The sequence below is a fragment of the Onychostruthus taczanowskii genome, unplaced genomic scaffold (genome assembly GCF_017590055.1).
Source record: "Onychostruthus taczanowskii isolate IOZ18803 unplaced genomic scaffold, ASM1759005v1 scaffold55, whole genome shotgun sequence".
Taxonomy (NCBI): domain Eukaryota; kingdom Metazoa; phylum Chordata; class Aves; order Passeriformes; family Passeridae; genus Onychostruthus; species Onychostruthus taczanowskii.
The window spans coordinates 1,854,701-1,998,879 of record NW_024503124.1 but is presented as its reverse complement, the minus strand read 5'-3'; the positions used below and the strand labels follow the sequence as shown (position 1 = coordinate 1,998,879).

Here is a 144,179-nt window from a genome sequence, read left to right as displayed (position 1 = left end):
CTGGCGCAGGGTGCCTGGGGGCCCCGGCCCGCAGCGGCAGCGCCACTCGCACTTTGAGGAAGTGCCGGGCGGCCTTGGCCCCGCGGAAGGGGCTGTGAAAGCACCAAGCCCGGGCTGTCGGGCACTCCCGCCCCGCCGCAGGTGCCGCGGCGCAGCGCGGAGCCGCCCGCCGGTGCCCCGTGCCGGGGTCGCTCCGGCAGCGCCCCGCGCTCCCGACGGCGCCCCGCGCTCCTCACCTGCCGTCCCCGCCGGCAGCGCTCCCCTCGCCTCCCGCGCCCTTCGCCGCCACCTGGCCTCTGAGAGACGGCGAGGGGAGGAGCGGCACCCCCGGGGGAGGCGGCCCTTCCTCCCTTCCCCTTCCCGCCCGCCCGCCGTGGGACAGAGCGGCTCGGAGCGCTGTCCGCCCCGGCGGTGCGCAGGGACAGCGGCTGGCGCGCTGCCCAGAGGCACCACCTCATCCACGACCCCAGGCCATCGAGCAGCTTCGGGGGCTGCTCTTACAGGTTTGAGGCTACCCGGAGAAAATCGGTTCCGAGGGTGCAATAGCAAAGAACAGAAAGGTGTGTTCGTGAGGTGGGGATGTGTTAGAAGAGGAGCAACATAAAAGTGGGTTGAACTGGAAAGGGGCAAAAGCTTCTCCATGGGCTGGATTTCCACAGAAAGTCTTTCTTGCCTTATACATGGTGGTACAGTGACGAGGTAAAGCACAGTGGAACAACCATATCAATGACAGAGAAACAGAGAGAATAAAGAAAAAAATCTTTCAGATTAAACTCATATCTTGGAAAAAGACTGCAAAGATACAAAGGGTGAATCTTTGACACACCATGGGAAGCAAATACTCTCATGAGAACTATGCAGCTGTGAAGTTGTCAAACCACAGATAATATCACAGGATATTTGCTCCCCTAGGCTTGCTCCCTGAGCTTCTCTGCTCATGCTCATCTCTTTAGATTGTCTATGCATGCACTTGTCATATCAGACATCCTTGGAGACAGGAACTTGAGAGCTCATGAAGACTTTCAGGGCCTTCTGTCACCTGAGGGCACACAGAGGCCTTTAATCACCCAAGCCAGACCCAGTTGGGACTAATTTCAAGCATTCTACTTAAGCTCAGGCTGAGGAATATTTTATCCTTGAGGTCATGTGGAGTAACTCTGCTTTTGCTGCTCCTTGGCACTGGCTTGACTCAGTGGCTTTTTAGATCTTTGTAGGACAGTTTGGTGAGCTACCTGCTTGTTATTATTTAAATAAAGGTACCCGTGCAAATGAGCAAATAACTTTGTATGGACTATGGAGTAATATAAAATTCAGGTGTGAATTGGTTGGTGAAGAACAAAGCCTGCTGCTGCTGCTCAGCTCAGAAACATGTTCTTGGGTTTTGTTCTCTAAACAAATAAAGCAAAATCACACGCTCCTGATCGAATTGGAAAAAAATGGTGCTTGGAAGATAATCAATAAAAGCGAAGATGGTTGCCAGGCCAGTCAATAAACATTGACTTTTATCTCCAGGCTGGTCCCAATCATGACCTCTTCCAAGTGTAAGCACTATTTCCCTTCCCAGTTGCCTGTGAACAACTAAGAGACTGTAGAGTTTGATGTCAGCCTAGCCCTACTGTGCCAGGAGGGCTGGGGCTCCTGTTGCATCTGAACTGCTCTGGGACTGCTGGAAAAATCTGTCACCTATCCGCCAGATCCCTTGGAGAGGAAAATGCACTTGCTGGATGAAGAAAAAATGATCTGGAGAAAAGCCAGAAGACAAAAGAGGTTGGGGTAAGTTCTCTGTGAATCTAACGTAAAGTGTTGCAAGGAAATAGGTGGGTTTTCAGTCAACACTGATTATAACCCCAGTATCTGAGGCAGTGATGGTTTACATCTGAGGAGTTGCAAATTAGGGAATGTTTTGGAGGCAACATTTTCATTTTCAATCATCTTTCAAGAGGCTGAGGAAACCAGATTTGGAGACCTGTAATAATCTCATCCTTTGAGAGGTGAGTGGGGAAAACTGTAATTGAGTAATAACTTTTCTCTTCCAGAGTTCTTGTGGAGAAGGACATGAAATGAAACCTCCATCTGCAGCTTCTTAACAGTTTATATGTTAAAAGCCTCCATTAGTCAGGAATGAGGTTTAGTGGATATAGGTAGTGTTAATTTATTCCTGGGGTTACTCAGCTAAGGCTGAATGTGATCTGTTTAGAGTTTGATTCCTTTTCCAAAGAGTCGACTAAACAACTCTAGCTGAGAGTCTTGGTAGACAAATGTAAGGTTCTGGGAGCATGAGGAAGTTATATGACAAAGACAGAATATTAAATACTGACTTCTTGGTAAAATGTGTATTTCTTCTTCCAATATACTTTTAATAGCTTTTCTTAGGCCAGTGTCATAAATTAACACTAAGTGGTTTAATCGTGTAAGACTGGCTCTATTGTTGTGTCAATGCTCTTGTTAGAAAATACAATGTCTGGAGAAATGTTTTCTCTTTATTCATAGGCCTCTTTATTTCTGTTATGATTCTTCCTTAATTACAGGGGGAAAATGCTCAGTATTTAATTTTTGGTACTATTGGGCTCACCCCAATTTGTGGATGCATCTGTTTTCCAAATTCCCATTCCCCTCCAACTTGCCTTACTTAAATTCTCTGCAATTTCCATGCAATAGCTGTAATGCTTCCTCCTTCTCCCAGAGCAGCATTTCCCACTTGCCAGGCTGTGGCAAAAGCAGACCTAGAGCAGAACCACGGGGGGATGGGGAACGGCAGCAACTTGGTGCAAGTGCTGCATTTCCCCCAGGTCTCTTTAGGCACTCATTAACTTCGGCTTTCCCAAGGAATTACCTGTGGGAGTGCCAAGAGTTTGAGGGCAGTTGGTGAGCTCTCAGTGTAGGAAAAGTTACATAAAGAAATTTGTAAAATGTTTAAATGCTCCTGCCAGTACCTGGCACTTGTAAGTTTACTAAAGCCTCGAAGAAGCTACTGTTGCTGTACTGAGTATCTGGGCTTAGATTGCAGGGGAGGAGTAAAGCTGAGCAGAGAATGTCAGTGTCATGTTCTCATATCCTATGGCTGGTCACTGGAGATATTTTGTCACATACAGGCATCAAAACCAGAGAGGGGAGATGTAAAAGAGTGGTGCCCTCTCTCCCCATGGAAAACTTGTTATTGTGTGATGTGATTTCTGAAATCTGTGCTTGGCAGGCAGATGATTTTTGTTGTGCTAAATATAAGTATATTCCACTTGCTGTAGGCAAAGAAGTGAAGTGTGTATCTCTGTGTCCCCCCCATTACTGACAGAATAAAGAAATTAATCAATGCAAACCCTGGCATGAGCACCAGGCACTACTGACAAAGCTGTTGAGAAAAGCTGATCTGTACCACACAGGGGCTTTGTGTTGAAAATCTGCACTCTGATAGATGTTCACAAGTGGGAGATGGCAATGCCTTATCTTTTGGTATCCCTTGGCTGTACTGCTGGTTGGTGGCACCAACAGCCGTGGCCTAAATATCTGAAGCTTTGGAAAAATTCAGTTCCTGTAAGAGAAAAATCTAAGCCATGTAAGTGGTACCTGGATTAAGAGGAACAATAAAAACCCCTCAATCTCTTGGGTTAGGGGTGTTGAAGCTGCTGCTGCAGAGCTGAACTGCGGTCTGAGGCTGATGCATTGGGGTGCCCCTTGGTACAGAACACACAGCACTGACCCATAATGAGTCAAGCTCACAAAGGGTGTCTCTGTCCCCCACCCTCTGGGTGTTGGGACTTCTGGGGGTTTTTACAGTCTGCTTGCTGTCTCTGGCTGGCTCAGGCTTGAAAAGCACCACATAGTGAAACACTTCCCTGCCTGGTGCAGAGAGTGAGTCATTAGCATTGCTACCAAAACCCCCTTCCCTAGGGGGAACTGAGAAGGGGGAGAGGAAGGGATCAGAGCAGACCCAGGAGGGAACTGCCCAAAAAGGCAGTTCAGTGAGCACGTTCCCCAGACAGCTGACTGGTGACACAGACCTCTCTCATGCTGCTTTCAGCTGAAGCAATGAAGTTTTGCAAAGCTAGAGTTGCAAACAGAACTGTTTTTCATGACCAAGGATGAACTCATCCTACTATTCAGCCTTTTAACCTTCATTCTGTCTGGTGATTGCAAACAGAGTAGAAAAAAGAGGTGGTTTAGACCGTCTTTTAAAAAAGTGTGGCTTGGTTGTCAAACCTGTTATGTGGTGTAAGACTTTCAGAAATTCTTGGTGTTACCTTTTCTGTGCTCTTGTAAATCAGGGCTACAGGAAGATACCAAGCTAATCTTGAAAATTTTCCTCTTAAATATGTATCTGTATGGTTAATGAAAGGAAATACATTTTCCTTTTCTACCCTTGGAGCCCAAGCACCTGCTGTGGGGTTGTAAAATTTATGAGTTAAAAGTTGTTAATGCCTGACTGTGTACATAAAAGTTAAAGGCTACCAGAGACAGCATTACCTCAAATAGTGGCCAGTGGGTTGAGTCTGTGTTCCTGTTGTGGGGTGGTTTCTAGTGGATTCTGTCATGTCTGATGGGAATGTCTTGCAGCTGTAATCTCAGCTGTAGGACCAAGTGAAGAGAGTCCTAAAGGCTAACACAGGATTTGGTAGTATCCTTCCCAAAACAGGAATGAGAGAGGCTGGGTTCAAAATAATTGTCTGATTACGTGCTGTTATTGAAACTATTTTCTTAAGGTTCTCAGTTGGAGTGACACTGAGATATTATCTGATGCTGGATTGAGGCTATTTGGATGGGAGCTTTTAAGATAAATAGACTCACCTTTGTTTGACCTATTCAGTTTAAAATTGCTCATATTAATAGTACCCTAAATCATTCTTCATCCTGTTTAGATGCTTTCAATATAACAGCTGTACTTACATGATCTAAACGAAACTGAAAGTTCTGTGTCTGTGCAGATGAAATAAAGATAGTCTTTTTGCCCTGAGGCGCTGAAACTGAAATGGGGGGCAAGATGGAATGTAAAAGTGGCCTCACTCCATTCCCAGGAAAAGCAGAATGGCTGGAGATTGCAGAGAGGCTCTGTTGTAAATCAGCTGTTCCTGAGCCACAGGTGGCAGAGACAGAGTTGTACAGGTGTCCCCTCCTGCAGCCCTCGGCCCTGGCTCAGGCTGGTGGGAGCCAAGGGCTGCTCCCTCAGGGCAGAGAGTGGGAATACAGCCCTGAGTATCACCAGGACTCTGCTGCAGGCGGGATCTGTGCTGGCTTCCACTGAGCTGCTCCTGCCACCTCCTGACCTTTGGGCCACAGCCCTGGGGAGAGCAGAACTGCTGCTGCCACAGTTCTCCCTCTGCGTGGGCCACACAAGTGTGCCCTGGGGGCTGGATTAAACACCTGGGGCTGGGTTGGGTTTGAGGGAAGAGTTCTTCCCTGCTCCCTGCAACTAACTCGGTGTGGAGGAGAAGGCAGCACTGTCTGAGTTGTGCAATGTATCAGCAAACTTGGGATGCTGCTGTGAAAGGGGGTTGTGCAACTTTCCTGAATGAATAATGCCTGATGAAAGCAATGCAAATGCTGTGTTGCTAAACTTGGGTCTCCATCCAAATGTGCAAACATACTTTTTATTTATTTTTTTTTTTTAATGCTAGACCCAGCCTTTTAAATACAGGAGCTTTAAATAAGACTTCCCTGTGTCTATTCCTGCACCTAAATCAGCATTTTCCAGAGGCTGAGCAGCACCTGGAGTTCCCCTAAGGCATGTGACTTGTGAAAGCTGGAGTGTAATTAACACTCTGAAAAATCATGTTGCAGATTCATGTGCCTAAGGGTAGGGTTTTTTCCCATTTTTTCTTTTGCTCTCCCCCACCCCTTCCAGTCTCTGGCTGGATTACCAACTCTTGCAGTTTTAGTGTTACCCTTGTGTTAGTTCATGTCTCTTAGAGCTTCCTCTCTAAAAGCCAGGCTGGACTTTGAGAACAGTGAGGAAAACCTCACAATACGGACTCAGGTGTGTTCCAAACCCATCAACAAATATTTTATTGATTATTTAAATACTAATTTAAGGAAGAGAAGAGTCTTGTCAGGATGCCGATCCTTACAAATTGGTGATGTTTTCAATCCTTGAAGTACTGGTTTAAATATTTCTTCAAAAAGAAGCAGTCTCTGAAGATGCCTGACACAGCAGTTGTTATAATAGTGGTGTTATTTCATCTCCTCTTTTCTGGCCCTGACACAATGTTGTGTTTCTTGCCTGTGCTTGCTGAAGGACCAGTCATTATTCTACTTGCTGTGACAGAAGAAAACCCTGATTTCTTTGTAAGACCAAGCAAGAGTTGGATACTTGCATATGATCCTTTAACTGCTTTTCTTCAAAGCTGGGCTGTGTTTATTGTTGCTTTGCAGTTAGAGCTGAGCACTGATAAAAGAGAAACTCCCTAAAGGCAAACTTCTCCCTTGTCCTGACACACTATACACAAATCTCATTGAGTTCAGCTTTTTCCTCTCTACCTGTGGCTGAATCACATCCTGTCACTCACTCATGCAGATCTGTCTGAGGACTGAAGAAATCAAACATTGCAAGATGCGGTCACCTGAAATACCAAGGGAACTCCGAATGCCCCAGGTCAGGGGCTGGAAATAATTGCCGTGGGGGGCTTTCCCAGAAGCCCAGCTGTGCCAGGCATCCAAAGGCTGTGCTGCTGGTGGGACCAGACTGATTCACAGGTGAAAGCAGTGCTTTCACCTTCGCAGGGTTTACATCTCCTCGGCTGACGGGCACCTGGAGCTGCTGTTGCTGTAACATCTCCAGAGCAACGCAACGACAACAATAATAAATGATAATAACCGGGAAGAGCAGCGGAGGAAACACTTGTGCAAGAGGCGTGAGAAGCGCTGGTGTCCCGTGAGACAGCGAAGCTCCACCGATGCTGCCCGTGGGTGACCAGCAGGTGCCACTGCAGCCCCGGGAGCAGCGGGGACTGCGGCACGGGGGACACCTGGTGGCCTTCTCGGTCCGCCAAGCTGATGAGAGCTTGTGCCGTGCCTCCTGATACTGCTGGGGGGTGTGAGGGGCACGCTTGGGGTACGGCCCCTTGCAGACACATCTGCAGCATTAGCTCTGAGTCCTGCTCTTCCCATGCAGGGCTCTCTGAAATGATTGTTCTTCCTGTCTGCTTGCCCTTGCCTTATGATAAAGTGAGATCCATCCTGGTGTTTCTGCCCCTGCATGAGAGTGTGCAATTAATATTTCCTCCCAGGTTACTCTTTTGGGCCCAGCAAGCACTGGAGGTTTCTGTCACAACCAGTGTGCGTGGCATCATATTCAGGATTCATAAACACTGGCTATTGCGTGTTCACAAAATAGTGTGAGTGATCTGCTTTCTTTAGTATAAAGATGTTATCTGGGAGAAAAGATCTTTCATTGATATATTACTTAATAAAAAACAGAGGTAATGATATTTTTTTAATATACATATGGGTTTTTTTGTTGTTGTTGTTCATTAGTTTGTTTTTTCCCCAGGAAAAGCAAATAGCAGCAGCCATACAGTTTCTTCTGTAGATCTCACTTTTAGATAGTTAAAAAAATTTATATTTTAACCCCCTGACTGAAGTCTGTCTGGAGCATTATCTATTTAAAAGGTATTTCTTGTTACTCACATAAAACCTATCCTCATCAGAGGCCTTAAATTGCTGGGAGGAGATTCTGGGATTAGAACTGGTGCAGCTGGGCTGTACAGATATTAGGAGAGTTTGAGGATGTGGTGGTGTCAGGTCTACCTTATTTGAGATTTAGTGTGGAATTTGTTAATGGCAGGAGAAGTTTGCTGTAGTATTAATCTCTCTTTGGACTTTTACAAGCCTGCTGGTGCTATTCCTGCCAGTTTCCCTCACATGGAAGTCTCCCCCTTCCTGTCACATCTCACCATCTCTATCAGGCAGGTGTGTGCAGGGTTTCTGTGTGGGGAGCCTGCTCTGAGCACCTGTAACCTCAAGGGGCACCCACCAGTGGGTTCTCCCTTCCTAGTCTGAATTCCTCTTAACGTGAGCCCTTGTTCCTAAGGGTTAGAGTATATATTCTGGATTGATGCCTTGAGAAGGCTGACCTCGAACAGAGACTAGACAGAGTTAAAGAATAAAGTAGGGATGTATTAAAAGGATTTCCTCAATGGATCCACCTCGGGCAGCACAAGAGCCCAGGTGAACCCAAATGGTCCCAAAATGCACGAGCGCTCACGGGGTCTCTCCCTGGGATCAGCTCTGCTCCATGTGCACATTGCAGTTCAGTGTCCAATTCCAGCTCAGCCCCTGCACTCCCACCCTGCTTGTTTTTCTCTCTGCAGCCCACGGGGTTTGTGCTCCTGGGCTGAGATTTGGATCATTTGTCCTTGGTGCCCAGCTGGAGCAGGAATTGTTTTGTGTCCCTGCTCTGTGCAAAGCTCACCATCCCCTCATATGGAGCCCAGACCCACACACTAAAGCAACACTGGACCTTCGTGGATCAAACCATGAGTGACTTTTACCTCGGCTGACACTGGAAAGGTGGGTTATTGTTTTGCCTAAAGAGTACTGCAGTTCAAGCAGTGCAGATCCCTCATGATTTGATACAGATAGCTGCTCATTCTTGCAAATGATTTCTGTCTAGCTTCATTATTTTGTTTGTCACTTTGGCTTTTTATTTGAAATTTAAGCCTTTCAATGCAATCAGGTTCTATTATCAGTCTTTACTGTGCAGCTGAAAGGAAGGGAGACATACCTTGATGAAGTGGATGGTGGCATTCAGGAGTGACTACATGAATAGAAGAAAGAAATAAAAATACAAAATATCTGGAGAATTGAATCAAGAGTTGTGGTGGTCTTTCAAGGATTTGATTAAACTGGATTGGAGTCATGGTCTTCTTTTCTCCAAAAGAAAGCACATAAGTGCAGTTAATAAGGGAAGAGTAATGCAGTTTAAATGGAACTTCTTTTTTCATAGATGGATCTTGAAAAATCCTTTGTCTCTGTATGTGGGTTCTTCTAAACTGATTACACTAATGTGGTTGTTTCTGTAATTTAATTATCTCTGTACTCAATGAGAACAAGTTAATTAAAAGTCTCTTCTTTTGTTGCCTGAGATGTATTAGTTTTTCCTATGTGGAACTTCATGGCTTTTGTTTGCTCCTCGTGCCACAGGCTGGTTCTTTTCAGTGCAGCTGTGCTCTCTACTGCATAACTCAATATAGTTGGCTTTGTAGCCCCTCCTTTTTGTGGGCTGGACAAAATTACCTCCAGGGATTTGCAAATGTAGGTCAGTAGTGTAAAAACACAAGTCCCACTCCTATATTAAAGTTTGCTCCCAAGTGGGAAATCAGGTTAGCTTCGGCAGGTTGGATTGCAGGCACTTTGATGTTGGAAGGCTGAACGTGTGTGCAGGGAAATTGCTGGGCTTCCAAGCACGGTCCCGGTAGCCTGGGTTTGGAAATCGTGTTTTGTTTCTAACCAGAAAGGTTTTTATTTTAGAAAGCTCTCGGGAGATGAGCTTAACCCTGGGCTAAAGTCAGGACTGAACAGGGCTGGGCATGGTTTGTGTTTGGGTTGGCGGCAGGCAGTGCTGCAGAGCTGAGTGACTCAGTAGCTGACACACTTCCTCCTGGGCACGAATGCCACAGCACGTTGGTAGGAGGTGCTGCACGCTCCATGAGTCATTAAACCCAAAGCACTGAATTTTTCCTGCTCATTAAACATCACTTGGTCAGAGCACGGCTTCTGCCTTCTGACTAACCCCAGCTCCCTCCCTTCCTGGCAGTCGGGGCTCCTCGTGTGCTCTTTGCTTTCCTGCTAAAGTGCTGCACATCCATGATGTTGGTACAGAGTATCTGGTCCTCCTTAGTGCTGGGGAGATCCATTCCCTTCCACAGCTCTGAAGCCAGAAGGACAAATGCAACCTCATCTAGTGCAGGTGTCCCTGCCCATGCAGGGAGCTGGAAATGGATCATCTTTAGAGTCCCTTCCAACCCAAACCATGCTGTGATTCTGTGAGACAATCAGAAATATAAACTGCACAATTGCTTTTGATTATCAGTGCATGCAGGGCCAGGGATCTTTTGCAGTCTGGTAATTTTTTTATCTCCTTTCTCAAATAAGTCTTGTACTAATTTGAGTATCCCTGTGTCCCTGCCATGACAGGAGTGAAACATTTGCATTGTACCTGGCAGAGGAGCCACGTGCCAAGGCCACTGTGACTTGAGGATATTGGAGTGGCTCTGTGCTAGAATCTGCTTTATGGGCAATGCCTCTAAACTTGACTAGAGGTGTTAATGGTAAGGTCACACCCTGGAGCAGAGAGCTCTCCTTTCTGACCCCTAGAGAGCTTCAGGACTTCGGTTTTAGGAATTGCAGGTTCTGAACTGATGAGGATGAAAGAGGGAAAATGCAGAAAGGAAAAGTGGGCAGTTGTTCTCTCTGAGCCCTGGACAGCTTTTGAGATCTGCATCTACTCTAATTTTCCATCTGTGTGGTTTCTTAGTGGCTTTTCTAGCAAGTTTCATGTGTTAATCATGAGGATTTGTAAACAAAAATTTTTAATGTTGTGCATTATACCCTGCCAGCTCTGACTTAGATTTAATCTAGAAATTTTTTGGAAATACCCAAGTATGAAGGAAATGCCTGTCCTTTAGATGAGAGTAGAGGAGACACTCCATTTCTAGGTGAATATCCCACAATCTTTACAAATATCTTATTTGTAAAGATTGTATTTTGATAATATGTTTTTTAAGTTACTTTCACAAAAGCCACAGTTCTGTGTTTATTGGGATTTTGGCTCATTGAGTGGATAGCCTGTTTAGTTTGGTATATCAGATAAGGGTCTCAGGTTTCCAGCACAGAGATAAATGGGAAGTTTTATTTCAAATATATTTTTCCAAGGTTGATTTCAGAAGCAAATCTTAGAAGGAAGTGCCTACATAGAAAATGTAAATCATAAACCTGTAATTATATTAATCCTCCCCTGGAATTTCTATGGAAATTAAGGTAAGCTGTCATCCCAGTATTTGGCATCTTCTGGTCTATTGTCATTCATAGCCTGTTTTGAGATGTTATTCAGTGGCCATCCAGTACATACCTGCTTTATTGGATCTTTTAAAGGCTCTGTTATATTTCTTGGAAGTGAGGTGAGCAGTTGATAAGTCTTGACAACAACAGGAGTATTGTCTTAACCCACTCACTACCTCAATACCTGGAAAACTCCTCAAAGTCTCGGATTCAGGGTTGCTTTGAAGTGGATACCTGCAATAATATTTGCAGCTCACACGCTGATTCCATGCTGTGCTTGTTCTGCCCTCCCTTCAAGGACCTGATCCAAAACCAATTTTGAAAGGAGCAGAAAGTCTTCTATTGATGTTGTGCTTGAGAGCAGATCCTGAAGAAACTGCAGAGGAAGCGATAACATAGTGGTGGGTCATGTGTCTTGTGTCTGCAGTGCTGAGGAGCTGATGTCATGTTTATTAGAAGGCAAGATCAGAGTTCACAGGCTCAGGAAATGTCTGCAGAGTTTAGGAATGGTTTGTAACTTCTATCCCAATGACAGGTTTATTTGGCACTTTTTGATAAGTGGCCTGTTTGAAATTTCCTCTCCAAGTAAGCAATTTGTAATTCCCACTTGAAAGGGCTACTGTGGGGGATGGTGATGGGGCCATATTTGAAAACCACTTATGGTTACTAACATCCTGGCATCTGTCATCCAGGAGTCCTGTGCCTTTATTGTTTTGATCTGTCCAAAATGACTTCTTTATATAGAAACTGGAAAGCTCTCTTTGTGTCCTGAGTGCCGATAAAAATATTTGTGGTCCCTTAAAACATATAAATAGAATTGGAGACTAAGCTAAAGGATCATTAGAAATAGTTCCACTGTTTTCCCATCATGAAATTTGCTCACTTCTTTGGGTCACCTTGTCCCATTCAACCTTACAGTGCATTTTTCTCCATCCATTGTCAAAATACCATCGTCATGACACTCAAATTCTGCCAGATCTGAGCCATTGCACTGATTCCTAATCCTCATTTTCCAAGTCCAGCTCCTGCTTCCATAAGCAACAATGCAGATTTTTTGCAGGTGTTGGAGGTTTCTGCCACTGATGGCTTCTATTGACTCCCAAAGAAAGATGGAAGAGCTCTCGTTGTACTGGTGATGTAGCTGCAGTTCTTAAAGGATGTTAACTACTGGAAGCACTTAAATAATTGGGATTGTTCAGCCTGGAGAAGAGAAGCTTCAGGGTGACCTAACAGTGGCCTTCCAATACCTGAAGGGAGCCAACAAGAAACATGGAGAGAGACCATCTACAAGGACATTTAGTGACAGAACAAGTGGGAATGGCTTCAGACCGAGTAGGTTTGGGTTGGATATTATAACAAGGTTCTTGTCTGTGAGAGTGGTGAGGCACTGGATTCCCCATCCCTAGAAGTGTTCAAGGCCAGGCAGCAAACATAAACTTGGTTTTCAACAACTGATTTTTATTTTAAGAATGAGGGCAGGTATTCAGGGAAGCGTTGCTGCAACATAAGCTCTTCAGAATCAGTAGTTAAGGACATGGAGGAACCCAGCTCCACTGTGTTTAAAGAGGATTAGCAGGAGTTCTGTTGTTGTTAGAGTTCCTGAGATGGCCAAGTCTCCTGGAACAGGAATACTCTGAAAATCTACTCTTTAGTACATGTGAAACACTTGGAAATAAATCCCAGACTACCATGACATATGTGTGCTTTTGAAATTGTCTCAGCTCCTTTTTTAGGATAAGTACTAGTGGGGAAAATGGTGCCTTCCCTGTACTGATGCCTTCAAAATCCAAACAGATGGAAGAGACCAGATTTGCATGGGGACACCTTGAGGAAAAGCAGTAAAGTTAGGAGGACAATCTGAATCCCTTTTCCAAGCTGCTGCACTGTTTGCTTGAGTTTGGAGTCACATAAGCCAGTCTTGAATAATATTCAAATTTATTTCTTGTTGCCAGAGGTTTTTGCATCAAATATCCCCTGACCTCTGTCCTTATTGGAGGCAAACAAGACAAGACCATCCAAAAGCCATCCTGTCTCAGTCTTGATTTTGATCTGTTCTTGGCTTCCTGTGCAGACTGTTCAATGCCTGCTGGTGATGATGTCCCAAAATCCCCGGGAAGGTGCTGCAGCTCAGTGTTACAAGTTGAGGCTGGTTCCTGCCAGCAGAGGACATTGTTGTTCAATAAATTTCTCCAAGAACCTCTTTTGGGATTTGCTGCGACTCTTTAGCCTGATGTTTTATAGGGTTTCGATATGCTTGGACAATTTGTTACACTTACACAGCTTATTTTGGTTGAGGACTGAAAGCTTTTGAGACTTTAGAACACAAATTGCAACTTTACTATCACCCAGGTCCTGGAAGGAGAGAGCTTTTTGTCATGCCAGTTTCTGGCCTGGAATGCACTGCCCATGGAAGCACTGCTGACTGGCACCAGCAGGATAAATGTGTGTGTTTTGGATAAATGATCAGCAGGAGGAATTGAAATCTAGGAATGCATTATGGATCTGTTATTAGTGAAAGTTTTACCTGCACATGAAGTATAAGAAAGCATCATGCAGAATTTGAAGTTAAGGAGGCTGATGCTGCTGCAGAATGTTTACTGTAAAAAATTTGGTTTGTTCAGCCATTTCCTGATATCAGGTGCAGAGGTGGGAGCTGGGGAATCAACTTGTTAATTTACAGGGCCAACAAGAGAAATGGGAGTTCCCAAAGCCACAGGGCAGCCTTAAGCCATGTGCAGAAGAGAGGAGGGGCTCCGAGGTGTTGCTGAACCTGGAAAGGAGTTCTTGTTTGTGTGCCATGGCTGTACTCAGAGCTGGGAGCTTACATCTGCTCAGATGTCTTCTCTAGGAGGTCGGTCCCAAAATTTAGAGGACTCTTGAAGGGCACAAATATCTTGTGTGCCAAAACCAACCAATCCAATCCTAAAAATCCTCCCGTCTCCCCCACTTTGATGGTAAAAATAGAGAATTAACAATTTCTTAATTCATCTGAAATTTCACCTAGTTTTGCAAAAGAATTTTCAGAATAAAAATAACGTGAAAGCTAATATTTGCTGCTTTATAAATGCTTCTAATCTTCACTGTAGCAGAAAATCCTTTAAGTCACTGGTAAGTTTTAAAATGAAGGTGGAGGGGAAGGTTTTAAACTGACTTCAGCTGAAATGTTTTCTGGCTTCAGGAACAACAGGGAGGATTCACCTCTTTGGTAGCAAGCCAGTGAGCATCCTTTTTGTCCTGCTTCTCCTTCAGTGCTTCTGATGCCTGCCATCAGCCATGGCTCTGTTTCTGATGAGCACTTGAATGAAAATGCTCTGAGGCCACTGCCAGCTCCTCACTGTGGTCTCCTGTCCCAGGCATGCAAACAGAGCACTGCTGTTTCCTTCCCTCCTGTGTTAGGGAAGATATTCTGCCTCAGCTGTGTTTAAAAGGCAGGACAGGGATGTGCTTGACAGGCCTTGCTCTATCAGCTTCAGTTGCACCATATTTATGTTAGCTGAGGATGTGGCTTTGGGTTCTGATTGCAGTTGTTGGTTGAGTCAGGAAAGCCAAGATTCTCCACTGTGATGGGTTTTTTTTTTGGTTGTTTGTTTACATGGAATCTGAGTGTTGGAGATGGGTCTTTAAACAGAAAAAATGTGATGGTTAAAAAGAAAAAATGTGAATCTCCTTTCACAGGTGAAAAGAAAATCACAGGCTTACAAGGAAAGATGTGGCGAGCTTCATCTTTGCAGCTTCCTTTTCCCACTTTCTACTGCAGAAGTTCAAGAGGGCTGCAAAACCTCAGGTTCCACAAAATGTGACTGTCCCTAATTATAAGGCTAAAGGATTAATATTGCACACAGTAATAGGAAGGGTGAGGAGGAAGTACTACCCCCTTTTCAATAAAAATAGCAAACTCCAAATTTATAGTAGGAAACACGAAAGTCCCAAGAGTCTCAGCCTCCTCTGAAGTAATTTCTTCCACTTCTGGGTAGTGAGCTTCCTATTTATTCAGCAACACTGCACCATCTGTGGCACAGAGAAAGCCAGGCTCATACGTGTGGCCTCCTCCGCTGCTTTTTCAGCTTTGATTTAACACTTGCACAAACCTGGTGGTGGCTAAGAGAGAAAAAGGCACTCAGGACTGCTGGCACCAAAGATTTGGCATCTGTCCTGCTGGATTTAGGGAGGGAGCCACTGGTTTTGGGACCTCACTGGGACAGGCAGCAGGGCTGCTCTGGCACCTCTGTCTTGGGCAGAGCCCTGCTTAAAGTCAGTAGGTCTCAGCTGATAGGGGTGGGATTTGAGAGTTTGAATTGGATGTTACACGGATATATAACGGATATATTGGATGTTATTCTCAGTGATTGAGAAGAATTAAAACCCCTAAGGTTTATTTACTTGATGAATTTTATCATGTCACAGAGACTGAGTCAGTGCATGGTGAAGAGGGGAGAATGCAAGAAGATTTTGAAATCTCAGTGCCCTTTGCTGAGTTGTTTAATGAGTGGCCAGAGCCACAGAAGGGCTCTTGCTTCCAGTCCCAGTTGGAAGTGGCAAGTTACAGATGAGACCTTTCTTTGTGATGGAATTGGTGTGTTCTCCCTGTTCACTGGGAAAGGATAGGAGACACATTGGTACCTGGTTGTGCTTAAGGGACTGGCTTATATGTGACTGATGGGCACTTGGGCCCTTGACTGAGCACATACCAACCACATCAGCTCTGGATGTATAAAACCAACTGGGGTGGGGATGGAAGATTAGGCAGGAAAAGTATTTGTCCCTTTCATGTTCCTAAAGTTTTATCCCAAGGTCCTGACCCCTCATTTAAACATTCATTTGCTTAATAATTTTATTTAGCTTTGTCTTGCAGGTCTGCCTAGTCTCTGTCTGTGTGAGACTCACACATCTGGCCCCTCTGTCCTGCCCTCCCATCTCCCTACAGTGTGTACATTTTAAGCATCTCAGCTTTCCTCTGAATTCCCCAGCTGCCCCTGCTCCCAACATCCACATCTGGCATTTGTTAGTGGCAATTTATGGCATCACAACTCTCCAGCCATCCACAAATGCAGACCTGTGCTATGGCTTTGTCCTGTTGTGTGACTTGGCTTGTAGGATGCCTCCCTCAAGATCTGAGGTGGTGGATCCTGATGCAGAAAGAACCAAGTCTCCTTCTTGTTCTTAGTCTGATTTTTATTTGTGGTATGAGATAAACCAGCGGGGATGGAAGATTAGGCAGGAAAAGTATTTGTCCCTTTCATGTTCCTAAAGTTTTATCCCAAGGTCCTGACCCCTCATTTAAACATTCATTTGCTTAATAATTTTATTTAGCTTTGTCTTGCAGGTCTGCCTAGTCTCTGTCTGTGTGAGACTCACACATCTGGCCCCTCTGTCCTGCCCTCCCATCTCCCTACAGTGTGTACATTTTAAGCATCTCAGCTTTCCTCTGAATTCCCCAGCTGCCCCTGCTCCCAACATCCACATCTGGCATTTGTTAGTGGCAATTTATGGCATCACAGCTCTCCCAGCCATCCACAAATGCAGACCTGTGCTATGGCTTTGTCCTGTTGTGTGACTTGGCTTGTAGGATGCCTCCCTCAAGATCTGAGGTGGTGGATCCTGATGCAGAAAGAACCAAGTCTCCTTCTTGTTCTTAGTCTGATTTTTATTTGTGGTATGAGATGTCAAATGGAAGTTTGAGAATAACATTCTCAATGCTTTTGAATTCTTTCTCATAAATTAACTTTAATAAGAGAGAATTTTTGAAGTTGTGTCCTAAAAATAGCAAAAGGAAAAACTTTGAGTGGGCCTTAATCCAAGTGATTTGCCCTCAAAAGGGAAGAACAATTAGTAGCACCATCAGCTCAGTGAAGGCTATGGACCAGCACTGTTGAGAATTGAGCTGGGTTTTGTTTCCAGCTCATCCAATACTTCTAAGCCCATGTTTGACTTTAATCCTGTTAGTGATGCTGTGTGATGGTCAGGTAGAAGTTAAGAACTCGTTCAGATGATGGCCCAGCCCAGCGTTAAGCACAGGTGACATTTCCTGCTCTCGTGTGACCAGGGTGCATTGGAGCATTCAGTGCTGGGGTTAAGTGCTCGTGCAGACAAGTGACTCTGCCTGTTCCCCTACTGTCAGTGTGCAGAGGTGAGACAGACCAAGGTGCCTTTGTGCAAATCCAGGCATCTTCAGATGAAGATCAGCCCCTTCATGTGACCTGCTTTGGGAAGTGATTCAAAGTAGCTTCATTTCTAGTATGGCAAAATTCCAGTCTTCTGGAACAGCCTCTTCTGATTGTCTTTTCCTTTTAATTATGCCACCAGGTTAAGCTATTTGCTCTTGTCCTTCAGCACAGAACAGCAGAACTGTTTGGGTATTGGTGCATATGTGGAGTTCAAACTGGACGCCTGTGTCTAACGTGGATGTGTGTGGATGGATGTGTCAGGTTTTAGAAAATTATTGGAAGCAGCTGTGGGTGGAAGAGAAACAAAGCCGTGGGTCTGTGAGCCAAACAATTAACATAGGAGTGGAATACTGTAGTTACATCAGTCTTTCTTTAAAAAGCCAGAGTTTCTCCCCAATTCCCAAACGTCCATTATTAATTCTCTTGGCATGTAGCATAGCAAAATGAGTGCATTTATGAACTTGACTACTTCTTTTAACAAGTTCCAATAACTGCTTCCTAAACCTTGTGTTTTTATATCAATTACATACAGTAAGCATTGAAATCAACCAAAGAGAACTGCTGAGGCCAAGAAGGGTTATTTATGTTAAATGAGGATTGCCAACTGCCAAAAGTAAAATGTGGATATAATTTTATAACACCATTTTATAATTAAAGTCATAAGTGAGGTTTCCTGCTATTGTTTAAGAATGTGTCACGATAAATTTAAATCAAGGATGAAGGCACAGAAGGGGCTACTAAAGAACATATCAATACAACAAAGATGGTACAGCGAACATGTCTGTTGCAAAAGAAAAACATGTGCTAACAATTTCAGTGAAATAATTATATTTATTGCATATAGATTCTGTTTTAGGAACTATAACCACTTAGAAACTGTTTTCATTCATGTCAGATGGAGGTTAATTTGTTGTTACTGTATGTCTATAGATAGATTTTACTGTCAGAGAAATTTAATATGTTGGTTTAATGATAAGGCAGCCTTCTAGCTGGACCAGATTTTTTTAAAAGGCCAAGAAATCCAGAAAAAGTTAATAGTTTTGGCTAATATTTATGTGTCCACAGCACTTTTGAGTTAATGTTGCATCAATAAAGAAAATAAAACCCTGGCAAGTAAGTAGTAGTACTTAAACTAGTACTAGTCAGAAAAATATTTAAGCACACACTAAACTTCAACAATTTTGGTGGAATGTTGATTTTAATAGAACTAAACACATATCTAAGAACTTGTATAGGGATTCTTTCTTCAGTTGTAGCCTGAGCTTGAAGGAGAAATAACCTCAAATTGTCAAAGTGAACAGGAATAACAACAGCCCTGTTTTTTTCATTTACACATTGTATGAATATATGACTGCTCCTGTACTGTCAGAGATCTTCCAAAGATTTTAGGGCTGACCCCTTGCAGCCTATGGGTGGTTGCTCCCCCTTTTCCCAGCAAGAAGGGGTTTAATTCCCATGCATTGGTAAGAGTTAATCCTTAGAACATTCCTGGCTTTGGTAAGTCATGTTCATGGAATAGGTAAGTAATTTCCAATGGATCATTTCATCCCTCGCTTTGCTAATAGAACCCATGTGTTTCATATCAGCACCGAGGGGACATTCATCAGTGCACACCACTCCTGCCAGACATACTCTGTGCACAGTCCCTGGTTACATCTCAAATGTCAATATGTGGAAAAAGATGAATAATAAAATGCAATAGATAGCATTTGTTACACATGCCATTTGTAAGTTCCTTGTAAAATAGATCCCAGGGAAGGAGCTGATGGTAATACAACGTTGAAGTTATGATGCTCTCAGAGGAAAGAAATGCCAGAGTCCAGCAGTTCATCGTCATTCTGCTGCCTTCTGCACATGCATTATTGTCATACAGGCCTTAACTGGAGGACCACAGCTTATTTCTGCACTGACACAATGTGTTTTCCAAACTGGAAAAAATTTGGAAGCTGTGCTATGCAGGAGCTATTGATGTCCTCAGGAATTCTACCTCATGCCTAGAAAATCTCAAGATGTGTTTTTAAATTGCTCATGACTGTGCTGCAATGGAGGCAACTCTATAACAGGAGCACAAGAAATCACCATAGCCACTGATCTAATGAAGGCTGAAAAATGTTCTTGTTAGTGGCACTAATTCTCTGTTAATTCACCACTCATTTGAGGCAGAATTCTTTAAAGCCTTCCCCCATCGCTGGGGGAAGAAGTGGTGCTAGGAAGAGATTGTGAGACAAGGAGGAATGAAATGGGACATCAGGGGCAAGAGGACATGCTGGGGGCTGGAAGGCATAACTGCAACCAAGGAAATAATTAGCTGGAACCACTCTGACAGGTCTAGAAATCTGTGACAAGTGATTTCACAGTCTATACAAGTCTCTACAGTCTCACAGTCTCTACAAATATTGCTCAACTTTTAAACATCTTTTTGACTTCTCAGCTGAATTTCTTTTGTTTTTATAATGTAGTCCTTCACTCTTGTCCTGTCCTTGGGGGAGGAAGAGAACAAATGACTGACTTCTCTCTGACCCCCAGTTTGCTATCCTGCAGCATGTCTCCTTTTCCCTCTCTCTACTTTCTAAATCTTCAGATTTTTTTTTTTTTTGAGGCAGTTATCTTGTAAAGGTGAAATTTCTGTTTGTTCTGTTGCATGTATCCGTTTCTTACTCTCTCTTTTGTATCATAGAGGTTACACTCAGGCCTACAGACTGAACTAAATGTTCCCAAACTCTTCCCTATCTCTTAAAAATCAGCTCTCTGGTCTCCTGGAGTTCCATCTGTGTTTCCAGTGAGCACTCTACAGACAGCCAGGAATGCCTCAGTGTCCTTCATTCTCTTTGTAAGTGCTCTGAAGTTATCATGTGTGGCTGATCTGGATATATTTAACTATTCCAAATATTTTTTAACATGTTTTCTTTCCATAGTCTGGACTGTGCACTTACTCTGCTGCTGTTAAGTTCAGCTTTAAGTATCTGATCTCAATTAACCTCCTTTAGAATCTGAAGCAGGAAAGGCCATGTTTAAGCCTTCTAGATGTTATCAATAGTCAGGAAAAGCATCACAGATGCCCTCTCCTATTAAGCAGTTTACTATCAATAGCCTGAGAAGGCAAACATGGAAATGTCTTGGAACATTTAGAGGAAAAGATTCTGCTACTGTGGTGTTGGGGGGGTTATGCTGCCAGAAAGCTCAAATATTTGTGGATTACTCAATGTGAGAGCAGATGACTGAGCTGAAATCACAGCCTCCTGCCTTTAACAGCAGCAGGAAGCATTTTGTTGTGCTACTTCCCTGGGTGCTCTCTAATGACAGAAAAATTGCACTTTTCTGTCTGGTGAAATAAAGTCAGAATCCTTGGTAGCTGGACAGAAATCAGGCTGGACAGAGCTGCTTAACATGGTTTGCATTACACATGAGCTGCAGATGCTGCCTTGAGGAGAGTATGCACATGGAATATTTTGTCTAATTAACTCCAGTCTGTGTCACTGAGAGGTTTCTAATCTTTGTCCTTGAAGTTAACATGTTAAAAAGTACATGAGGCTTCTCCCCATCATGTATATTTTCTTATATAGATACAGAAGGATTTTGAGAAACAAGAAAATGCAAATGACAGTGTTTAAACTGAAATAAAGGAGTGTAAGGTCAGTCCAGTGCTGGTGAAGAGGAGCTGGAATTTGGTGGTTCTGCTACTTCTGTAACTGAGGGGATAACTGCAATTACTGTTTGGAGCTGCAGCAAATTTGTTTTTGCACTCTGAATATCAGACCTTTAGGAGGCCTGCTGCTAAACAAGCCTCTCCAGGCTCTGTGGAGAATCTACATGTGAATCCTTCAGTGAAATTAGAAATAAAAGCAATTGTTTTCATTGCTCAGAGAGAGCTGCCAAATGCTGGTGCATTTTCTGGATTTCAAATGAGCTGTGCTTATGCTTGGCATCCCTCTAGGATGGAGCACAGCCATGATCCAAAACTGACACAGTGGACAAGCCTCCACCTTCACTCCAAGTGCCTGCTTTGGCCAATTGTATGTTTGAACAGCACTGGTGAGAACCATTGGGAATTTTACCCCTTCTTGGTAAGCTACATGAACTATTCATGTTTCCCATCCTTGCTACAACTAAGCACTGGGAAGTCTTTAAAGCTTCCATCTTTCCATGACTTCCATGAGGTAGGAAGTCTCAGTTGCTTGGAAAATGGGGAGATAGTTTCTCTGTGCCCTAACTTGTGCAGGGACACTGTGACAGAGCAAAAGACTGATCCTGGATTTCAGCAGCTCAAGTGTTTTCTGTAGCTTTTAATCTTTATTTAAACAGTGAGCTTTAAAGCTGCCTCAGGAGCATTTCAGAGGATACCTGGCAATGGAGTCCCTCTCTGTGTCCAGAAGTTTTATCCTGAATCCAAGTGCATTGTTGTCAGTATTGATGAAGCATTTTACAATGCAACCCTGTTTAAAAAGAGAAAACCAAACTAACCCCTGTTTGTTGGAGGAGATCAGTGTTGCTCTGGACAACCCTTACCTGGCCCTTGGAGCTCTGGCCTACAAGCTGGTGTAACTTCTGCTCCTCTGGGCCTGCTAGATATCCTGACCTGGTTGTCACAGCTTTCCTCAGCAGCTTGTACAATGCTCCCATAGGTCTTGTGCATCGTGAGATTGGTGGCAAAATTGTGATGTGGAGCTAGAATTAAGGAAAGCATTCTCAAAAAGCCCTAGAAACTTGCCTGGTTTCATGGTTCATTAGAAACTTTAAACTCTTGCCACGCATGTTGAAAGATTTGCTTAAGTCAATGAAGTCTTTCGAGTGAACCTCATCAGGCAAAATTGGTGGTTCCTCTGAGAATCCAGAAGAGCATTACCAGTTTCAAGCAGCTTTTGCTCTGAGAATTCTTTGATTCACTTGGAGCTGACACAGTTGAGCTGTGGAGCAACATGAGAGAAAATACTTAAACGATCTACAAAGCAAAACCACAGAATTTTGTGGAGTTATCATTAGAGCTCTGTTGAAAACTAGATGGTTTTTTGAAAGGAGCAGGGAAACATGACACTAAGGTCTGCAAAGCTGCCTTACTTTGATTGCCACAGAAAGAAGCTCAAAGCCTGGAAACTCCACCAACTGCTAAGTCTCATCAGAGAACTCGGACCAGCCATTATTCCTGCAGCTGCATGTGCAACCTCCCAGTCTTGAGCCAGATCCTATGTGAAGAAATACAAATTGGAGCAGTCCTTGTCTTGGAAGGCTGAGTGGGCACAGAGGAGATTTTACAAGAGCTTTGTTACCCAAAATTTGTTGAAAATCTTTTGTACCTTTAATCTGCTTTGAAAATCTCAGCTGTGGAAAGCTGATAACATCTGATACCTAAAAATGAGAGTAGTTGAGAAAATGTGGGATTAAAATGGACATTATCTACAAACAGACCTGAGGCATTTTCTTTAGATCCTCCCTTACAAGCTGTGCCTGCAGTACTCTTAATGCTGTAATTTCAAATATTTCAGTGACCACCTTCTGAAGGTTTTCCATAGATTTTAATCCTGGTACCTCTGTATTACTTTCATTTTACTGTTTCAGTGTCCCTGTGTTCCTGTTGGGCAGGTTTACCTGACCAGGTCCTTACTGAATGACACTTGAAGATTCCCAAGATGCCTGTGCTGTTCTTTTCCTTGTTTCTTTTCCAGTTGAGAGCTTCCATCAAACCAGAGGTGACTGCAGATACAGGAGTATAGGAACATGAGACAACTGAATTATAACACCTGTAATACTGGAGTGGCTTTTTCAAATGGGTGTACTACTGACTTTGGCTTTTTTTCCTTATCCAGAAGAAAATTACCTTTTCTGTGGAGAAAACCCATCTTTCAGCTTGCTGTATCCCAACAGATGCATGTGGAAGGTGTTTTACTCTGGAAATGATCCTTACCCACAAGAATGGTGGGACATCGCTTCAACTGGTTTCCATTTCTCTCAGAATTGTCTGGTCTCACCCCTTACTTTCAGTGCTTGAAACCAAGAAAAGCTTGTGAAAACAGCTCCTGCTGTTTTCCATCTTTGTAGGGGAAATCAGACAAGGGGAACCACAACTCTTGGGATTCCATCTAGAATTTGGATCCCACAGGATTTAAATCTCATCTGGCCAGTTCCTCCCCTGAATTAATCCCCACCAGCCAGGGAAGTCAATGGAAGCACACCTGGGCTCCAGGGACCCTACTCCATGCTCAGAGTGCTCAGCTTCCAGCATCACCAGGCATGGCAGAAGCACAACCTCCACATATAAATCCCTTCCTGATATCACCAGAGCAAGGGGACCACAGCCTGAAATCCAAATTAAATGAACCTAATTTCCTCTGAGATGTTAACGTGCCGCACTGATTTCAAGTTAATCAAAACAGATGTTTTCGAAATGCATCAAACAGGATGTAGAAAATTTGGCTATTTAATGCAGATTCAAAGCAAATTCCTTACAACCACCACGGAAACCATGGCTGTTTGCTCAGGCCTGTGGAGCAAGGCTGTGCTTTTTAAGCCACTTGCTGCCTCTGCACACTGTTGCCTCCATTCTGTGCACTTATTTAAAGCTTGGTTATACAGAGCCACTAAAGATAGTTGGCCAAACCTTGTTCTTGGGTAATTAATGTATCCTGCCAGTTCCTTAAATAGATGCAGATCTTGTTCCTGTGTAGGAAGAAGACAGTTTGATGTGTATTTTGTCATCTCTTCTGGAAGCTTTGCTCTGAAATTCAGGCAGAACAATACAAACAGAATTCAACTGAGGAGTTCATTTTCAGATTCTTTGTATCTGTATTTGCTCAGGCCTGATTGTAACCCTTACAATTCAATACTAGCAAGAAGCAAAAAAGAATTGTCTTATTCCTTTTGAGGTAAACCAAATATTTTTTGGTCCATAACATCCATTTGTGTGGCTACCTGATATTAAAGGAGGTGAAATCCAGTTAATGCAGCAACATTTTAATTGGGGATAAGTCAGTCTGAATCCCCCTCTTAAAATCTTTCCTACGTGTACTAATGGATCAAGGAAATAAAAGAATTAAGTGGAAGAAAGAGTCTTGATACTGCAGTGTGTATTACACCTGTCTGCAGTTTTGCATTTTTGTTGATTTTTTTTATTGCAACTTAATGATTCTGGCATGACCTAATGGAGTAGAATTTGATCCCTATTAGTGTTTTTAAAAAGAACCAAAGTATGCTGAGGAATTTGGGATTTCTACTTTTGAGAATGGAGAGTCCACAACCTATTGCAGAGTTTGACCACTCTTACAATTAAAAAAAAAAAAAAAAAGGCATTTTTCTTATGGTCAGATGAAGTCTCCTGTGTTCCAGTTTGTGCCTGTTCTCTCTTGTGCTGTCACTGGGCTCCAGTGAGGAGACTCTGGCTCCTCCTAAAGGTATTTATTCCAGGTGATAGGATCTCCCTGAACCCTCTTTTCCAGGCTGAACAGTCCCAGGTCTCCTTGTCTCTCCTCATGAGAAAGAGGCTCCAGACCCTTATTCATCCTTGTGGCACTCCACTGGACTCACAGCAGTAAATCCATGGGGTTTTCATGTACTGGGGAGCCCAGAACTTGGGGGGAAGTGTTCCTGATGATTCTTTTTTGCTGATTTCCTTCCATTACACTGAATATATTTTGTCCCAAGTCTTTTCTTGTACAGATCCCACATTCTTCACTTGCTGTTGTAAGCTGCGTCACATTGAGACACCATCGAAAGCCCTGCACTGCTGAAGCAGGCTTTTCCTTTCTTTCTGATTAAAAAAAAATAATTCTTATAAGACAGGCCAAATTATAGGAGTTTTTGGAAGAACAGGCTATGGAATGTGATATGTTTTTTCATTGCTGTATCCTACCAAAAACGTTGCTCGAAGTAGTGTGACTGTATTCAATGTTTATTAAGATCTGTGGGGATTTTGTTATTTTGAGCTAAAATAAATGAAGATAAGTAGTTGTTAGATGTTGGATGAAATACCTTTATTCTATGTAGAAAGACTTTGGCATTTGGTGCAAGAGGGATTCAGGTCAGGTTTTTATGGAGATACAACTTATTCAAACATAACTGGTGAATTTTTTTAAAGCAGCTGTGAAAATCCTCTCTGGTGGCTTTAGCTCTTCTTTGGTGGCCGATGTACTGTAATGTCACAGGCTTTCCAGACACCTCAGGACTAGGTAATTTGTGCTGTCTTATGCTCCAGATATTGAGAACCCTTAAATTCATGTCACTGAGACTGAGGAGCTCAGTGTCTCTGATCTTTCTCAAACTTCTGTAGTTTGACACCTTGTGCAAGACCCTTGGTATGAAGGAGCTCAAGTCCTGCTGATGTCACAGCAGTGTCTCACCTGAATCCTTCTGAGGATGTGGACTGAAGTGTCCCAGGAGCTGGATGTAGGGGCTTTGTCCTGCTGTACATGGGAAGTGATGCTCCTGAGCATTACACTCCACGTTGCCCTTTCTCCTTGGCTGGCTCTCCCTGCACTTGCATGTGCTTGAATGATAGAAGAGTTTAGGTTGGAGGGATCTCTGGAGGTCGTCTGGTCCAACCTTTAACCTCATCTTTGTGGAGGAAGGAAAATCACTTGTTTAAACTTTCAGCCATAACCACTTGCAGTTGTTTAGCTTTCTGTGCCTCCAGGCACCCGTATTTAAAAGTTTAATGTGCACACTTGCTGTATCAGTTCCTTAATGGCAAATTAAGGACTAAATGAATGGATTCCAAACCAAACACAAACCAGACCAGACACACATCCAACCAAGCATCTACACTGCCTGTATAATCCAGACCACATTTATGAATAAATGGGTATGTTCTTTTTGGTGATTTTGATAATATGTTGTACTGAGTAGCAAATTCTAATTACTGCTCTTTGATACTCTGTAGCTGTGGGAGAAAAGCAACCTTCCCCTTGTATTTTTGCATGTTTTGTTTTCTGGTTTATAACTCATAATCCAAAAGCAGTATCTGTTTTTCTTTGTGGAATCATCTATGTTTTGTGAATTTGTGGTTAGGAAAATTGAGACGTACTCAGGGAACAGTCATATATTTGACTGGACAGTTGAATAGGAGCACATAGGGAAGGACTGGATTTCTTCTTATTTTTTTAATAAATTTTGTAAGCCTAGTGAAGGTTTATGTAATACTGACTGATCATCAGACTGAAGACTGGGAAATTGTGCTCTGTCTTGTGTAGCAGGGAGACCTATAATTACATTAAAAGGTTAAATTATGAAAAAAAATTAAAATATTAAAAAAATTAATGAACCACCATTTTATACAATGCATCTTTGCAATATATTTGGAGTATTTTTGAAACTTGCTGTTGCTGGTCTGTGGTGAAGCTGAGGAGGCATTGAGTTTTGCTGCTTAAAAAAGAATGCTAAGGATGCTTGTAATTAAAACTTAGTGCTTTTTGAAGGTCCACCATGCTTCGTGGTAAAGTTCCCAGGCAGGATTGGCTCTTGCATCTCTCTGTGGCAGTGTTCTTGCACCTTCTGATGAGGAATCTGGTGTGGGTCGTGTTCAGTTCTGGGTGAGCTTGGGGCTTTTCCAGGGTGGCACTTTTTATCTCCGAGGATTTTCCAAATCTGAAGTTACAGCCCGCAGTAAAGCAGTAGGTGGCACTACAGACTCTCTGTTCTTTAGGGAACTTTCCACGGTAACTCCTCCTCGCCAGCTCGCCCTGAACAAGTGTTCGTGTTTCCAAAAATAACAGGGCTGTTTCCAAGTTTTCTTGAAATATATGCACGGCTGGTTAGCCATTCATAATCACTTCTTTGCAAACACTGCGGATATTCCACAGAAGAGCAGCACGTCAGAAATGGGAGTTTTGCAGGAATTCCCAGTACTGTGGAAAGGAGTCCCTGGAAGGTTCTTTCTGGCAGCAGGGGTGCTGGCTCTGCCCACGTCAGGGACCGAGCTGCAGCAGGTTCCCTGCTCTCCTCTCGAAGCCTTCCTGGGGTTACAGCCTGTGGCACTGTCTGTCCAGCTGAAGGGGGAGGAGAAGCTTCTGGAAAGCTGCTCCTGTTTTCCAGAGGGTCCTTGGGTCGGCTGAAGTCGTCTTGTTCCCTTCCAACCCCTCAGAAATGAGGAGAGTGTAGGTAGGAGGAGTGGCTGTTGTGAATGGAGGGATTTTGCTAATTCTGTGTGTGAAAGCAGAATTGGGCCCTTGAGCTCATGTGCCATCACTGCCACCTTGACCTGCATTTCTGTTTTATTTTACCAGGAGTGCAAGGCTGGGTTATGCAACAAGTACCTAAACCAGAGCAAGTGAATGAGTGAAACCACTTCCATGGGTTCTTCAGGATGAATGATGCAGAAGATGAAGCAGTTTAGGCCAAGGTGGATGGAGCAACCTGGCCTAGTGGGAGGTGTCCCTGCCCATGGCAGGGGGTTGGAATGAGATGACCTTTAAAATCCCTTCCACCCCCAACTATTCTATAATTCCATATGAGTCCTTGTACTACACGTGTGAGCTTGCTGCAGGCCTGGCCTGAAGTGCCTCAGGTAGAAGCAATAAAAGGCTCTCAAGTTGAAGAAGAGGTTTTAGCAATGTTTTGGAGTAATTATCCTTTCCCCAGAGAGTTGTGAGGCTAGCTGGCTACATCTCAGGTGCCCTGAGCACCTCCTGGGTGTCCCTGCTGCCCTCACTGACTCAAAGCTGTGGGCAGGAGCTCGGTGTCAGCGTGGTGTGGCTCCTGTGGGGCTGAAGCTCAGGAATGAGCCATGTCCTGCTCATGGCAGAGAACAAACTTGAACCAAAGTCACGGCACGTTCTTGCTCTGCCTGCACCAGTGCCTTTGCTCAGGTCCTGCAGACTGGAACACTTCCTGTGCTGAAAAATTATGTCCAAACATGTCGTGGTTTGGATTTCCTGCTGCTGAGATCTGTCTGCTGGAGCCTCCTACATGACAAGTTTATGCTAAATCTTCCTGTGACTTTGAACTTTGTCCCCTCTTCCTTGTTCCCTTCCCCACCAGCCTGTCCCATCTGCCCCTCATATCTTGACTCTTGCACCCCAATTCACAAGACCCATATACCATCTGTTATTTGGGGAAGTGTAAAAGCACCTGCTTTTGGCAGAGGATTAAAAGCAGCTGGTAATAAAGGAATTAATGGGACATGTGAACATGCTTCAAGCTTCAGCACCTGAAGATACTGGCCAGTTATGCTTCCCACGTGTTGGTGATGGCTGTTTCCTTTCCATGCACAGGGAGCTGCCAAAGCAGGGCTCTGAATTGCTTGATTCCTGAAGTGGTATAAATAACAAAGGTGATCACTTTACCTGCCTGTATTGCTGCAAATGTGATTGCTATTTTTAATTTGATTTTTCTGCCAGCCTTTGTTCTTGAAGACATAGACTGTTTTCTTTGCTATCCAAGAACTCATGATGTGAAGGAAGAACAATATAGATGGGAGAAGCACAGGAAAGCTACAGCCCAAGATAGAGCAATGTTTATGATTTTTTTTTAGTTTTCCCTGCAGAAAAAGCAAGTATTTGAGTCTGTTTCTTTTTGTTTAAACTCTGTCTTGAGAGATCAGCCTAAGAAAGCCTGAATCAAGTATAAATAACAAAGGTGATCACTTTACCTGCCTGTATTGCTGCAAATGTGATTGCTATTTTTAATTTGATTTTTCTGCCAGCCTTTGTTCTTGAAGACATAGACTGTTTTCTTTGCTATCCAAGAACTCATGATGTGAAGGAAGAACAATATAGATGGGAGAAGCACAGGAAAACTACAGCCCAAGACAGAGCAATGTTTATGATTTTTTTTTTTTTAGTTTTCCCTTCAGAAAAAGCAAGTATTTGATTCTGTTTCTTTTTGTTTAAACTCTGTCTTGAGAGATCAACCTAAGAAAGCCTGAATCAATTAGAAAACAAAGAAATGTTGTCCAAAGGCTGTGTAATGAATTTCAGTTTGAAGAGACCCAGGACAAATGGATTGCTCTGAGCCCAGATCTACAAGGGGCACAGCCCCTGCCTCCCAGGGGCCTGTCTTGGCTCCCTGCCCCTCTGTATCATCTGTGGACAGCCCTGGGCTCCAGCTCTGCCTCATCCTTGGAGGAGCCTCCCCTCCTTTCTCCATGGACTGCCAGGGAGCCTAGGGAGGTCAGCTTCAATAAGGTGCTAAACTGTGCTAGTTGAAATGTTTCTACCTCTTTCCTCTCTGCTGAGAACAGATACTTGAAATATTGTTCAGTTTATCGGTTTTTTTTAAAATGAATTGGAGACTTTAAGGTTATTTCCCCCTTCTACCTCTTTCCTCTCTGCTGAGAACAGATACTTGAAATATTGTTCAGTTTATCAGTTTTTTTAAAATGATTTGGAGACTTTAAGCTTATTTCCCCCTATTTTCTAAGCCTGTCCTGTAGATTAGAGGCTGCTCATCCTGTTTCCTTCAGCACATCAGTCATGCTGGTGATGCTAATAAAATAGGAGATAACCAGGATTGTCTCTGGCTCTCCAGCAGAACATGTCCCACTGTTGTGGGAATGCTTCCTGGTAGAGAGGTGAGATTTAGGTGCAAAATCAGCCAAATGCTCACTAAGCAGGAGACAAAAGTCAGCTACCCCCAGTGGTGCTTTGGCAGGGGATTAAATTGCTGCAGCTGGATTCTGCACATGTGGGTTAAAGCAGCTCTCCAAAGGGCAGTGCATCCTGCAGTGTGTGTACCATCCCCTCCAGTGTGCTTTTCCTGCTAGGCTCTAGTGTAAATACAGCTGCTGTCACAGGTCAGTGCTGCCTGTCACATCTCTGGTACTGTAAAACTACACTTGGCCAACACCAGGGTAATGGTCTCTTTCACCCTCTTGTGTGCATGTTCTCTTTCTCTTCCCCTCTCAAAAAGAAAAAAAAAAAAAAAAAAGGATTTGGGTGGTCTTAAGCCTATATTCATATAATTCTAAAGACCAAGAGTCAGACTAACCAGGAGGCCCTGGGAATCTTTTTAATTGACAGCTGTGCTGTCACAAAGGCATTGCCTTCCTTGAACTTACAACTTCAGGCACTTTAAATAGAGGTTTCAGGAACTTCTTGAAATTGTTCATTATTTCTTGACTTCTGTCATGAAAATGCTTATTTAGCAGAGGCAGTGGGTGCTCTAAAACCACTGCACAGCTGCCTTTTCCTGGTGGTTGCTATGCTGAGATAGTGGATGATCCAGGAGCATCTCTGATTCACTGAAAGGAATTTGAGAAGTGTGGAAAAGAAGGTGCAGTGTGACAATGTTGGGTCAGTGATGCTGGGGCAGGGCAGGCTCTGGACATAACATGGTAATTAGTTTATTTTCTCAACTATCAGCTTGGCTAAGGCTGAACTCTGGGGTCAGTTAAGCCAGGGGGAAAAAAAAATCCTTTCTAATGCTCTCCTTTTAAAAATACACCAAAGCTTTTGCACCTCTCTAAAGACCAAATTGAAACTGAAGGCTTTGGAGTTTTTTAGAAAGTTTATATAAAACCTTCTACATTCCATGTATGAGAACTTTGTTCAGTGCATGTATTTGAAAAAGCCCCACATTGTAGGGGATTATCCCTAGGAAAAACATTGAAAGCCTAGGAAATTGGAGATAATGATGTTCTGAAAAAAACCCTCTTGACATGGTAATATGAGCAATTGCAGAATCTAAATAATCAGAACTCTCCATAGGAGGTGACCCTTTATTATGACTTCTGGAGCCATTGAGCACCTTCAGTTCTAAGCAAGTCAGTGGAAATTGTGAATGTGCAGCACCCTGGAACTGAGGCTCAGAAAGTCTTGTTTGTTCCCCTGGGGTCACTGCTTCTTTCCCAGGAGAGATTTTAGTACAGCAACTCAGCAGGGAAATCCTGGGGTTATGATGAGGGTCTCTCTTGACCTCTTTGGATTCGTGTCTGTGTAGAGGTTAGGAGAGTTAACGCTTGCCAGGCTGTGGGGAAGGGATTTCATCACACTCCAGGGCAATTCCCAGTGGGATTTGGTAGTCTCTGACCCAGGACATGGGTGGTTGGCACTGCAGAATTTAATAGGACATCACTTTCTGTGGACAGGCAGTGTGCCTGGATCTTGGACCAGGGTATAATATCAGAGCTTGCATTCATAAACAACTTTCCACAGTGCTCAGCTCTAAGAAATTGTAGAGAAATGTCTGGGAGATGATGTTCAAAAGTCTCCCTCCTCTGTGAGGGGCTCTTCTGCAAATCTGTGCCCACACCGAGCAGAGCTCAGCACGGCAGGTTTCACAATCCTGTCTTTATTTGCTGGGCAATGAGCATGGAATTTTCTTTTCATTACTGCATCATTCATGACCTGGCCTGGTGGCTCCAAGAATCACATAACCTTATCCTGCACTCACGTTAGAGTGAACGGCTTAAATCAACATTTCTCTTGGGGGAAATTGTTGTTTGGGAAGAGGGGAGCATCCAGTAGGTGTTTCTGTTGGGATGTTTTTCCTGCTGAGCCTCCCCAGGGATTCAGATACCTGTCCAAATACAGGTCCCTAACACTGGCAGTGCTGTTTTGTTGGGGTGGGCAGCGAGCTCAGGTCACTGCATCTTGGGGTGCAGCACCAGCCTCATGTCATGCTGGAGATTCCTGCAGCAGCAGCAGAGTTCTTGTCTGCAGACACTGCTACCTCATTCACAAAAGGTGAGGCTTAATTCAAACCAGGATTTAGGCTCGATTTTTAGTGGGAATGAGGTTCCTAAATATACAAGGAGCTGGGTCTTATTCTCTGTCTCAAACGTGGGAGGCTGTAAGAGAAGCAACATTCACAGTGCAGTAATTTGTAAGAGTGTTTATTATTATTTTATATTGTTCTTATACAAGGATGAACAGCATTTGCAAGTGTATTCTTGTGGAGACATCAGCATACAGAAGGCATTCTATTTTGGGATATTGAGATGATAAAGATGCTTAGGATGTCTAGTGAGGTGTCAGTGTGTCACACTGGCAACTGCTGTTTGCAAGATGAGGATAATAAAGATAACTGTCTTTTGGGTAAATCTGTCTTGGAATTTGCCTGATAAAGCTATATCACTGCACTCACATCAGGCAGTAACATTGATAGTGGTAAAATTTGATTTTCAAACACCAACCTTTGTCTACCAGCAACACAGTAAGGAAAATGGATCATTTTGATCATTCTAAATGCAATTTGTTCAGTTCCTTTCAAGCATATAATCCTGATACAATGCAGGGATTTTTGTTTGGGCATTTTTCAATTCAAACTGAACAAAAGCACAGACCACTTGGAGGTTGAATTATCACTTGCAGCTGCACTGATAAAAGAGCAAACACTAAATGCCTCTGCAGTTCTGAATGCTTTAGAAGCATCCAAGTTTCTCTAAAGCAGCTGCTTTCCTCACTGTTATCTGGTTTCTCATTGAAAGCAGTGTCTGCTCCTTCCTGAGGCATTCCTGCATCTGTCTAATGCACGTAACACAGGCTCAGCAGTGGGAGAAGATCAGTTTTGCAGCCTGGTATCTGTTCCCAGAGAGATGTCAGGTTATTATCATCAGGCTCCAGCTTCTGGCTGAAGTGCATTCAAATCAAATTGTGGGCTGTGATTTGGTGTGTTGTTTGGGGCTATGGGCTTTGTGTCTTCCTTCTGAATAGGAAATACAGAATATCTGCACATAATAATATACTCATCTTCTGGCAGAAGAGCAAATTGCATGGGGAAAATGAGGAACTTGCTTTCAGTGATGCTTGGCATCTCTGTCATAGCTGCATTTCTGGGATCCACACAGAGTCTTGGCCTGACATTCATCAGGTTTTTTAGTATTTCCCTGTGGCCACTGCAGAGGTGGAGATAATGCACTAAAAAGGCTGTGTGAACTCAACCTCCTGGACTCTCTGTAGCAAAGATCTTGATGTTCAGAGAGAGTCAGGAGAGAGAGGACTCCTCAGCAATGTGGGATGCTGTGTTTTCCCAGAAGAAGCAGTAGGATCTCTGCCTCTGCTCCACTCCATTCATTTTCACCTCGCTGCTGACAGTCGCTATCTGCAGCCTGGAGGTAAGCCAACACCAGTGCCACTTTGTGAGTCAAGTGTCAGGACATGGCATGGACTGATAGGGCCTGAAATCTTCCTGGGCCCTTAGAGATAACAAAGCCAGGTGCTCTTGAGAGCTGAAGTTCAATTCCCATCACCTTCCCTCCGGGCTGCAATCTCCAAAGGCCAAGCGGTGAGGCAGCGCGTGTTGACAGCTCAGAGGAGGGGTTTGCTCTGGACATTGACTTTCTGAGGAGTGGGAGAAGGTTGGCTGTATTCACACACTTGCTGGATACTATTCTTACATGTGTTGCTGCTTTGAAGGGCCACTTTGGGGGTATTTGGGCACTGTAAGAGAGTTGTCAGACACTGAGACCCAGAGCCAGGCTCCCTCCGGGTGGAAATCAGAGCTGGGCAGGATGGGCTGCCCAGCCCCGGGCTGGGGCACATGTTGTGGGTTCAAACACAAGCACACCACCATGGAGGGCTTAATTAGCCCTCTCATTAACTCAATTTAGGCCTCTCATTAACACCCATTCACGTGCTCAAGGCCCTTGGCAAAACAGGGTTGGTCCCTCATGTCTTTGCATCAGTCATTGACAAAAAGTTAACGGTGGAATTGCCAATATTATTTTCACAGATAGGTAAAACAAACAGTCACTCCTTTGGTTTATTTGCTGAAAAATCAGACTCAGTTCAACAGAAACTGTTTGCAGTAAAACTTGGCAAACCATTTTGGCCCAACTGGAAAAAAAAGAGTGAAATAAGAGATGTCACTTCAGAGCATTTTGCATGAAAGGTTTAGGCTTTGTTTTGAAATGGATTTCCAAGATCAGGTTCAATAAAACTTACTAAAAAAAATTCTAAAAGTAAAGAAGTGCCCTCAAATGGAAAAAAACCCAAACCACTTGCCATTTGTGAATGTAATGAAACATTTCTTTTAGTCTGAAATGCATTTTCTCCCATGTTTACCTTTTGACCAGCAAACAGAAACATTTTGGTTTTCAAGTGATCCTAGGCAATTAGAATGAGTAACCTGGAGAAATACTCCTTAGATCATCCCTGCTCCAGGCTCTGGGACATCACGGATATGTGCTAACATATGCTAACAGAGGAGGTTTGGAGGGGATTTTACTTTTTGCTGAAGAAGCAAATTTGTGTCACCCAAAGCAGCTCAGTGTCACCAGCCTGGTGCTAATCACCCTCAGGACTCCAGGCAGTGCTGGGACAGTGATGTGAGGGTGCCTTTTCTTCATGTCCCATTTGTTTGTATTTTGCATGAGGGAGGGAGTGTGTCCTCAGCATTTTTATCAGATAATGCCACAAAGTGGGATAAATGAGGGGAAATGGAAGAAAGGAACGTTTACAGCCCATCACCACAACAGAAATTTGCTGCAGTGAAATTGAGGCCCGAGAGACACATAAAAATAACTTAGGATATGTTTAGTTAAAATAAGACTAAATCTCAGCATTTTGGCCAAGGCAAGTGGAAGAATCAGATACTAACTGGACATCTGCAGCCAGAAATATTTTGGAAGTGGACCTGTTAAATGATCAAATGCGTGCTATGTGTGGAACCTTGTTTAAATCTGAATGTTAATACCACTCAGAAGATTTACAGAAACTGTTTGATTCTTAATACCTCTTCTAAAGATATATCTCTACAGCCCAAGTGTGTTTATTGCCCAATAATAAACAGTGTCGACAGGAAACTCATACAGTGTAAACATGATCCTTATGTTTTACTTCTCTGTTTTCATATGAGGTCAATGCCCTACTACAACTTTCTTCTCAAATTCTTAGCAGTTCAGTTTAGATGTTTCTTCAGGGATATGTGTCATCAAAGAGTAAAAAAAGCTTAATTTCATCTATCTTTTTTAGGCCTGCGAAATATTTAACTGGTAAAAATGGCTGTAGAAACACCTTACATAAGCAAACCTTCTTCTTCTTCTTCTTCTTCTTCTTCTTCTTCTTCTTCTTCTTCTTCTTCTTCTTCATCATCATCATCATCTCTAATTTGATTCCAGTGACAGCAGTAATTCTTGTACAAACTATTTTCTTCTCATATATTAAGCATTTTGTTGACTAAAGTTAGGCAGAACTAGTTCAATAAAGTTAGATAAATTTAAATGTTGGCAGTATATCTTGTTCACATCTCCCACTGAAAATGTTTCTGATGAAAGACAACTTTCTTACTAGATCATAAACATCACTTTTCTTGCTTTTTCATTAAAAAGGGAGATGTTAATCTTTTGGACTTCAGATATTTTTGTTATACCTTTTTATCCTTTATTGATCCTGGATGCAATAGAACAAGGGTGTTAAAAAGTTGTGAAGGATGAAAGAAAGTCTAGGAAACTTTTAAAAAAGACAACAAAAAAACCCCAAACAAAGTAAGAAAAAGCTGAAAAAGAAACCTGGAAAATATCCAATCAGCACCATTGATAAGACATTATTTTGAACAATAAGAAAGTAACAAAGAAGTAACATCCTTCCATGTTTTTAAAGACACTAAATATTTTATAGAAACATTTAATTTTTATAGGAAATGTTGTTTTGGGAACATTTTAAACAAAAATGAATTCCATTATGGGATGAAAACTGCTTGAAAATTGCTTAAAAATTGCAAGCCTCTGTCTAGGATTTCTGTACATCATGGATTTCCAGCATCTTTTAGGCAGGGCTTGGAAGATCAGTGTTTAACCAGGGAGCCTGGCCCTTTTGTGTCATTTTATTATTAGCCAAAACATTTTTCTTTCCAGTTTTTAATTGCAGCATAATAAAATTAAAAACTGTAGACTAGAATCTGTGAATTCTGGTAATGACAAAAGACTCATTTCCACCCCGTGTCCAGCTGCAAGTTTTTGAACCCTGATGAACAGCAATAAAAGTTGTAGAAATCTCCTTATAGGATCTGCAGCTCAGGATCTTCATTTATGTTTCATTTTCTTGTGTCTCTGAGCTTTCACTGGTGATTCCAGGAAACAGAAGATTCCTGACTGGTTTTTTAGAAGATGAGATAGATGAATGTGTATCAAAATAATGATATTTATAGATTTCCATCTCCTCAGCTTTGCAGAATTTAAATTTGCACAGACTGTCTTAGCTGGATGCCAGCAGAGCCTGTTACAAGATTCTTGTAGAGAAGAAAAGCCTAAATCATGGATTCAGCGTGGTTTGGATTGGAAGGGACTTCAAAGATCACCCAGTTCCCCCTGCCCTGTTGTGGACAGGGACACCAGGGACACCTGCTCAGAGCTCCATCCAACCTGGCCTTGAACACTCCCAGGGATGAGGCATCAAATAGAATCTGAGGACCTTGGCTTAGAAAAAGCACAGTGTAAATTTCCATCAGGAGGAGGCTCTTGCCCTTTTGACTGCGTTGTGTTTAAGCTGTAGCACCCTTGTGCCAGCCTTGGGACACAGGGCTTCACTGTGGGTGTGCTGTGGACCCAGCTGGAGCACATCTTCCAGCTTGGTTTGATGGGAGAGAGCTCAGGTCCTGTGCCCTGAGCCTGATGTGATGGCAACCAAAGCACAGCAAAGGAAAATGACTGAGAGATTTCTTTCAGGAAGATACTTGCTGATCAGCATTCCAGTTTTAGCATACACCCACCCAAATTAGTTGGAAACAACAAAGAAACTTCCTTTCAATCATCTCTGTAATTAATTAGGCTCCTTTCAACTGCAGGCTGGTGAGCTTAGGGAAACATTGAGATTACAGAGCTTGAGAATTGATTTTTTTCTGGTGTTCTCTGCTGAATTTTCTTTGAGTTTTGAGCTGTTGGTCTCTCTTTCCACTACCAAAACTGTTAACTGATTGCTGAGGAACAAGTTGTGGGGAGCTGAGCAAGAAGAGAGGACCAGGAAACAACCAGACAGGAGATCTGGACTTTCCTGTGCTGAATTTGTTCCTTTGCTGAAGCTGCCCCATGACCATGACTGCTGTATGGCTGAGCTTCTCCATGGCTGTAAGTGCTAGCTGGGACTCTTTAGAACTTAAACCAGCTCTATGAACCCCAAACTCAGTGAGGGAGTGAAAACATGCTCCTCTCCTGAGTGACTGGGAGCTCGTGCAGCCACTCCATGTGAATGTTCCAGGATTGTACTCAGGCTGTGCTTGTGATAGATATTTTTCCAGACATGAGCCAGTGGGTGTGAATTCTTACCTGGATTCACCCATTAAACTGCTGTAGTGCTGCTGTTAAAACTTTTTGGTTGCATGGGGTTTTAGAAACATTTTCTTTTGCCTGTTTCTGAAAGAGGGTTGTCTATGAATTTTTGTCCTTCTCTTTGTTTGCCCACTTGCCAATAAATGCAGCACTAAGCCATTACAGCTCTTAAATGTTAAAAGCCAGAGTAAATTTTATTCTAATCTGTATAAAGCTGTAACTTTCCCAAGTGAGGGAAGGTCACCAGCAGACAGAAGGTGCACATCTCTGGAGTCATGGGATGTGTTACATATTTGTATTGTAATCAGCAGCTCCTGTGTGAGCTGAGAGGGAGCACAGTTCCTTTAGTCCCTGTGAGATAATGAAATAAGGATTTATGTTTAGAAACACTTGTTTTTTGTATACTCCCATGTACCTGTTAAACTCACTCAGGGAACCAGAATGGTCAGAGAAGACAATTTCAGCAATGTCAACTGAGCTCCAGCACAGTTTTCCCAGTTACCCTCTAAACCTGAGCTTGGAGGGCTGTGCCAGAGAGCAAGGCTAGCTCTGCTGCTGGTTTGTGCAGTTTAACCCAGGAGAAGCAGGAGGGAAGAGAAGACAGCTTGCCTGAAGTCACAGAGCCAGGGGTGGCCTGGTGCACACCTGGGATGCAGTGGTCGCTCCACCCTGTGTCTCGTGGCCTCTCATGAGCACCAAGGCTGAGCTCAGCTCTGTTTTTCTCTCTTGCATTGAGAAGGTGGCTTTGGAGGCAACAGCTGCTTATCAGAGCAGCATTGACCCCTGCTGGTCTCCTGTTGGGTTTTTTCCTAAAGAATGATCAATTATCCCTGTGTATCCATAGGAGTAGGTGGCTGCTCTACAAAACCTCGTACTGAGAGATTCCTGAATCACTGAATCCCAGTGAAAAAACTCCTCAGGAGACCAGTTCTGTGTCCTTTGTCATTGTCTCCCTATGGAGCAAACACAAACTCTTTGCTGCTCTCTCATTTTATCTCCAATCAGTAGTTTCATTCCTCAGCTCTGCATCTTTCAGCTTCTTTCCTGTCCTGTGAGAGACTCTGGAGATGAAATCTCTCTGCCTGATCCTGTCTTTCTAGAGATCATTGGAAGGAGCATTTCCAGGACTCCTCTTGCTCCTTCTACCACCAGGGCAGTGCTTTGCAGGGCCCTCTGTGTTCTTTTTCATCCTGGCATCCCTTGGGCATGAGCCAGGCATCTCCTGGCTTTCTGCTGCCAGGCAAGGAGTGGTGGTCTTCCCTTTGAAGAAATACAGAGCTCCTTGTTGTGGATTGTGGGTGTCATATAAGGATATTAAGTGCTGGCCATGGAATTTACCTACCCCACCAGATTATTTCCAGCAGGGAGCACCAGCAATGTGTGGCATCACATGGAAGGTGAGCTTGTGCACTGGGCTTTAGGGGTTTGCAAAAGAAAAATAAAGGTGTTTAAGTTTACTGTGCAGTCAGTATCACCTTTACCTTGATTATTTTACGTTTTACATAATTGTAAAACTTTTGAATAGCTTACACAATTATGTGCTGGTTACCTTTAACATATTTGCTGTTCTTTTGCATTAGAGTGGATAAATATCATTACCTCTCATGGGTACATATTTTTTTCCCCACATGAAATGCTAAAAGCACTTCTACAAAAAAGGGGCCTGGGAACACTTAGAGGCATTTATTATTCCAATCTGTTTTTAACCAAGTAATACCCTTCTGAAAAAAACCCAACAAACCCTTCTTAACTTTTTGAAAGAACTTTATTTTTTACATTGTGTACTGAATTTATGCTGGTAAAAGTGGTGACAGCTTCTGCACATCCAAGCATGCAATTATCTGGTTCCTTGAGCTATCTAAGGTGAGTGCAGTTTCCACTATCTTTTAAAATAAATGATTTCTACTTAAGAGTGAGCTGGTTCAAATTTAATGTATTTTGCAAAGGATTTGTGTTCTGGCAAGTTTGTTTTCAATATGAACATTTTCTGACAGAGTTAAATGCACTGAAGCTGTCCTCACTGACATTCTGGAGTATTTTCAGAAGAGGTGAAGCTGAAAACCCCCTCATCATTCTGTGTGGAGCACAGAGCCTTGTGCTGGAGCTCCGAGTGCTGAGGTCAGTCCCAGCCTTGTTAAAGTCAGTGGCAACTTACTGTTTTAATTCCCATTGCCTTCGACTGAGACAGAATTTCACCCTTTAGTTTTATAATTCCTTTAGGGTTTCTTTGGGGAGGGGAAGCAGGAAAACATGCCTTTAATGCTAGTGAAAGGAACCTGGGCTGGTGTGTAGGGCTGAGCACAGGGTGGAAGCCTGGCCTGCTCTAAATGGGATGTGAGGGTAGGGCACGGGGTCAAGTTACTTCTGATGGGCCCTCTGCTGAAGGTTATCACAGGGGCATGGCTTGAGGAAGACAGGACAGCCAAGGGTGGCGGGGGCAGATTCAGAACATGAGGTTTTTGGTGGAGCTGATAAGAAAATAAGGGGTTATCAAACACAAAGTGGCAGAGAACCCATAATGGTCTAAACAGGAACAGAAACTTGGAGTGGCTGTAACACTGGATAGAGCTGTGGTCTGTTGGAGAGTTATTTTAGAAGTGCCAGGAAAACATCCAGTAAGTACAGATGAAGTTATAGCACAGAAGTGGGGAAGACCAGCTTGTGGCTTGGTGCTGCTGGGAGGTGTGCAGGCCATGCTGTGCACCCACTCTGCTTGGCATTTAGAAATATCTGGGCTGAAATTCCCAAAATGCAGAATTATGTGCAAATCCTTTATGCCCTCTGTGACTTCCTTCTCCTTCCCAGGTAGTGCAATCTCAGTATGAAGCCTTTTTATTCTCTGAAATTCAAGACTGGACTATGCAAACATATAAATGGGATTAATGAATGCAGCTCATTACCGGCTCTTGATTGAGACCACACATGATGGTAATCAATCACTCTGGAGTGCTAATGGCTTTGGGTGCCTGACCCCTAACCCAGGCTTTGATGGCCATCTTGTCGGGGACACTGAGCAGAGCGCTCTGGACAGCGTCCCCAGCTCAGTAAAGCAGTGCAAGGCACGCGGTGACTGCAGCCGTGCTGCCAGCTCCCAGCAACAAACTGCTGCCACACTCAGCTCCTCTGCCCTGGGCATGGAGCACCAGCTTGGCTTGTGCCAAGGAGATCTGGATGAGGAGGTCCTGTGAAGAAAGAGATAAGAATAGTGTAAAGGAAGGGTGGCAGGGTAAAAGTCCAGCTGAATTTCCCTTGGCGGCAGGGTCTGGTGAATCCCTTCAGCTGGCATTTCCCTGGTGTCACCCTGAGGAAGGGTGGGCCACAAATCCCCTGGGGATTGGTGTGCATGTCCTGGGGCATCTCAGTGGTGCAAGGGCTGTTTGGTGGGGGTGCTGAGAGGGGCCACAGGTCTGTCCAGGGTTGCTGAAGGGTCAGCCTGGCTGCTTGGCAGTGCCTGGTCACACTGTCTCCATCTTCAGTTGACTTCTAGGAGCATGGCTTACATTTCCATGTTGTCCTGGCTCTGTATGTTGTACTTAGTTACAGCAAGACTGAGAAATACCTGTTCCCTCTAGGTTTGATAAATCCTTGTGGCTGGTTTGAATTGGCTGTAATAAAAATCAAATTATTCCATCTGCTTTGTTGTCTCAGGCAATGATCTAAGATTATCTCAGTAAGATAATTTAGACAGCAGCTGATCTGAAGCAGAATAACACTGGACTCTGAGAAATATGAAAAAGAACTGTGGAGAAAGATTTGCCATGGAAATCCATGGAGAAATATTTGCCATGGAAACCTGTGGTGAGCCCTCTCATTCAGGGAATGAGGTTGTAGTTGTACAGTGGCTACTCCAGGGGACTCTGGCCTTGGTTCTTAGCTGAGATTCTGTGTTTCCTGCTGAATCCTAATCCTGACTTCTGTGCTGGTCAATTCTGCAGTAGCTGAGGGTGAGGCAGATTTCTCCTACTCCCTCCTCACGGCCCCCAAAATACAGAGCCTTTTGTTTTGACTAAAAATTAAAAATTCAAGAGGTTCATTTTTGAATAGTGAGATAAATTAAAGCCAACTGGTCCTGGAATAGCTGAAACAAGTCAGGTTCCCAGAGCATTTGTATTCATGGCTGAAAGTGTGGTTTGGAGGGTCCTCTGAATGCAGGTCTGCAGTCCATAGTGCAGATCCCAAATGCAGCTGCCCTGTGATTGCCAGGGGCTGGATATGTTGGCTCCCTGGTTAAAATACTGCTAGGAATGGTTATACCCAGCCCAGACTATGAACCACTGGTCTGGAAGAATTAGGAACTAGGTTTTGATAGCCTTGCTCGTGTTCACTGGTACAAAATAATTTTGGGGAATGGAGGTTGTGGCTATAACAGAGAGAGGCAAGAGTGTGACTGATGGAAGAACTGCTCTGTCTGAATATTGGCAACTCTCCCTTTGGTCTCTGCTGTAATATTTTGCCATTTTGGCTGGGTTTTAGCCCATGAAGAAATGTCCAAAAGGGGATGCCAAGGTTGTGTGTTCAAGGCAGTAAGGATTGTGTTATCCTGATTAGGGCAGAGCAGGAACTGATGTGTCTGCATATAATTATGGAACAGTACAGAGCGTGCAGTGCAGAAAGGGCTATTCCCAAAACAACTCCATTACTTGCATCTCATGGATTTTGTGCCTTTGATATTGCTTTGGCTATCTCTTACTAGGGGTTTCCTTCAGCCACGGGGCTGGATGTTCAGTTTTGACAAGCGGCCAGACGTTTTCAGTTCTCTCAGAGAGGTCACTGAGAGTTGGGCTGGCTATCTGACTGCAAATCTCATGGCTCTGGGTCTTCTCAGGAGATTTCTTATCCTCTGGGTTTTCCCTTGGCTGTTTGGAACTGTTAACAGCTGCCCTTGTTTCACTACTTCTGGAGCTGGACCAGAAGCAGAGGCGTGTGCACAGCAGAACTGTCATTGTGGTGCCTGATCCACAGGGGAGTTCAGTGAGGAAAGCACTGGGGTTTTATCATGTAGTACCAGGCACTTTGCTAGGAGTTGCAAAAGGTGCTTCAATGTAAGAAATCTTCAATATCTGTTTATGAAAGTTGATCTATTAATTAACATAGCAAAAGGTTGTTCACAGTCTGCTGGTCAAAGAGAAAAGAGTTAAAATATGTGAGTAAAGCAAAGAAAATACCCCCAACTCAAACCTCAGACCTGCTTGAGAGTCTTGTCCTAAAATAAAATCAGTTGGCAAAAGACTTTAAATCAAATGAAGAGGAAGTCCAGCAGCTTATGGTTGTGATGTGGAAATATCATTTCCACTCTGCACTGGGGCTTTATCAAGTAGGTATTGTGGATTAATCAGCAGGAATGTAACACGGAATATTTGAAGGGCAGAAAGTCAAGGCACAGGCTGCAAGTTGAGCTTTATGTGTGGATTTCTCTTTTTTAATTGCAAGGAGGACAAAAGAGGTAAAAGCCTTAAACCAATGAAATTTTCAGCAATATCTTGTTTTACACCCAGAGTGGGAAGGGAAGGTGGGAATTAGGGAAGGCTTCACTGCACACACCTGTTCAAATAACATTGCAAAGATGAAGAAGATTTTGATTCTATTTTATGTTCTATTTTATATTTTTGATTCTATTTTCTATTCTTCTGCCCCTTGGTTTTCTGTGGAGACTGCACTGTTTTATACTTCCAGAGTTCATTGAAAAGGGGATAATGGAATCAGGCAAGAATTTCTTTGTGACTGCCAAAACCTGAAGAATATTCCCAGCTTCTGGCTTGGGTGACAGAGCACTGTTTTATACTTCCAGAGTTCATTGAAAAGGGGATAATGGAATCAGGCAAGAATTTCTTTGTGACTGCCAAACCTGAAGAATATTCCCAGCCTCTGGCTTTCAGTGGAAACAGGATTTTTCAGAAAAAAATCAGATTTAGTTATGATAATAGTTTTACAAATATATGACACTTTTGCAAAATTATTCTTCTATTAAAAAAAAATAATTCCAGTCAGGTAGATCTTGTAATCTAACAGTTCAAGGGGGCTTGAACTTCCAAATTTGCCTCTTTAAAACACTTCAATATTGAAATAAAGTAATCCCTTCAGATTGAGTTAATGTTTCTTAGGACCCAAATTAAGTCATTACAAGATTCTATTCGTTGGGAGTTTTTGAAAGACACTTGGATAGATCCAAAGCAATGCAAACTCAGAATCAGTCATTACATAGTTCAGCTTATGATGCTCCTCCTGGTCTTGTTCAACACAACGGAAATCCTGGATCTGACATGAAGTGATGGAAGTCCCTGAGATTTTTCTGCCACAACATACAATATTTTGAATAAGTGGCACAACTTTCCTGTTGCCAACAGACAAAGCCAGAAAGTAGAAAGAAGACATTGGGGATGTCTTTGCTTTATTTCCCAGGATGAATGAATCTTTCTCTGTCTCCATGGTTCTGCTGTATTTTCTGATCCTGACAAACATTTCCTATTCACAAAGCTCACTGCTCACAATGCCCAAAGTGTCAGGATTGTGTTTGTCCCCTCCCTGTGTTTATGTTCTTAGCTGGGGACGAGCCAGCAGAGACTTAAATTTGTAGTTACAACCCTTATGGGAGAGCAAATTCATAACCCCCTTTTGCCTCAGTCCAGTGGTGCTTGGAGGGTCTGCTGAGGTCTCCTGGAAGCAGTGAGATTCCACAGGGAGCAATCATGGATACTTGCAATTTCTGCCTTACTTGTCTTGCCAGTAAATGTCATTAAGGCTTTTTTATGAAACAAGTTTAATTAATTCCCCTGAATTTAATGGCCACGTTGCAGTAGTCTGTCACCCATTTACAGCATTAGTTTCTGAATGTACACAGCCCTTTTAAAAGATGAGAGCTGGCTTTGCTACATCAAGTTGTCATTACATTTAACTAGGTCTTTAATTATAACCAGATGGATGAATTATTTTAATCGCTGCTATATATCTTAACAGTAGTTTGTACATTGACACAAAGTTGAGAACATCAAACAGAAATTAACTGCTAGAGCAGGAAAGCTGCCAACCTCTAAGGGAAGCAGTTGATCAGAACCTGTCATCTTAAAAGGCTCAAAGAATGCAAAACAAACAGTCAGGATTAGTATACTAAATATGGCTTATCAGCCCTGCTCTCTTCTCTGATAATCCATCTATATCATTTATTTTAATACTTTGCTGTGCATATCTCAGGTCTGTAATTAGACAGCTCCAGGTATTCTCTTCTTCCTGCCTTTGAAATCGTTTGCTTTGAGGCTCTTCAGAGAAAACGATACAATTATTACACAACTATTTGATGCACAGAACAAAAGGATTTCCTCCTAGAACTGTCCCTTTGTGTGTAACAATCAACTGGAGCTCCTACTGGCACCTCCAGGGATTCCTGCCTTCCAGAGCAGCCTGATGGAAACTGAGGAAAGAGCTTCCAGTTTGGGAGTGGGAAAGCTTTTCATACCGTGTGTATTAAAAAAAACTTTCTTGCAGTGACTCCTGCACTGAGGGCACAGTGTTAAAGCCTGAGCTTCCTTACTGGGAATGCAGGAGAATATCCCTCATCCAGCTGGGAAAAGGCTTAGATGTTTTTTCCTGTCAATACCCTCTATTTTCTGCCTCTCAGCCTGATGCTGCTGTCTGCCAGTCATTAAATCTGGGGTGTGGGTCCAGAAATAAAGACTGGGAATGCTGTTTGCCTGGATTTGGTGCTGGAGCAGACAGCAGGGATGTGCTGTGGTCCATGATCCCATGCACTGATGCCAGTTCGTGGGACAGAGCCCTCTGATGCTGCATTTCTGCACCTCCCCTCTCACAGTGGGGAAGGAATTAGGAAGGGGCTTCAGGAAGTCTCAGTACTGTCACTTTGTGAATAAACCATCCAAAGGGAGTAGAATTTAACTGACACCAAGTGATTTTGTTAGAAACACCCAGGGTGATTTTGTCTGTTTGATGTCTGATTATAGAGCAATTACTTTCTAGTTATGGTGTTGATTTGAATGAGATTATTGTGCTCTTGATCAAGTGCAAATGCTGTGATAAAACCCACTGCATTTGTTTGTTTTCTTGCCAAGTAATGATGATGTATGAAGTAGGGTTATATTGTCTTTTAAGAATGTTTTGTATTTATCAGTAATGGGCTAACTATGGCCTTTATTGTTTAAAACAGTGAGCAGGTAGCTGTGAAAAACAGCCAAGTTAAAATATTCCAATTTAATTTTCTCCTGACTTTGAATTAGCTTACTCTGATAAATAAAACAATAATTTATACTTTGTCAAGCCATATTTTATCTGTAAAAAAGCCCTCAACTGCAATATGCTTTTCATTCTGTTGGAATCTTTCTCTCCAGCCAGAGCCAGAACAACCCTTGCTGCAGGGTCCTCCCACAAATATTTTCCCCCTATAAACTTAGGAAGTTCAGAAAATGGTTGTGCTCAGGAACTTCTTTACCTGCCTGACAACAGACTTGCTCTAAGACCCTGGATGAATCTGTGACAGTTAGTTCCATGGGGAATGCTATAAATACCTTGGGATCTGCTGGTCAGACTCAGTGCCTAACTTCCCTGAGTGGATAAGCTTGTGAGGTGATCAGGCAGTGTAAGTTTTGCAGACAGAAATCATAGTTATATCTAAGATAGGCAAAATGCTCTTTTAACTTCACCTCCTTGTTGTTTCCAAACTCTCCCAGTGGCAGGGATGGCTGCAGAGGTGTTTGGAAGGTACTGAGGGTGATGCTCATTGTGCAGGTTGCTGTGACAAACGTGGCAGAGCTGGCCTGGCCACAGCAGCAGCACATCCTGGGCATGCTGAGAGCAGGGCTGGAACACCCAGGCAGAATGACCAGCATGAACACAGCAAGTTCATGTAGTTATCTAAAAATTCATCTCCCTAATGGATAGGTTAAAAAAGCCCAGAGCTGAGCATGCAGGAACTTGCATCTTTGACAAGAAACTCTTGAAAGCTGAGAGCTGCTCGCCACCTGAACGCTTGTCTTTCCAAAGGTATTGCAAATGTTTTCTTTCACTCACTTCTCCTTTTTCTGTCTGGCAGTCAGTCCACAACTGGAAGCAGAACAGGCTCAGAATTCCTTGTTTAATACCCAAACACTGAAGTAAGTGTCATCCAGCAAGTGGGTATCTGAAAAGAAAAGGAAACATTAATGAGCTTTTACCTTCTGCCTCCCCGAAACCAGCAGGAGAGATGAGCACAAATTGGAATTTCCTCAGAGTTGCATCTCCATATTTACTTTGACATTTACTTTCACAGAATCAAAGAATAATGCCAGCTGAGAGCAGCTTCTGCATCCCACCAGGTCCACCCCTGTACTCAGGAGAGCAACTTTCACCATTAGGCTTTTTTAGTTGCTAGTCAGAGTAGAGAGTCAAAGTTCATATACCTTTCAATCTGATGGTTTATGTTTCTAAAAGGAAAGGGAATAAAAAGGTCAGACAAAAACCCCTTTGATCCAGGAATGATGAAATATTCTTGATCAAAGTAGAATATTGTTGACATTCTTAAATTGAGACACTTCATTAGAATCTGTTTGACAATAAAATGCATCTGCCTGCAATCCCCTGGCCCCTTATCAGAGCTGCAGTGCCAGCTGCTGATGCTTCCTGAGTTATGCTTCTGAAGGTGTTCCTTCCCCTCTCATGGTTTGCAATCATAGCTATCCTATTTTTCCAAAATTAAATGTCTGCTCTTGCTAGTCTCTAGTGCTACTTTGATCTTTCACAACTCTTCTGAATTTGCACAGGAGCTCCACAGCCTCCTTCCTGTGTGTGTTCTGGCAATTCTGAGGAATTGAGATTTGCCTAAAGACATCATTATTGTTTTAGATGGATGTTTTTGTTCAAAGCCAGAAACTTTCCTAATCCATCCCTACACCTTCTGTTAGATAATTGTGGTGGAGGGGAAGAGAGCTGAGGACTGAGCCCTTTATGTCCATGAGAAGGTGGATGTTTAAGTGCTCTTACCCACATGCATCTCCAACAGCTGGGAGCTTAGACAGCTTCTGCCAGGGAGAAACAGGGAAATGCATCAGGTGCAGGGATTTTCCTGGTCACACTTAGAAGCTACTTTCATTAGTGATGGCATCGATGCACTTTTAGAGAAAAGCAGCTTTGAAATTCCCTTTTTTCACAGGCATTTACCCTTGTGATGAGTGTTTGTGGAATCACTCACAGGGAAAAAGGAAAGCCCTGTCCTTTGTGCTGTGCTTGTGGACAACTGCCAGCGTGTTATAGCAGCCCAAAGGGCAGGCTCTGTGTTTAGTCACCTCCAGGGTAGCTGAGCATTTACACCTCCAGGCCTCAGTGTGCCTGTTGGATGATGGTGATGATGATGATGGCTTCCTTATGCCTCTGGTCCTGTTCCCCATTTAGCCATTCCTGGAACTGGCTGGATTTGCACACTCCCAAGATCCATTAAGGCAGTGGGACAAAGGAGCTCCTGCGAGCTGGGCCAAAAAAAGAAAGTAAAAGAAAACCTCCATTCATGGGATGAAGGACGATGAAAGGCAGAGAGGAAAGATGACACAAAGCTGACAGCTGTGGCACACGTCTCCTCTCTTAGCCAGGAAAGCTGACAAGTAGATTGCTCAGGACAGGCACTTACAGGTTACCCTGTCAGCTACTTGAATGCCTTGTCTTTTATCTGCCACCTTCCTAGGAAAGAACAGAGAGAGCCTGTGCCCATCTGATGAGCTGGTTCATACTGGCACATCATCAGCTTTAGCAACACATGAACACAATATAGCCCCAAAGCTCCACTTGGGTTACTGAAAGCTTTCCCCTCTCTTTTCTTGTGTCCCTGCCTGCGAGGAGACACGTACCTGCCCAAGCAGCTGAGTGCCCTTGAAAAGTACTATTCATAGAAGTAAAATTCTTCCCCCTGTCAGAATCTGTCTATTTTTTTGTCTCACAAAGCCTCACTCCATCGGTCACTGCACAACAGTGTGACTTGATTTGTGTAGAGGAGCTCCTGCAATGCCCAGAGCTTGTTCTGTCTGATGTGGTTTCAGTCCTTTTGCCTTGTTTGTGTCTCCAGTGAAGACAAGAACAATGAGGACTGTGACTTTTTGTCCCTACAGTTTGCTGAGTTTCATGTAAAAGAAAGGATTTTTGTGTCTAATCTCAGAATAAGGGAGAAAGATGTGAACCTTCTTTCTGCCTGTACCTGGTGCAGCAGTGTGGGGTCAGGGAAGTGAGTGACCTTCCCATAAAATGCATCCTAGTGAAAACCACCAATGCAGCTGATCAGAAAGTGCCCAAATGCCATGAATCCCAGCATTTCCTAACTTCAGTTGTTGATGTTGCCATCCCCCATGTTGACTTAAGATGGGGTATATGCTGGGTGTAACTTAAACACCCTAAAATTTAGTTTCAAACTGTAATTGTTTTGTGTAACTCAGCCACACTCATATTTCCACAGGAAGAGCATCACTTTCTTTGCACAATTTTGATTTATTTCTGACCATGACCATGTTGGAGTTATTTGACCTGGCAGGCCATTCTCTATCCTTATTTAGAGAAATGACTTGGTGCTACCTCTGAAAAATTCAGCCAGAGGCCAATGTAAAACTTGGAAATGATCAGCCTTAACAGTTGCAGCTCTTTCAGCCATAGCCTAAGCAAGGATGTGCCAGGTAACATTACCTATTGTTACCTTTCAAATTAAATACTTGCTCCACTGCTTATTAATGTCTGCAGTAAAGATCTCACTGCTTGTCATGCAAGCAAGTAGAGTTTGAAGAGTCTGCTCAAGAAAGAGAACTTCAGTACAATTTACTTTGAGTACAGGCAAGATTTGGTGATGCATGAGCCCCGAGAGTTTTGCCTGAGTGGAATCTAGCAAGGCAGACAGTGACTGCCACTGTAGGTAGCATGTTCAAGCGCTGCCTAGAACCAAACCAGGGTGTTTATCTGAGTCACAGAGCTAAGATAGGCCTCTGATGACTCTCAGGATTCTAAGAAGTTAACAAAAATTAATGCCAAGCAGAGAGTCTTTCAGCGAATGTAGTAAATTCCCTCACACATCATCCTCTTCTTTTCTTCTCCAGAACTGTGGAGTCTGTGTTTATAGAAGGCTAAACATGCTGTGTGGTGCAAGAGCTTAAAGATTAATTAGTAAACAATTATGATACACTTTGAAGAGGAGAAGGGTTGACTGTGATTATGCTAGAGATACATTTGTGGGCCATGGGCCATTCAGAGTATTGCCAGTAATTAAAGATATGCTCAGTAACTCTTAATTAGCTTGGATAAATGTATATATCTGCGGTATCATCAAGCAATTTTCTTGAGCATACAGGTTTTGTTGTTATAGATTAAGGTGATTGCATACAATGTGTTTTGTGGTTCATGAAATGAATTTAGCTGCCTGCAATCCTCAGTTGCTATAAATCAGTGTCAGTGCAGGCCCAGGGAGCTGTGCTGATTCACCCCAGGGAAAGCTGCCTTCACTGGGCTTCCCTGGATCTCCTGAGCTTTTGCTGTCACTACTGGAGTGTGGTGAGCCCAAGACTGTGTCCCTTTCCCAGGAAGGAAAAGACACTTATTTCCCCTGGGGTCCCAGTCCTATGTGCTTCCCAGCTGCCACTCACACTGACGACAAGCAACATTTCCTCATTTGAATACTCCAAAGCCAAACAGATAGTCTGTGCCTCAGGAAATCCTGGTTCCAACTCCCTCCCTTTTATTGCCCTGCTTGAGCAGCTCATTCACAGCCCAAGAAAACGGATTTGTATTTGGAATTCTTAAATTGGTTGGGAGTGCTGATAAATAGTGACACCAAAGCTGTGCTCCTTGAAGGAAACAGCAGAATAAAGCAGAGAAAGAGGAGTTCTGTCAGAAACTCAAGGCTCCTGCTGGCAGGAGCACATCTTTGAGAAGCCTGGCTTTGCTGGCTGAGCTCTGTGGAGTGGGTGCGTCTGCCAACAGCAGAATAAAGCAGAGAAAGAGGAGTTCTGTCAGAAACTCAAGGCTCCTGCTGGCAGGAGCACATCTTTGAGAAGCCTGGCTTTGGAGTGGGTGCATCTGCTTAAAGAGAGAAAAGCAAGACCTGTTTGTTAAAGCATTTGGAGGAAAAATGTGAATCCCTGCCAAGGGGCAAGAATTTGGATGAATTTGGATGACCTTGGCTGCAGTGAGAATATATTGTTCCCATTCTACAGGGAATAGGAACAAGGAGCTCTGCTCACTCCAATGTCAGGAAAAAAAAAAAAGAAAAAAAAAAAAAGTGTGTGTTCAGTACATCGGAGAAATGTCCAGAAATAGTTCACCTTAGTGAAAATATTACTTCTGGAATAGTACCAAGGTCAGCAAGACCCTGACTTATCAATTCTGTTAATGTTCACATAAATTCAAGCTGTCAAACACTAACTTGTCCAGCTGAGATATTATGAAATCCATGTCTCCCTTCTCTGTATTTCTTTCCTTTTTGCACACTTCCATCCTTCTTCCATTGCAATTTAGAGGTTCAGCCTATGGCAAGGCAGGATTGCAAGGCTTTAGGTTTTCTAGGCCTTAAATGAAGTAGAAAAGGAAGATTCTGCAAGATCTTCAAATAATTCACAATTCCCACAGCATCCTTTCAGTGCAGCCATGTCTGTGAACAGGATATCAGTGTCTTACACAGATCTGTTGGGTAAGCACTGCTGTAGTGACTGTCCTGGGGAGGGCTCAGCACACGAGTTGTGATTCTCTCTCTGAGTTTGGTTCTGAGAGGGGCTGAACACCTTGGCCCTGGATGAGCAGAGCAAGGTAACACTGGTTTAAAATGTGGCTATGCTGTGTGTAACCTTCTACACAAAACAAAATCTTCACAGGCTCAAAGAAAGTGAATTTGGTCAGAGCAGATGAGGGGAAACAGAGTCAGGGCAACTTGGAGGCTGTTTCTACAGTACTGGTTTGTACCTATGTGAAGCACCTCTCCAGCCCAGCAACATTTCACTCCTTGTGCCTGACAAATGCCTCTTATGCCACCAAGGTGAGTGGCAAATGTGTCCCCTGTGCCTGTTTAAGCACGGTGGCACTGGTGCAGGTCTGTGGAACTTGGCCCCTTGATCTCAGTGCCAGCTCCACTGCAGAGGAGCCTTCAGCTCCCCATTTGCAGAGACAGAACAGGGACTTTCCTGCAGGAGGGGAACTGCCATGGCTAAAAATCCCTATGAAAACATAAAGCACAAAGCAATCAGGTCTGTCCTTTTCTTAAAAGTTCAAGAACTTTTTTGTCATTTATGGAAAAGACAATAAACAACTCACACTTTCCTTTGTTTCCCTGTCTCTGTTTCTTGCTGCTTTAGAACAATAACTACATCTATCTCAAAGACTGATAAGGAATGAGAACCCGGGGGTACTGGTGACATTTCACAGGATGAAGTTAAGAGATAGCTGACCTAATGTGACAAGTGTCTTTTTTCAAGTCTTTGCTAATAGCAGTAACCACTTAGACTCCTTAGGTGTGTGTCAAATGCCAAGGGCAGTCAACTGAATCATGTCAAAAGGCTGCCTCTCGTGAGTGAATGGTCTCATATCAGCACAAAGCCCTGTAAATCCACCAGGTGGACTTTAATCATTTTGCTTTCAATGGATTTGGTTAGCAAGAAGTGTTTGAGAGGCTAATATTTCACCCTCTGTGGCTGGGAGCATTTCAGTTGTGCTCAGTGATGCTGACTGTCCCTGTAGCTGTACAGCTTGGCTCGGTGGTCCCTTGTTTGGCCTTTGAGGACTTGACCTCATAACAAAGCTGGGGGATCTCCTGCTGGTTTTCACTGGACTTTAATAATTCTTGACCAACACTGAATTTTGAAGCACTTAGTAGCTGAAATTCTGTTTAGTAGAGTCTGTGAGAAGTAACCTCAAGGCAGACCAGCCAAGTCTGTGCCTGAGCATGATGCTCCAGTATTGTATGGTCATTCTTTTATTTTCTGTGCTCACATTCAATTAGACAACCCTAGATCAGACTTGCATTTTTTCTTGGTGCTTTACAAGCATGTTACTAGGTGAATCCAAAGAGATTCTAGTCCATTTGTGTTAATAATAAGTACATATGACAGGTGTTATCTTAGAAAGAAATAAGCCAACATAAAAAAATTGTAAAGTGATGTTTCAATTTGTTGTGCAGGATTATGCTTAAAAATGAATACAAAAAACAGTAGTGAAAAGCTGGAAATATATTAAAAATTCTATAATCTAAAGATTAATTTTTCTCAGCTAGCAATATAATTTATGGAAAACAATTTCTTTACTGCTTTTCCCTTCTCCTCTCCCAGTCCCAGTCTTTTACCTACTGCCCTGCAGTCCTTGCAACTTCCCTGGAAGAGGAATGATACTGTCTAATTTAGATAATGTCTAAAGCAGGAAAACCCTGAGTTGTTTTTGGCTGCTCCCCAGAAGAGAGAGACACCAGCTGTGGCAAGAAAAGGCAGTGTGAGTCCCTCTCCCTGAGCACAGGTGCACCTCCTTTTGTCCCGAAGCTTTCTCCAAGAGTGGTACACGTTCTGTCTGTGCTCCTCCCAGAGCTGGTGCTGCATCCCTGGTCCCCAGGCAGAGCTGGGAGCAGCTGCTGTCCTTGGTCAGCTGTGCTGCAGCAGGAATTGCTGCTCCCAGCTTCTGGTCCTGCCTCTCTGCTGAGCTGCTGATCCCACTGCAGAGGGGGACAGCAGCTCATGTGAGCAGCGCCAAATCTGCCTCAATCCACATGACCCAGCTCAGTCTGGTTTTGTTAATCTGGTTCATTTTGAGTGTAGTGGGTTAGGAATTGCTCCTGTGGGCTGTGCCCTTTGGGGAGATGCTGGTGGACACTGAAGAGACAATGCCCATCCTCTGCTGTTCTCCAAACCCACATCTCTTCACAGGCCTGCCAGGTGCTCCCTCCCACAGCTTGGGGCCACAAACACTGACAGCATCAGGTGTTCCATAGCCTCTGGAGCAGAAGGGAGCTTGAAGGGAGGGACTGGAAAACTCATATGGATTTCTCTTGATTACACTGAGTGCCACCCACCCCTGAGGAGCACTTTGCAGGAAGGCCTGAAGGGGCTCATTTGGAGCAGTCACAGGTGGCACAGTGGGGCTGTCCCCACCAGCCGGAGGAAGCTGGAAGCTGGGTGCCACTCTGTGACAGGTGGCAGGGCAGGGAGGAACAGGCCCAGAGGAGCCTGGAAATGGAGAGAGTCTCATGCAATGTAAGGGGACGAGTCAGGAGTTTGTCCATGAGAACAGTTTCCTTATTATTTGCTGACCTTCATGCAAATATTTGGGATTTTGGGCACTCATGAGCCAAGCTGTGGTCAATGCAGGCTTTTTAAATGATCATCACTTTTAGTCTACTCATTTGCTTTTCTTCTTTCTTTTTCTCAAAGATTCATCATTAGAAAAACTTAACTACATGGACAGGAAAACCCCAATCCCTTCCTTTGACAAATTGGAAATCTCCAAAGACTTATAAGCCAGTATGAAAGATTGACTTAATGGAGCAGTATATTTTTGATACAGCAAGGAGCCTCCCAATCCTCTGATTAGACTGATATAGATTTTCTAGAGATTAGCAAAATCTGAAATGCATTAAAAAAAAATCCAGTGTGACAAAACAGTTTTGACAGCATAAATGAAGCCTAAAGCAATGCAAAATGTAATTACTGCAGCTATCCCTGTGACCCGTCAGCGTACACTGCCTTGCTCTGCCCTCAGGAGAGCTGGGCTTATTTTCCACCTATTTATTTTTCTGCATGTTTGGCAAGGATATTTTTAGTTTAATCATTTGCTTTTCTTTGGTGCCCCATTTCTGGTTCCTCTGTGTTCTAACGTGGGTTTTGGTGAAAAGATTAAAAAAATAAATAAATAAGGGATTGGAAGGTTAGGAGGAGGGTACAGGAAGCTCAAAGACAAACCGGAATCAATCCCTTACTGCCTTACCACTGCTTTGGTGGTAGGGCTGTGTGAGTGCTTTATTTAACTTGCAGAGATCCAGGAGAAGTGCTGGGGTTTATTTACATTCCAGTGGAATGGAGGGGCCCTGCTGGCATTAGGAATTCACAGCGCTGGGCATCTGTGCAGTGACAGCTCCTGCTTTGGAGAAACCAAGTGACCATGAGACAGGAGAGGAGGAAAAAGGCTTGGAAGTCCCACAGACTCACGGAAAGTGGAGGAGCGCTGGCCTGTGCTTCACCCTGCAAGCATCAGCCACCCAGCATGGGGAATGCAGCTCCACCTGCCAGAGCTTTCTTCTGAAAAGCTTCCTCTTCACTGACTTGGCTTTTTGCTGAAGGTAACATGGTGGATCTACTGAATATTGTACTTTATGTGTCATATCTGTACCTGGTTTTGAACTGGCAGCCTTGGGCGATCAGTTTTTGGCCCTTGAGCCCTTGTTTTCCCAGCCATTGCCACAGCAGGGAATAATGATTAAATCAGTCAGCTCCAGATGCAAAAAAAAAAAACCTTAAAAAAGCCCACAGGGGCAGTCACTGGTGTTTTGGGGAGGGATGGTGGTTGGAAATGTTATCTGGCTCTTGGGCAGCAGCTGTCTGAGGCATTGTGTGGGTTCCATTGCCATGGCTGTGAGGAGGCCTGTGCTCACAGCGTGCTCAGCCCACGGTCCTGCTTGCAGGGCTGCTCCTCTCGCAGGGTTCCCTCTCAAGCCTTCAGAAGCCTCCAGTTGCTCTTGTGATTTTCTCTGGAATCTAAAGCACAGTTTCCCCACATGTTCCTGACCTCTGCAAAGCTGGCAGCCCTCCAGTTTTCCTGGGCTTTGCTGCCATTTCCATCCCCACATCAGCAGAACTTTCATTAAAGCCGCTTGGTACTTTGGTAGTGGCATAGGCAAAATTTGGTGCTGGTAATGTACCCTGTGATAATTTTAATGAGTTGCTTCTTCTGTCCTTTGCTCACCGGTGGAAATTTTGCTCACTGGTGGAAATTAACTCCTGGTGGAAATTTTGCAGGAAAGGGCACTCTCTGTGTGGGTCCATGGCTTGGACAATGGGTTTCCTGTACAGATGGCAGGAGGTTTATGGTCATTTCTGTAAATGTATGATTATAACAACCACATCAGGAATTTAATTGATAACCCAATGATAAGAGACTCCACAGTAACTGGCAACACAAGCTGTGTTTTACATTTATGCCTTTTCATACAGTAAGATGGTTTTATTGCCCTGGAATTTAATGCATTTTAGATTTGCTAATCTCTCAAAAATCTATACATCAGTTTAGTCAAGGATTAAGGTTTCTTTAGTAAATCAAAAATATACTGCTCAATTAAGTCAATCTTTCACATCAGCTTATAAGCCTTTGGAGATTTTTATCCTGTAAAAGGAGATTTTTCAAGTAGGATTTACACTTCTACAACAATGTAGGAAAACAGGAAGAAATACCAAATAAATAGACATTACAATTAAGTAATGCCTGTGGAAACAGGCATTTTTTTTACATGAAAATATCCAGTATTGGAAATGTTGATGTTCCAGGTGAGGCACAATGAATTCATAGGGACTTGAGAATTTTATCCCTAAAGCTTTACTAAACAGATTCAGGTCAGTGAGATCTGAGACCAAATTAACTCCAAACTTTTTATATCTCTGCAGAAATTTTCATTATCTATGATGTTATGTCTGATACTCTATGAATCATCAGAAATGGTGTCAAGAGGGGAGAAAAAACCCCTCACAACTTTTGAGACATGCAGAAATCTTCTGGCTTCAGGGCACAAACTCAGTCTCTGAGGAGCAGGAGCTGGGCAGAAATTTTCTGTCCTTGGTAGGATTGGTGACCTGTAATTCCCCCAGTGGTCATGTGAGGATCCACAGGAGCTCATGGTGGTCAGTATATTTATTTCCCCAAACCTTTCAGCTGTAGGGCAAGTTTAATTTATTGAATTTACAGGAAGAGAACTGAAGCACACGGTCCAATAAGTTTGTGGGCACTCACACACTCAAAGCTATTGGGCAGGAGTCACACACAACGTGCTAAAGGGAGACTCAACAGAGATTTCCCCTGCACCTTTTCTGTGGTTATAGGCTGCTCCTGAATGCACAGAGGGGCTGAAGCCAGAGGGGACAATTCCACAGTCCCTCAGTGCAGTGGCTCCTGTGTTCCTTGACCGAGGTCCTCCTTCACCGTGTCAGCACTTACCTGCATTGCTTTGCTGTGCTTGTGCTGATAATGCAAGCAGATAATCCCTGTTAGAAACTTATGCAAACTTCTGCAAGCTGCCTTTGAGCTAAGTGATTTATTTCACTCAGGCCTGGGGAGGAGAACAAAGAGCTGAGCCCAGGTCCCTCGTTTGTGCTGTGTGCCAGCGCAGCGCCGAGCTCGCTGGGCATGAGGTGCAGTGAAGTTTCACTGCAGTGCCTTAGGAAAATCAATTTGCTGTGCAGCCCCTGTGTAAAAATTATTATAGGAGTTGCAATAGCAAAGGCAGTTGTTAAGGCTGAGTTCTAATCCCCACTCTCTGCTAATAACTTTTTGCTAATAACTTTCTCAAATTCTTTTTGCTCAGAAATTTTCCGTGCTTGGTGTTACCCCTAAGGTGAAATTTTTGGAAACTCTGAGAGGATTTTGAGTTATGACAGCATGAATAAAATACATTTTTCCTCATGTTTTAATGAAACTTTTGCATTCTGAAAAGCCTCTGAAGCAAAAAGCTTCAGATTTGTTTTGTAGCCCTGAGTAAGGAAAGAAAGCAACATAATTGATGTCTGCAGAATATCCTGGGTCACAGAACTGCAAGACTTGTGCTGACTGTGTGTGGTCACAGCAAATTTAAAGATGAAGGATGACATTCTCAGAAGTATCTAATGGTTTAGGCCCATTTCAAAAGCAATTGACATTTAGGAGATTAAATGTCATAGAATCTCATAGGATAGAGACACCTGCCTGCCTCTTGAAAGTAAAAACCTGTTTCAGTAGAGCTGGGCTAGGAGTGTTTCTCTTTTCATGAAGCCTGGGATTATTTTGATCCCCAGGTTGGACCAGGAGCCTACCAACACACGGAGCTGCCATGATGTGCCACAGAGGAGCCCATGGGGGAACGCTGGGAATGTGTAATGAGGGATTTCCCCTCTCTGAAGGATGGGAAACCTCAGCTACAGCTCCTGGGGGGTCTGTGTGCTCTAGGGGCTGTAGGGTTGAGGAGACTCAGTTTGAAATGTTCTGTATCCTTACAAAAAACAGCCTCACTGGTCCAATCTACATCTCTCAGTCAAAGGTTTGACCACTAATCTTAAAAGAGACAAGTGAATAAAACAAAACCAATTTTAAGGAAACCTTTATGTGGGAAAGTGTTGCAATGTATCTCTGGCTCTGTGTGTACTGATAAACGTGGTTTGGTTTTCATTTCAGTGACATCTCAAGAGCCTCAGCTGAGGTATTTAGCACATAAAACACATAAATGTGGCACTCAGGGCCTTGGTTTAATGGTCAGCTTGGCAATGCTGGGTTTACAGTTGGACTTGATCTTAAAGGTCTTTTCCAACCTGAAGGATTTTATGGTTCTTTAAATTCAACTTGAACTTGTCTATTAAAGCTCTAAGATGCCTCCAACAAGAGAAGCACAAAAGTGATGCTTCAGTGCCTCCTGTGGCTTTTCCATTGCTGTTGGCTAGATCTGGAAAGTCCTTCCCATGTTACAGGAACAGATTTGTGGCTAAGTAAATTTACTTGCCTGCATCTTCTGTTTTCTTTGACTATCATGTTGTCTCTTTGTGTAAGTGCTTTTCTAGTAAAGGTCTGCTGGTTGAAGTTCTTAGAGGAGCTGAATCTCCACCAAGGGACTTGGCTCTCAAATGCAAGATCCCTTGGTCTGTTAATGGTGCCTGGGTGAAGGCTGCTGGAGTTAAAAATGTTCATTACTGGTGCCTCCATCAGAGCTGCATTGGGTGTTGGTTCCTAAAGCACTGTGCCTTTACAATGAATGAAAGAAGTCATTGAGATGTTGCAGCTCTTAGAAATCCCTCTATGCTTTAAAGAACTGAAAAATCAGTGCTGGGATAATGTGAAAGCTGAGGAGTCCAAAGTTCAGAGCAGGGGTGTCTGAAACACGAGGTTTGTGTCACTGACTGAGCTGTGTGCACATGCACAGGGTAAGACCAGAAGGCATTTCCAGGTCAGCTTTCCTTGTTAAACAGAATATGTAATTGTTTATTATTTAACCTATGCTTTGCAGTATACAGGACGTATAATGGGGCTGGATTAATACTGGGACTGCAAAGGTCATTTTTGGAATTTTTTTATCACTTCTTGGCCTTTATATTTTTTGTTTTAACCTGGATTTAGTGACAACTTTTACATTTTCATAATCTACAGAGGAATGGAGTGGCTTGAATGTGTGCTGGAGTGCCCACCTTGGGACCAGCAGGAAATTATTCTCCTCTTGAATCCCTCAAAACTCCCCCTCCCAATTGAATTACCTGGATGAGCCTTTAACTGCATCCAAGTGTCTGTTTTCTCTCTCATTTGGACTAATTTTTTAAAAAATGGGTTTTTTTTAACAAATGCCATTATTGTTTCCTTCTCAACAGATCTGTTCCTGTAAAAATTTTAATACAGAGCACTTTCCTTTCTTTGCATTTCTATTATACATTTCTGTATGTCCTGTTTGGGCTTGAAAATCCAAGGGCTTTTAAATTTTCTTAGGACAATTTCCCCCAACAGCTTTGCAATGAATCTGGTCTGTATCATAAGTGCCATGTGCTCAGCAGCTAAATTGCATTATGAGTTGGGGGAATAATTATCAGCCTCGGATTATGGCATTATTAACACCTTAATACTGATAACTCTCAGCAGTTCACAAGACCATCAAGTGTTTTCTTTTTAATACTGTCACAGATTTTTCAGCCAGTGCTGGAGATAACTTGACAGCCCCATAGAGTTTGATGTATGTGTCTGGAGAGGGGGAAGAAAAAGAAAAGTTGAGACCCTCCAGTCAAACCAATGTCTTTAATGGCATCCCTAGATTAAAATAATCCCTATGGGAAATCCACTATGACAACAGTTCTTATACAGATTTTCTGATTTTCCAGTCACTGCTTCTGTGCCACAGCCATTCTTTGAAACTGTTTATGTTAGTGAAAGGCCACATTCTCAGAGCCTTTTTTTTTTTCCCTTTTTAAAGAATGTGTTTTAACTCCATTAAGAAGAGTTTGAAGTCCTCACTTTCTTCCTTGGGCATTAATGTGCCTATTAGTCCTGCATCTTCTGGATGTTTGACAGCGTGAAGAAATGTAGGGGTCAGTTCTGACTCTTGTATTAAAGGTCATCCCAGTGTTTGCACTTCAGTACAGTATTTATAACCTGGGTGAGTTCAGCCCCTGGGGGGATTGAAGAATTAGGCTGCATGACAGAAGGCCAGGCAGTGACAGTGCTAAAGCCTGCTGCTGGTGTTAATTTCAAATCCAAAGGAGAAAGCAGATTTGCAGTCCCAGAGCCAGGCACGCTTATTCCTATTTAGATGTAGCTGCAGTACAAATCTAGCCCTGAACAGGCTCTTTTCAAAAACAAGACCTGAGGCCAGAGTCTTAACATGGGGAACTTTTTTAAGAGCCCAAGCTCATTCAGCACTTTCTTGTTGGAGGAAAAAGTTGTAATTTTTGATAATGACAGGAATTAAAACTACTGAGGAAGTTTCAATCTGCTGGGTGGGAGACATGAGAGAGCACAAAGGACTGGAGTGTTCCTGTGGGTATCCACTGAAAGCCAAGATCACCTGTTGCACTGTTGTACTTAAAGTTTGTACCTCTGCTTCAGGTTCTGTGCTCAGTCAGAGAGCTGGGAACATGAAGGAGGCCAGACTATTATTACACTAAAATTCTGTGGGAACACATTGCTGTGGGCACAGGTCAGAGTCTGTCAAATTAGAAACAAAGCTTGGACTTTTCCTGCTCACCACCAGTTGTGTGGAGCTTTTGACTGCTAGGTAGACGTTTAAGAAGCAGTTTCTCCTGATCCCAGTTCCATTTGGTGGAGGCAGGAATCAGGCTGATCCCTTTGTGTTCCAGCCCTGAGTGTCTGTGCAATGAGGAGCTCTGCAGCACTCTGAAGTATTTCTGGAAGTCCATTGTTATTGCAGCACCCTCCACTGGTTCCTCTGCCTACTTTGCCTCTCTGAAAGATTAGTCCTTGTGTATGTCATGTAAAAAGCAGCCATTTATTCCCAGTTTAGAGGTGTGCCTCAGGCACCATGCAAATATCAGTGTTATATTGAGATCAGCTAGAAAAATGCAATAAAACCTATTTTGGTAAAAGTAATAATGACTCAAGACCCAAATTTGTGATCAAACACTACATAGTGTGAGATGTGTTAGTATTTAGTAAAAAAAGTTAGTTCAGGAAGGAGCTAAGGAAGGGAGAGGTGCTGGTGAATGGCACAGTGGACAATGACAGAATAGAATCATAGAATGGTTTGGTTTGGAAGGGACCTCAAAGATCATCTTGTTCCAGCCCCCTGCCATGAGCAGGGATACCTCACATCATCCCATCTTGCTCCAAGCCCCATCCAAGCTGGTCTTGAACACTTCCAGGGATGGGGAACCCACAACTTGTCTGGACAACCTGAAATTCGAGTGTCTCTTAGTCCTGTGTCACTCCTGTAGCCAAATGCCTCTCTGGGTTAACAATTTCTTCTGCTGTGGTGATGGTTGTGTCACTCCTGTAGCCAAATGCCTCTCTGGGTTAGCAATTTCTTCTGCTGTGGCGACGGCTAAGTGAAATCAAACCATCTTCAAGGGGTTAAGCTGCAGTTTGTTGTGAGGCTTTGGAAGGAGAAAGTCGCAGTTCAGTTTCAATCAGGGTCAGCCCTGGGTGTGGTGACCTTTCTGCTCTGACCACCACCCAGCTGAAAGTTCAACTGCATTGACAGAATCTCAGGGGTGTTTACTTGAGAGGCTATAAAAACAGTGTTGCTCCAGTGAATTTTCACACTTCCATTTGTTTTAAGAGTTAGAAAAAAACAAATCAACATTTCATAAATTCTTTTTCTCACAGACAGGTCTGCCTGAATGAAACAAGCAGTCCCACAACTTTATTTTAAACTGCTTTTCCTGTTTCCCACACATTGCAGTCAGCAACTTTTGCCCAGGGCAGGATGACCATTGATTAATATGGAACACCCAAGTCCTGCCTGTAGTGGTTGGGATGCTCCAGCAAGTAAGATGTTTGTTCCGCTTGCAGGCCAAGGAAAAAGGAATTTCTGGAATGATCTGGATAAAAAATAACTGTTTCTTTTGGCAGTCTTGCTTGGACAGTCCTTGAGCTGTTGTGTGGTGGTTCTATTTACACCAGGAAAATCCAAGCAAACAGGCTGCCCTGGGCTATCAGGATGCCTTAAGTTTCCAACATATTTTTCCTGCGTATCAAAAGTTTGGATCTTTGCCGTGTAGTCATTTTGCAGAGTCGTGAGTGGAAAGCACTCCAGTTGTGGTCAGTCTGTTTTCTAAGCTCTCCAGCTTCTGCTTTTCCAGGAATGGTCAGCACAGCCTCCTATCAAATAAATACCTCTAAATCTGTCCTTTCTTGATTTAATTCTCTACAAACAACTGCCCCTCCTGGGCTGTTTTTAGTGCTTGCAACACTGTTGTGTTCATTTAATCCTTGCCCCCTGTACAAATAGACAGCAAAGACAAGGCTCTACTCCATGATGGCAGCCATGGGAAATGTGGGAGAAAATGTGTTAATTGTTTTTTGAATGTTGGAATATGTCAACAGGCACTCTGTGGTATCATATATGGGAATATTGTATTTCCAGGAATCATCTCCAAGCTTTACTTACCAGGGAAATAGGAAAGGAGTTGCTCATGTTTCCCATAAACAGCTTTCTGCTGCTCCAGATGGATGTTTGTTCATTCTGTTTACATCATGGGGGAAAAATAAGAAAGTCTGAGATGCAAATCCACAGATTTACATCCCTCTTGCTCCATTCAGGCCTGGGCAGCTGGGTGGGAGAGCACAGAGCAGTGCTTTGGACCTGTGCCTGGCTCTTCCCAGCTCTGCTGTCCAGCCAGGGATGACCTTGGCTGAGCTGTGCCTCCATTTCCACGTGTGTGAAAAGTCAGTCTGTCATGATCCTGTTGGTTTTTCGTTTCTTCTTTTGAAACTATTTTGACCCCTGCTGCTGAAAAGAGCCAGACCCTCCTCTCCATGATTTACCCAGGTGCATGGGATAAAAGCAGGCTGCCTGGGAGGAACAGGCTCCCTTCTTTGGAGAGCACGGTGTTGCTGGAGGTGCATGACTGTCTGAAGTGTTTACATCCTGGGCTTCTAAAGTAATATCTGTAGGCCATCACTTTGGGTTGAAAATTGATTTTATTAGGTGAAAATGAAAATGAACTGAAGAAATGAACTGCGAGCCACATTGCTGGGCTTACAAAACACGTTACCCAGCCTGATGTGCCCGGATGCAGTGAATACACTGAGACCACCTACTTTGAACACTCCTCTGATTTTCCAGTTTCTTTAAAGTCTAATAATACTGGCGATGCAGGATGAAAGCAATTGTGAAAAGTGAAAAAGTCCTTGTTTGCCTATCCTGTCATCTGGGGTCTGTTTCACTGAAGCTGAAAATGAAGGTAACTTGCCTTAATGCTGTAGGACAGCTTTTAGTCTAATTGAACCATGCATCGGCCAGAACCCAGCATTGAGCCTTCAGTCTCGGGTTAATCCTTTTTATTGGCTTGGGTGCAGGTTATCATCCCTTCTTATCAAACAAGGACCCCTTTCTTCTCGCTCAGGATCAGAACTAAAAGCCAGTTGAGAAAGAAATGACAAATTCAAAGCTTTAAGCCTCCCCCCCTTCCCCAAAACCCACCCTGTGGACCCACGAGGTGTTGTGCGACACACACACTTCAGCTGGGAGGCTCGGGTGCATTTTTGTTGCTAGGAGGCTCCCTCCCCTTTCAGCTGTGATTTTTTGGAGCTGCAGCTTCAAAGTGTGTGGACTTGGTTCAATTGTTTTGCCCAGCATTCTCTGAGCAGGATGTCAGATTAAATTTATGGGCAGTGCTTAGTGTTTGAACACCTGCTTCAGCCTCCTCTGCTGGCACAGCTCCGAGCAGAGGTATGTCAAAGTCACCAATAGCCTGTGTGGAATGTGGGTCACTAATTTTTTTTTTAAAGGAAAATAAAGAGGGCTTTGGGGAAAGAAAATGATAAACAGTTATTTTGTTTTAGGGAGCTGGTCAGGCTCCTGGGTCACAATTGTCCTTTCTGACCTTAAATGCCGGTTAAACTAACATGAGCAAAAATCCCCCATGTTTATCAGCAAACTGTTGTACCGTGATTACAGGTCAAATCACCAAAAAGCAAAGAAAAGGTTATACTCTGCATATTTTAAATACAGGCGAAGATTTTAAAATTAAATAGGAAATCCCTGACAAAAATTATCCTATGTATGCTTCCAATTCATCCCATATGGGGTTTTGAGAGTGACTTCTCAAAGTTACTTATTCTGGCATGGTATTCTTTAAAACTAGTATAAAACTACCAAAAAAAATCTCACTTTTTTCCCCCCTCCATAATCAGTGCCTTGTTCATTTGTAACAGATTCTATAGTGTGAGCAATATTTTAACAGGTTTTATGACAATGGGCAGGAGGAGAAATTAGGTTTATTAAAGATATAGCAGGGGATGAAATAAAAAGAGATATTTATGAAGGTCTGACACTTCAGTGCTTCTGCAGTTGGGTGTTTGTGCTTTCCTATGAAACATTGGGGGTGTGGGTCTCAGAAACAGGATCCCAAACTAACTGAACCACTGGTCTGATCCTGTTTGGCATTGCAGTTCCCCCTTGTACAACCCAAACTCCAGCAGCCAACAGCAACTGGAAGTGTGTGAGAAATGTACAACCCAGCAAGTTTTTGATGCCCCTGGAAGAATCCAAGCCTTTTTTTTTGGGATGTTCAGCCAAATTCTTCCCATCCTCTGCTGTTTTGTCTTCAGGATGCTTCCTCTGCAGGCCCCCAAAAGGAGAGGTTGCAACATCTTAAAAAACTTTCTTCCCCTCCATATTGTTCTTTGGGAAAAGTGTAGCGTGGCTGGGATGGTTTTTCATACAAACCAGCCCAATGCCTGCTGGCCTGGGTATCCAAAATACAGTTTTATTGTTGTGGAAAGGCCTTAATGAGGAAGAAAAAAACCCCTATTTAATAAAGTGCATCAAGTGCCCTTGGGAAAAATTAGCACACAATGACTTCTTGTGCCGCCAATTGAAACGGCAGATTGGAGTAGTGATAGGCTTTACAGGAAATATTAAAAAAGCACAGATGGCTCAAGTTTACATGTTTGCAGTGGAGCTGGAACAGCAGCTAAAACCTTCCAGGATAGTATAATTTACTAGAAGGTCACAGACCCAGTGGTTAGGAGTGAACCTGAAGACTATTGTAAACACGCTGTTAGGATTTGTAGAGGTTTAATCCCGGCATTTTTTGTTCTTTTCTGCAGTATTAGGAGCAATTGGCTGCAGCATTAGTGAAAAGAGATACTTAAAGCATGGAAAAATGTGACATTCCATTGGTGAGCGTGGAACTGAGCCCTTGCAGGGAGCTGGAAGGGGGTTATGCAATTGCTACTGTTACTATGTAATTAGAGGCTCTTTGGCACTAATCTATGGTTCGGCTCACAATGTGATTAAAAAAAAAAAAAACACTGAAAAATGTAAGTAGAAACAAGCTGCTTCAGCAATCACAGGAGTATCTGCTGTGCCCCCAGAGCCCCGCTCCACAGCTTGGAGGGAGGCTGGCCAGGGAAGGATACCCTGGGGATCTGGGTTTATGGCCTCGCTCTGCCACCAGCTTCCTCAGTCAAGCCAGCTAGGATGGCTTCTTATTTAAGTAATTAATGAAATGTTAATCTATTAGAAAAACGATTTTGTTGTTTTCTAAGTTAGTGGCATCTCTGGTGGGATCTGGTGGAAACGTGAGCACAGCAGAGAGGAGCACCTTGCAGAGATTCTTCAAGCTCCCTGGGCAGACTTTTCATCCTCTAACTGTGACAAATGTCACTTCTTTCATTCTTCCTCCTGTACATTCAGACTGTCAGATCTTCCGGATGCAAACTGTAACATTGCAAACTCGGAAAATGCATTTAAGAAGGCCTGTTTCAGGCTGCAGTGTAAAATGATAAGCTGGGATCTCCGAACTCACTAACTGCCTTTAGTGACAGGTGTCCTTTAATGATGTGGTTTGTTCCCTGCGGAAATCAGCTTGGTCAATCAGCTTAATGACATTTTAATGTGGAACCATGTCCTGCCTCCCCTGCAGTTTGAGCTATTTTGTGTCCTTAAAACGATCCCTAGCCCATTGAAACAGGACAAGCAGCTAATCTGGCCCAGACGCTGAGAGTAAATCTGAAGCAACAAAAAGCCCTGAACAAAAGTATAACAAAGTCTGGCTCATGTATTTCCCAGTTTTCAAAGCACTGGGGAAAACAGTTCAGTATTGTTATGCCCTTCCAACAGATGGACTGATTGAAGCACGAAGAGGTGAAGTAGTTTGCCAGAGAAGTGATGAAGTTTGGATTCAGAAATGGGTGTCTTATCTCCCAGTCCAGCATTCTGTCCTTTGGAGCACAACCACTGGGCTGTGCTCTGGGTTGCCTTGGCATTTTCACAGATATGGTGGCTCACCTTGTGCAACTAAATGCCACTGATCCAAATGACATCATTCCAAGGGCTGTCAGCCCAGGAGCTGCTTTCTTATTGTTGTTTTTTTTCCTTGCACATGTACATGCAAATGTGAATGGCGTTATTTTCATTTAACAAGCTCCTGTGATATCGTTGGAATCGCTCGGTAGTTAAATCATGTTAAATTAAAACTGGCGGCTGCTGCTGCCTCATCACAATCAGCAGTACAATAGGTACCTTATTAACTGAATATTTACTTTGCAGACATTTATCTGCCTCATCAGAAAGTTGACTTCACCTGGGAATGTTAAAATGGGTGAGCTGAAGCTGGAGTTCTCGGCTAATCTGGTGCTGATCTAGATGGCAATATCTCCATGTGAATTTTACCAAATGAAACCTGCATGACTCACCCCAGAAAAATCTCAACCAATAACATGAGCTCATTAAACACCAATCAATCACCACAGCAACTAAAACCAGAATGTGGCAAGGACTGCTTCAAAAAAAGGGGAATTTGGGTGAAAGTGCCCACCATACCCAGAGTTTTAAGCTGAGTCCAGTGCTAGGGATGGTTAGGTGCCAGAGAAGATGGTGAGGACACAGTCCATGGCAAGAGTAGAGATTTTCTGCAAAAGCCATATTTTGTTCACTACACAACATTTCCCAGCTCCTTGCAGCAGAACTTGCTTCATGGGCGAGAAGCCTGGGAGCAAGCCTTGCAATTTAACATCTGGTGGTATTTTCAACCTCTCCACTTCTCCACTGGAGATGGGGCATGCCTGGAATCCTGTGTCAGGGGCTGAGGTCCACATGAAGAGAGAAGTGGTGTGCAACACATTGTTAGCTTCAGCCAGGTCAGAAGGAAGGAGTCCAATTCCAGGGCCCTTGAGGTCAAGAGTCAAACACCCTCTGACTACTGCAGCAAGAGCAGGAACCTGTGATGATGCTGGACACAGAAGGGAGACCTTTGGGTCGAGCTCAGAGCTGCTTTGGCCTCATGCAGCCTTTCTGTGCCTGCCCTCAGCTTGCTCTGGGAATTCTGCCAACCAAAATTCCCTGCTCACTGTGTGAGTAGGTTTTAAACATCTCAGTCTAACCTAGGGGTGTAGTTTGCCACCATTTCTAATGGCCTTCTATGAATGCCAGGTTCAGGAGCCATTCTCAGCTGAGTAGCTGGCAGTTGAGTAGGACTTGCTCTCTGAACAATCCCCTTGCCAGTGAGAATGACCAGGCAGGCACTGGAGGATGCCATGAGCCAAAGCCAGCAGCATCAGCCCCGGTGATTTTCATGGAATCACAGAGTGGTTTGGGTTGGAAGGCACCTTAAAGATCATCTTGTTCAACTGCATGATATGGGCAGGGACACCTTCCACTGTCCCAGCTGCTCCAAGTCCTGTCCATCCTGGTCTTGAACCCTTCCAGGGATAAGGAATCCACAGCTTCTCTGGGCAACCTGTGCCAGGGACTCACCACTCTCACAGGGAAGAATTTCTTCCTAATAGCCAATCTAAACCCACTCACATTTTGTCCACTATGTGTTTTTAAATATTCAGTGAAAATTGAGTTTGAGTTGATCTGCATGGGATTTATTTGGTTTCTGTTTGTGGGTGTATGTGGGGGAGAAGCAGCTCGCTGATCTGCTGAGATTCTCCCACTCACTTCCCTGTGGGAGGAGACATGTGATGTCCCATGGGAGGCAGTTCCCCTCAGCAAGCTCTTCTTGTGTGTCCAAGCCTCATTTCCCAGTTACTTACCAGTAAGGCTGATGTTCACAATGTGCCTGAGGCTGGAGAGCTTCTGCCCTGGTGGATGCAATCCTCACAGCTGCAAGAGAAGGAACAGAGACAGGATTTATGTTCCAAAACTCACAGGGAATGACAGATCTATCAATTGCAATGGGATCCAGATTGGATCATGCTGAGACCCCTGTTGAGTGGTTGTGAATCAATGTGTGTGACAATATCCCACTTTTGCAGAGCTGCAGTTAAATGACATGCACACACATCCACATTTTAATACACAGACACACTTATGTAGGCCCCTAACCCTCTTTTCCTGGTAGCAGCAACTTTAGTTTACAGAAAAAAGCTGAATAGACAGACCCTGTCCATCTCTAGATCCATATGTTTACATGGGCCAGAGTTCCCTGTGATGTAAATCAGTGATAGCCATTAAATTCAGTGATGGATACGAGCTGAGACTGGACTGTTTCTATTTACAGCACAAGCCCTGCTGTGTTTTATGTTTTGATAAGAACTGAAAATAAATTACAGGGGGGAAAAACGTTGAAGTTGCTCAGCAGAGAGAAGCTTAGGCAGAAAATGCCCATGTTAAAAGGGCTTTAATTCCTGACAAGAAAGTGTAACAGAGAAGCACTGGGATTTGGAACTGAGCTCAGCAAATTCAAATGAGAAGTAGAATATTGTGAAATATAATGTTGGTTAGGGGGAGATAAAACAAACTGTCAAAGGGAAGAGTGGGTTCTCCATGTGAAGTGTTTCTTCTTCAGAAATTAATTACATTTTCTTGGAAAATACACTCAAGCCAAATGTAAGTTAGTGGCATACACCTAGAAAACTTGACCTATGTTAAACATGAGATCAGCACTAAACATTCTAAATCATCCCTTCTGACCCCTAATCTGCCCATGAAATCCTACTGTGTGTTTGCATAAATTCTGGCACAATTAGTTCTTGACCTCAGCTGTGACTTGATGGTAAAATAATTATTAATAACAGAAATATGCTGTAATAAATTTGGAAAGTGATTTTTTTTCTCAATATGTAAGAATGAAAAAAGAATTATTGGTGTTAACTGTAGGTGTGAATTCAAAATGATGTTGTTAGCCTGCTTTATACATTGGTGAACAAGCACTTCAGAAATAAAGGACAATTTTGGAAGAGAAAGCAGAGAAATTCATTTGTGGCCACAACTTGAAACCAGTTGTTTGGATTTAACAAGGATTTAACACAGTTTAAAAGAACCCCTCCCTAAATTCAAATTAAACTTTCAATCAGTGTCTCAAGTTGTCCCCACGCAGACAAGTCTGTGGTCATGATAGTCCTGCTTGTGCTTTCCAGAATCTCCACACCAAAGCTGTTTCCTCATCTCTTTCTGATGATGAGAGCTCTGTCCTTTATCTCCAGATGACTCTTACACTAAATGCAGAATACATTAAATTGGATCCTTCTCAGTTTGGATGAAATTTATTACTTCAGGGCTTAACATTTCATCTTGGCTTATGATTAGGAGGATGAATGCTGATAGAATGTTGTCTTCATTCTCCAGGAATGCTGGAGAGGTAAATACAATGTCTTGCTGAGCACAGTTTGGACCACACCAGTTGTTGGTGCTACTTCATGTATGAATCTTTTTAGAGAAAGAAATCTACTGCTGGAAGCACTCTTGTTAAATTAGGGACAGAAGCATGGCAAAGGGATGGTGGCACAGGGTGGGAAAATATCCTGGCACTGCGTGGTCTGCACCTTTGGAGTTTACTGCAGATTTGCCCCAGTGTGGAATTAAGTGTTTGCAGGCATAGCTTGGGTGATTTAAGGTTTTTATATTGATGTTTCAAGTTTCAATTCTCTTTCTGTCACAAGCTTCCTGCATGAAATAAGAAATGTTAATCCTGCCCAGACCCTGTTAAAATTCAGGAGAAATTGGCTGTCACATCTCTGGATACTGGTACCTGGTTTGGCCAGAGGAGATGATCTCCCACCACGTGTGCAGTGCCTAAAAGATGAGAATACAGAGAGGGACTCTCAGGTGACCTGCCCTTACAGCTCTTTGTGCTTGTGGCTTTCACTGAGGAGAGGGGATCAGACTGAAATCCATGTGAATAAGTGCATCATGTCAGGAAGAAGAGGGCTTTGGTTTTCCCTTCTGTTCAGCTGAGGCAAACTCCATCCTGGCTTCAGAGAAATCACATTGGTAACAGAATTATTCCAGGGGTTACAAACAGGTGACACTCGTGGGCTGCCACAGATATGAACTTCTGCACTCTTCCTAAAGCAGTTCAGTGCCTTCAGCTTTCAGCAGGAAATTCTGCTACTTGTGTCTCCTGCAAAGACGTTGGAACACCACCTTGAATAATCAGTGATCAGCAAATACCATCTGTTGCTCTGCCCCCAGTTTGTCCTGCATTATATTGCCTTGCTGGATTATATTTCTACTTCCTTTAGAAGAGGTCATATTAACTTCCCTCAAGAGACTGGAAAATTCAAGAATAAAGTTCCTCTGAGACTGTTTAATGCAAAGGCACCATCTGTGGCTCACAGAATTCACCCCTTGGGAATGCACAGCTGGGGGAGTCTCAGGGTGAACATCCCTGCCTGTGCACCCTGGCTGTGTGATGCTCTCACAGACAGAATCAGGGACTTGTGATGGCACTTGCTGCTCTGTTCCCATGCTGGTCTCTGCTTCACCTCCCTGTTTGAGGATCCAGCCGTGGTGCTCTGTTTCCCTAGGAATGCCTCTATCCAGGGAGTGATGATGGGGTTACAGGCATTGATGATCTCCCCTTGCAGCCCTCACTGAGGTCCCCACAGGTGCTGTACAAGTCTCTGCAACAACAGCCTTGGAGCCAAAGGGTGGGGTTTTCACCTTCATCTCAAGATTGGAGAGAAGTGCTTGCACCACCAAATCCCTAAGACACTCATAAATCTCTCTTTCCCAATAGACAAGGCAGATGTAAATTGGGAAAGGAAAACAAATGAAAAGAGGAGTGAAGGGATTTGCCTGCTGTCACAAAACAGTTCTTGGCACAGCCAAGCATGGGATTCAGGGATTTTTTAGTCTTTGTCCTGTGCAGTGGGCATTTCCTCCACTCTACCACTGTCATTTTATGGAAAAGCTCTGGTAAAACCAAATTATTTAAAAGCTTTAATTCAAAATCTGCATCTCTCCAAGCACCAGGTGATGATTCAGAATAGTAAGCTGTCATTTCCATCCCTAAATCCTGCATGTTCTGGCAGTTCTAATGTGAAAGACAATAGCTTGGGACAAGTAGTTACAGTGATTCCCATTCTTGACCACTTTTCATCACTTTGGTGATCAGAGATGCTCTCTTTAACCCTGGCTCAGCCTCTGAATACTCCCTGGTCTTTTTGGAGCTGCTGAAGCTGCTTTGAAGGCATGATTGAGTTAAATCACCTATAAATCCTACTTGACACAGTATCTATTTCAAGGTAGGGAAGTATACACTTAACAAAGTCGTTCAGAATCATTAGCTGGTGCTGGGAGAGAGGAAGTATTTCAATCAAAGCTTACAAGCATTTTGTCTTACATTAGCTTTTGACAAGACCCCAAGGGCCCAACTTTTGTCTTTTTAGTGTCAGAGACATCACACAGGACTCAGAAGTCAGGATGAAAAATTCACTTATAAGAGAGATTTCTCAGAAATCGTTGATGCAATTGAATAGATAGAACTGGAGACATTTAGTACAGGTAAGTAGGATGTGGAGCTCCAGAGAGGAAGATATTACTCCATATATGTTGCCCATATATAAAGTAGACAAAATGCAGTTTTATCAGGAGTTTGTAAGAGTTACCACCTCTCAGTCATTGTGTCCTGGTGTTAAGTGTATTTAGAAGCCTGAAACCTGTATTTTTATTAATTCATGAAGAGTTGAAGGCCATTGGATACTGTGCTTTGACCTTCTACACAGCAACAGGGAATCATTCTCCCCAGGTGATTGTGTGATGAAACCAGCAACTCCTCTTGAGAAGTGAGCATATTTTAAAAAGAACTGCGATTTGCAAAGATCTAATCAGAGGGTTTGCCGACCAATCACTGTGTCTAGGTGTGGGATTTTGGGGTCAGCACCTTTGTTTTGGTATGTTGCACCGTGCTGAGCCCTCTGGTGGTGCTCAGCAAAAACAGCCCACGGTGCAGAGGCTGTAGGAATCAGCCAAACTCCTGGCTGGTGTAATGGCCTTGGGGCTGTTCAGGATGCAGCAGGAATGAATTGTCTCTGATAGAAGTGAGTAACCAGCCCACTCGTGTGCCTGGAAGCACCTGGGTGTGCTGCTTCTGTCTGACTCAAACAATAGCTTGGGCACAGGAAAGCTGTGCTGAGGGAGGGGAGACAGACCCATTGTTCCCCTTCTCTTAATCTTCCTTGTTTGGTTCATTTTTAAAACATCTTTGAAGAACTTTGCAGTTATCACACAGCTGTCATGAAGCTGCTCTGAAGTTCCTTCTTAGCCCTGAGTATTCCATCTACTGTCAGAGTGTGAAGGGCCAAAGTAGGTTAACTGCCCTTCTTTTTGGTAGATTACAGTAAAAAATCCTTGTGTGGTGCTATCTGGGGATAGTTTCCTACACCTTTCTTATGGTGCAGGACCAGCTTAAGCATGACTGCTACAGATCAGTATGTACCAGTATCAATGTGTGAGCTGCAAGGAAGTCTGAACATGCTGCTGCTGCTAGACTTGTTTGCCATGGAGAAAACTGGAAAGAAGGAAGTTGGAAGCAGAGAAACAATAGGCTGGGGAATGTTGATGATGGAGAAGAGATGATTAAAACTTACATCAATGTTTCTTGCATGCAACTTTATGTTGAGTTTGCAGATTTGGAAGTTTTGCTGATCCTATTGCACCCTCCTGTCAAACAAGGGCAGGAGATTTGTCTTAATCTTTGCTTTGGTACCCAGGGCACCAAGCAGTGGGGTCTGGTTCCTGCTCATTCTCTGCAGTGCCCAGAGCTCCTCCATTGGTTTATTAACAGCTATCAGTAAAACCTTTCTCTCTCAGTGCCACATTTTATTGCAGTTACTAAGAATTTGGATTATGTGCCAGGCAAGCTGTTGATGTAAGACACCCCTGTGCACCTGTCCACTTAGAAGGTTGATCTTATATAGATCTTTACTTCAGGAAGTGGCTGCTGCTAATAATTTATTGGGTGCTGACAGCCTGTTCTTCCCTGTCCAAAATACCTCCTCTCTCCAAAGGCTGCCTACCGAGTGAGGCAGACAGTGCCCTATAAATCATGATCAAATACAGCCATGCTGCAGTGATTCAATATGTGATTCATTTAAGGTTGGAGGGGAGGAGGAGAGATGGGAAAAGATGGGATAAAAGCACTTTTCCTGAAGAATGCAGAGCGTCGATCACAGATTATTTTCAATTAGATTTGCTGGCGTGAGGCTTATGCATGCAGGCAGGAACTGGTTGTCTTGTGAACTGTCTGCTTTATTCACAGGAGCAATGCTTAGATGTCCTTCTCAGGAGCTACTTAAAAAGCAGGGCTGTTTATCTGTAAAGGGAAAAATTATACATGTTGCTCTACTTTTCAGCCCTAAGGTTATGTCTCTTCTCACCAAGGTCTTGCTAAGCATTTGTTCTTGAATCAAAAGATACTTTCAATTGATGAAAGCAATTAAATGATTTGACAGTGGCTGTCTGTGTTAGGTCTGTCTTTAAGGATTTTGGTGTCTCAGAAATTCTACACTGAAGGTTTCTGATGTGTGTCAAAGAACTTGATTTAAACTCTGATTCTAGGGCAGGGTGTGTGTGTAATGACACAGGAGAGGAAGTCTGTCTTTCAGTTCTGCTGTCTGAAGAGGTGTTCAGAAGATTCCACAGCTTTTGTCAGAGTTGCTTTCTTGTGTGAATTACTTAAAGGTTCAAAGAGCTGCTTCCACAGACCTACGTCTGAGTGCCTGCCCTCCCCCAGGAGAGTCAGCCCAGCCTCTGCTCATGGCCACTGGGTGATTCCCCTGCAAGTGCAGGAGTCCATGGGAGCACTGTGAAAGGACCTGCAGAGCACAGGAAGTGCAAGGTTCTGGGTTTGACCCCAAGCTGTGTCCTGGGAATATTTTAATCCCACGGTGTCCAGTTCTGGACAGGTGTGGAAACAAGGTACAACATATTCAAAGCCTGGGGCTGCTCTGCTGTGGAAAGCTCTGTTTCCCCACAGGGTAGGAGTCCTTTGCACACTGTGCTGCCATTATTTATTGTGAGTAAAGTTGTTTAAGAGCATCAGCATGATTTGGGAGTCTCTCTTTGGGAGTTCTGACTAACCTAGTATGATACTTGATATTGCTGCCCTTGCTCCTCTGATGGACATTGTTGTCCTGAGACAGCAGGACCTGACTTATTTGGAATTGCCACTTTTTCCTGCCTGACATGTTCAAGTTTACCTGTAGTCTGCTGTCTTGGCTTATTTTTGTGTGTCAGCCTGACATTCGAGGCTCATGGTACCTTTGCTCTCTGCCAGCTTCTGTCTGAGCCCCACTCTCATCCCCCTGCTTGTCTGTGGGACATTGGGGATTGTCACATAGCAATGTCCCCATGGCAGCTGCTGGCCTGTTGATCATCCTGACTGATGGGAATGGCAGCACATCTGGATCCCGCTGGGGCTCTGTGGGAGGCCTCAGGCTCCCTCTCCCTTCTGTGCAATCACCAGGGGGCCAGGAAATGGATCTTGCACCTCCAGGGTATGGCCAAGCTACAGTTCTAGAGTGCAGAAATTCTCCTCTGCATTTGGGCCATGCAGGTGCTGTGCAGGTGATGTGTTCAGCCTGGATGGACAGACAGAGCTTGTCCACAGGCTCTGCCAGGACCCTTCTGTACAGGTGCCAAGCAGGAATCTGCATCTGTGCTTTGGCTTGGGTTGTACTTGAGCTTAAGGGAATCTTTCTACTACCACACAATGTCCACATTACAGAGCAGTCCTGCCATAACATCTGCACGTAAAGCTCTAAACCTTGGCAGGCTTGGGTGAGGCTTAGGGCTGGAGCAGATCTCAACACTTTGTTTTCCTAGATCCTCTTGTATCACTCCACAGTATCTGCTGATGTCAGTGTGGCTTAGGTCGGTCTTAAGGATGGCTTTGGCCTGCAGTAACCTGTAAAGCCTAAGCTTCTTTATAAAACAGGGTCTGTTTTCAGATGGACTGCAAAGCAATATTGCCTGTCACAAACTGTAAGAATTGTTCACAAAATTAGATAGTAGAAAGATAAAAATCAAGAAGTTCCAAATTCTCCCTGCTAAGTGGGGATACAGACCTGAATGACTCAGAAGGAGTGGATTCAGCCCTCCCCTGTCTTGCACCATGTGTGGTATTTCACAGCAGCACATCCATGCTGGTTCTCAGGTTACCAAACTGCAGTGGCAGCACCTGCCCCGGGCTTGGGGCATGCAACAGGCACGTTCCTGCAGGGCCAGGGGAATCTCAGCTGCTACCGGGGGGCTTTTCCTCAGGGACAGCACATCAAAGCATTGCCTTGACCACAGGCACCATTTTGGGCTGGCAGGTTCCTCTGTCCTTGAGAGGGCAGCAAGGGAGGTCACCTGTCCCCTGGGCCTGCCACCCTTGTCCAGAACAAGGGTCACCTTAGCCTTTCACAAACAGGTGAGTGCCCAGCACCCCAAAGTCAGGCCTGTGTCTGCCATCTCTGGGCTGGAGGGAGCTGAGGTTATTCTGTCAGGGAACTGACCAGGCTTCCTTGCAGCACTGTGGGGAACCTGTGCAAAACACACTGCCTGCCTCTGTGGAATCCCCAGCATGAACTGTTCAAACTCTTCCAGCAAAAGAGCTGGCTCCTTCAAATTCCAGGCACAAGAACAACTCTGAAATGGATAGTTTTCATCTCTGAGTCACTGGCACATGGCAGCTTGGGTTCCTCTCCTATGCCCAAAAGTTTCCTGGTAGGGAGTTCTAGCAACCTGCCGAGTTGTGCAGCAAGCTGGGGAAAGGTCAGGCACTGCTCGTGCTCTGCACCTACACAGACAACGTGTAGAGACAGATCCCAGCTGGAAAGAGGAGCCTGGTGAATTCCCAGCACTCTGTATGCTTGTCAATACACATCTGTTCTCAGTAGACTTGGGCTTATGATCTAATTAGGATTTATTAGAAGGTAAATGATCTTCTTAACAGCAAATACAGTTTAAACTGATGAGGGTTTTGTATAAACACACACGTGCACACACAGAGGTTTGTATAAGATTATTACCAAAGCTCTTGCTATAGAAGCCAATATGAATATTTTTTCTAGTGAATCAGACAAAGGAATGGATTATTTTCCTTTTATTAAATTAAATATATTTCCAGTCAAATTGATTTGAGTGTCACTGGTTATGAGTACCAAAATAATGGCTGTTAGAAAACCAGGCATTCTTTCTGCAGCCAGAGCCTCAAGATATGCTTCATGGGCCATTTCTTAGTCTTGTGAAGAGCTGCTGAGGTGGTGAGGCTGCTGCAGCAGCCCATCTGTAGCTCCAGGAGCACGAGGCTGTGTTTTCTAGCACTCCTGACATAGTGCCACCTAAATGACTTTAAAAAATCCTGAGGTATCCCTGGACAGGTTTGTGCAGTGAGATCTCTGCATGCACAGGAGGTGGGACAGGTTTGGAAGCATTCCATGCTCTTATCCTTCTGCATAACCATTCCTGACTTGTGATGTGGGTTTGCCCTTCAGCACTCAGTGAACCAGCGAGCAAGCTGGACCATTCCCTTTGCTTTACCAGCCCTTCCCATGGATCTCCTGCATGTGGAAACAGCAGGGGAGATGGTTTGGGATGGGAGAAGGGGTAGGTCAGTGAGAATGGCTGCTCACATGTGTTCTACACAAGAGAAATGCTTCTCCTAGGCATGGAGGAGGGAGGGAGGGAAGGAAGGAAGGAAGGGAGGAAGGAAGGAAGGGAGGAAGGAAGGAAGGGAGGAAGGAAGGAAGGGAGGAAGGAAGGAAGGGAGGAAGGAAGGAAGGGAGGAAGGAAGGAAGGGAGGAAGGAAGGAAGGGAGGAAGGAAGGAAGGGAGGAAGGAAGGAAGGGAGGAAGGAAGGAAGGAAGGAGTGTGAGTGCCTGTGCCGGTGACTGCTGGAACAGTCCCTGGCGAGGTTTGGCTGCAGCCCTGCCCGGGCTGCCCCGGGTGGCTCTGGAGCAAGGTCTGGCAGCAGCCGCGTTCCCAGGGCTGTCCCCAGGGCCTGTTTGCATGCAGCCTCCCTGTTTTGAAGGGTAAGGGTGTTTACTGGCAGAGACTCGTGCCATTCCCTGCCAGCTGGCCTCCGTGCCCAGGAATGTTCCCAGGCACACTTCATTTCCTTGGACAGATAGAAGCTAATGTTACCAGCTATCATCTGTCCCTGAATCTCACAGCACGGGGCTGCACTGGCTGGGTGCTGCACACAAAGCTTTTGCAGCAGTTCTGGGTGCTGCACACAAAGCTTTTGCAGCAGTTCTGGGTGCTGCACACAAAGCTTTTGCAGCAGTGCCTTCTGCTGCATGGGGTGTTAATGGCTTGTGTTGTGCATGTTTGAAACGGAGAGCCCCAACACCAGCAGCAGCTTTGTCCCAGACATGTTCCTGCTGTAAGGGCTCCAAGCAATGCTGCTGTTGGGACTTCAGCAATGAACCCACCCTTTATGGTCATGACTTTGAGTTCATCAGCAGTTCAGGTTGCCTTGCTGCATGTTCTTATTTACTTCTCATTAACATTAAGTTTACTTTGGAATTGTTGCTTTCCAAAGCAGGAATCCCAACCCAAATGAACTGAGTGGAAAATTCACACTGATTCTATACGGATAGGATTTTCCTGTAATTTCCTGTCATAGAATCACAAAATGGTTTGGTTTGGAAGGGACATTAAAGATCATCTAATTCCAATTCCGTTGCCATGGGCAGGGACAACTTCCCCTATCCCAGGTTGCTCAGAGCCCCATCCAGCCTGGCCTTGAACACTTCCAGGGATCCAGGGGCAGCCACAGCTTCTCTGGGCAACCAGTGCCAGGGCCTCACCATTCCTGGAGTAAAGAATTTCTCCTAATACCCAATCTAACCCTAGTCCCTTTCAGTTTCAGGCCGTTCCCCTTGTCCTGTCATTTCAGGTCCTTGTAAAAAATCCTTCTCCATCTTTCCTGTAGGCTCCCTTCAGGAAGTGAAGGCCATGTTCTTTTCTTCTACAGGCTGAACAGTCCCAATTCTCTCAGGCTTTCCTCATAGGAGAGGGGCTCCATCCCGTTAATCATCTTGGTGGCCTCCTCAGGACTCTCTCCAACAAAGGTGATATCCATCAACTAACTCCCTGTGTTCCTGGTTATTTTATTTTAGATGCACTTCTTGTAGTCTTTCTAGTTATTTTCTTCCAATATCTCTCATCCTTCTAGGTCCCATTGTAAGATTTTTCTCCTCCTTCTTTGCTGTTTTCCTCCCCTCATGCCCAGTCCATCTCTTTCTGTAAAAAATCTTTGAACTTTTTTTGCTGTAGTTACTGAAGCTGTATTTGCAGAAGTTCACAGCAGCAGAGATCACAAAAAAATAACAGGTCTTGTGGAAAAATAGAAGTTTTGCATGACAGCATCTCCTTTTGGATCAATAGCAGTGAGTCATATGCCAGGGGGTCTAGATGGGTGTGATTTCATCTTTAGTGATTTGGAGGAAAATAGAATGTATTTTAGGATTGTCATCTGTGTTCTATTCAAAGACCCTAAGGATGCTTCAAAGACATGATTTGCAGTAAGCTGTTAGTCATAGCTGAGACAGTCACCATTTTGTGATGTGGGAGTGATGCTGATATTTTGTATATTCTTTATTAAGTTGTCTGTAATTGCCCCTTACTGTTGACCTCTGTCTCTAAGCCAGGGCAAACCAGACATTTTGGCTTATAGTAGTACAATTGCTGGATTTAATTTTTCATTTTTGTAACCTGCACAGTGATGTCACCTGCAGATAATGTTGGGGCAGCTTCTTCCCTCAAATGTGGTGGGTTATTTTGGGTAGCTGGAAATTATCACCAAGTCTGCTCAGCTTGGTACAGGTGACTGATGTGCAAATAACAGAGCTGGGGTGATTTTGCAGGAAATAAAGGGAGCCCTCCATGGTCTTTAATACTTCTATTTATATAAATTATAAGAGACTGGGTTTGAAGGCGAAGCTGCTGCCTGATTTCTCCCTGGGAGCAGAACATCTGAAATTCTTATGGGATTCAAATCTGTGATTGCTCCTTCTGAGCAAGTTTCACTTGGATCCAAAGTGGCAGTAGTTCAGAACTGTTGCGCTGACCTTCTTTTAAATTCAAATGTTCTATCTATCTATCGATCTATCTAATATATCTATCTTATCTATCTTATCTATCATCTATATCTATATATGCCCATTTTGATCCAGTTTTCTGATTTGGTGGATACAGTTCCTCAGTAAAGACAGAAGCAGTTTCAAAGCATGCTGTGATGCACATCTCTTGTACCTCCTGAAGAGATGCATTTTATTCTCCTCTGGACCATCAGCTCCACAGCCAGATTAGCCATCTCTGTGAGGAGAAATGACCAATAGTCCAAAGGAAAGTTTTAGTGTTTAATGAAACAGTAAAAAACCCCAAAAACTAAGTTCTTAATGAAAGAAATGAAAATGAAGAGCACACAGTAGTCAGTTCTTCATGATCCATGAATTCCTTTCTCTTGCCCTGCAGAAAACACGTGTTCTGCAGTAGCTGGGCTGATCCTGTTGGCAGATCTTTCACTCAATGTAATTGATTAGGGACTTGGGAAGGAAACTGGGAATACAAGAAGTAGGTGAGATCTGCTGAGACGTAGATCCAGCCATCTGCTATCTGTACATAAAATCACTTGCAACGTTTCAAACATCCATCTCTGATGGATTTCTTTGTCCTCACAGACCCCACTTGGCCAGCTTTTTTAGTGACTCAACTTCTCCTTTTTTGCCCCAATTGTTTCACTGTAGATGCTGTTTTCCTTGAGTCAAAGCTGTTCTTTCTCCAGATCCTCTCTGTGCTGTGCATCCCTGTGCCCTACATGGTGAGGAGCAGCATTCCCTCTGTCTCTCACTGTCAGCCATCACAGCCAAACCTTCCTTCTGCCACCTGCTTGTGCTGCCCTCTCCCAGAATTCCTGCTTAGTATGGAAGGCACACAAGGTAACCCCAGTGTTGGTCCCACTTTGGAGACCACCCCAGCACGCTCTGGTGGTGACAGCAAACGGGACATGAGCTGTGGTGTCTCACAAATATCAAGCCAAACACTGACTACGTATTTCTGTAGATGGCTTTTTGGATTCAACATCAACATTTCTTCAAGGCAGAATCTCTCGGTTTCTGTGGGCAGATTCATCACCAAACACAACAGGATCATGAACACCAAAGGCTTTTAGAGAGAACTGTAATGTGAATAATTGTCATTGCAGCAGCACTTCCAAAATAATAATTTCCAATGATTTTATAGTTTTGCTGCATAAGTCACACAGTACCCAGGTAGGCTCAAATCAAAGTATTTCGACCTTAGTACATTTGAGCTAAGCCTTTATTGATGGAAATTTTCATGGAACACGTTTTCTCATGGAAATTTAATTTTCTCCATTTGAAGTTGTATTTCTTGCAGATGAAGTGAGTGTGCTTGTTCATTGTGAAGATAACAATACAGCCAATGAATTGCATATGCCTGAGTAAACTCTAAACACACAAGCTTAACATGGAATATAAATCTAAATGTCTTGCACATGCTATGCAAATTCAAGAGTCTTCAATAGGGCCCTGTTTCACCAAGGAGCTGATTCCAGAAAAGTTTGAAAAAGCAGTGGAATAACTTTAACATTATTAACCCACATAAAGACTCCTGAATATAGTACAAAATCACTCATGTTGATATTGGCTCCCCCCCGGAAAGAAAAAGAGATCAAAGTTTTGGGTTTTTTCCCCCTGAAAATATTAGCCTTGAGTTTGTTTTCAGATCTTTAATGTAAAATTGCATTTACTTTCTGTGTTTTCAAGACTGAGGCATTATTGTTACTCCAGTTCAGTAGGCTTTTTATAATCAGTTCTTTTACTCACACTTATTTAGCTCTTTCTGAATGGCAAGGAGAAGATTTTCACCACAAAAATGGAGGGTCTTTTCATAGGTGGAAATACCTTAAAGAACTGCACCTTTATGGTTATTCCCAGGTTTGTTTATAAGGTTAGAGCCCCATAAAGTATTCAGAAGTAGTTCAATGGGTAAGTTGAAGCTGACTCGACATAAATTGTTGCATCCTGATACTTTGTTCATTTTCTGTTCTAGCATATTGTACTTTTTAGTGCATTGTAGTATTGGGTTACTCAAACAAGATGAGAATGATCATTTCAACAAGAGTGGGACTAAAGCTGGGGTTTTTTTGAAGAATATTGCACATTGTCTTTTATTGTTCTGATTTCAAAATGGTGCCTGTGTATTCTTGTCAAAACACAGAGAATTATAATGCATCTTAATGGGATGTATTTGTTTAATATCTGCAGAGAAAAACCCAAAGTAACCCTCTCTAATGCATCTTGAGTTTCTGCTTTGTATCTTTGTTCATCAGGGACCACCCTGACTCTGGGGTTTAGTACTAAAACCCTACCAGTCAATGCACTGCTTCACTTCCAGGCAGAGCCTTACATGGGGTGAGACGGTGTGAAAAAAACCTGTCCCACTCCAATTTTTCAATCTACAATTTCTACCTCCTTCACCTCCCAGGAGTGACAATACCTTTGTCATAAACTGCTGGTACTGCACAAATCTGGGCAGCCCAGATCCTGGGTGACACCAGCAATTCTGTTCACTCTGCTGAGAAGAAATGCTGTAAATTCTCCTGCTTCCCCAGGGTCTTGAGAGACAGCTGGAAAACCACTGCATGGGCCATTCTTCACAAGGCTTGAGAACTGAGGGGAAGCATCTCTGTCCAACCTTTGCCTCCTTTTTCCTGATAAGAAGAACCAAATAGTTGATGTGGAGGGAATGGTCAGAGCCAGGATGGCTTCTCTCTGTCCTTCAAAGTAAGGACCTTCTCCTGCAGTCCTGGTGTTAGAGGGGAGGTCTTGCCTGAGTGAGGAATGCAGCCCCAAATGAGTTCCTTACTCCAGGATGTTAATTGCTGTTGAGAATATTTACCAATGGGCTTATTTAATGAAGTGAGTTGTTGATCCTAAGGAACTGCTTTATCTCATCAAGTCCACAGCACAGGAAATCTAATGTGAAGGTTTGGTCCCAGCAAAGTATGCTTGGCTTGAAGAAAAGAATCACACTTTGGAAAAAAAGGAATAATCGAATGTTAAATTACTAATGGCTTTTGCAGCTTGTTTGCAGTTTGATCTTTCTATGCTGTAAAAATTATTTCAGTATTTAACTTCTGGGGCTTAATTTGTGCCTTTGCTTGGGTTATTTTTTAGAAAATTTCTTCTTCTTGGAAGAGTTTGTTTCCTACAACAGAAAAAGAGTATTACAATAGATGGTTTCCCTTTGGCTGCCAGAAGCCCCAGCTGTTGGTAGGAGGATATTCTGCACAAGTGTGTAAATAATGTTAAGACTGTCAGGCTTCCTTGGAACTGCATGAAAACCCAGCTTACCTCTCCCAAACCTCCAGTCCAGGAGTGTGATTCTCTGTGTGCTACCTTGGCTTTGATAGGTCTGCTCACACACTCCAGTCAGATAAATGCTCGTGTGCTTGGCTGGGTCAGAGTCATGCAGCTGTGTCTGCTCGGGCTGCAGCTCCTGTAATCCTGCTCCAACACTCTTTACTTGAAGCCTCCTGCCATTGCTGTGGATATGGACACGGGAAGTTGGAGCCCAGCATGTGGTGCCAAGGCCTGGACAGCCTGTGCTGAACCTTGGCCACACAGAGAGGCAGCTTGGTGCTGCCTCATCCAGGCAGCTTGGTGAGGTTATGTTGGCACAAGCTGTGGGCACAACTTCCAGGTGCCCTCAGAGAGCTGGGACTACGTGAGGGTACTGGTGGGGTCACTTTGTACCCTGTCATGGGGGTAACAGACCTTACCAGGCCCACAGAGGGGCAGAGGAAGGGTTCCACCTGCTGTTGTGGAGCTGGTGTCTCCATGTGTTGGTCTCCTGTTCCAGATATCCCTGGATCTCTCCACATGTGAGCTCGTTAGGCCGCATACCTCACTCTGCAGAAGGGAAGCTGATGTGTGAGAGGATTTGCAGAGGGTCAGGAATGGTAGAGCTGAAGATGAATCCAGGTCTCTTGAAGCCACACCAGTACCTCAGCCACAGGGCCACCATTCCTTTGGAGAATATTTTCCTTTGGCTCTAGCAGCTTTTGCAGCTGGCTGGTTTTGTAGAGCAGATCCAAGGCTCACCGAAGTCAGTGGGAGTCCACTTACTGATTTCCAGCAGGCTTTGGATCAGTCCCATTAAGTGCATTTTTCCCATACACTAGAAAGAACATGCTCCCATTACCTGCCCCAGTTGTGTGTTAGGGAAGCTGTAGGGCTGGAGATTAGGGTTGTTTGTTTTACCTTGTAAGGACCCCTGGCAACTCTTTGAAAACACTGATAGAAACCAAGGTTATTGCTCCCATCTCCCCACTGGAAATTTCTGCTCCCTCAGAGCACAGCTACATAAACAGCTGGTTTGGCATTTAGCACAAGGGAAGGAACGGAAACGCCTGGCAGGGTGGTGGGAATGACTTGTTGGAGGTGATGGGGGTAGGGCCAGAACCTTGGAGCAGAGCTACTGGTGGTGGAAGAAGCTGTGCTGGATGCTGAATCCACTGTTTGTGTGGCTGCAGCCTCTTTGAAGAGACGGGAACTATCAGATGTGAGTGGGAAGGGATCTCTTCGACTGCTAGTAAAATGTCATGATCAGTGTGATCGCTGATCACCCAGTTAACCAACAGCTGTAAGTGAAGATTTCCTTTAGTTCCCCACGGTCAGCACTATCCTCTGCCATTGCCCTAGACTGCAAAAATGTTGGGTGGGAATTCGCTGCTGTTTTTATATTCCCATATTCCCTCACCTGTGCTAAGACCAGTTTTTCTTAGCAGCCTTGTGTCGGCCCATGAGGAAGTCAATCCTGTTTTTTATGAGACCAGTGCCTTCTGTGACATGGTTTCGTGAGGTTTCCTCTGTGAGAGAGGGAGAAGGCTGAGCAGAGCTGAACACAAACCTGATGTGCACCAAAACCTGAGTTGTATTTCTGCTGACCGTATTTGGCTTTTGTTCTCACCCAAAGACCATCGAAACAGTCCCTTAGAGGAGGCTGTCTACTGCGACTGCAGAACAGTCATCAGCTTTATTTAAAATTATATACATGGACTCAAACAAAAATGTGCTCCTGGCAGGTTTTCTGCCTGTTTGCTGGTCATGCTGAGGACCCTGTTGAGTCTGGATTCATCCCCGTTTGCATTAGATTCTTAGTCAATTGTTCAAGCTGGAGACCTAATTCCTCTGTGGGCCTGGGAGCCCTCAGTAACCACTGGAGAAAAAAATAGTTACTTCCCAAAAGAAATTCAGAAATTTAGATGGGATGTAAGTACCTAAACATCTTCAGTCATTTACTGAATGTAAAGGGAGTTCAGGATAGGGAAACTCCTAGTTTAAGCAGTTTAGCAAAGTGCCTGAAGTTGGATGAAATGGATCTGTGTGCTGGTGACTAGTGATTTCTCATGGACCTCACTAGACTTTCATGGAGCTGCTTAAGTACAGATATGTTATTTAATAAGGAAAAGAGAAACCTGTGGGAAAACAAAGAATATCAATAATCACACATACTTACAAAGAATATCACTAATCACACATACTTACATCTGGCAATAAAGTTTTTGGAAAAAAATTCAGTACAGCAGCTTGTTGCCTTTGAAATGTAATGCTATTAAAATGTTCAACATGAAGTTTCTATTTTTAAAATAGCAGTTGAAAGAAATGCACGAGATTAATAAGAAGCTAAATTGAAACCATGTTGGTTCATAGGTAACACAGACAAACCGAGTTAATGGGGAGGGCTGTGTGTGCACTCCAGTTTGGGCCACTGCTTGTTTGGTTTTTATTTCGTCTTTCTTAGCAAGCAGAAGGGGGTACAGAAATACCAGCCTGTTTAATCTCTTACTTCCTTTCCTCGGCTGTTGTTCAGTCGAGTTTATTAAGCCTTCTGAAACAGCAGCTTATGGGAAGTTAAGACATCATCTGCCACCCCAGTACATAGGGAGTCGCTGATATAAACTCTTCTCCAGCAGAAATGGACACCAGTCTGCCCACAGAAAGCCTTAAACACAAACAAGGGGATATGTAACAATCATGTTGGAAATTGAGGTTGAAAAGCTATTGGCCTGGAAGGGAGAAACCATCTGACACAGGTGTCCAGGAGAGCTGCAGATCTCTGTTGTTGGAGCAGATGCAGCTGAGAATAAGCAATTCTTGTCAGAAGAGAGGAGCTGCACCTCCAGGGAAGCGTGTACAAATGCATATGGGATTTTGTTCCAAGGTGACCACAGTCTCATGTTAACCGCAGCTGCTGGCCCAGAGGACTTGGTGACCTCAAGTTCTTGATATTAGATAAAAAAAGGATGTTGAGCAGGGAAGTAGAGTGTTGGTAGGTTGGACCCTGGAGAAGAGCTTTGGTTTCGTTGGCATTGCTGTGACCATTTACAGGATGTCAAAATCTGTCCCACTGACTGCAGTGGCTTTAGGATGATACTTGCCAGCAGCACAACAGTCCCACATGGCTTTTATTTTCTCCCAGATTATTAATTTTGTTTTAAAGGCTAAAGGAACTGTCTGGGTGGCAGTAACAGAAGAATGAGCACTGGAGGACCTTGTTAGTAGCCCAGAGGAGAATATGCAGATAGTGGCTTGGTTCAAGAATTGTTGGCAGCAGCAGAGAATGTTACCAGCAGGCACTGTTGGAATAACCTGCTGTAAATAAACGGCACACAATGTCCAGAGAACATTTACATAAGGGAGATGTCTGTAAAATATTAAAGGAGTAAATGTAGGAAGGATCTAAGAACTCATTGGAACTGAATGACAAGATAAAGCCAGGAGAATTTCTGCCCCAAGGCACTCTCAGTCAACTCCAGCAGTCTCCCTCCATGCCAATATGACCTCCAGACATGTTTCCCAAAATCAGGTTTCTGGCTATTCCTCTGAGGATGTTTGATTTTCAGTTGAACCCTGCATGTCTCATAACAAGCTCCAGGTCTGTTTTGTGGTCACGGTTCGTGTTCCATGAATCTTATTTCTTAGATAGTGGAGATTGTGATAGGGTCAGTGATGAGAACCTTGGGGAAGGCCATAGATGTATGGGGGGGGATCTGCTAGTGTTTAACAAGAGAACATTAAAATCTTTCCAGTTTACTGCTATGATTGCTCTGATTTTACATATGAGCAAGTTACATGGGTTGCAAAGCTTCAATAACTTAAGCTCTGCAAAATGTATGCATGAATGACAAGAACAGAGGGGCAAACTACCCAATGGCAGCATTGCTACATAAGTTACATGGGTTGCAAAGCTTCAATAACTTAAGCTCTGCAAAATGTGTGCATGAATGACAAGAACACATGCCCGATGGCAGCATTGCTAAATATTTTTTTTTTTCCAGCCAGAACTATCCAGTATTAAAGAAAAATAAACAAAAATCTCAGAATTTTGAATGCTAGATGAAGAAATCTCAATTTTTTCTCCTTGAGCAGATACCCCATTTTCTCAGACACTGACCTATTTGCTCAAGCAGTTTGGAATCTCAAAGTTATTGTTCAGGTGTTATATGCTATTGGTAAAATTGGTTGGACAGTAGAACTCTCTCTATTAAAACAAAATTTGAAGTTTCAAAATGAGTTTGCACACCCCATCAGGAGATCAGGCACTCGGTGAAGTTGGAGTGTGTTGGGCACTCGCTGTTATGAAATATTCTGAGAAGTTTTACTTTGGGAGCATCAAAACATTTTGATTCTGAAATTTGAAAATACGACGTTTGATAGCAGTGATTTTCTATTATCATATCATAAAGTATAACAGTGTAAACTCACTGGGGTGTAACAGTCTGCACACATGGTATGTATTAACATTTGTTTTCATGTAACATATGTATGAGTTGAAACAATGAAATACAGTGATATGGTGAGAATAAAACATATGAGTTAAGATTAACTTGGAAAGTTAAAACATTCAGCTGTAAAACAATTTGGTTTCACAAAAAATGGTCTTTATTATGTAAAAACTACTACATCAAACTGCTCCTAGCTTTCAAGCCAGTTTCATTATTATAAGTGAAACCAGTGATGCCCAACAATTTCCATTGTGGCAGTGTTTAATGCTGTTAAACTTTTACCATGCCTGCTGAAATCATCCACGCTGAGGGCTGCTGCAGGCTGGGCTCCCCTGGAAATGATTGGCAGAAATGCTTTGGCAGTTTCTGAGGCTGAGCACAGGGAAGAATACATGATTTTGCTTACATTAAAACACTACAGCTGTTTCAGAGAAAGGTATTGAAAAGGGTACTGGGGTGGTTTTTTTGTCTCCCAAGCATCTGCCCTGGTTTGGCCAAGGTGTGAATTTGTGTCATGTTCACACATTCTCTATGTAGCTCAGGAGCTCTGTCGGCTCAAGGAGGAATTGGGGGAACCAGGGACTTGTGTCTGGTTTTTCGTTTCACATTCGCTGCTCAAATATGTAGGCAAGGTTTGGAAGGAACAGTAGCCTTCAAGTACTTTGTGTTCTTGATTGATCTAATTAGGTAATTGTGCCTTTCTGCTATGGGAAAACCAGCTGATCTGCAGAAAAGTCAGTTTGGTACATGGAACATCTGCTGTTCTTCCTCTTCTGCCTTCACCCTCAAGTCCACGTTTCAAGGCAGGCGTGGTGAGACGATGCTCTCCTCCGTGCCAAAGCAGAGTCCGCGGTGCCAGAGATCTAATCAGGTGGTGACACCAAGGACTGGCAGGGATGCTTGTGAACATAGAAAAAGTAGTTCTCCTGGCTCTCCCAGACATGTGGCTGGCCAGAAGCGAGGTTTCAATTATAAGCAGGGCTAAAGTACATTTGTGTTAATGAGAAATCCGTCAGCCGAGGTACCGATACTCCAAGAATACACGTGATGGGATTATGTGCGTGTCGCTAATTCATTTGACATAGCTGCTCACTTGAGTTTGGTTAATTAAGATGGATGATCCCTTTTGGCTGGGAAGTGGCATCACTGAGCCCAAGTGTCTGCTAGAAGTGTAAGATTTTGTGGTTCCTGGGCTGCCGGGTGTCAGCAGTCACCTCAGAACACCCGGCCGGGGTCTGTGAGGGAACGGTGGGGGGCAAGGTGCAGGTTGTCACTGCTAACATGGAGTGGGGTGGCTTGCCAGCTCTGCTGTGTGAAAACCTTCAGGACACATTTTTGGGGGATTTCTCAGTGTTTTGGAACACAGAGCTGCTGTTCCCTGACCGAATCTGGGTGCTTGGGCATCGGTCTCCTTGTGAGGAGAGGAGGGGTTCTCCGGGGCTGCGAGGAGAGATGAGGGACTCCTCCCTGAGGCTGCGAGGGGAGGAAGGGGCTACCCTGGACTGTGAGGAGAGGAAGGTGCTGCCCAGGTTGTGAGGAGAGAAAGGGGATCCTTCCTGAGGCTGTGAGGAGAGGAAGGTGCTGCCCGAGCTGTGAGGGGAGGAAGGGGGGGTTCCCTGAGGCTGTGAGAAGAAGAGCCGGCTCCAGCAGCCCCACCCCAGAGCGCACCTGAGTGCAGCACTGAACTAACAATATCTGAAGAATTTGTAACGAATTCCTGCATTGTTTTTGCAAATTATTGAACTTCTCGCTTTCAAAAAGGTAATGATATTTTGATTCGCTTATTTCTATTGATAATTTTTACTTAAACAGGCATCAATAGTCAAATACTCACTATGAGTTATTTTCCCTGAAACCTAATTTCTTCCACCCAGATGTCTTGTGGGAATCTCAGTGCCATCCAGGCATGAGCTCCTGTCTATAATTCAGCTTCCTGAAGGAAGGACAAGCTCAGCTGTCATTTGTTTTCACACATCAGGTCTAACTTTCTCCTTTGGGCCCCTACATTGTCCCAAGAGACCTGCCACTCCTGCCCAAGGCCCTCCATGCGGCGTGGAATGTAACCTGGTGTCCAGGGCAGGCTGCTAATTACAGCTTTAATTTTATTGTGCTTAGGAGGAGACAGATATCCAACCTTCCCTTACTTGTAAGTATGGATCTGAAGAAAGGCAGATAAGGTGTGCTGACAGATGGGACAGCCCGATGGCAAATTGCCCATCAGGTGAGTAAAACCTGTGACTGATGAGCCCCATGAAAGGATGACTGTTACTAGAACAATACATATGGATAGATAAAACTGTGTATCTACATATATATTACACACACACACACACACACACACACACACACACGTATATGCATTTGTTTCTATGTGGTTTTAAGAGCATCAGTTCCAAAAGAGTTTAGAAAATAAGAAAATCTGTGTTTTATATTATTCCTGTGTATACATTTTCATACCTAATACATTCTTCATTTCCTCTGGGGCCTTCTTAAAGAAGTTGCTAATGTATAACCAGTGCAACTTAAAAGAAACCAATGGGAATCTAAATAGTGTCTTGCAATGTCTAATTTTGGTGATAAGTTAAAAACCCCTGCATTTCGTGGCTCAGAAATAACCTATTATTTTACAAGAAATGAGCTATGATTTTACAGTAAGAAAATAAAAGCAAGGGTCTGCTCTTAGCTGTAAATACTGAAAAAATTATTTTAATTTTGAAAGTGGTAAGCTGTGGTTTTGTTAGTTGCAAATTGCTGCAGTTCCATAGCTTTGAAAGGGGGAACAGCTGATTTATATCAGTTGAAAATCTCTCTTGGAGTTCTTGATATTTTATTCAGAATTCTTGGATCACAGTACATTAGAAATCACTGTGGTGGATTTACCATAAATATTCGGGTTCTGCGGTGCTCTATTCCTTGAACAATCCCATTAATTTCAGAGGCTGAAAAAAGAGGATTCATTCTGCTGGAAAGAGGGAACGCTGGTCAGCCTTGGACTGTGGCTCTGGGGAGTACCAGCACAGCCTGCTGCCCAGCGTGCTGCTGAACTGAGGGCTGTGGCAGCAGCTCTGCTCCTTGTTCTGTGTGCTGTAGTTCACCAGCTCTGCTGGGTTCAGCACCCCTTGGGATGGGCAGGAGCCTTTCCGCTGACTTCATCAGGCATTGGGTGTTCAGGGAACGTGGAGGAGATCAAATGGCAGCTAGCAATGCAGCCTGGCCTTCTTCCAGCTTTTGTTATTGCCTGTGGCGCTTATACAACCTGTTTGGTACCTAATTTTCTCTCATTTCATAAAACAGAGACTCAGCCATTCTATACCACTCAGTGTTGTTTGTATATTTTCACTTATCTTTGTTTTCAAAGGAGCTAAATCCAACAGCCATCCAGTTACTGACCCTTTCTATATGAGTTTGTGTCTCCAAAGGCTGCCTGTTACTTTACATGACTAACCAAAATAATTATGAAAGTTCAAATCCTTGTTCATACTCTGTTAAAATGCTAATTTTTCAAAATTGGGACAGATGTTTGGTGCTGTTGGAAGAAAAACCTGCAAAGCCTGGAACAACGGTAAGGTGATGGTAAGGTACTGATGATATTTCAGAAATAGAGCTGGTTGAAATATTTCCAATTTTAAGATGCTGTTGTTCTCTTCAAATATAAATTTTGGGCAAAGGAAAAAAGTAATAAAGCAAATAACTACAAAAAATGTATCCATTAGGTAGTTTACACATTTCTGCACTTGTAAGATTTGAAGAGGGGAGGCACAGTTGATCAGGAGCAACCACGTGTCAAAGGCACGTGAGTTTGGTACTGTAGATGCTGAGTGTGTTTCTGCACTGGTCACTGAAAAGGCAAGACATCCACCATCTGGAGTTTGGTAGCTCTCATCACACCAGGACTGTGCTCCCATTTTTCTCCATTTCCACCAGCAGTTTGTCCTGCTTGCTGAGTTTTTTCCTTCAGGTTATTTGAGGGAAACAGGTGTTTCCCAGGAAGCCTCAGTGCTCACAGCTCTAATCGCTGTCTCTGGCAAATGGATCCTTTGTGCTGTCTGGAGGATTAATAGAGGGTTAGGTGCTTAAAAAAATAAACAGTGAGTTCAAACAGTGGGAAGGAGCAAAGCTGCGTGTGTCTGATGGGCGAGGTGATGTCATTTATTTAGCAGAGGTGATACAGTAATCAGAGATGCCATGAGGGGAAGGCTCCTTTGAAGGAAACAGGGGAGTTGTGAGGCAAACCACAGAGGAGCTGTTAGTGGCCAGTGGAAAAAGGTTGTTGGGTTTGGAGCCTCGGAGCTCAGGTGCAGTGCAAGAGAATAGGGGCTCATTGTTGAGGCAGGGATCAGCACTGCCTTTTGTTCTGTGCCCTGCCCCCCTCCTCCTCTGGCACTACAATAATAATATCTTGTCACTCTTAAGACATGCTGGCACAGATCGTGTTCACTGATGGATGTTCGCTCAATGGACGTACTAAAATGGTTTGTTTCTGTTGATGTATGTCTTTGTAGGCTCCTCTAATGGGAGTGTAAATAAATGAACCCTTCAGCAGGGATTTCTTTCACTGCAGTCCAGTTTAACCTCTGAGTGCCTCGCTGCCAGGAGTCACTCCAAATGCTTTACTGCCTTACACTACTGCTGACTTTTTTCTGGAGTTTCTTGTGTTCCATGTGCTGCCCATTTGCACAGGCAACTTGCTATATGTGGAAGCAATTAATTTTTTATAACGAGTATTTAGTAAAACAAGACTGAGAAATGAGGATGAGCATTCAAGAAAGGTAAGGGCCTAATGTTCACTCAGACAGTTAAAAAGATTTCCCATTATCTCACCTAGGGGTGATGACAAGCTGTTGAGATTAATTTCTTTAAAGTTATGTGCAAGACCTGGTTTCTATGAAGGTGTGGATCATAAAACTGGAATTTTGTTCCTGTGGTCAGTTCTCACAAGTACATAAATAAAAAAGTGGTACTTTTCCTCAAGACAATGGAACTCAAAGACATCTTCAGAAAACACCCAGATGAGTGTATAATAGTGATAAACCAAAAATAGCTTTACTAAGAAGGTAGTCCCTAATGTACTATTCTCTGGAGATTTTTTTTACCATAAGTGTGTGGGAATAGAGTTTTGAAAGGAGCTCAGCATGGTTTTCACAGCTCTGTTCTAGAGTTTGAAGTGCTCATGCTTGGCACAGTTTGCCTAGCCTGGAAGTCTCATAATCCATTATCCTGCATTTAAAGAACCATTTAATGATCACTGACCAAACCTCATTTTTTCAAGTCTCCACTTAAAAAAGGCTTCTCCAGAGAAACTTGTACAGTAGCAGCAAGGAGCTTCTGGTGAAGATTGAAATGGGAGGTAACAGGCTTAGTGCTGGCCAGGAAATTTGGAAAAGTTACAAAACTGGTTGCAGTTCTCCCTCCATTTCCATTGTCAGTCATGGAGGCATATCCTAATATGCTTGTACAGAGAGAGAATGTCACACAGCTACAGAAATGCTCACCAAGTGCAGACATCTGACATGATCCGTGTAACCTCCTAACAAGGTGTGTGTTGGGACAACATTCTGTCATATCATACATCTGAAACAAAGACAATTAAAAGCAGCCTTTTCTCACTTCAGTCTTTGGCATCTAGGAGAGGCAAATGCCAGATTTTGCCAGGAGGCCCACCTATTGACAGAGATCAGCCCTTCCTGAAATGCTTCTGCTAATTCTTGTCTATTCTATCGGGAGTTTTCAATGCAAATGTACTTACTGAGGGAGAAAATCCTCTTTTTCAAATATGCAATTTATTTTTCAGCCTATATGTTTGCTGACCCTGCTAATAAAGTACAATTTAAAAGCTGCATTCTAGAATGAGGAACATTGTCTCTCCACCCCTTCTCTTATGTGTTTATTGTAGTGAAAATGTGAGGACTTTATTGGAAGGTTGGCCGTGAGGACCCTGGAACAGAGCATCCAGTATCTCCATATCATCCCTTCGTTATTTATGGTTGCAGTGTAGTACATGCAGCACCAGATGTGAGTAAGAAGAAGGAGGGGTGCAAAGAGAACTTCAAATGACCGTGATGAATAGTTGAAAGTGAACAGAGGGGCTTTTAAGGCTCCTTTAAAGAAAGCCTAATGCTCTGCTTCCCTAAGCAGCAGGCTACTGATGATGGAAAAGTCACAGACATACCTGCAGAGATTTGGGAAGCTCTTGTTTCAGTAGGTCTTTATGGCAGCTAAAAAAATAGAATTCCTGTGCTCCTGCCAACTAGGTTGGTGTGTCCAGCTCACTTTTCTCCTTTCCATTTTGCTCTGTAAGGACAATGTGCAATGACTTGGACAGTGCTGAACTCCAAACCGTGTCTATCCTTATTTAGCCACCCCTCCCAAGACCAGGTCCTGCTTGTGTCTGGTACTTTTCCATACCTGAGCAGTGCCATCTCTGAGGACTGCTGTTTCTTGCTTGCATTTCTGGTTCTGATGCTGGAATAAAATGCCAGGCCCTGCAAACCCTGAATCTTCTTTGCCTTATTAAAACAAGTGGTGATATTTTCTTAGACATACACAACCTGCACTTCCCTAATGGCACCCTGGAAATCCATCACTAGTATAAATCAGGAATGAAGAGCCTTATGACCTCTTCCTGCATCCCTGCTTTATAAAAAGCTTTCTAAAATCTAAATTCAGGCTAAAAATTACTGGCTTTTCCAACCAGCAAACTCCTTGATTAATTTTTTTGTTTCCTTTTTTGGTAACATGGTTTGAAAAATACAGCAAAAATGTCACAGATGCAAAGGGTTTTTTAAAAGGAATTATTGAAGCTTTTAAGTGATTCTATTGTCTGAGCACAGCTAAAATTGTTTGGAGTGGAATCAAACAGCCTTTGTGTACTCGGGGCTCTGCGGGATCACGTCTCTGAGGGGAATGCAATGTGTGGGTGCCAACGTTCAGCTGACACTGAGCTGCTGCTTCATGCTGTCCCCATGGGCTTTTTCCCTTGTGCCCCTTCCACTGCCTCCATGGTGGTGGGTGTGCTTCAGGATGAGCCCTGAGCGTGGCTGAATCCTGGAGGTGAGGGGTAGGGGATCAGGGGCAGCCTGTGGGTGTTACAGAGGGCAGGCAGCGAGGGATGTAAACACGGTGGGTACAACCACCCTGAGCAGCAGCGCTGCCCGAACCCAGCATTTCCTTGGTTTGTGCTGATTGCACTGATGGAAACGTGCCCTCAAAGAGCTTCAGCTCCTCAGTTATCACCGTTCTTGTGAGGGTGAATTCATCGCCAGAGCAGGCCACCCCTCTTTGAGCAGGCCTGTAGGAAAGGGTAAAGCAAACAAGCGCTGTGGTGCCGAAATCAGAGCGATGGCTGATGGAGCCCCGATGGGGAGAACGGCCAAACAGCCTGAATGGAATGTCAGTAAGCATGGAAGTTAAAAATACACTTCTCAGACCTTGAGGACACTCTGGGGACTAAGAAGCTATATTGATACTAGACTTCAAAAGTTCCAAATAAACAGCAGGATTTTCTCAATGCACAGAAGTGCATACTTGTGATGTCAGAGCAATGTTATTTCTGCACTGCAAATCTAAAGGCGCATGCCTTAAAAGAAAGTCCAAATAAGTTGCAACTTATTTAATTTACATTTATAATTGTCTTATTTTCATGTATCTTAGAAACTTACATTTAGACTCATACTGTGATTCCCAGCTTCACATCTTTCTGAAGAGAATGTTACTCTCTTTAGGGTAGAGAGCACATCTTGTGTGAGAGCAAATGATCTTTCAGAGGATTAACATTCGTTCTGTGCTAGATGACCTTGGACAATTGAAGTAGGAATGTTTACACTGATTTGCTTTGGGAGATACTTATCCACAGATAACAGTGAGCCTCTAAAGCCAGACCTTTTCTAGAAGCTCCTCATTCTAAGTGTTTGGAATACCAACATGTCCCTTGTCCCAGTGCAGGTGGCTTCCCAGTTCTCAAACTCTGGGCATGCTTTGTCTTTTTACTATAGAAAAAAGAGAACTGTAGATGCCATTGCCTGGATGGAAATTGCTGGAAATAGCTGTAATTCTGGTTTTTCCCTCTGTGTTACACCCATGAGTTGCTTTTGTGGATGTATTTTACCTCATTTGAATTTGTTCAGGGCAACTTGGAACTGGACAACTTGGACAACTTGGATTGTAGTGTAGGGAGAAAATATTTTATATTTGTGTCCTTTTGGTTGAATAACAAAGCTCAGATAGAACCAAAGGCATGACAAATACCATAAAAGAAAAGCAAGTGTGCAGATTTTTTAATGTTAGACAGAGCCTGGGAATTTTTTTTCTGTGATATAAAATCCTTGAATTAATTTGTTGTAGGCTGAATTGATCAATGACTGTAGCCTATGTGTAGGTCAGAGTGGTGAACTGTAACAGCACTCTCAGAGGTAAAAACCCCAAGCACTGACCTAGAGGAAGCCGAAGAGCTTGTGCCTTTATGATAAATGCCAGCCTCCTAACAGGGAGCCAAATGACGAGTTTTATGAGTTTGTGAGTGTGGCAGTTGACTGCTGCTGGAGGAACAACCACACTCATGGCAGCAGAGTTTAGGCATAGGTTGATCTGAGTTAAAATAGCAATTTGCATGGCTTCATGGGAAAGCTTAATTCTGAGAACATGAAACTCCTGTTATACACATGCAGGGAGCAGCATTCTCCTTGTGTGATTGTTTCAGTGCTAAAGGGAACAGCCATGTCTAAGGGGGAAGAAGGAGAATTCCATTTCACTACATTATATGTCAGAGGACACTTCATTCCCTAGAGCATGAAGAAAAATGCCCTCTATAACTGCATATTTAATACAACCAAACTCTTTGCATGAGGACAAAGCTCAGAAGTATTGTTGAGATTTCCTTGTGCATCCCACAGTGCAAACTCCCTTAGTTAATCTCATCTCTGTGTCCTTTGGGATGTGGGGGCTCTGGAGTGCTCGGTAGCACTAACAGGAGCTGCTTTTGCAGCTGGATTTGAGCTCCATTATTGAGAATCCCTTGGAGGGCTGGACACTGCAAAATAGGACACTGGAAAGCCAGGTGCTGGGGAAAGGGAAAGCGCTGCATGAGCAAGAAATGAGATTATAAATTAGAGTTCAGCTCAGCACGTTTGGAGTCACATAAATAGCTTAGGGGTTTGTAAAAGAACACCCTCAAGGATTCAGAATTACAGCCAAAGAGGAGGGAAAACATAATGCTTTAGTACCGTGTGATTTATGCACCAAATAAGTTTGAATTAGTCACCAATGTGAAGTGGGTTTGGAAAGATTAATAACCCTTACCCAGCACTTATTGTATGATGATCAGCCATAAATCTTCTTGGAGTGCAACTGGAAGTAGCCAAATCCTTTCTCCCTGCATATGGGCAGTGCTTGTGCCGTTGTTCAAGAGCTGCCTCCTTTGAATTCTGCTTTTTCTCTTGGGGTGAGGCTATGGATTGCTCATGGCAACCTGGGCATTTCCAATTGGCTCAGAAGATACGTGATGCAGATGGGCCTGGAAAGGGATGGGATAACTGTGTGGAACTGGGAACTCTCATTTGCCTGGGCTGAAGCAGTGTACAATTCACTCATTGGAATGGGCGCGTTTGCCCAGAGAGGGCATACAAAAAGTGTGAAAATGCTGTAGGTTGCAAACTTAACATTGTTGCTGTTCATGGTCTGACTATTTTGGTCCTGAATAACTTTTAAGATCTTTTTCCTACTTGTTGTGGTTGTTTGAAGTGGAAAACTTTCCATTAAGGCTAAAATCCTGTTCTAGTTGATGCTTTGCCCATTTGTATTTGCGCCAAAACCAGCACGACTTTTGATTTCTTCTGAGCATCTGTCAGATGGTGACCCACCACACCTTCTCTTGTGTGGCCTATATAAACCAGTGCTGACTGAAGCTTCAAAGAGTGACTTCCCTCCCTGTAAGACTCTACCTCACACTTACTTCCAATAAACTGCCATCCTCTCAATTTTCCACCAGCAACATGTAATTGAGCAGTAACCTCAGTCTATGAAAATCTGTGTGGCAGATGAAAAAAACTTCATTAGACCAGAGGCAGCTGGAGTGCAGTCATGGAGTGTAAAGAGCTCAGCTCCTGTAGAATCTCCTTCATGGATATTTAGAGTTTAGGACAAAAAAAACCCTGTTTGATGGAGGTGAAATTCTTATCAACCCAGGAAAGAGGGAGAACTGTTTGAGGAAACAAATGTTGAGGAGGGCTGCTAGATCAGCCAAGTGTGAACCCCTTGCAATTCCATCTGAGCAGCCAAATTTGCTTAGGTTGTTGAGGGTGATGTGTCCCAGAAAATGCAGAGTCCATAAGACACAGGGAGTTCCCCACATGGCAGAACAGGCTGCTGCTGTATCATAAAAGGATATATTTTTTTTCATGCAGCCTTTATTATTATAATGAGTGTTTGGCATTGTTTTGTTACCTAAACTTACTCAGCTGATATTTGAAGTAGCTTTTGCTGCAAACTTGCTGGACAAGGTGTAATTGTTCTGCATAAAACATCCTGGTGGGCTGAGGCACAAGACTGTGAGGGACACTCAGCACTTGTTCTACAAGTCCATCCTGAGAAATGTCCAAGCCTTCCCTTCCCTGAGAGTGCACCAAGGAGGTTGTTGTGCTTGCTGGGAAGCCAGGAGTGGGGATTAAAAGTGATACCTGCTCTTTTCGGCTTAGCTGAGCAGGCCTAGAGAGCTGAGGCAGTTCCTAAACTGAGTCACATGTGTGCTACCTCAGCTATTGCCCAGAGAAGTTGTTCCAGAGGACCTTGGAACAAGCTGGAATACTCACATGAAAAATCAAGTGAGAATCCTCTTAGTTCAGTTTTACCTTTTCCAAGCTGACATGGCAGTACTTGCAAAGCTCTTCAGTGAATCTTTTCCTGGCAATACTTTTGGGAATAATGATTGTGGAATCAGAACCATAAAAGGCATTAAAATACTCTTCCTAAGCACACTTCCCCTGTGCACATCTGTGGAATGTGATTTTGAAATGCCTCAAATTCACACTCACACAGAATCTGTCACCGTTCCCTGTGACCTTGATCAGGAGCATTTCTCTTAATGCCTGTTATGCTTCCAGATAAGCAGAGCACCTCCCATTGACCCAGGCAGGTCATTATCCTCTTTCCCTTTATCAGGAATCCTTCAGCCAATTAATCACACACTGCTCTGCAATCTTGAGGCTCAATTATGCCTGGACAAGTGTTGCTCAGCTGTTCCTCCTGCTACAGATGTGACATATCCTGAGATTAGCCCCGATTCACAGAAGTCACTGATCCCGTATCAGGCTAAGAAAAGCAGGGCCGTCTGGGAGGGAGGTGACACCATCTTGGAAGCATTTTATCTCAGAGTAAGTGGAGATGTCTAAAAAATCCTGCTTGCCACCACCACATCACAGCAAGTCCTTCTTACTGGCTGTTGCCTCTCAGGCTGAGACAATTTACCAGTATTTTCTAGATGGAGATGTCAGCAGACTAATAAACTGTTGGTAGTGCACCGATGACAGACAGTAGCTAGTTCTCCTTTGGGATAGTAGATAGCTTAACTTGGAATCCCTGTGAGAAACCTATTTTCTCCTCCTTTGTGAAAACCTGTTTTATACACACCAAATGGCTTCTACTTTTATTTTATTTTCCTATTGTTACCATTTGCTTGGGATGCTCCATTGTGGATGTGTGCGAGTGAAATATTTTGATGGTATTTTTGATTTGCCAAAAAATTCTGCCTTAGGTTTTTTGTTTAGTTGATGGTTGTTTGGTTTGGTTTTTTTTTTTTTTTTTTTTTTCAGTAGCTGTGGCTTGTCACGCTTAATTGTTCTTAGAGGGCCTGGGTCAGAATGCATTTTGTAGCCCCCAGAAGTACTATGGGACACCCACTGAAACTCCCAGCAAGCTGTGCCTAATCTTGGCAGTGTGATTCTGTGTTTGTGAGGTTGTTCTTTGTAACCATTTTCAGCTACACAGTAACTCGGGCAAGCATTTGGTACAGATGCTTGCAATTCTATAAAATTGTGTTAGTCTCTTAAAAAAAAGGCCTTCTGATTTCTATAAGCAGACCTTGTTAAAAAAAAATTCTGAGTTTTGAATATTTAATTGTGGTTCCTCCTGTTTTTATTTTTCCAAAGCTCATTTTTGAACGAGATAAGCAGATGTTGAATATGTAGTTGTTTACTATGGAAAGTCATAAACTCTGCAGAATAACTACCCTTTATCACTTTCAGGCTTCAAATAAATTCTCTTAGAAACCCCTATGGAATGAAGGCATTTGCATTTCCCCTGTGGATGGTGCCACAGAATCAATGAGCAGATAGGATCTGCTTCTGCACCCTGCCCCTGCCTCGGGGCTCTTTGCACACTGGTGTGAATGCAGGACACGAAGGCAACTTAAACAGGATTTGGGACTGTGGAAGAACAACTGGATTTAGCTGGGGCTGGGGCAGCTGTGAGCACACAGCAGGACTGTGTGTGAGCTCACAGGGCTGAGCTGGAAAACTTCTGTCTTACAACACCCAGCTATTCTGCCCCTGGTTTTCTGCAGACAGAGCCATTGCTGTGACCTCTCACGCTGGTATCTCAATTTGCAGTCTAGACCAAGCCTGTGTGTGGGTCAGATATCACAGCAATATTGCACCAGATATTGCAGTCTTTTTTTGTAGCAAGGTGACCAGCCAAGGGAACAGGGACTTGGACTTGCATTGTCCAAGGCTGGCACAGCTAAAATCCATTTTTAATGGATTTATTATGAGTCAGATTCTCACGTACAATTTCTCACTGACTGGTCGGTTCAGCTTGTGTGAGTCCAACCGTGTCAAGACACTGAAAAAGGATTTTGACTTCCAAGAGTGTCTTGCAATCTAAGTGCAGGGCTGTGTGTGTGAGTCTGATGTGATTGAGATTTGTTGCTGAAAAAATTATTTGCATGTTCTTATCAACAATACACAGAAAATGGAGACTAAGTAAACGTGCATGTGTAAAAAGGATCGTTCGCTTGAAACTTGTTGCATTTTATTTTAATTCTCAAAATTATGAGAGAATTATGGGCATGGCTGATTCTTCAATAACAAATACTGCACATCTATCTATTTTTTATGACATAGTATTTGAATTATAACACTTCTATTATTTTTGCTGTCCATGCAGAGAAGAATATAAACTGCCTCTCTTTCTGCAGCTCAGAGCTCTCCAACCCTCCCCCTCCCACATTTAAAGATTAACTAAAGGGAACCTTAAACTCAAGCACATATTAAAAAAAAAACCCAAATAGAGGTGGTCTCGTCTTTAAGATGAAAAAGAGGATTAGAACTGGAGGAAACTGAAGTTATTTTAGTGTTTTATAAATAATCTTCCAATTTCCTATCACTTGCCTCTTCATCTCTTGTGGTGTTGCTGCTGGATTCTGCTACTCTTTTTTCCAGATTTTCTGCTTTCTGTGGTGATCAGCCACAGGAGTTGAAAAGAAGCTGGAAAGATGAAAGGAGCTACAGACTCCTAAAGAAGGCATAGGAAATTTCTAGGGATGCAGGTAGGAGCAGGGTGTGCAGTTTAGCTGGGGGAAAGCTAATTTGCCATTTAGTCCCCATAGGAACCAGGCAGAGCTAAGAACAGAGCAGGTAGGATATCTGGCTTCTGATGAGGAAAGTAAAGGACACAATTTTTGCATCAAATCCTGAAATTTTCAACCTCTTTGGCTAGGAATTAAAATATTTAGCATGCAGTCTGAAAGGGGGTTATGTAGTGTTGTTTCTCCAGTGTTGGAACTCCAGTGCTGCATCTGTTGCTCTACTTGGGGTCTTGGCAAAATGAAGAAATGCTGAATAAAGTTTATTTCCTCTGTGGCCAGATTTTATCAGTGTAAAAGCATGTCCTTTTATTTTATTACCATATGTTATTAAAGGAACCCTTCCTGCTTGGAAATAGTTACATGTTTTTCTTTTTTTCAATGTATTTCACTAGTTTTAAAATGCAACTTTCAAATACAACTTTATTTATGGTCTTGGCTGTAAAAACACCAACACCATCTACCTTTCATAGGTGGAGATGTGGAGGTGCAGAAGTATCAAGAAAACCCCAGGACCATTCTGTAGGTCAGGATGCAACCCCCATGTTCTCTGCATAACCCAAGAAGCATCACCTTTTTTGGGGACACTTAAAATTTCGTTGAATTGGCCAAGGAAAATCTTTGTGTTTAGACTCTCCTTATCTAACAGGTGTGACTGGATGTGGTTTAGCACAGGGTCTTTACTGAGTTAGGGAAAGAAAGACAAACCATGTGGTATCTGGTAAGTAAACTGCAACAAGATGAAAATATTTCATTCAAACATGAAAACAAGACTGAGAGCCTGACCTTAGAAGGAGTTATGCTGGCAAGACATTACTGTGAGGTGAGGTGAGGTGAGGTGAGGTGAGGTGAGGTGAGATGAGATGGGCCCCTAAACTCAGAGTCCCTACTGAAGTGTCTGCCAGTTTAAGGAAAATTGAATCCTCTAAGTGGTCCTGTAAATACCTGTATTGTTTTCTTCTGTGAAAACTTCTCATTCCTGTGTCCTGCTTCTCCTTCCTTTTTCCCCTGGAAAAATTATGGGCTCTTGGTTGGTAATTGTATTTTGCCTTTCCCAAGTTCCATGTTTCTGGATGGATGTAGCAAGGATTTCATGAGATTTTCGATTAAAGCCCTGTGAGCAGATGCCAGTATGTGTGTAAGCACTGCTGTATGCCTTTCTCCTCCTCTCATTTATTACCTTGCAGCATCTGAATACAGAGGAAATTAGAGATTCAGATTTGTACTTCTCAAAGAAAAAAAAAATAAAAAAGGGAAAAATAGTGAAAGAGAAAAGAAAAAGAAAGGGGGAAGGATCCCACCAAAATTGCTTTGTGATTCACTGTGGGGTCGTGACCCCGTCCCGCTGAGACTTCTGTTCCAAAGTAGTAACTTGGTAGCTGGAGTTTTTTAAAGTGGTTGTTGATTGGCTTAGCTGTAAGAAAATCACATTTCCCTGAAACTCTTAGGGATACTTTAAATGGGTGGATTATCCAGCTGCCTGATTAGAAGTTTGGGTTATGTAAACATGGAGTGTTTAGATTTAGGCTTTTCAGCTGAAGTCCAGGCAGCTGTTTGCACTTAACTCCATCAAGAAGCCCAGTTAATCAAAGAGCAGGAAGGATTTTTTACCTTCTTAAACCTGTGTCATTATTTCTGCTGTCCAAACCCTTTGGAGTTGGGCTTGTTGCAATGTAGAACAAGGTCTTTTGGATGTTCTGCTGAGGAAACAGGAAAGAATGGATGGGGTTTGGGTTAGTGAGATGTGGTGCCTTGTGGATTTTCCCCTTTTGCTGTGACATAATCATTTTTCCATTAGTTGAAGTCAAACTTGCGTCTTTGAGTCTTGGAGAGCTGCTCAGAAGATAAGGTGGAGGAAGATCCACCTCAAGGCTCTGGCTCTGTCCTACACATCTAGCAAGTCCAACCATGAGGATCTATGGAACCTGTTTACACTGGGTTTATTTTAGGGCATTCTTGACTAGCTTAACACTTCAGGACCCAAGCAATGAAAGAGTCTTTGTGTAGCAAAGAAACAGAGCCTTTCTTCTCCAGGAAAAGAAAGAAAAAGGGAAATAAGGAAAAAAATTCTAAAAAGTTTGGTTTGTTTTTCTGTGCTGTTTTATCCACTACCATTTTGGAAATTTAAAATTTCAGGCGAAGAAAACCCCTCAAAACTCTTTGTAAAGCAACTTCTCTCAGTGTTTCTCTCTTTACATTCTTCTTCTGATTGTTGCAATTATAAGTTTATTGATTGTTGATTTCTATTTCTGACATTTTTCCTTATTTTCTAAATCTAGGGGTAGCCAATTGAAACAGGGAGCACTTTAATGTGCATCTATAGCTTGTGTACTTGTGATTAGCTGAAATTAACTTCTGATTACTTGATATAAGTAAGATTTGCTGCCTTTTCTGTATGCTCACAGTTGCACTGTGTGCCACCAAAACCTAAATATATAATATAGTACAAATTTTAAAGTCTAAACCAAGTTTGGCAGTGAGAAGCAAAGCATATTAAAATATTTTATTTTTTTCTAAAACCACCTTCTCCATTTGACATTACCAGCCATTAAATACTTCTGACCATTGGCAGTATCAGCAGGGAGCTCTGGTGGTGCTGTTAACACACAAGGGATGCTACTGAAGCCATCACAGGCCCAGCTGTGATATTTTATTTTTTCACCCAGAGAACTGCAGTTTCATAGGGCAGGCATTTCCCTCTCAGTTTATTGCACAATAAATCCAAGATCCATAATTCCAGCCTGAATTACTAATCAGTGTCATATTGTTGTTATAGAAAATATATTCAAGAATGTTGTTGCTAAATATTGATTTGCTTTTAATCCACAAAACAAACCTTAATTTATATTTTATAATGTGCATGTCTTTCCCTGTAATTACATCTAATGTCTATGATGATAACAAAAAAAAAAAAAATTGTGTCAAATAATCCTGAAGAAACCCTAATTTCTGTCACTGTGTGGTGCCTGGGGACACATCTATTCCTGTAAGAACTGGAATAAACCCCTGCAAACAATGAGCATATGGAAATGCAACAGGCAGCAAAGGACTCCAGTGAAAAATTGGTTTGTCTGTGCTGACGTTTCATTGTGCCATCTGATGCTGAGCTATTGATCAATATTTGCAGACAACTTAAACTGATCAGATGGTCCTGTCAGGAAGATCAGACAGCTGAATGATCCTTTATGTTTTCTTTCACTAGGGGCAAGATTATTTAGGAGGGCCTGGAGTGGCAGGACGAGAGGGAATGGATTCAAGAGAATAGGTTTAAATTGGATATTAGGAAACAATCTTCCCTTTGAGGGTTAGGAGGCACTGGAACCAGAGAATCTGTGGCTGCCCCATCCCCGGAAATGTTCAAGGCCAGGTTGGATGTGCCTTGGAGCAGCCTGGTCTGGTGGGAAGTGTACCTGCCCGTGGCAGGGGTCTTGGAACAAGATGATCTCTGACGTCCCCTTCCAACCCAAACTATTCTGGACTCTGTGATACTGCCTGGTCTCTTGGAAATGCCACAACCTTCTCCCCACCAGGCCACTTTATGTCTCTGTTGCACCACATACAAGACATGTCTGAAGCAGCATTAAATTAGCAGCAGGCTAGGATGCACTTTCCAGTTTGTTACAGACTTCAGCTTCCCAGATATGAGAACTCATAATTGTCCTTGCATGGCTCCTTTTTGTTGGGAACATCTCTCTCTGTTATTTACCAGCCAGGTGACTCTGATTTCCAAATGCAGGAGATGCCTGGTCACGTGGGTCCCCTGGGTCATTATTTCCTCTCAGACTGTGCTCCCCAGGCTTTAGCTGGAAGTGGCTGAGGAATGATCTCAGTGACATTCTCTCCTTTCCCTCCAACTTTGGGGACAGTTGCTTAGCAGCCAGCCAGTGGGGAATGGTAGCAAGCCAGTCCTCCCTCTCTGCAGTCAGGCTGTGGCCAATAAGTAATGTCATGCTTGCCAAGATAAGGATAATAAAATCTCATGCTTGAGGGCATAAGACAATAAATGCAGAAGTCAAGCTGGAATCCCTCCCCAGATGTGATCTAGCTGTTCAGAGCTAACTCAGCCAACAGTGCTTGTGAGTCTCCCACAAAGCACCTTCTCTGCAAGGAAGGGCCCTTCACACAGTCTGTTCTCCATTTCTGCACCCTGCATCTTCCATGTAGCTACAAGCACTTGTTCTAGCGCTTACTTGTGCACAAAAGTAAAGTTGGAAAAGCTGGGGGTTAGTCAGAACCTCACCTTGATGCCAGCTGTGCTGTGGCTCTGTGCTGGTATCTATTTACCATGGACATGTTGGATTTTCCTTCTTCCCTTGGGACACATGGCTACACTGAAGTGATTTCTGCAAATTTCCTGCTGTTGTGATGCAGCTGCAAGGGACAAAGTGTGAATTTAAACCAGCGGTGTTTCCACCTCTGTTCTAAGCTCTGCTTTACATCCAGGCTTGGTGGAAAAGAAATGTGTGCCAGAGAGAAAGTCTAGAGTTTTGAATCATCAGCTGGTATAAATGGGCATCATTCCACTGGCTTCAGTGCAGTGACACTGGCCTCTGCCAGCTCAGGAGCCTCTGTGGTGGGCAGAGAAGCTGGAGAAAAGCTACTTTGAGTCGTGCTCATTCATTTGATTTAGCTTAGGAAGTAATGGAGTATTTTCTTGAGCAACTTGAGTCCAGAAAAGGACTTGAGCGCCCACAGCCTCTGATTGGGAGGATGGGCTCCCTGAGAGTGCCCTGGGAGCTGGGCAGAGGAAGTGCCCAGCCTGGCCTTTTGCAAAATGCCTGCTTCCATGGGCATTGGGAGGCAGGAGCCTACGGGGAATAAGGTGTTTTAGTGGCCTTTTGGTAAAAGAAATGGATGTGAAATGGTGCTTCCCTTTTAGACATGACACTCTGAGCTCTGCTGAATGCTGTGTTTGCACAGTGAATCAGATTCATCACAGAATTACTGAGCAGCAGTGATGGAGTAAAGGAGAAATAAAGGAGTAAAGGAGAATCTCTAATTATGATTCAGTAGGAGAATATACAATGGTCGATGACCCACGTAACTCTTCTGTCTGTGTGTGTGGTGCAGCAGTGTAGTTCAGTGTCCTGAGCTCTAATATGGAATGCCTATGTATTAGACTGGATTGGGTTTTCCCAGTTCTCTTGTAGTAAGAGAACAGCTGCGTGAATTCTGAATTTTCCCCTTCTGAAGGGAGAGGTGCTGCATGCCCCATCTATTGACAGACTGCAGTGGGAATTGGGAATCAGTTGCTAGAGAATCAGTTGGAGCTTCTCAACCCTGAGCAGCTGATCTTTCTCTCCTAAATGTTGTTGTATTTTATTAGCTGATTCACCTGCCACATTCATTGATTTTGCTCAATTTCTGGGATAAGTACCTGTATCAATTGTAAAATTGTTTAGACCAATTAGACTAAAACAATTAGGATTACCAAAGATTATGCTTCTTTTTTTTTACACTACAAGTATTGAATCCTTATATAGTCCAATACTGAAACACAGGCAGGGAGTATAATATTGTGAAAGTTTGGTCAGACAAGTGTGGCCCAGCATTCTCTTACAGGCATTGTCTGTTTCTGTTAAATACCACTCTGCTCTTTCAAACCCAAGAAGTAAAGCGCTGGGGTACTACAAGATGCTCAGCTCCTGAAACCTCCCAGAATTTAGGTGATTAGGTATTTTCATTATCCAGTTGTTCAGCCTGCCTAGTCCTTCCAGGCTCCTCTCTTTAGCTGTAGAAAAAAAAAGCATGGCTCTGTTTTAAAGTAGTTATTCTTCAGTCAATTCACCCACACCAGTAAACCCAAGAAAGCTGATTCAGCGTCAGGTGTCCACCCCATTTTGCCAAGGTACACAGTGCCATGTATTTACTCTGGGGGAGCCTGCTAATAGCAAATAATTCCATCCCCTCATTTTACCCATGGCAAGGCTCAGAAAGTAACCTGCTGTCAGCAGAGGAGCCGTGGAGAGGGAGGTGGCCCTGGGTGCTCAGGGTATAAAGTTGTGTGTGCTAGTGCAGGGGAGCAGCCAGCTCCTAGCGCTGCTCGCTTACCTTGCGTTTTCAGCACCTCAGCTTGGCCCTGACTGCCTCCAGTTCTGACAGCCAATTCCTGACCTTTCACTCTCTTATGATCACTGCTGGTTTGTGCAAGAAACTCGGTCTCCTTTCTTGTCCAAAAATTTTAAGCAAATGCTGTTGTTAGTATGATTGCCTCTGCAGTATTGGCTTCTAGGAACCAAGAAAAATCTCACATCACCACTGTGTACAATTACATCATCCCAACATCAGAGCTGCCAACTCTCACTCTTTGCTGGAGAGTCATTATTTCTGCTTTAAAGAGATGGAGTGACCTCATGAGCTTCTGAAGAAAGCCCACAGCTGCCTGCCTGCCATACTGACAGAATAAAGTGGTCAGATGGGACTTGGGTTGATTAATGCTTCAATACAGAAGCACCTGTGCTCATGGCAAGAGATCAGGTCCTCTCCACTGGAGCAGATCCTGAATCTGAGCTACTCTTCTCTGTCCTTTTAAAGTGGTAGGCTGAGATGGAAAAGAATAACTGTTCACAGCTAATCTAAAATGTGTTGGGTTTAAAAAAAAAAAATCTGGCATCAGTTCAAGCTTCATTTTCAGCTGAAACAAATCTAAATGTAATTGAAAACAAGAACATGCATATAAATTACCAACCTGATTGTTATGTACACTGCAGAATCCTTGCACCTCTCCAGCAATGTGAAAGGTCTTGGAGCATGGTTCCAATGGAGTTATTTTTACACTTCTATGATGGGCCTGTTTATTGACATGGAGCTCAGAAATATTTATAGGAGTGCAGGATTTGCCGTTCAGAGCAGTGGAAAGTCAGCACTGTGTGACTGCTGGGCACTGTGCTTGGACTTATTTAGGGTATCCAGTTGGACTGTTGAAGGGAAAATTGGGGTCTGGACAGGGTTGGTCAGAGGTTCAATAATGAAATGTGAAGTGCCTCATCAGCCGGTCATTTCTGTGAATCAAGTAGGCTTTGGTTATTGGCTGGAAGCAAAGTGGCCTTTCGAGCCCAGGTAAAAGCAAATGGTCTCTGGGCTGTGTCCTCGGCCAGATGATCTCATCCCAACTGGCAGCATTTGACAGCCCCACCCTTGATGCTGTAGCTCTTACTGAGGAACCTAAAGGTGCTACAAGATAATGAAGTACCCTCGTGTCCTTATGGGAGAAGACCTGCAGGTCAAGGTACTCAGCATCCCGAGTGGGACAGTGCATGGAAAAGCTTCCTTTACTGTTTCCTGTTCTATGCCCATTCTGAGGACAAGCAGGAACCACAAGGCTCCTGGGTGACTGAATGCTTCTGCTGAAAGCTTTCAATTGGCTTAACCTTTACTAAAGAAATGGTAGAAAATGGAGAGGCAAAATGAAAAAGTGAAGGAGTGGTCAGGGAGAAACACAGTCATCATGAAGTCAGCAGGAAAAGAAGGGATTGATTATGTAGCTGGAAGAGGGCCCGGCCAAGGTGGAGTGCAAGGGGAAGAACCCGAGCTGGTGACAGCCCTGTGTGTAAGGAAGGTGCTTTATGCATGGAGAGTTTCCTTCTCCTGCTGTGCCAGTCCTGCTCTGCAGCTGACACTGTGGTTCTGCCAGGGCCCAGGTTCCCTCAGTCAGCTGCCTCCCACTGCCTGGGATGCAAACAGTTCCTCAGTGTTCTGATTGTAACACAATAAACTAGGCCTGCATCTGCCATACATTTCTTTTTATATGTTTTGTTAGTTGTCATGGACTTTCTTAACGCATGAACTCCAGGACTTACAGGAGAATTTAACTTTCCAGTTTTAAATGAATGTAGAGAAAACCTGGAAACTGCCAGATGTTTTAAAACTTAGAATGAAATAAAAAGACACAAAGTCAATGTCTTAAAAAGTCCGGAGCACTATTTGAGGAATGTTGGAGAGGAAAAAAGATGGAGATGTTCAGATTATTGCCAACACAAAGTACTTGATGCTGTTATGCAACATGTAACACAGCAGAGCCTTGCTCAAATGTTTTTTCACATTTTTGCTTCATTTTTCTACTGCAGCACCAATATTTGAATTAATGCAGCACAGAGGAGGTCAAAAGCAAGAACAAGTTCATACCTTCTGGCCAAGACAAGAGTGTTTTCAAGCTCTCCCCTCCCCAAAGGAGCCAAACCACTAGCAAATCACAGCTTCAAAAATGTTTGACTAATGCAACAGTTTTATGAATCAATATTAAAAATAGACCTCAAGAATTGGACTTAAAAAAAAATTAATCCTTCTGCCCCAAATTTCCTGTCACTCTTGGATGTTATATTAAATTTTGATATGAAATGTATTTTCCTGAATTGGAATTTGTCCTTAAATTACTTATGAACAATGAACTCTTTCAAGAAAAATAACTGCTTCCTTATCACAAGAATTAATGCTGTGGTTTTACTAAGTGAGTTTCCATAGCTTATCAAATCCTTTCGTTCCTCTTAGTTGGAGGGGAACTGAAAAATGTCTATCAGTTAATTCTCTTCAATTTCATGATTTTAAATCAGGTAATATTCCACATTTTACTTTGTTCAAAGTGGCTACAGGCCACTATTCATTCTTGTTCTCCCTTGTAATATCTTTAACCCAGAGAAACTCAATCTCTTTTTTTCAGTCATTTTCCAGCTGCTTTGACTATGGAACCGTATTAACACCGGGCCATGTGTACCTGTGTTCTTTTGCAGCCAGTTTGGCTCTGCAGGATCCCAGCGTGGTTGTGTTTGCCACTGAAGCACTGCCACCTGTGGGTGAATCCCATCCCTGATTCCCCACGGCAGGGGGAGCGGGAGGGGAAGATTCTGAGAGAGCGATAAAAATGTCTGTTCTGCACCATTTCAAAGCTCAGTCATCCTTACTTGGGAGTGTCACGTCAGTTTTGTGTGCAAAAGGGACATTTCAACCCTTTGGCCTCCAGGCTGATGCTGCATTAGTGCTAATAAGATTAGTTCAAGCTATAGCTAATGAAAGAGTAGTGTAGCAGACTGTCTAGATGGAAGGTGCCACCAGTGGCCTTGGCTTCTGGCACGCCTTGAATGTCAGAGCTCGAGGGCCTTTTCATGGACACAGCACTTTACACGTGTTCCTGGTGGTGCCTTGCAGCAGACAGAGCTTGGATCTGGGACCTTGTCACAAGAGCTCCAGGTAATTTCTGCAGTACTGGTGAGAAGAGAAATGTTTCCTGAGCACTTGATCCAAACCCAGTGACAATCAACAGAACTTTGCATCTTTTCTTTGGTGAGCTCTGGAAGTTCTCCCAAGCCCTGACTCCCAAATAACACTAAATTTCCTGAGTTCAAACCAGCCCAGAGCTTAATCAAATAAACCATTTAATCCCATGAGAAGCCTGGGAGTGTGGTGTAAGATGCAGACCTGCCCTGCTTGGCACTGGTGGTGCTGAAGACATATCCCAGAGCTTGGTCCATGTTCACTGCTGGATGAAGTGTGAGTGGATTTCAAAGGCGCTACCTATCAGAATTCAGAGAGGAGGATGAGCAAGGGATGAGTGTGAAACAGGCAGAGCTTTGGTAGACAGGAGACATCAGTGTATAGAGCTCAAGGAACAGCACTGCTCATGCTGAACCTTATTTTAAGGGCACATAGTTTCATTTGTGAGGCCACAGTTTTCTGGTGATGGGCAGAATGGTTGATTAGAGGAATATGAAAATCTGATGATGAGGAGTCACCTAATTTTGAATATGTTTGTATTTAAGTTCTGTGAAATCCTTGGGAGTGTCAATGACTACAAGAAAATCACCATGAGAAGTTTAGGTGAACTGCACAGTTTCTAGTTCAAGTAATCATTTAAGCACAATTGTATTGCCTTCAAGAACTGCAAGAATATATCTGTTTCTTCTACTGGAGCTCACAGCTATGAATTGTAGCAACTGTGTCGTTATGTATTGTTCATTATTTCTGGGACCCTGAGAAATACAGGTATGTCATCAGAGTGAATATGTATAGTTCCATACAATAATATGTTCTTTGTACTTTCATTTATGCAAAAAAAAAAAATCGTGGTTTTCCTTAATACTGTTGAAGTATGTGCCTGAATAAGATGTCATTTGTAAAGCTGAAAGCAGATATCTACAGCAAGTATTTAAAAAGAAAAATTGGATTTCCTAATTTGTATAAAAGGGAAACCCATTAAAAGGCTAGAAAGGATAATGCTCAGATTATTTTTCAAACAATGCACAAGTTGCATAATCCCATTATGAACAGTATACATTTCACAGCCCATCTGGCAGACAATAAACTTTGGGTCTCTGTGGGCTTGAACCGCTGGGTATTGTACTGCCAAAAGAAAAGCTCTGCACATATGGCATTGGGTGGAAAAGCAGTCACGGCATGTCTCACCCCAACATCCATTATGTTTGTTAGTTTTATGCTTTCTGCAAAGTAATGTGCATTTAGTAACTGCTGAGCAGACCTACGTGAGTACTCAGTACCTGCTGCTGAAGTGGCAGGATCTTGCCATGCTGGACTGCCACAAAGGCACCGTGTAGAACATCAGGCTAATCCATTTTCTCTTCCTGGAGTTGTCTGAGCACTCCTAAAGAGATTTGGCTTGGAAGAGCCAGTCAGTCAAGGGAAATGCAAAAGCTGGAATAATCAGAATATGGCTCCTTAAGTTGTGGAATATTTTGACGTCCTTAAAAACACACGTGCAGTGTTGCTGTTAGATCTCAGTTTAACCATTGGAAGTCTTGTGTATCACATTAGTGAACGCTGCCATCTTCCAAGAGCTCAGGGCTGTAACTCCTGGAAGTTCAACATTAGTTCACATCACCTGAGGATGTGATACAAGGTAACAGTCCGCACCTGCAATTGCCTTTCCAAAACATCTGGATCGTGTTGGGGACAGGCTTTGCTGCTGCTTTCAATGTGAGGAATGGAAGGTTGGACCTTTCTGGGATCCATTATAGGACAAGGTGTGCCATGTAGTCAGTGCTGGTACATGTGAGTATCAGGCTTAATTTCAGACCTTTCTGGACTCCTATTGTGCCACCAGGTGTCAAGTTCCAACTTCAGTGTGAGCAAAGAGGAAGCATCTGCAAACGTTATTTCCACATCTTGGAAAACCTGGGGCTTAGATGAAGAGTTCATGAAAGTAGCAGGCAAACTGAGTGTTGCCATGATGATGGGCTTTTTTTCCCCTATCTTGACTCATTCAACTCCTGGGGCTGTGTGACAACCACTAAAAAAAAACAGTGCCAAAAAGAAACACATTTCTACACTATGCTGCCCTAACATTATGATTAACTTTGCCTGTTGTGGCATCACTGCAGTAAGATCAGATTACTTGGTTTTACCAATTCCATACTTGTATTCATAGTGGAAAAAGTAAATTTGAAGTGGTTTAAAAGGCCCTGTCTTTTGCTCCCTTCTGATTTCATTCTCTTTAAATATTTATAAGTGCTGCAGCACCACAGTAGCTGAGCCTTCACCATTGCAGCACCGTGGTATTCCTCTGAGGCAGGGAATTACCACTGCATTTTGTAACTGGAGAGTTAAGGCAGAGCAAGGTTCTCCATGACCTGTTCAGGATTACTCAGGTACCCTGAGACAGAATCAAACCCAACATTTGCATGTCCCGACTCCTGTTTCACTCACTGACTCGGCTGTCCTGAGCTGCCCTTCCTTTTCTGCCCATCTGGGCAGTGCTGGGAGGGCTTCCTGTGGCAAACAAAAGCTAATGAAACTCAGTAGCTGCATGTGGGTATTATTTGCTTGAGGTGAGAGGAGAATTTTCCAAGTGTCTGAAACTGGCACACTGATGAAAACAAGCAAGATTATTTTATGACTAGGAAAGTATTTAAATCTTTGCTTTAGTGGAGGAGTTTCAAAGGATTGCCATGAAAGAGTAGGAAGCATGGTTTCCTGCTTCTGTAATTTTGTTGCTCTTTATAGTTGATTAGAAGTTGAAGAGAGATCTGAGAAGCTCGTTGGAGCTTCCTTTTTGTGGAGATCCACAGCTGATTGCTTGTAGGACATCCATTTTCAGCTGTGTTCTCAGCAATGTTGCTGTTGGGAAGCTGATAGGCTTTTGTGAGATTCAACTTTCTGAAAAACTCAAGTGTCACTTTGCAAGCTCTGCAACGTTCAAACTCTCTTTTATCATGGCACCTTTGATCTGCAGCTTGTGCCTTCAGCACACAGTCAGGTTGGGCATTTAGTGCTTGTACTTTATATTTTCTGTGTCCCATGCAAAACCCTGCAGTGAGCTCGGCACTTTCATCAACACAGATGACAGCAGCAGACCTGGGAGCAAGATTAGAATATGGGCTTTGGGTTGATTTGGGGTAGTCACACTTTGGGTGAAGCTAAGTCATTCCAGCCTGGCTTGTCCTTCTCTGTCTTTTTACAGCTCTTCATCTAAAAGAAAGGCCAATTCCCCAGAGACTCCCTGGGTGAGAGCTGTGTGGTGACCTAGGATCATTAGGATGCACTTGCTTTGTACTGTGGCTGCTCGTGTCTAGACCCAACTGACCCAGGTCCTGCTCACCAGAGGTGGTGAGGATGTATCCTAAACTCCTATCTTCAGCTTGAGTCTGTGCTCCTGGAAATACAGAGGTATCTCATATTTGAGAAAAATCCATCTAATTTCAGCAAGTCAATAGGTGGGAAAAACATTCCATAGTCACTTAAATGAAAAACAGAGGGATTTTTACTGTTTGAGATCAGTGGTGTCTTTGATTGTAAGCCTGAGCATTAGAAATCATAAGAGGCTACCAGGGTCCCATATTAAACACTGAGCAGCTGATGGTCTCCCTCAGATGTCATTGTGTCCCAAGGACACTAATTCTGCCTCTGGATTGTGAAAAAGCTCCTCCCCTTTCCTCACTATTTGAATTGTTTCGTACAAAAACATGCAAAAGGCTGTTTTCTCTAGTTTGCTGATAAATCCATTTTTCTTCACGTCAAGAGACAGAAAATGAGGATGACAAATTCTGCCTCCCGGGAGCTCATATGCAAATGCCTTTCCATTTGATTTAGGGAGAATTTCACATACAGAAAAGCTGCTGAGTGCACAGCCTCTGTTAGCTCAGGAAAGGTAGCAGCCTTTAAACAGAATTAAGGGAAGTGGCCTTAAAAGACATTATGTGGTCTTGTGACTGGAGAAAAGCAACTGATCTTTCTAAATTGTTCTTTTCATTCAAATCCGCTGAAGAAATGGAGCGGCTCTCGCTGACATTTTTCTTTGAATCTAGTCCACATGAATGAGGGCAGCTTTATTGTGCAAGAGTGTCCTGGCTGTACTAATCACATATGCAAAATGAGTCCTTCTGCTTTGCATCTTGCAAAGGGCTGAGCCCTCAGGTTGTCTGGCCCCAGCTAGCAGGGGGAGTCCCACAGGAGCTGCTGGTCGGCTGGATGTCCTCGCTCTGCCACTAGCCACTAATCTGACTTTGGGTGTTCTGCAGTATTCCCCGAGAGTCAGCAATGATTTCCACAAAAAGAGAAATCCTAGGATCTAGAACAGTGCCTTTCCACTTGCCACCCACATTATCCTAGGGAAGAGTTTGAAGCTGACAAAACTCACAGAATTGCCTCACGAGAAGATCTTTGCTCTGGGCTTGCTGCTGCCAGATGTTTCATGAGTGCCTTGCCTTGCTGCATCTGCTGCTCCTTGTGCACACAGACCGAGCTCTGCAGGCAGGGGTACAGTGCCCTGGTCCTGCCTAGTCCCCCTAGGGCCCACCATGGTATAAATCATTTTAGCTGTAACTGATGGGAATGATTCTGGGTGAGGATGCACAAACAACCAGCAGCATCCAGCTGGCTCCTTTACACACGTGTGTTCTCCAGAGCGGTAGAAATTAAGCAATTGAAGCTGCAGATGCTTATGAAGACTTTGATTACCCACAGGAAGCACTAGATCTATAGAATAAATCACTGTGGTAATTTCTTCTCAGACTAAAAGGGATATTGAAGTCAGGAACAAACTTGCAGTTGTTGGGAATATTCTGTGAATGGGTAAGTGGTGTTGTTTTTGGCAGTAGTTACAGACATCTTAGGATGGTAACTGGAGGATCACTGATAATACTCAGGCAGCATTCCTGCTCATTACTAGCAGGGATTTGGATCACTGCTTTCTTCTCAGAAAGTGATTATTCCAAACAACAGAAGATTTTGAAATATGTCACTTCTGCATGCTGTGTTTATCTCAGGAAATAGTATGTTTGATCATTCTACTTAAAATAGCAGCGAGTTGTTCAGCAACATGTGGTTCAAAGGTCGAGTGTACCACCTTTTTTAACACAGCCTTTGAGATTTCGCTGTGGCTGGTAGGAAAATGGGAAAGTACAAGCAGGAGATGACTAAGGGAGCAGATAACTTAAAAAGGCCCTAGACTTCAGTTGGAAATGGTGCAGTTGGCAGGTACACGTTGTACCTTATAGGTGTTTTCAGCCCTGCCCGGGGTCCGCCTGGCATTAGTTTCAAACTCCAACCATGTCATTATGGTGGGGGATCTGATATGCAAGAATAATGTTTAAAAAGGCACCTTTCTTTTATTTTTTGAATTGACTTAGAGATGCAGGTACTTCAGTCTGATTGGCAAGATGTAGAGTCCTATGCAAAGGAGATCAGACTTTTTTTTTGAGAAGTGTTTTTTCAAAAGAATGAGACATTTACTTGAAGTTAAAATCTTTTGGAATAATGAATCGGTTTGGATGTTGGGGCTTTTAAAATATTTTGAAAAAGAATACTCAGTTATGCCAGCTACAAACATTACAATTGATTTGTTGAGAATGGGGGAGGAGATGGGAGGGCATTCGAGTCCTATTTTTCATTTGGTTTTGGGACTGGCTTAACGGCTGACTGTGCTGAAGGTGTTGCTTGAAGTATATCAAGAAAATTAATCTAGGCCAGAGGGAGCTATTCTTCATCTTGTTCTTCTGGTCAGGCACTTCTCAAATGCCTTTACTCACCTGGCAGAGTGAGGACTGAGCTTGGATCATGGCCCCACTGTTAAAAACACAATCATCCAATGCATGGCTGCTGGGATGCTTTTTTCCTTTCAGGTTTGGTTTTTGTTGGGTGGTGTTGTTGTTGTTGTTGGGGATTTTTGTTTGTTTGTTGGGGTTTTTTTTCTGATTTTTTTCTGGTTTTGTGTTTGTTTTTTTTTTTTTTTTTTTCCTTTCTTTTTGCTCATTTCATTTTCTTTGTTTGTATTTGAGTTTTTTTGGAGAGAGGAATCAGTCTGGCTTGGGTTTTTGTGTGGCTCATTCTTGGTGCAGTGGAGGGGTTTGTGCCTGCAGAGCAGCACTGACAGATTGGTACCTGCAATCATTTGATGACCTTTTGCTTCCCTTTTGGCGTGTGTACGCTTGCAGAAAATTCGGTTTGAAATAAAATGCATCTCACTGCTAAGCATTTGAGTTATTTAGTAAACATTTTTCCATGTGTGCCTAAAGGCAAGCCTGAACAATACAGTGCAAAACAGGGCTTTCTTTGTTTCTTATTAAAACATATTAAGCCGGGCTCTATTCTGGGCTTTACCGCTTTTCCGTTTTACTTGATTAAAAAATCTTTGGAAGGAATCATGCCACATAATGCACTGTTCTGGTTCTCCCTCTGGAGAGGCTGCACAGACAGTGTTCCTCTTTTGAAGGGATCAGGATTTTTAATGCTCTAGCCCACACAGTGCATCAGAGGAGAGCAGGCACCTTCTTCCACAGGTCAGCAAGGGAATCTTCCACAGGTCAGCAAGGACAAGCCTGTGCTTTGCTGTTGATTTTACTGTTGCCTGAGGTTCAGAGTCCTTCTGTGCGTCCTCCAAAAATGAGACATGCAAATGTACTGGCCCAGTCTGGTCATTTATCTTGTGGAGCTTTCCCAGCTCAGTCATCAAAGTGTTTTTGTACTGAAAACCCCCCAACACTTTCCACTGCATACCTGGGAACTAAAACCTGTAAGCATTCACTGTCAAAGTTTTTATGGTACAATTGAGTTTCCTATCCTTCTTACAGTACCTTCATATTCCACTAGCTAATAATTCTTTCTGCCCAGTCCTGTGAAGAGTATCACCTTGTTCTCTTAATTTCATGTTGCCAGCATCCCCCACAAATACTAATTACTGTTTCTTAACTAGATGGCCACACTGAGTACATGTTCAATTAAACTTCAGGCATTTTTTCTTTTAGTTTGCATTTAATTATGCCCCAAGATGGACATGACTCCAAGGGCTGCTGGCCAAGGGTACGTGATACAGTGGCCTTTATCCACTTGCTCTACTGCTTATCACATGGCTGTTACTGATGCATGTCTAGCATAAACATGGAGTGAGGAAAGGAACTGTACCCATAGTGAAGAAAAAAAAAAAGAAAAGATTAATAACGAGAAAATGTAAGGTGAAAGACCAGAATATTTCTGTTTGGAAAAGCTGCCGTAGGACCTGGCTTTAGACTTCTTTCTTTAAGCTTCTTTAAACCTGGCTTCTATTTGGACTGATCCTCTGTGGCCTCCTCCCTTAAAGATGATAGATATATGACATTTGAAATGTAATTCACTTAAGGAGTTTGGCTTAGATGAACACCAAAGAACAAAATCCAGCTCCCATGGAACATTGCAAAGGCATGCAAAAATGTCTTTGTGCATGGCTGGAATACTTAAATATTTTGAACAATCAGTTTCTTCAGGGAAAAAAAGGATCCTTTTCATGCAGAATGGGCACTTTTCAGAAGAATTGTGTTACGAAAAACCCATTCTCCATCAAAACATCTGCGATTCATTTCCAGACCACTATTTATAATGATAGCTAATTTGATTCATATTTTCCTCTTTCTCTTCACAAGTTGTGTGTGAAAAGATGGTGATTTTCACATATGGCTTTACATTTCAGCTATGCTTGTCAAACAGTCTTTGCCTATAGATCATTAACTGCCAGTTTGTTGAAAAGATTCAAGATCGAAAATTTAATTGGTGTTGAGCTGCTGTGACATGGTATAGGTGGTGGGATTTTCAAAATAGCCAGTTAATCTACCTTTATTGCTACTGAAGTCAGAAATTATGTCTGGAAAGGAAGATGAGGCTGCCTTGGAGACAAAGGTACCATTTCTGCCAACAAATAATAAAAGACTGGAGCTGTTCAGAGCAGTAGTAAATAGTAGGGCCTGGCTTTCAAAAGATCTCAACACCAAGCTCACTTCAGAAAAGCAGTGCTGAGTTGTGCCCTCCCTGGTGAGAATACTGGGTGGTGAAGAATGGTTGGGTGTGCTTGGCATGTTTGAACATCTGGGCATTCCATTGATGTACCAGCCAGGGACTGGGGTGCATGCAAGAATGTGTCTTCCAGGGGGGATGGTGAACTGTTTCAAACCAGTTTTTTGGTGCTCACTGCTGGCTGTGTTTACAGGACTGGGATTTTTAAAAAGCACCTCTAGAGCTCAAAGGTGCAAATTCAATTGAAGATGGATAGCCCGTGTTCCTAATTCACTGAAGAACATTTTATGTGAGTGCAGTTTGGAGAAGTCAATATCTGTAAACTTCTGGCCCTAAGATATCACTGAAATTTGTACCCTGAATGACTTGGGAGAGAGTAAGTGCCACTGATTTTGGTGAGGGAGACGTTGGCATTTATGGAAGAGCACATGCAGGGTTCTGGAGTTCTCTTGGGCATGCCCAGGCCAACACATGCTTGGGGAGAGGGAAGGACAGGGCTTTCCCACACCACCTTCATGGGCAGAACCAGGTAGATGTTTACCTCTGGCCATGGGAGTGCCCTCATGCTGCTCCACGTTCAGCTGATGATGGAGTTGGGATGAGGGTTCAAGGGACCAGTTCCTCTGAGCCCTGTCACGGATGGCAGCTCTAAGCACAGGATCTGGGGAGGCTGCTGTGTGTGTCCCTTGTGTCACCCAACCCAGTGGGTGATCACCCTGCCAAGGGGTAGCCTGTGCCTGCCCACATTGAGAGAGATCCTGGGGACTTTGCCAGTGAAAACGAGGGGTGGCAAAGTCAGGATCTGGGAATGCCTGTCTGACTAGTAGAATTAGGACTGACTCCAGAAGGGGGTTTTTGCTCTTAACTTCCTCTTGAAAATGGGACTTTGACTCCTAAGTGAACAAAGAGCTTTTAAAAAACATGAGCTTTAACCCTTTTGAAAATCCCAGCCTTGATCCCCACCACAGTAATTTGCATTGGTATCAAGTGAATGAAATTAACCCAGTATGTTTTCTGGTGTTACTTGCTTACTTGCAAAGTCTGACTATCTCATCCTTCTGTGTCTGAATTCTCTTTTACTCTTGTCTCCAAGCCATCTGGGGCAAATGGGGTTTAGTCCTATGCAGACCTTTGGAGTTGGGGAGTTTTATTCCCTCTTTTTTCCCCTCTCTCTGTTTTTTTTTTTTTTTTTTTTTTTTTTCCTATCAGACCTGAGGCATTTGGCTCACAGCTTGGGTGAATAAAGAGAAATAAGGAGGAGAGGGGAGGAGTCTGAGTGAGGTGAGAAAACCTGAGAGAATGATGAGGCAAAGCCATCAAAGTTGGCTGCCATGGAGGTGGAGGAGTAGTGACAATACACAGAGGGTGTGATGGCACAGGCTGAAGGTTGTGTTCTATCGTGGGATTTGGTGGGGGAGAAGGAAAAGCCAGAGCATATCAGGCCACAGGTTCTGGTGAGGCCTGACACATCCCTGCAAAGAAATAATAATGTTCTTCCCTCTCTTCTTGCATTGTTATGAGGATGATGCAGGCTGACTTTACAAAGAGGTGGAAATTAGTGAAGGGGAACAGGAAAAAAGGAATAGGCAAATGTGGGAAAAGAAGAAAGGATATGCTGCTAGGCTGAGCAAGGAGGTAAAACAAACAGAAAGGTAGAGGGAAATGTCAACAACAGCAGAAAGTTTAAGTGGAATGTAATTTCCTTGATATTCCAGCCTTTCCCATATGGAGGAAAACCCCAGCATTTGCAGAGAGAACTGATGAAATCTCTGATTGTCTGGCTGAGCCCTTTCCTTGAAAAGGGAGCTGTAACACAGGGACTTGAGATACTGACTTTTTAAACTTGGATTTATAATTTAGGGTCTTTTTAAGGAGAAGGAGTAGATTTTCAGAGTTGCTTGTGGTCTAGAAGGGGAATAAATTGTGGCATAATTAGGGACAAGAAGAAAAGGTAAAGGCTTTCCTGTGGTTGTTGTCACCTGAACAAAAGTAGGGCTGATATGTATTTCCATAGGAAAAAAATGCAGATGTGTTCTTGATTTGGATTTTTTTAACCTGAGTAGATAATTCAGATTAAACCTGATAAAACAAAGCAATTTGAGAGCCATCACTGTTTCTTTAACAGGAATTGCCCAGCTCCATTAAGGTTTGCAGCCTTGCCCTGTGCTAGGCAGCTGTAGCTGTGTCCATGTTGACTCTGGTAAGAACCTCTGTGCAGTCACCATGGGAGGGTTTGGCTGTGCTGGCAGCTCTGAACTCTTGTGCTTGGCTGTGCTGCTCCAGGAGCAGAGAGAACTGGAGAGGTTGCTGGAGTTGTCCAGCATCAGACAGGGAATTTTGCACAGACAGGGATAGCCTGGTGCATGGGATTGGATAAGTACAGATTTAATATTGGGTTTCTGTTGAGAATATGCACAATTGTGAACACTGAGCTTCTTTCCCAGAAGCATTCCTCAATACTGATTTAAAATGACCATTTCTACCAATATTCCTGCCAGGAAATTAATTCAGTAAGATATTTGTTGAAAGCAAATACAAAAAGGGGGCTGGCACAGGGCTGAAGGAAATTAATGTTAATTATTCGAATGAATATTAAATCTCTTTTGCAATAGTACATTCCTGCTTCTAATTATGGCTCTGGGTGAGCAGATGACTGCAAAGTCACTCCTGGAAGGTGTACATACAGCAATCAGTGTGATAGCAGCCTTGCAGCTCCAAGTGGGTGGATGACCTGAGCACTATGGTAATGACCTGTGGAGCCTTCCTTACCTTGGAGACAAATTCCAGCTGAGCTTCCATCAGTAGTGGGGTGAGCACTATTGCCTGTTCAGAACAAAGGGACATCAGAGGCTGGGGTCTGTCAGGCACAGATCTGCCAGGTCCAGGAGCAGCCCAAGGCAGGAGGCCAGGCCTGAGCAATTGGAGTCCTTAGGCCAAAGGCTCCTGCAGGGATACTGGTGTGGATGGGAACTGCAGTGAGAAGAAGGTGACCAGCCATTCCAAGCAGCTCCAGAGATCTCTTGGTTGCATTCACCCAAGGCCAGATGTGCCCTTTTAGGTAGCTGAAGCAAACAGAAGACGTTGGGGTAAAATAAAGAAGTATTTTGAGATGCAACGGCCTGTGGTGCACAGGAGCAGCCAGAGTGATCTGAGGGCTGTGGGAAGCCTGCCTGGGAAGGGCTGACCTGCCTGTACCTACTGCAGAAGAGCTGTGCTGGTTCCCAGCAGCTGGGCTCCAGTGCTGTGAACACAGGCTCCTGCCCAGCACTCGGGGCCAGCTGCATGGTGTGGGGGACAATTTGTCAGGAAAACAGCCTCCACCATATTTTTTTTTCATTTTCCTTGTTGTCTCTTGCTCCTTTGTTACTCATCTAAATGGCTTTTTGTTTATGCTAGGTGATTTTGGTTTTTTCTTCCTCATACCATTATTTTCTTCAGCCTCTTTGACTTTCCCCTCCTTGTTTCCCTGCTTGTCCCCACTCCTTTCGTTCCCTTCCTCCACAGTTTATGCCAGTAGATGGTGGTATTCAGCAAGTTCTAGGAGTGCCAGTGTCGCTCCTTTTGTCACTACTGTCTGTCCAGCTCGGCAGCAGTGAGAGCTGCTTGTGTGCCAGGGTTTGTCTGTGCCTGGGTGACTGTCACAGCAGTGAGCTGCATGAGCAAGAAGCACAAGTTCTGCTAAATTACTCTTTATTTTCCTGCTTGTTAAGTCAGTGAAAGAACTGTCAGATTGACAAAGAGTCATAAATGTCACCAGGGTCATCAATTATTTGTTGTGATGTATGGGATTTGGGAGAACTTTGTGTACACATTTCTGTGGGGTTACTCACCCCGCTGGCAGAGGCTGTGTTGGTTTTGTAGCCTGCTGTTTGACAAAAAAATAAGGCAGAAAATCGTAGAATCATAGAACGGCTTGGGTTGGAAGGGACCTGGAAGATCATCTAGGTCCAACCCCTTCTGCTGTCCCAGTTTGCTCAGAGCTCCATCCAGCCTGGCCTTGAACGCTTTCAGGGATGGGGCATCCACAGCTTCTCTGGTCAACCTGGGCCAGAGCCTCACCACCCTCACAGGGAAACATTTCTCCCTAATATCTAATCTGGGCCTACCCTCTTTCATCTGTAAGCCATTCACCCTTGTCTTGTCACTCCAGGTCCTTGTAAAAAGTCTGTCTCCATGTTTCTTGTAGGCTCCATTCAGGTACTGGAAGGCCACAATAAGGTTACCCCTAAGCCTTCTCTTTTCCAGCTGGGACAAACTCACTTTTCTCAGCTTTTCCTCATAGGAGAGATGCACCATCTCTCTAATCATCTTGATGGCCTCACTCCAACAGCTCCATGTCCGTCCTGTGCTGAGGGCTCCAGAGCTGGATGCAGCACTGCAGGTGGGCTCTCATCAGAGCAGAGGGGCAGAATCCCCTCCCTTGGCCTGTGCTCAGGCTGCTTTGGATGCAGCTCTGAGAATGAGGGAACTGATTTCTGGATGAGATTGTCCCTGGTTGCAGGTCTCAGGTCTGGATGCCCAATACAGGATAGATGGATTACAAAACCTCAGACTCCTTTAAACCCTCTTGGGTCAGGCACCAAAGAATTGAAGTTGATGGTACTTCAGCAAGTGAGTTTTCAGCAAGCTTCACCTCTGCTTTAGGGGCAGGATTTGCTGCAGGAAGTTGGCTGGGGGTTTTCCTCTCATCATGGAAGGTTTAATGGGACTGCACCTGCTTTGAACACAGTGTGATGCCAGCAGGGAAGAGCCTTATTCCAGTATGAGAGGGGAAGCTGTGGGGGCTCCTCCACACCTGCATCTGTTTTATTAATTCATGTGATGTCCATATTCCTCCTTGGAAATTATTTTTATACCACAACCCTGGTGCTTACTTGCATGAGTGGAAGGCTGCAGAGAAGTTACAGAAATTGGATAGAAATTCTGTTAAGGATTAAAGCAAGGATTTTCAAATTTGGGGGTGGGTGTAGAGTGCAAAATTCCTTCTGAAAAAGGATGGGCAGCAGTACCAGCAGTATGTGTGCTGTCAGTTCTTGTTCTGTTCTCTGATGCTTGTAAGATCTAACCAGCACTGGCCAAAGCATTTTTGGAAAAAGAAATGCTTTGAGTATGAAACTCTTCTTGCCTTGCTTCTAACATCCCTCTATAGTTCTCCTTATGGTCTTTCCATCCCAAGTCCCTTTTGGGCATGCTTGAGTGGGAATAGCGTTTATTCTTTCTCTGAGTTTGGAATTTGAACTACCTTCCTATGGAGAGCTTGACTCCAGTGGCAGATCTGAAACAAATTTGTTGTTTACTATGGAGACAGTTAGGAGTAGCCAGAAAATAAGAACTAAAATGTTGAAGTGTGAAGCTTTGCTTAAGCTGGAAAATAATTGATTCATTATAGGAACACCCCTGGAGAGGTCTGAAGCAGTGTGCTGGGTTGGGTGTCTCTTTTAAAAGATTTTCAGTTCTGTGGTATTCAAGAGTTGCCTAGAACTTGCTTCCTACAAGAAGTTGTTTTAAACAGTTTTACCTGAGAAACAAATACTTTGCAGATCTAAAGCAAGAGTCACTTGACCTTAGAAACCTTAAACATAACCCCGAGAAAGACCTTGAGTGTCACTGCAGGAGCTGCTGCGGTTTCAGTGCCCCAGCCTGTCACTGAGAATACCCTTATCTCTTGGTAGTGATGTACCTCAGCAAGGCATCTTGTCCCAGGAAGTGTCTCTCTTCCTTTTTCAGTTGCAGCACCCTATTGTTTCTTGTTCTAGCAAGGAGTGTTTCATAGCCAATGTGTCTCCTTCCCATTCTTTCTCTCCTTTGTCATTCCCTGGGGCTTAACCAGCCCAGTTGATAAACGTTCATCAGCATGCTGTGGATTACCTCATCTGAAGATAAGAACTCAATACACAATTACAATTCTATTTCCAAATAACAGTTGGCCAGGCTGTAATGCCTTTCCTCTTCCTAAGAGAAGAATATTTGATCTGAGCTCCAGACTGAAGTCCAATGGATTTTGATTCATTATTATTTTTCCAGTACTTCTTTTCTTTAATTTTCATCTCTGTTTTATGGATATATTCCAAAGGTTGCTGTCCCACATCTGAAAATCTCTGAATAAAAAAGTGTGTTCTCCAAGATCCTGAGATGAATGATATCCATGTCTCCTAAATGTTAGCAATGTTACTAATGCTGCTTTGTCTCCACATGTATTAACAAGACTGCCTTAGAGATGCCTTTTCCATGCAGAAAAACACTATTCAAAAATCTCTTCCTCTACTATTTTTGATGGACGTTTTATCCAAATTTCTTTTGTGAGGAGGTTGCAATAAGAATCAAAAGCAAGAACTACTATAAAGGGAAATTTCAATGTCTGAAATAGTGTTTCATTTTTTAATTCAAAGACATTTTTTGATCCACAATCACAGTGTTTAGTTTGGGATTTTCATTGAAACTGAGTTTTCAATGAAAACTCCTGAATTTTGCCGACAGTTGAATTGTGTTAGTTGAAGACGCCAAATTCCTCCAACAGAAGTCTTGCCCAGTTCTAATCAGCAGTGCTGGAAGAAACTGTCTGTTCCTGCAGAAGTCCCCTGCAATCACTGAAAAGACATAATGAGCTCTGGACTTACTTCCCTCCATGTAACTGTGGCCCACATTGCTGCTGCTCTCCCAAATCATCCTGCTGACACCAAACCCTCCTCAATGTGGGGCTCAAATTGCCAGTGCATTATAATGTGTTTGTACCAGCAACGTCTGCAGGCTTGGGGTTCATTTCCTGAGAAATATCTCAGGCCAACTGAGCAAAACTTCACTAATCCTGAATGCAGTTCTTTGCAGGAGAGAGCTGTAGTGTGGCAGGACCCATTTCCAACCTGTTTGCTCACAGAAATGCTGCTCTCCACTCTGCTGGAGCCAGCTGACCCGTGGGGAAACACATGTGATGGACACTGGTCCTCTCCCTTGTTCTCAGCCCTGGGTTCAGAGGGGCTGTCCATGTACATAATAACATGTTTCTAATGGGCTGTTAATTTTAGCATCCCTGGCTAATTGCCAGGTAGACACTTGGTTGACTTTACAGAGTGAAGTGCAGCTCACTTCAGCCACTAGCACTGCCTACTAGTCTTGCTAACCCAAAGCATTAAGCCATGAGTCAAGCTTCTCAAATCACACCACTGGTTGAAAATGATGAGATTTGTAAGTAATGCCTTCTGGGGGGTTTATTTCACTGGGGATTGTTCATGTTTCTGTACTTCATTATCTGCATCTGAGAGAACTAGCATTTGACTGTTTTGGGTTTTTTTTTTCTAACAGCAGCTCTGATCATTGCTCCTGATATTGTATAGTGATATATAATTGTTATTGAATACTGGTCACACGTACCAGTAATCAAGGGTCTTTGTAGATGGTCTTAAAAATAAAATTGGCAGAGAGCTTTCTGCCTCCTGGCCTATCAAATTTAACTCCCAAACTTGAGCATAACTCCCTGAAAATTTTAAAGACAAGCATATGGGATAGTTTCAAAGATACTTGATCCAGACATTTCCAGGTTATGGGAGTGACAATTCATTATCATTCTTAGGTTCACATGGCATGTGATGACATTTCCAAAAGGATGTCTGGTTAGTCCTGCTCTCATGAAATATTCCAAACTCTTGGAATTTGGGTTTTGGTGGACACTGGGTGAGGAATAGCATGTGGTGACATCCATAGAAGAGAACGTCCTGTGGTATAATAGACACTGCATAAAGGTATAATGTCCCTTCTTAAAGGGATTTTTGCTTTCCTCACAGGGTCTTTTTCCCAGCTTTTATCCACTTAGATATTCCAGAAGGTGCTCTGCATGAAAGTCAGTTTTTATAGTAGGGAGGTACTAACGCAGGATGGAATGGAAGGCCACATCGTTATTTTCTCTTTTTGTTGCTGGTTATTTAAATAAAAAGAATTTCGTTTTCAGAAATGATCATTGTTTGATAGTTATGAAAAGGTGAATAGTGCTGGGATGAGTCTCCTCTTCAGTCCTTGCTGCCTCCATTGTACACCTCTGCACACACAAACCAAATGAAGCTGCAGGGTCTTTTCCAGTTTGAAGAAGGCAAAGGAGAAAGTACTTTATTCCTGTTGTCCATGGCTTCTTGGTAAAATGCCAGTTTTGAAGAGTCCCAGACTTGCTCTGGGAACTCCTCTGGTAACCAAAGATGTAGAGGTGGTTTCTCTTGTATTCCAGGACTCTCCAGGTGTGTGCAAAGTATAAAACAGGCACTGATGCTGACGAGATATTCCTGCCAGCTCCTGTCCTTTCATCTGCAGCTGGTAAGGAACATCCTTTGAAAAGTTTTTTTACTAGGAGAAAGTAAGTCTCTCCCAAGGATCAGCGCCACCACAGGGAAAGGAAATGGCTCATAACATGGGAGATCTCACATCTCCATCTCTTTCATCCCCTACCAGAAGCTCCACTTCAGCACCCAAAGTATCCTCTAATGCAGCGTGTAGTGTCTTGTACAAGGCTTCCCTTGATAGTGTAACATGCAAGGGAAGCTTCAGGGTCTGTAGGCTGAAGTCAAGATTACAGCTAGGGTGGATTTCATACCCCAAACCCTCTGTGCTTGTGCGTAAGAGTCCCTGACATTTTGGTATGTTTGGAAAGTTTTCTGGAGGAAAATGCAGGAGTGCTTTTTCTCAAGTTAACTCCTGATAAAATCTCTGCAATTCCACCAACATTAATTGCATGTCTAAAGACAAAACATCAAATTGTTTCTTTGGTCTTTCTTATTTGGATTTTACTTTTTCCTTTTATTAAAAAAAAAAAAATCAGCAGGACATTACTGCATTTAAAAACACAGGAAATGTTTTTGTTTCTTTAAACCTTTTGGTAGAAAATATTCTCACTTTCCTTCTAGTTGTGATCAGTGTATCATCTGCACTTGCCAGGTGTTATCCAGATCTAATCAGAACAGGCATAAGGAGATACTTGAAGTTGTCACAAAGGCAGATATATCTGAAAAGAATTCCCTGAACAAACTCCGTGCAAGTTGGCAGTGGGGGAAGGGAAAGTAAAACTGAATTTTAAGCTGTTTGGGAGAGGCACTGTCATTATGTGCTGTATGCATTAAATGCAAACACAGAACAGGTTCAGGTCTGTGGCTGCTGCTCCTAGGTGTGACAGCAGTACAAATGAAATAATATGATCAGGTAATCTCAGCTGGTCATTAACCCTGCAGTAAATGCCTGTTTCACTTGCCAGGTAGGAGCACTCAGGGACCTCAGCTAAAATTGGCATCTTATTGTGCTAAGCACACACAGACACCTAATTAAAGGCAGTCCCTTTCAATGAATTGTTTTTTGGTGTGGATGGGTAAGACAGATGAAGGGTGGGAGCACAACCAGCCCTGTTCCACACACAGGGAGCTGAGCAGCTCTGGTGTCCCAGGGACTCTGCCGTGGGTTTGCTGTGCTGTTCTGGAGAATTGCTCTGGTCAGCAGGGTCTCACAGCCCAGCTCTGTGCTTCAGCCACAAGCCCAACCTTCCCCTGCAGAAGGATGCACCGAGTTTCTTGTTGCTTAAATAGAATCCTCAATTTACATGTTCCTTGTTCCTCTTTTAAAAAAAGCTTCCTGACCATTTTGGTTTCTCTCATCCTCTCGGTGTGTTAGTCATCATTTAAAATACACACAATGATTAAAATGAGTCTGATCATGTTCTAGTACAATATTTCAGGGTGGCTACTTGGTGTGACTTGCATTGAGGACATGAAATGCCAGAAGGACCAGTGCAATCAACAGCAAACCTCTGTGCCAGAACGAGTGGGTGGGGTCATGTGCCGTATACAAGGGATTCATAAATGTTTACTATAATTTGCTGTCTGATTATATTTGACCTCTGTGGGTTGGCACATGTACTGATTTATTGCATCCATGCTATCTTAATTACTAAGGGCACAGCTGAGAGCTTTTTGAAATTAAAAGCGACTTATTTTCCTCAATTACTTAAGTGCAGAGGCTCAGGCACATAGGCAGTTGTATTTTTCTATCAAGAGAATATATGATTTGTACAGCCAGTTACACTTGTTTGTGGTTCCCTGGACTCTGGGTATGTGCAGAGGCAGGCACTCAGAGCTGGCTCATAGGGATATGTTTACCAAGACTTAGCAAACTTTTCCTTCTCCCACTGCTGGTCCTGCTTACAAAATATTGCTCTTCCGAGTCTCAGCTGGAACTGGAAGGCAAAATGAGGAAAGTCTCTCAAAGGTTGCTCCCTGTGTTTTTCTAGCCCAGCTGGATGCAGGTATTATTGGAGACCTCATGAGAAGGATTATTCCAACAAAATTTTCACCCTGGCCTCATGAACTAAAGAATACAAACAACTTTTAAATAAGTATCCAAGCTTAAACTTGCTTAGCCAAAGTGAGACACTGAAGCTTTTGAGGCAACCCTGCTAACACACTCATCATTGGGCCATTTTGAATGTGTGACACCAAGAGCTATGCAGCAGGTCACCAGGGATTCATTGGATTTTTTTTCATAGTTCTCATGTTGAAAATGCCTCTGAACAACCAGGTCGGACATTAGGAAATCTGGTTTTCTGTCAGCTGTAGCCCTGTCTTGACTTTTGCAAATTTGGGGAAAGATAATGAGAAGCTGTTTGTGATTTTAAGTTCTCTGTCTGGAACTTGAGACTTCCTCAAAGTCTCCACTTTTCAGAGGCCCTCTCTGTGTAGCCTCTAAAACTGAAGAGTCCAAATTGTTCTTACCTTTCTCTTAGTTACTGTTGCACTTCTGTGTGCAGAAAAGGTACATAACCATATCTGAGGATGTGAATTTGCAGAGTTGTGGACTTAGGGACTTACCAGATTTATTCTTATTTCACATGAGTTGTGCTCACACATAACTCAGCTGCTGCTGGTGGCATTTGTCTTCACATCAGGTAGCAGTGCAATGCAGTGATTTTCAGCATCTGATTCCAGGATCCCAAAAATCCTCTGCAGGATCCAAGACAAGTAAAATATTGTTGTAAACTCTGAACTGCTATAAGAAAGGTGGTAATTAATTTTCTTAAAATCTCCATGATAGTTCCTCTCATGCTCATCCCAGGATTTAAAATACATAGTGCAAACAGCAACTTCATACAGAAGTACATTTCTCCCTTTAACAGATCACTTGTTGAGAAAGCAGCTGAAGCTATTCCAGTACTAAGTCTGCCTTCTTTTCCAGAGTGGAAGGAGGAAAGGGGTAGACTGAATTATCACTGTGTGTGTGAGCCGCTGTGAATCCCATGGCTGCTGCAGGACAAACCAGGCAGGCTGCAGAGAGGCAGGACCCCTCAGTCCAGCCTTCAGCCCCTCTTGCTGCTCAGGCCACTTGTGCTACCCCTGGGAGTGCAGCACAGAGAGGGGCACAGTCCCCTGCTCACCCACTGTGCCCCTACAGTGCAACTGGAGGTGTGATAGCAGAGCAGATAGCCAAATAACAACCACCTTTAATCTTCCCTGGGTTTGGGGCAGGCTGGACAAGCCTGCCTGGGATGCCATGTGCATATTCAACAGCTGCTGCCTGAACAGGGTGTTCTCCACTGCTTAAGGTACCCAAAGGAGCAGGACTGGAGCTGGTCAGTGTGTTGCTGACAGGCCTTTGACTGCAAGGCTGCTGCAAATTGAGGTGTTGGAAGTTCTCTGTCCTGAATTACTGCGGAGATGCTCCCATTGCTGTCCAAATCTCAAATCCCATTGCTCTCACTGCTGTGAGTCCTGAAGGACTTGCTGTTGGAATGTGCAGGGCAGCTCTCTGTACAGGCAAGTTGGATCTGACACAAGAATGACTTCTTAATGGTCATGCCAAAAGGCCAAAATGATCTGGAAACAGACCAAATTGCCAATCCAGATCCATAATAACAAAACAAGTTGTTGTCTCTGGATCAGGATATGTTTATAGGTCCGTGTAACAAAAGGATATTAAATACATAAGACTCAATGATGGAGGAGAGAAAAGCAGGGGAAAGGCAAAAAAGGCCTGGAAACTTGAGACAACAAGGGAGAGAAAACTGAAGCTGTTGAGATGTAAACATGGATGACGCATCCTCAGGTACGCCTGGCACAGGGAGCTGTGTCTGGGACTCTGCAGTACCAGAGGAACAAGGGAAGTGTAAGGAGCACAAAGCTTTCAAACAGGCCCCTGCAACAAGTCAGAACTAACCCCTGGAGTGAGATTGGAGGGAAATCAGCCTTGTAGAGACCTAGAGAGCCAGTTAGTGAGAAGTTGTGTAATTAAACCCCGAGTCCAATGGCAGCAGAGTCCTGCATGAAATCATGATTCTGCTGAAATCAGTGGCAAAAATCCCAGTGATGTCAGTGCAGCACCTTCTGGCATTTCCCCATAACAATCTCTGCTGCTTCTGCTCATGAGCTCCAGGACTGTAAGTGGAGCCATGTCTGTATGAAGAGCAAAGGGCAGTTATAGGTAGGTGTGCACCAAAAGCACTTTTTCAAAAATGTGGCTCTTTGATTAGGTGTGTTTGAAAAGTCTTCTTTGGGAAGTGCCACTATCACATCAAAATATGCGAAGTTTTGCAGAACAGTAACTTTCCAGCTGAAGAAGGTGTCCATCCTGGAAAATGTCATTCATCCCAAGAACCTGATGGGACACCAAAGACACCATCTTGAGCCCCAGTATTCAGGGACTGGATGAAATACTGCAGTGATGTTCTACCTCCATGTCAAATTTCACAGCACAAACCCTCGTTCTGTTCAGTGAGCAAGGCAGAAGCTGAACTCAGAGGCCTCCTTTGACAAAACCCTGTTTGTCCAGCTGCTGCATAGGAAAAATCAGCTTCTTCCCAGGATAAGCCAGCATCTTGCCACCTCTCAGAAGGTGTATTGTCACCTCTCCAAGGGTAACAGCATCTCGGGCTGAGTCCCTGGATGCAGGAATTGGACCGGGACCGACTGTGGCAGTCAGCAGAGGGGGGCAGAGAGCCGCACATGGGAGCAGAGGCTGTGCTGGGCTTTGCAGCTTTGGGAGCAAATGCGTGAGAAGTGGCGTTTTGTGCAGTGCTTTTACAGTGCGCTGGAGTCTCGGTCAGTGAGCAGAGACCCTGCGTGCTTGGGTGGATGGAGAATAATAGTTCAACAAAGGAGCATTGTTGGATACATCTTACTTAAAATGAAGGCTGGTTTTGCAAACTAAATTCAAAGGCGTGACAGGCAAGACTTCATTTTATCTGCTGCTAAAAGGAAGATGCTTAAGGGCCTGTCTCCGAAGGGAAAATACATTCTCATTTAATTGCATCTTTTCTGGTGAAGGGAGAGTTCATTATTATTACTATTTATTATTATTATTATTGTTAGACATATTAGAAAGAGCTGTGTGCTGTAATATCCTTCACTGCAACCACATTGATTAGCACTAACTGGGAATGTAGTATAATAGCAACACGAGGCACACAGGACTCGTTTAGCCTGTCCTGGTTGTTCCTTAATTACGCATGTATAAAATAAGAGGTACAGCACCTGTGGAGATTCCCAGCACCTCCTGCTATGCTGAGGCAGGGGCTGCACTGCACGAGAGCAGTAACCAAATCCTGTGAGTGTGTTTACGTTTTGAACTTACCAAATCTTCCCAAGTGGAATGCAGGGTCCGGTTTCAGCCAAGGAACTGTTAGCAGTGAGTGAGAGTTAATGGATCAATCTGCTGTCTCTTGTCAGTGCTTTTACTGTTGACTTCTGGAATGTGTTTGATGAAAAGAAAGCAACTTCTTGAGACAGAAGATACAGATGTAGCATGTTAAGGTTGGGACCTACACGAACAATAAAGCAATGTTATCAGCGCTTCGCTTCCCCCGTGCTGCTTGCCAAAACTGACAATAGAATAGCAGCAAAGCATTTCTTTTTTTAACTACCATAACTGTTTGTTAACCATTTGCTCTGATTCTCTTTACAGACAAAGTCAGATATTGTGCTGCTGTTATAAGTGAAAAGTGCTGGATATTTTATCTGGGACCATGTTGCACAGCCCCGTGCTGCCTTTCTGTGGCCAGTGGAAGCTGAATTAAAATGGAATTTGTGGGACTGTTCAGCTGAACCTGTTGAACTTCTGTTCTAAACTTCTGAACAAAACTGTTGGCTTCCTGTGCTTTACCTGCTGCCCACCAGCAGAATGCCCATGCACCATGCCAGGCTTATGGGATGATCCCTGTATCCCAATGAGTCAGGCTGTGACCCAAATTGCAGTGTGATTTTGGGGCATGTGGGTTGCTCCCACCCAGCAGAATGGAGTGTTGTGTGGAGGGACCCAGGCTAGCTTCTGGGAATGCTGTGGTGAGGGCAGTCGGATTATATTCCACTCTCCAACACCAGGGTTGGTGCTCCTCTCTCAGAGCCAGGGTGTTGGGAGGCATCTCTGATGTGTCCTCTTGGCACTGTGGGTACCCCTGTGCTGTGCAGACATAGCCACAGAGGCTAAAGCCCAGATCCATGGAGGTATTTAGGCTTTTAACTCTCACTGAAACGAGCAGGAGTTAAAAGCCTAAATACCTTTGGGGATTTGGGCCTAAGTGGCTTACAGAAAGCCTGTGGCACAGCAGACACTCAGAGATTTTGACTCAGAGGCCAGTGCCTCCGATATGAAATCATTCTTCCTCTCTACATCTGGTAGCAGTTTGCATTCACATTTCCCAGCTCAGGCCATCAAAAATATGCCCATGCTTAAGACAGGAGGTGAAGAATAATTTAGGTAATTGAAACTACAGCAGGAATGTGGTTCTGTCAGAGGCCTGTTGCCTGACCTGGAATTTAACCAGACAAGCAGGGATAGGGGAAACTGCGCGCCAGCTCCCGCCTTTCAGGTGCATGGAAGGCAGTCAGTTTCTCTGGAAGAAGGGCTATAAATAATTGAGCTTATGTGTCTGTTGAAAAGGAAGCCATATTGCTGGGAATGAAAGCAGGAGATGTGCCAAACACTTGCCTTGTTATCCACATGACTGTTTATCAGTTATAACTAGAGCTGAGCCAGTAATTCTTAATGGGTAATTCATATGATGAATATCTCCCCCTTACACTATGTGTGAATGGTGTATGAACCAGCCATTACTTTCAAATATTTATTTACTAGTCACAATTATTTGTTTAATACTGTGAATAGTTCATGGTTTGTGTAATGTTTTCAGGCAGCTCTCTGAAAGTAGCCAATACCCAGGCTATTTTCATTGGACAGGGAAGTAAATGTCGCCTTTTTATGATTACGCCAGTGTTAACTGAGGATAACTTGAAGTCAAAAGGCTGGATCCCTCACTGATGTAATTTGGCATAGCTCCATTTTTTTTTCCATTGATTTCAAATGAGCAGTGTTAATTCACACCAACTTACTTGAAGGCCCTGAAAAGAAGAATTGTATGAAGGAAGAATGACTCCCACACCATATTGTCCCAGGACTGGCTAAATGTACTGCATTTCACAGTCACATCTTTTCATTAACATTCTCATATGTATAAATTCAAAATTCACTTTTCAAAATATCATTTTGCATTAATATCTCAGTTTCCTATTAGTGAGTATCTTTGCAGTGAATTATGCTTGTGTGATTGCACACACAAAGTGATGCTTTTTGCAGACATAGTCCAAGTTCAGTTTTTATTTGCAGGCCAGTGGGGAAATTGTTTTGAGGACAAATCTGTGGCTTGTGTTGAGGTTAACCTGAAAAACTTCCTTGTTCAGTGTGCAGGACTTTTCAGCTCCAGTATTACTTTTACCATTACAAAATCTTCCCTTATATAAGTCTCTCTGACGTCAGTGGAGCTTTGCCACTTGTATTTGCCTTATCAGATTTCCAATCCTTAAAGCTATTTTGGAAGACATTTTTAACCACCATCTCTGTGGTCCCCGGCTAATGATGGTAAAAGTAGAGCAAGGGCTTGTGTTGGATTGTGGCTCTCTGATTCTTGCACCAGTTTCCTGTGGTCTCCAAGGGGTGTCTGCCAGAAGGATATGGAATACTTCTTGCCTTGTTTGTCTCCTGTATCTGACCCTCTCTGTTCCAGTTCTCTCCATTACAAAAGCAAATTATATGCAGTGATACCACAAGAGAACCAGTTGGAATTAAAGGCTTGGTCCCTAAAAGCAGATTTGTAGGTAGTTTCTGTTTCCAGATTTCCAGAGCAGCACACCAGGCTTGCACTCAACATTGCTGCAAATTTCCCAGCTAAGTCTCTAAACACCTGTGGTTTTCTTTGGGATTTCTTATCTAGCTGTACAGAAAATACTGTAAATGCTGCCTCTGAGATTGTCACCATGATGTAACCATGATGCAGGATCCTTGCATTCACAGCAAAGAGATTGTTAACAGCACTTCACAGGGAGAAGTCCTGTGCTTTTCTTTCTTCACTATTTCCTCTCCACTGATGCTACAGCTCCTAGAAATGCAAAAGCATAGAGAAAAAAGTCACATTTCAGAAAGATTTGTTGCTTTTCTTGCTGGAGTAGCACAACTAATTTGAGTGTTAAAGAATCTACTCAGACTAAATGTCCAGGTGCACGTCATTGCTCACTACACGTAATTTACTAATGAGTGGATCCAGACAAACAAACCGAGGATCCAGCATGCCCTCTGGCTGCCTATAAAAATGAGGCAAGATAATGAAGTGGTGTGAATCAGAGCCTTTCTGTAGCAGCGAGGCATGAAAAAACTGGAACACAATAGCTTTTGCAGTTAGGTACCAAACACCATCTCAACAGTTCTGTACCCAAGCACAGGAGCAAGTCCACTTCACAGAGCTTGGAAAACATACATGGTTGGCTGTTTAATATTTTTCACATTTCTGGATATCTACACTGTGAAATTTGTCTACATTTTGGTTTTGCCCATGCAAAGGTAAGCGTGATTCTCAGAAAGGCACAGCTTCTGACCTTTCTTTAATTACAAGCAAATGCAGGGGTTGATGGATATTGCTGTACTATTGGTCTCCTCTGTTGAGTGAACATTAGTGAATGGCCTTCTGAGAAACAGTGGGGTCTTTGTAGCACAGCCTGCAGCTCACCAGGAACACACCTGACTACACCAAGCTCTTTTTAAGCAGAGCCCTGCACAGTGTCAAAGGAAAATGTTTTATTGTAAGTGTAGGGAAGAGCAGATGCATAGAAGAAAGGTCAAGGAAGAAGAGAACCAATTGACTGGCTAAAACAGAGCATCTTTGGGCATTCTTAGGAGAAAACCTCTTTGTCTTCCACCCACTGTGATGGTGCAGCCTTCAGTGAGAAAGGACTGCTGTGACCTGAAAGACAGGGTACCTTTTGTATCAATTCCTTCCAGCCAGCTCACAGGCAGTAGTTCTCCAGCCATGTTCTGTCATTACAGCTGTGTCCCGAGCTGTGATTCAGGGCTCAGCCCTGCAAACACTTGGTTTCCCTTTTGTGTTTGTTCTTGTATGACTCCCTCTTCTGAGACACAGTCCTCCGAGCTGCAGGATTGTCAGATTTTCCCTGCTGGCACAGGCAGTGCGGGACAGCTCACCCAGGCCACACAGAGGAGCTGGCTGCCCGCATGGTGGTGCAGCCACACCGTGTGCCACTGGCTGGGGACCCTGTCCACCCTGTACAGCTTCAGCAGGGTCATGGTGTGCTGGGCTATTTCAGCAGGACAGACTGTGTGCATGCCCCATATGGAGATGCCTCTAAGGGGGACATTGGAATTAGCATGTCGTTTGAGGTAACAGTGAGCTTCTGAAATGTCTCCCAGTGCCCCCCCTGAACTGCACATTTATGTCACAGAGCACTCATGGAGGACATCAGCAGGATTCCTCTGGGATGGCTCCAGGGCTGCACCCAGCCTGGAGCAGCTCATGCTGGTTGCTGCTGCCATTAGGCCTCAGCTCTGTGAAGGAAAGCAAGGAATGGAAGTCCCTGTGTGGATTTCAGGTTCTATGCACCAGCTCTGTGTATCCATGTGCCTCTTGTTTTGCACCGCTTTCTGTTACAGATGTGGTCAGAGATGCTGCAAGTGCCACCCAAGCACACTGACCTTCCTTCCCCTCCCCAGGGCCTTGCTGTTCTTTTCTGACATGTATGTAAGGCTTTTGGAAATCAGGTTTCCTTTGGTGAGACTCTCCATGTGCTTGCAGTGATTTCTTTGTGCACACACCTTGGTGAATAGGGACTGGAAGGTCGGATGAGGCAGCTGCAGAGCTACGGGGTGTGTAAGGGGCAAAGGGTGAATTTCCTTCTCTCCCCTTGTATAGTATCTGATCCCATCTCGTGATAGTCCCCTTCCCATTACTTGCACTCACATAATTACCAGCCCTTGCTGTTTTGTGCTGCCTCTGGAGGCTGGCACTGTTGAAGCATGCAGTGCTTCCCTATGGACCCTCTGGGGCAAAGATAGGAAGAAACACTGAAATTAAATGTAGGTGGGGTAGCAATGATAATTATGTTGGATCATAACTTCCACTGATCTAATTAATGCCACCTAAGTTGTGGCTTGTGCAACTGCTTTGATTTATTGGTGATATCCACAGTTGGCAGAGTGATATTTTTGCAGAGGGCCCATGGCTCTGATACATGGAGTGATAGAAGTTGGATTTCATGAACATTGTGTGGTACAGCTACAGCCAGAAAGGTGCCTGTTCATGATGCTCTTTAGAGGCACTGGAAATTGGGGATCCTGATAAGATTAATCAAATAGGCTGTCTGGCCCAATTAACCTCCTTCCAGCCCAAATCCCTCACACTGCTCTTAAACCAGCGCTTTCCTACTGAATGTGGCAAAACAAGCTCTAGTTGTTTCCAGCATTAAGTGACAGTAAAAGATGACTCTCACCTAAGTTCCAGTTTATGTATTTGTTTTATTGCTCAGGATATGTCTGCATTTTACAGCTGAGTATGTCAGGAATTTAGTTACAAGTTGAAACCGCTTTATAATGCATGGCTATAAAGATCAAAGGTTGCAAAACCAACCTTGGAGAGCCAGGTCCTGCTCTTCCAAGGCTCATCAATCATGGCTTAGTTCTGGCCCATCTCACATGATCTTACATCGTGTACTGTCATTTGGACAAGTGTTTATCCGTAGCATTAGAGCAGAGACTCCCACAACTCTTAGGCTCAGAATTGCCATCGGTCCCTGACAGCACTTTCCTGCTTTTTATTTACCTGCTATCTCTTTTTCCTCCTCTGATTCTTTTCTTTATCTCAAAGTTGATAATTTTAGGTATGTGTTTCTGCTAGTGGCACACTGGGAATTCTCAGTTGTTCCAGCTGGAAAAAAATCAAGATCAATATAAGATCAAGATAAAGATCTTCCTTGGTTCCCTCTGGCTATTTGCTGAAGGCCATTACATTTGTATTTACTGAACTTCAGTGACGTTCTGCCAGCCCATGAAGCCAAAATAAGGTAGGAGAAACCAAAATAAAGGTTTTATCAGTGAGTCTGACCATAGTCTCCTATCAGACAGGTCACTAAGGGAAGAGTGAACCAGACTTTCTGCACCACTGCTGTCAGTCTGTGGTGGGGCACTGGACAAGTCACATTAGTTTTGGTTTCCCATCTTTGCTTTTTTTCAGTTGTGAACCCCTTGAGTAAGGGCCAGGCATTTACATATTGGGGCACCCACAGTCTTAGGAGACTCCTTGCATTGTAGTAGGAAAAATTATCTTTGTGCAATTTATCATCTCAGCTTTGCCTGAGAAAACTGGAATGCTTATTGTAAGTTTTTCTATGAAAGATTCCTTGGTGGGAGATATAGGAAAAACTGGTAGGCACTGGGATCACTGGCAGTTCTGGGTTTTAGATCTTCCTAAGCTGATTTATCCCCAAGATATGAATTCTGTCAAAAACATTTAAACATTAAAACATTTTAAAAATTAATTTTGTCTCAAATAAAATTTATGGTGCTATCTAAACCAGATTTTTAAAAAAATGTTTAGCAACTTCTTAGATGAAAAAATTAATAATTTCTCCAGTAATATCCAATTAAATATTTCAATAAAAATTTCAATAAAAATGAGCATCGGTGTATTAGATCTAACAGTAAAGTATAACAGCTGTTAACTTTGGGTTTAAGTTTTGCCTGCTTAGGTGATAGAGTCAGTGGGATAAAATGTGCTTTAGTATTTTTGAGATCTAAAAGTTTTCCCTACTTCTATTCTTGAATGAACTTCTTTGTGGAACCCCAAGGAATCAATTGAGTATATAGTCAGTTGTAATTTAAGTTACAGGGTTAGAAATGAGAATCAATCTGAGTGTCTGTTCAAGTAACTCATTTGTTTCCTTTCTGAAGTGGCTGTTTCTGCAGTCCCAGCCCAGTTTTCTCACCCATACTGCCCATTGCTCCCAAGGATTGCTGGGAAGAATAATGAGGAATGTAATTTGCTTGTTATTGTGGCTGTCATTGTCATGGCTGGAGGGTCAGAGTCCCATTGACAGTGAAAAGCCAGATTTTAAGTAATTGCTGAGTCTAGGTTTTTTTTTTTTTTTTTTTTTTTACTGTCTTGTCTTTGGATATGTGAGAAAATCTTCAAGGATTGAGCTTTAATTTTTGAAGGTGCCTGAGAAAAGAGTCTCAGGCACAACTGCTTCCTGTTCTACTTTGTGCCTTTGACGGTGCAAGACAGCTGCATCAAAAGGAAAGCAGAAAAAAACCCCAACAACCTAAACCAAAACAGGGAAGCACAGTTGTATTATCATTCTGAAGAAGCATTTTTATGCAAATGCATGTAACAGTTAAAATAAAACTCATGTTATGTTGCCTTTGACTTTTGTAACTGCTGGGGTGTGACAGGATTCAAACTTTTCATGGCATGCCAAAAAATATTTCTTAACATAAAGGTACTTTGCCTAGCTAATGTAATTATGTCCATTACTCACAGGGATTCCATCTTGTCCTGGACTTTGTCTTATTCCCATATTTACTGCTAGGAGGAGATGGGGGTTGATATCAGTGTTCTGGTGTTTCTTGCTGCTGCTGCTCACCCCTGGAGAGCCTGCCAGAGGTTTCATGGGGAAGGAGGACAAGAATCTGGCTTGCTTGAGGGTTGGGAATGACAGGAGTTCCTGGTAGAGCTGGAGATAGAGGGAGGATTTGGGCTGGTGACTGCTGCAGACCTGAGGCGGAGGCTGGGTGAATCATGCTGGATGGATCCCCTATGGGCCCATGAGCTGTATTTCCAGCTGGAAGGATCCCTGGGGATGAACTGTGTCAACACTGACATAGGCTGGGGGTCTGGCTTTTGTAGGTTTGTGCAGGTCCTCAGGAATAAAGTCATGGCAGGGTCTGGAACTGGTGGGGGAACAAGACTATGTTTGGCAGCAGTGGGACCCTCTGCTTGTTTTTCCACCTAAGGCCGTTTGGGATTGCAGTTTGAATTTGGCTGCTTTTGTTGAGGATTGGGTTGTGTAGCATTGGATGGGAATTTCAAAGACATGGAGCCGAAAGTCCTTTAACCTGCAAGAGGGCAAAGTTGTTTCTCTCCGTTGATGCCCATCACTTCTGAGGGAGCCATTTTTCCATCCTCTGGAGGCAGAGCCCAGAAGTTTGGGTCACGCATCCCCCGTGATCAGGGGGTATGGGCAGCTGCAGAGACCCAGAGCCTCGAGTTGATTTGATCTGTACCTGCCTCCCTAACTACGCCTGGCTTCCTCTGACCCAAATTACCTAACTCAGCTGGAATTTCCTTCCTCATATTCCTGCCCTTACATCTCTGCACTCACCTGCTGTATTTAACTGGCTGCAGCGGGGAGGTGGGGAAACGCTGAGCCCACCTCTGCCCTTCTCCCCGCCTGGCTTGGAGACACACTGTGTAAATGGAATTTTTAACATCAAAAGTTTCAATTACAGCAGGAAATGTCAGGCCGACAGAGTGCGACTGTTCCAGGTTTCCCATAAGGAATACTCCCACCCCTACTATTTACCCATATGGAAAAAACAACCTCCGATGGTATTTTTTTAAGTTCTCAGGTAAACGGAGCTGAATGGTATCATCACATACACGGCAGGCTTTCTGCAGGAGATGAAAAAGTGTAAATCATAGCACAGGGTCCAGAGCCTTTTACAGTGCCTTTTTCATGGAAGAAAATCCCAGGATACGGGCTAAATGGGATGGGGGCTGTTCAAGAGACAGCTTAGCCCCCGGCAAGTCTGGGAAAGGGGACAACATGGAAACGTTGCTCTTGGATCAGGAGATCCTACAGAAGGCAGCAAACATTATGCTGGAGAAGGTGGGTTATGGGAGAGCCTTCCAGGAGACACAGAGTGTCAGTGCAATGACCAGCAGAGCTGTGCACCTTCCAGAAGAGCCTGGCCCTGCCTCCTTGGTGCTGGCTCAGGAATAAGGTCTCCTATTCCTCTTTTCTTCTAGGGGCTGAACCAGTCCAATTCTCTCAGCTGCTGGTTTGTCACCGTGAACTCCAAGTCCTGATCACCTTTCTTGCTTTCTCCTTAATCCCTCAAGAAAATGTATCTGCAACATGTTTTTCAGGTCACTAGATTCAGCTTTTATTGGAAGAAATGTAAAGTTTTTACTGTGGCCTCAGAGATCCCCAGTGGTGTTGGCCTTGCTCCACAGCACAGAAATACACTGCTGAGATGGGTGATACAGCCTCCTTACTCCCTGCACTCCTGCAGGGACTCCATCATTTGCCTCCAGCAGGAACAGAGCATGCTTTTAATGACAGCATTCAACCCGTGGGATCATCTTGGACATACTGGTTCCTGGAATCGCAAGTGGGGCTTCCAAAAAAGCCTGGAGAGCTTCAGTGGTCAAATTAAATCAGTGAATGTAGTAAGGAATTTGGCACTTAACTCACCTTGCTCTTCAGGATAATTCAGTATATCCCAAAAGCAGGCTCAGTCAGAGTATTGTCCAGCAGAAAAGTTGTTGCTGTTGAGTGTTCAGAAGTGTTTAGGACTTCCAAATAGCTCAGCAAACTGCTTTCCAATGGGAAGAGTCTGTCTTCATGTGTGCTGAGTGCTCAGATTGCTACTCATCCACAGGAGGGAGATTTTGTGGAAGGTGGGTTGGCAATGTCCTGAGAAACCTCCTTGTGTTTCTCTGCAGGACAGCACAAATCAGCACAGTACAAAGTGTTCTGTGGACATGGGGCTGCAGCGCTCCTGGTTCGGGCAAGTGGGAACACAAGAATTTAATTTTGTAGAAAATGGTGAGGTTTAAATGTGCTTTGATTTGATAGGAATATGAAATGTTTCTTGAAATGAAAATGAAACTGATGGGAGAACATTTTAAAAAACAGCCTTTAGTTTGTTGGTTAAAGAATTCACCCAGGCAGAGGGATGTGAGCGCTGAACTTGCTGCCCTTGATCAAAGAGAGCAGGAATTTTTCCTGACATCTTGTGAGTGAGCCTGGGTGGTAGTGAAGAGAGCTCTGTGCTCAGCAGGACTCAGGGGTTTTTGGCATGGGTTGCAGCACTACTTGGGGAGATGAAAAGGGAACAGAGCTACGTGGCAGGAAGCAGATCCAGCCATGGCTTCATCCATGGGCACCATCCTTGGTAACTCAGCTCAGCTCTGGCCCACGTGACACTGGGACGACCCTCTAATGACTAGAGGAGCAGGAAGAAGGATGTGAGATAGAGTGGGAGAAGGCATTCTCTGAAATCTTTATCTCCAAATACAAGTTTAATAGATGTCAAGGGTGCTTGTTTGTATTTTCTTTTTTGAAGAAGCTTATTAGCTATGGGAAAAAAATGTAGAGCTGTTCCCCATGATGTAAATCTGTAGAGATTTAAATTAATGGGAGAAATTTGCAGCTTGTGTAAACAGGCATGGCTCTGTGGAGTCACAAGAAATTATACTAGCTGAGGATACTGCCCATCATTTTTAATAGTTTTGTTCTTCCAAATAAGAGAAGGCAATGAAATGGGGGATGTAACGGAAAAAATGAAGAAAAAGCACAGGATTAACAAAGTCTTGGCCATCACTTTTCTCAGCCTCTGCATGGAAAACATCTGCATATTACAGAGCACTTTGGTGTCTGCCTTACAAATCTGGGCTCTCCTGCCCTGGGAATGGCACATTCACAGGGCACTGCTTCCCTGATGGTGGCTGCCCTCACTGGGAACAGGTGAGCTGAGTATTGCCAAGAGCAGCTGAGCATACACCACCTGCTGATCCCAGTGAGCTCGTTCTGCTGGTCTGTACATAGAAAATATGGAAAAGGTCACAATCATTATTCCTCTGGAGATATTAAAGTTTAGAAGCTGCCTCTAATGACCGATGCATAGTAGTAGAGTGTGATCTTTCCACGGAAAGTTGATGGCTACTAAATAAGCCTTGTGTGGGTAAAATAACTAACATCTTTCTCTCAGGAGGTAATGAAGGATGTTTTGTCATGCTTTAGAACTGTGCAGCTTTCTAATTTCAGAGATCTGCTGGGTGAACCACTGAGCAGAACTACAGGAGACCAGCAGAGCTATTTGCAAAGATCCCTGTTGGGTTTTATGTCTCTCCCTGTAGGAACCTGGCTGACCAGTTCTGTGCCAAGCCTTCGTGCTGGAGCAGCACCTCCTGTGCATGTGGTGGCCTTCATGCTCACGTTGCTTTTGGAGGTGCAGGAACAGCAGCAGGTTCCCTGTCCTAGGCTCAGTCATAAAATGCAGCTCAGAACAAGGCAAAACAGGAGGGCAGGAATTAAAGGATGCGTACAAGGCCAGCTGTGTGTGCAAAACAACTGCACTTTTCTTCTGTTGCAGCCACTCAGCATCTGAGCACTCACCTGGAATTCCTCAGGATGTAGGTGGACAGGGACAGCTGATGAGAAGCTAAATGGCCTTTGCAGCTGCCTGGGAGTGATACTGATCTCATCCTAAGGGAGGCATCTGCTGTAGGCCAGGTGATTTTCTTCCCAGAAGTGCCTACTCACTCCATTAACTCTGGTGGGAGGTGAATGTGGCTGAGCAGGTGTAGATACCAGATTGCTGGGATTTGGCTTAGAAAATACCCCATCCTTTGCTGCAAGGCAAGTGGTGGTGAGGCTGGCTCCTAGGGAACAACAGCAGGTCAGTGAGTGAAGGGTCAGTCAGACAAACCTGCCTGAAGGCCTCTGACCTCTCTCCAGCCCAGCAAGAAACAGAGTGGTGCCTTTGAAAAACTGGCCCTGGAATAATCAGTTATCTTTCACCAGCTGCCAAGCCAGGCAAGGTGTGACTTTTTTTCTAGGTTGTCCTTGGAGACAGTTGTGTTGGAAAAAACAAAGACAGCATTTTGTGTGGCAGGAAGTGGCCAGCACTGGACAACTTGTGAAAAGTCCTGTTTTCTGAGCCTGGCCAAGCCCATTCTCTCCAGTAGAGGCAAACTCAGTGATGACATCAGTGATGATGTGCATTAGATGTCAGTAAAGCAAATGAGCACTTTGGATGGACTTGCCCTTGAAAAAGAATGTTCCCTTTTGATCTGATCCACAGATCCTTTGCCCTCAATGTGTGGGTCTGTGCACCTCACTTCTTCCACATGCTGACATCACTGAAACTCCACAGTGGGACAGGAGCAATACACGTGGTAATGAGATGCATCACAGAGATAAGGGCTCTGGAATAATTGTGCAGGAAAATTCCCCATCCTGCTCCTAGCCCACTGTTTAATTTTGTGTTACATAGCAGGAGAGGATGGTTCTGTGATTGATCCTCCTCTGAGACCACTGATTTCTCTCTATGGCGATACTTGCCATACCAATATGAGTCATTTAGGGAGCTCAATTAGTAACTTGTGAAACAAATTAGCGTGATATTAAAGGCCTGATACAGTGATGTACTGCTGAAGCGATCTGTTGAAGGACTTGCAATGCAAACCATTGTTTCTGATAATAATAAAGCAAACTGATTCATTCAAAAGAAAATATTCATATTCTGGGGTTACCATCATCTGCCAGGAATGTGGCACTGGAGCAGAACTAGCATTGCACAGTGCCAGTGAGCAAAGGAGAAGGGGTTTTTTATGGGAATTGCAATAGCTTGTAAGTTGCAATTAGGGATCTAGGAGTCAAGGCCACTCTTTCTGTGTACCTGTGAAACCCTGAACAAATCTTAAGGCAGTATCCAGACTGCCGTTGGGCCAGAGAATTCCAGAGCTCATCACTGCAGCTGGGTTGGCTTTAAATTCCAGATTTTGGGTGCCAGGTGCACTTATACCATCACACAAGGGAATGCCCATGTTGTTCAGTGGACATGCCCTCTGCCCTTGATGAACAGTCCCACTAAGAGCCCTCCTGAGCCTGAGTTTGGAGAGGGACAATGAATATACAGGAGGGGAGGAGAGAAGAGAGGTGCAGTTGATTCCCCAGTACATGTGCCCAAAGCTTTCCTTCCTCCAGGCTGCCTGACTTAGTTATGGGTGCAATCTGGTGTGCATTCTAGTTGGAGACAGACCTCCAAAAAGGTCCTGTGCTCAGTGCAGGACCTGTGCTCTTCCTCAGTGCAATGTTGAGACTTAGGGCCCAAGCAGCAGCCAGAAATATGGACAAAAGGCAGGCAAGTCACAGGGCTGGGCACACCGGATCTCACTCGCTACACAGTGATGTGGAAATTGCCTTGGATTATATTTTAAAACTATTTAGCCCTGACCCACATTGCAGTGAAGTCAATGTGATGTTGTCAGTGACTAAAATGGGCTCTGGAACAGGCCTGCAATGTTACCAGTGCCTTCAAATACTTCCTTCACCTGTAGGATGAAAGTCCTTCTCCCGAGTCAATGGGCCTCCTTACTTCTTCCTCCCCTCTCAGTTTCCATGGGCCCCTAGCATGGGAAACAGCCTTATTCATCTTTGTATTTCCATGTCTCTGAATCAGGCAGGTTCTGGGTATATTCCACATAGA

The 144,179-nt window shown here is 43.6% G+C and overlaps 1 protein-coding gene across 1 annotated transcript in view; it reads right to left on the bottom strand.

The window, feature by feature from the left end:
- Positions 1 to 334, bottom strand: part of FERMT1 (FERM domain containing kindlin 1) — a 19,155-nt gene extending 18,821 nt beyond the window's left edge. The window contains exon 1 of the mRNA XM_041417195.1: positions 237 to 334. The gene's annotated coding sequence lies outside the window, so the exon portion shown is untranslated. The remainder of the gene's footprint in view (positions 1 to 236) is intronic.
- Positions 335 to 144,179: the final 143,845 nt, after the last annotated feature.